Raw genomic sequence first — 101,364 nt, 5'->3', positions numbered from 1 at the left:
TATAAATATATTGCTGATCAACTCTTTGCTGTTTGAAATAAGCTGACAAGTCGTCATTAACCAGGTTGTAGAACACAACAAACTACTTTAAATCATTAATATTACTTAATATTTCCCCCCAACTTTATCTCGAGTTATTTTGAAGCTTTCGTGACTGCATGCATCCATACTCTTTGTTTTTTTTCGGTAAAGTCACGTTGGTAGAAAAAGCAATAGATGACGACGTTTCGATCGCAACACAAGCAATCGTCATCAGCAGTTTTTTCTTGCTGTGGTTGTTCCACCTGATGACGGTTGCTTGTGTTGCGATCGAAACGTCGTGATCTATTACTTTTCCTACCTCCGTGACTTTACCGAAAGAACCAAAGCGTATTTATCTCGAGTGTGCCGTCGGCATCGTGTCTTGAGATCAAGATATCGATTGGGAACCCGCAGGGTAGTAGTGCAAGCCTTGCTGTTGGAGAACGGCCCCCACGGAAGTGGACACCGCAGAGCTACCTTTGAGATGCCTTCCAGCTACCTGTGATCCACACAGTCGGAGCGATCACTCTTCCACCCCCTCTGTCTTGGTGGTCAAACCGATACCCGTGAATGGCCAACATCGCACCTACGATTAGTACGGTTGGTTACGTACAGTGTGAAAGAAGTTCAACATACACACATACGTACATACGTCAGTGGAGAGTGATATCTCAACTGGTCTTGGGCCTCCCCTAGGTCGACTCGGCCTCAAATGAGTACCTGGTGCGATGTGTAAACATCGACACTCGGGAGACAAAGGCGGCCGGGCGTGGTGTTTGCCACCCACCCCCTGGTGTGCCGTGCTAATAGCACTTGCCCCAATAGTTTATGGAGCCTACAAGGGGGATCTTTCTCGTAGTGCGAGATCGAACGCATCATCATAGGTTTGTGTCGAGCAAAGGATGATAGACCATAGCTGGGTAGGTGGCTCTCAGCACTTGCTCCAGCAGCCCGTGTCTTTGTGTTTGTGCGAGTGCGCGTGTGTGCGCGTGTGTGTGTGCGCGTGTGTGCGCGTTGGCGTGGGATACACGCACAAGCATTGCATCGCGTCCAGCAGTGGATGGACCGTAACTGACGACGACGAATAAGCAGACGTAGGGACGTGCGCGGGTAATCCGTCCGCTCCGCATAGGCGACCCCGAATCATCCGTGCTCATCCCCCCCTCCCTCTCCCTGCGCCACCGGCCGTGCAGCGCGGAATACAAATGCGCTGCGTCGGGGGAAATAAATAAATATGTGGACAAACGAAATACATGAGAAGTCCCCACCACCACCACCCCCACCACCATCCCATCCACCACCACGTCCCCAGCACCACCACTACCTCCCCACCACCCCCACCATCACCACCCCCCACCACCACCTCCTCTGTCTCGCTAAAACCCCTTGTCCTCTCCTACCCCCCCACCCCACCCCACCCTCCTCCTGCTGATCTCCGCTGGGCTGGGTTCGCGAGGCCCGATGTCCGTCATCCGTCCTCCGCCTGCGGAGCCGGAGCGGCATTAAGAGAGCCTGGGCGGCTGGCTAAACGAGAGCGTGCGGGAGAGAGCGAGAGAGAGAGAGGGCGCGAGTGACGGTGGGGTGGGGGAGAGGGGGAGAGCGGGAGTGACTTGCGAGGGAGTGCGAGCGAGAGGGAGTGCGAGCGAGAGAGGGAGTGACTGAGAGAGCGAGCGAGAGCGTAGGAGTGCGAGTGAGCAACCGAGAGACTGAGGCGAGAGAGGGCGTGTGATCGTGCGCGAGCGAGAGAGAGAGGAGCATGAGAGACGCAGCGACAGACTGAGTGGGCGTGCGAAAGCGGAGGGACAGAGAGAGCGAGCGAGCAACTGAGCGAGAGAGAGTGTGTACGCGACCGAGCGAACGTGAGTGGGAGCGAGAGAGAGGAGGGTGCGTGTGTGCGTGCGCGTGGGCGCGCGAGTGCGTTTGGTGCGCTCCAAGGCGTAGACGCTGCGACGCTTTGGCGGTGCCGACCATGTCCCGGCGAGGCTCCGACTGAGACATGAACGACCAGAAGCTGTGCCGCGGAGGTAACCACTCGCCCGTCTCGCCCGTCTCGCCCCCGTCGCCGTCGACCTCCCCTGGCACCACGGCGCCGCCACCGCCAGACCCCGGCGCTCGGTTCAGTCGCCGAATATTGTCCGCCGCCAACGCTGGTAGGCCCGAGGTGGGAAGGCGCGTGACGCGGCACCGTGGTGGACACGGCTGAGCGGTACGCCGGATGCGGAGATAATTTTCGGGTCGCCGACGCGGGCAGGTTCGGCTGAAACGAAGCGTTGTGCGCAATTGCTGCTGCTGCTGCTGCGGATGTGCGTGTGTGAGTGTGCGGGTGTGCGGGTGTGAGTATGCGGGTGTGAGTGTGTGTACGATACACTCGGTCTGCTCGGCCTCAAATGAGTACCCGGTGCAGTGTGTAGTAACCATCGCAACTGGGGAGACAAAGGCGGTTGGGCGTGGGGGTGGGTGGCCAGTGAGATGTTAACTACTTCGCCTGGTATACAGGAGGTCACGGGTTCGATCCGGACCCTGACGCTTGTACTGACGCCTGCTGTATATTTGGGGTTTGCGTGTCTCTCTCCCCCCGTGGTCGCGTGTATTTTTCTCCAGGTCCTCCGGTTTTTCCCTCCACATTTATAAACGCGCGTTTATAGTATTTGGCTGCTACTATAAATTTCTTTGTGATAAGCCAATTTGTTGAGCTATCATTTGTGGCCAGGTCGCTTCTGAAAAAGAGCTCTGTAGCCGAGTGAGCCTTGCCTACTAACATTTAAAGTAGTTTAGTTTAGTACCATCCTGGCCTTCATAGGTGCTCGCTCACAGCACTTGCCCATAGTCCGTTAAGGCTATACGGGGGATCTTTGTCTTTGTGTGCAGTAGAAAGCTGTGATGTAGTGGTTGAGCCGAGTTCAATTCCCGTTCACGGCCAACGTCAATGGCGAATGTCTGCACCAGCCCTGGCCCTCCCCTAGGTCGACTTAGCCTTAAATTAGTACCTGATGAGGTGTGTAAACATCACCACTGGGGAGACAAAGGCGGCCAGGCGTAGTGCTGGTCACCCACCCCCTCGTATGCCGTGCCGACCTTCATAGGCGCTCGCTAACTGTACTTCCCCCAAAATCCCGTAGAGGCTATATGGGGGATCTTTGTCTTTGTGTGTGTGTGCGCGTGTAAAAAAAAGGTAAAGTTGCAGTCCTGCAATTGTTTTCTCACGCCACTGCTGGTGGAAGGGCTTGGGCAAAGCGAACTTTAAGAGGGTATTTGGTCTACTCTTCCACATTGACCAGAAGTGTTGGAAGAGGGGGGGGGGGCATCCACGCTTTTCCCCCACTGCATGTGGCGTAGAGTGCGGGGTCGAGTGCGGGGTCGAGTGTGGGGTCGAGTGTGGGGTAGAGTGTGGGGTAGAGTGTGGGGTAGAGTGTGGGGTAGAGTGTGGGGTAGAGTGTGGGGTAGAGTGCGGGGTCGAGTGCGGGGTCGAGTGCGGGGTCGAGTGCGGGGTCGAGTGCGGGGTCGAGTGCGGGGTCGAGTGCGGGGTCGAGTGCGGGGTCGAGTGCGGGGTCGAGTGCGGGGTCGAGTGCGGGGTCGAGTGCGGGGTCGAGTGCGGGGTCGAGTGCGGGGTCGAGTGCGGGGTCGAGTGCGGGGTCGAGTGCGGGGTCGAGTGCGGGGTCGAGTGCGGGGTAGAGTGTGGGGTCGAGTGTGGGGTAGAGTACGGGGTAAACCCAAATTATCCAGCTGCTGGGTGGACAGAGGCAGCTGTTGGAGGGGGGGAGGCGGAATTCAGGAAACTTACTCCCATTGTTTTAACTGGCGCGCCGGGTAATGGAATCTAACCTGGTGACCCCTGGATCGCAATTCCATTGTGCCACCGACCTTGTGTGCGTGCTCACGCACGTATGTACGCGTGCGTGAGCGTGCGCGTGTGTCAATTCCCACGTCTCGCGCTGACGAGAAACACCTGTGCGTGACGGGTGTTTTAAAAGGTCGCATTCGTCACAAACGAAATGCTCGCCGAAAACGAACCACAACCCCTCGGTGGTCTCGTCAAGGAGCATAAACCACCATCACGCGGACTGCCAGTCATCATCGCAGCAGCGGCAGCGGCTTTCGGCTCGGCAATCGAACAAAGGCGCTGGTCACCGCATCGCGCGGCGCTTTCAGATGCGCTTCTGCGGCCGTCTGGAACGCTCTTCTTTGCGATGTTAGCAAGCCACTGGAGCTATGCACTTTTAAATCATCTCGATTTAAAACTCATTTGTTTTGAACTGCTTTTTGACCTTCCCTCCGCACCTCCGATTCGCACGGTTGGCTACGTACAGTGCAAAAGAAATTCGACACGTGATACGTGATTCATGCGTGATGCCGCTGTAAAGAAGACCACCGTGGTTTTTTTGCTCCGGTTGTGACTCCGGGATTTGCCAGCGCAGGCTTCTCTGCGCTCATTCCACACACGGACTCTGAGCGGCGGATAATAGGATATCATCGGCGCACGGTTATTGGGCCTATAATGATACACTCTGGAACCACGCTTCCATTCAATCGTGGATTCCATTTTTCTGGTGACACTTGTTTCAGAACCAGAAGTTTTATTGCATCGAGTAAAACCTGATTAGTTGAGAGGCTCGTTTTTCAAGGGTGACTCGGCCTGCAGAGAACATTTTGCTATTTTATATTTGGCTTATTTGCCGTCAATGAAATTCCAGTTGCCGCCACAGAAATCTACAGATTTACGTAAAACGGGGGGGTGGGTGAGTTGGTGGGGGGGGGGGTCGCCTGGGGGGTGGGTGAGTTGGGGGGGGGGGTCGCCTGGGGGGTGGGTGAGTTGGTGCGGGGGGGGGTCGCCTGGGGGGGGTGGGTGAGTTGGTGGGGGGGTCGCCTGGGGGGTGGGTGAGTTGGGGGGGGATGCTCCCAACTCTGCGAGATTGCCCCAACGGATTCGTCATCTCACAGCGCCGGGGCAGGAACAAAACCGACGGAACCTGCAACGGATCTTTCCGTCGACATCCGGCCGCCACCGACGGTAACGACGGTAACGGCGGTAACGACGGTAACGACGGTAACGACGGCGGCGGGCAGTGGCGCGCGTTAATTCGCGAGCCCTGGTTACGACGTTCGTGACCTTTGGAGAGGAGCGGCGGCTCGTAAAGAAAGCACATCGCTCGCTCGGCACGTGATTTGCGTGGCCGCATGGTGCGGGCGGTAAACCACGTCGCGTTTACTGCGCCACGCGACCCGACAGTGTTTTGTGGTGTTTACGCTGCGCGCGTGCGTGATTGCATGTGCGCGTGTGTGATTGCATGTGCGGGCGTGTGCGTGCGTGTGATTGCATGTGTGCGCGTGTGCGTGCGTGCGCGTGATTGCGTGTGTGCGCGAGTGTGTGTTGCGTGCGTGTGATTGCGCGTGTGTGTTTGTGTCGTGGGTTAGCGATGAACCGGGAGGGTGGCTGGTGTGGCCAGAAGGACACCCTGCCACCTCTGTCACCCCAGCGCTTGTGTCTACACACCGCGTTTAAGGTTGAGTGGGGAACTAGGAGGGGGGAGAGAAGCCGTGGACTTGTTGAGATTTCACTCGCCACTGGCATGATCCATTGCCAGGGCTCGAACCCAAGATCACTTGGGTTTGTCGCGCAATATCACACTCCGCCTTGCGCGCACGCACGCACGCACGCGTAATCCCCGCGAGTTGCAGGAAGACGTCGGATGTTGAGTTGACGGCTGTGCGTTTCACGTCTCCTACATCATAATGCTCCCAGACAGTGACATCCATTAATCACCGCTTTTCGACAGAGCGCTCGTCTCATCCGTGGGCGTGGGAGTGTGCCCCACCCCCCCTCCATCTCCCCCCCCACCACCCCGCTCCCTTCCTCTCTCCTGCCCTTGCCACTTCCTATTCCTTCATTGCCCCCCCCCCACATCCCCCACTGAAGATGCCCGCCCGATGACTTGCTCGGCAATTATAGCGACAACAAAAGTCCTTTAACTACCCAGGAAAGCTCCAGCTGGGTCTCGTAGTCCGGGAAGGATAGGAATGTCATGAGCCTTGACTTACACAGGGACATGGAGTTTACGAGTCTCTCTGTGTGTCTATGCGGACCTCTGTTTTTAATCAAAGGGCTTCTGAGTCTGTCGGTTCTGTGTGTGAGTCTGTGGGTCTCTCTGAGTATCTGGGGCTCTATTTGAGTCTAAGGGACTCTGTGCGAGTCTATGGGTTTCTGACCCAGCTGGTATCTGTGTGTGTTTATGGGTTTCTGAGCCAGCTGGTATCTGTGTGAGTCTATGGGTTTCTGACCCAGCCGGTCTCTGTGAAAGTCCGTGGGTCTCTCTGTGAGTCTATGGGTTTCTGACCCAGCTGGTCTTTGTGAAAGTCCGTGGGTCTCTGTGTGAGTCTATGGGTTTCTGACCCAGCTGGTATCTGTGTGAGTCTATGGGTTTCTGACCCAGCCGGTCTCTGTGAAAGTCCGTGGGTCTCTGTGTGAGTCTATGGGTTTCTGACCCAGCTGGTATCTGTGTGAGTCTATGGGTTTTTGACCCAGCCGGTCTCTGTGAAAGTCCGTGGGTCTCTTTGTGAGTCTATGGGTTTCTGACCCAGCTGGTATCTGTGTGAGTCTATGGGTTTTTGACCCAGCCGGTCTCTGTGAAAGTCCGTGGGTCTCTGTGTGAGTCTATGGGTTTCTGACCCAGCTGGTATCTGTGTGAGTCTATGGGTTTCTGACCCAGCTGGTATCTGTGTGAGTCTATGGGTTTCTGACCCAGCCGGTCTCTGTGAAAGTCCGTGGGTCTCTCTGTGAGTCTATGGGTTTCTGACCCAGCTGGTCTTTGTGAAAGTCCGTGGGTCTCTGTGTGAGTCTATGGGTTTCTGACCCAGCTGGTATCTGTGTGAGTCTATGGGTTTCTGACCCAGCCGGTCTCTGTGAAAGTCCGTGGGTCTCTGTGTGAGTCTATGGGTTTCTGACCCAGCTGGTATCTGTGTGAGTCTATGGGTTTTTGACCCAGCCGGTCTCTGTGAAAGTCCGTGGGTCTCTTTGTGAGTCTATGGGTTTCTGACCCAGCTGGTATCTGTGTGAGTCTATGGGTTTTTGACCCAGCCGGTCTCTGTGAAAGTCCGTGGGTCTCTGTGTGAGTCTATGGGTTTCTGACCCAGCTGGTATCTGTGTGAGTCTATGGGTTTCTGACCCAGCTGGTATCTGTGTGAGTCTATGGGTTTCTGAGCCAGCGAGTCTTTGTGCGAGTCCGTGGGTCTCTGTGCGAGTCCGTGGGTCTCTGTGTGACTATACAATGCAATGTTTGATTTACATAGTGTCTAAATGCAACCGCATCTCAAGACGCTGGATCTTATATAGAGAGAGCGATACATTTTAGCAGAGTCATCGGCAGAGGACAAGAGCACAGTCTTGAGCCGGAGTCAACAGCGCCGAGGGTAGAAAGGAGTTATTAAGGAGCCCCGTGCCGGCAAAATCCATTGCTGTTCTGCACTTCTACGCTCGCACAACTCTGCTCCCCGCCTTCACCAACCCGCGGCGTCTAGCCTCGCGAAGTCCGGTCAAACAACCCCCACCCCCCGCCACCACCGCTTGGCATGGGGCGTATCCTCATCCAGCAGTGGATTGACAGGAAGTGTCTGCGCGTGTGCGTGTGGGTTACGTGGGGAGGGCACGCTTGTGTGCGTGTGTCCCCGCGATCCGCGTTGCGATGAACGCCGCGAGACTCGCAGTCCCACGTGCTCGCACACACACACACAGGGAGCTCTCTGTGTTCCGGTCATTACCTTCATCATCATGAGCAGCAGCAGCAGCAGTCAGATGATGACTGCAAGAAGAAGGCCCCCCTTGTGCGTGTTGCTTTTCCCCCTTTGCCAACATCACGCACTGCCTGCCATCACCACGACAGCCATCGCCGCCGCCACCACCCTCACATCACCACACCCATGTCATCAGCACACTCCCTTTAGACAACGCCACCATCACCACTCCCTCGTCAGCACCACGTCCGTCACCACCACCCAGCCATCACCACCCCAGCCATCACCATCCCAGCCCCCCATCACCACCCCCCATCACCACCCCCCCCATCACCACCCCCCGATCACCACCCCCCCATCACCACCCCCCATCACCACCCCCCCATCACCACCCCAACCGTTCACACACTTCCCCGCCTGCCCTGCCAGCCTCTTTATTCCATGGCTTGGCACGCTGCAAGCGGGTCGCGCTCTTCAGCACACAACTCTCTCACGCTGCTTTTGCTGTGCGTTGGGGTGACTGTGATTCCTTCATGGATTCACGATTTTATTCCTGCGTTTAATTCGTTTTGCCATTGGCGTGCCCCCCTCCACTGTATGGTTTTAAAAACTACTCCACTGTGATTCATTCATTTATTCATTCACGCATGCAGTCTCTTAATCGTCCGTGTCACTGTAACCTATTCTATTTGAATCAATAATTAGTTTATTCATTCCAACCGCACTGACTCATCTATGTAGCTTTCAGCATACGCCATTTCATTCATTCATTACATCCTATTACCTATCTGTGTGGCGCTCAGCGTACTGTCATCCATTTGTTTGTTCAACTGCTCATTCGTCCCTGTGTGGCATTTCGCCTACTGCCATTCATTCTTTCCATCCAATCTGTGACTAATCTGTGACTAATCTGTGTGGTCCTTCAACGCTCTCCCATTCCACTGATGCTTTCATTCCGTTCTGTCTCGACCCATGGTGGTTTTTCGGCCAGCCGGATTTAATGCGTTTCATTTGTTGTTCATTCCATCCAGTCCGCGATGATCCGCGTGTGCCCGTCAACCTCTTTCATTGATCCGCTCCGTGACCCACTTGTTGTGTGTTTCAGTGCTTAACGCATTCAATTAGTGGGTTTGTTAATTCCCGATTGGATGGAGCTCTCGGGTGTTTAGCCCCTGGCCTGTGCGTGTTGGGGCCTTTCCAGAGGTCGCAAACGGGTTTTGATTCATTACCCGTACCCGTACCCGGCCGCACCAGGGTCGCAAATGGGTACCCGTACCCGGCCGGTTACGGGTAGCCGTTCCCTACCCATACCCGTACCCTACCCAAAATGAGTGACAAACGGTGACTCACCAGTGACTCACGGCCTACCCGTACCCGGCCGCACCAGGGTCGGAAACGGGTACCCGTACCCGTACCCGGCCGGGTGCGGGTAGCCGGGTATCGGGTAGGGTACGGGTATTGGGTACCCGGTTGCGACCTCTGGGCCTTTCCTCCCGCGTCTCCTTCCGCACTGGACAGGAGCGTCTGGACATGTGGCCATAGTGTGGAACGTACCTCCTACCCCCCTCCCCCCACCCCCCTCCCCAGCCATCCGTGCTGCCGACTCCCTGCCCGGGTTCAAATCCAGGCTAAAGATCTTCCTCCTCCTCTCTCCCTATGGCTCTCTGCCTGCCGGTGTCTCTCAATCACCACTGGGGAGACAAAGGTGGCCGGGCGTGGGGCTGGCCACCGACCCCGTCGTGTGCTGTGCCGGCCTTCATAGGGTGCTGGTCGCTAGCAGCGCAATATACAAAGACGCACACATCCGCACTCGCACTCTCATACTGTGATTCACGCATACTGAAACACATACATGCATTTATACATACAGACACGCATACTGAAACACATACAGACACACATACTGAAACAAATACATACATACATACACACAGACACAACACGCACACACGCTTCGTTCACGTTGTGTTTATTCATGCTGCCTTTGAGTCCGGGCTGCACTAGCAATTTGTTGTTGTTGTTGTTGTTGATTTTGTCGCCGGCCTGTCACATCTCATCCGCGGCGCTCTCTCCAAAGCTCCCTTAACCCCGGAGAAGTCTTTTCAAGTTGCATTAAAGCACTTTCCACGGTTTGTTTTTCTACGTATTCGCGGTTCCTTCTGCAGAGGACGCTGCCACCACAGTGCGGCAGTCGGCACGCTCCAGAGAGCGCCGGTTTTATTTATCCAGGGGGTGTCGTGGTGGCTAGGAGATGTTAACTCCCTCGCCTGGTATACAGGAGGTCGTAAGTTCAAGTCCTACACGCGGTGAAGCAAGCTGGCAAGCCAGTACACCAAGGGAGCCTCCAGCTCTGTTCTGTGGCCGTGGTGGCTAGGAGATGTTAACTCCCTCGCCTGGTATACAGGAGCCCGTAAAATTTCGATTTAAAGCTTTCGTGACCGCAGGGATTCATCTTCTTGGTTCTTTCGGTAAAGTCACGTAGAAGGGAAATAATAAAATAATTAAAATAAAACATAATAAAATAATTCAATTTCGATTTAAAGCTTTCGTGACTGCAGGGATTCATCTTCTTGGTTCTTTCGGTAAAGTCACGTAGAAGGGAAATAATAAAATAATAAAAATAAAACACAATAAAATAATTCTCACGACGTTTCGGCCACAACGCAAGCAGCCGTCCTCAGGTGAAGAACAAGTCTGTCGGGAAGACAGCGTCTGAATGAAACACCACCAGGCTTATACGCTCCAAGCCTGGTGGTGTTTCATTCAGACGCTGTCGGACTCGAACTTACGACCTCCTGTATACCAGGCGAGGGAGTTAACATCTCCTAGCCACCGCAGCCACAGAACAGAGCTGGAGGCTCCCTTGGTGTACTGGCTTGCCAGCTTGCTTCACCGCGTGTACTCGCACCGCCGGGTGAGTGACCCGTCGCATGTTTGAAAGCGACTGGGGATCATCGAGCAGGGTCGCGGGGTAACGTTATATCCGGCGTCGCGTGTCCCGGCACGGACACTCGACACGAGAGCGACGTTGGGACCCCCCCCCCCCCTTCAGAAGCCGCGGCTCCTCGAAAGAACCCAACTCTCTCCTTTCTCGCTTGAGTGCTAACTCGTACGACAAACTGGACCACGCCGTGGTGTAACATGGCGCCGCTGGGGTGAGCAATCCGGAGGGGCGTCTCTGCTCGATACGATCTCCCGCCGTGGCATTTGAATCTAAATGAAACTATTTTAAAAGTTGTTTTTATATATAATCCAGGTAAGGCCCCACTGAGCTGTGTAGCTCTTTTTCAGAAGCGACCTGGCCACAAATGATGGCTTAACGAAGTGGGATTATTATCGCGTGGACATTTATAGCAGCCAGATACTCTTGAACACGTGATTCTAAGATCTAAGCAGGAGAGGTGAGTCGTGTGCGGCTCATGTCCTTGTAAAAAAATTGCAATGGCGATGGTGGTTTGAGCCGTGTAACTTTCTTTTTATACTCAACTAAATTATAGACTATTTTTATTTTAGCAGGTAAGGCCCCACTGAGCTATGTTGCTCTTTTTCAGAAGCGACCTGGCCGCAAATGATAGCTCAACGAAGTGGCTTATCATCACGTGGAAATGTATAGCAGCCAAATACTCGAAATGCATGTCGATTCAAAATGAGGAGGGGAATAAAAAAACGGACCCGGAGAAAAAATCACGAGACGTGCAAACTGCAAATATGCATACCAGGCGAGGTAGTTAACATCTCCTAGCCAATGTGATGATGATGAGAGAGAGACACGCAGACTCCAAATATACAGCAGCAGGCGTTAGGGTCGGGATCAAACCCACAACCTCCTGCATACCAGGCGAGGGAATTAACATCTCCTAGCCACCGCGGCGCCCCAATGGGGCAAGTTTTCTAAATGCTGCCCCTCCTAGAACCAGGGTTCAGCAGATATGCAGATAGACACAAACACGTGGGGGTGGGTGGCCAGCACCACGCCCGGCCGTCTTTGTATCCCCATTGGTGATATTTGTACACACCAGGTACTCTTTTGAGGCTCAGTCGACCTAGGTGGAGGCCCAGGACCGATTTCGCGAATGGTGTTGGTGGTGGATGCGAATGGGAATCGAATTCAGGCGGCTGGATTTGTACTGCAGCCCGCTGACAAGTGCACCACCGCTTCCCACACATTGCATCATCATCATCACGATCCATGGGCGGGTAGCCCAATAGGTGTCCACTGCACATCTCGGCATTGATGACGACAACGACGCCTCTCGTCGTCGTGGTCGTCATCGTACCAATATGCTAAAGTAGTGCCACACCTTTCTGGCATCAATCTCTTAAATGCCGTCGTCGTTGTCAAGCCATTCTCCGTTAGGTCTTCCTCTCGTTCCGGTTCCTTCCATTTTCCCCCACGACGCACTTTTAATATCGCATTGCAGAGCAAACAGACCCCGTAGCTCGACACAAATCCATGGTCAAGTCACGGTGCAAGCGTGCGGAGAAAGAGACGCGGAGATGAGGAGGCGGGACCAGGAGTAGCTCAGTGAAGATGAGTGGAGAAGAGGCGATGGGGTTAATTGAGACCGGCTTCGGGGAAAGGCGGAGAGACGCAGGGAGGAGACGGGGCAGGGGTTGGAGAGAGGCGGTGATGCGAGTGAGAAGATGCGGACAAAAGCGATGCACGACAGCGTGACTCAGCAAGCCCCGAGATGCCCCCGCTTTAATGCGGATTAGTCAGCCGGGGTCGTTTATTTTCCTTCTACCCTCCCCCCCTCCTCTGCCCCCCCCTCACCACCGCCTCTCTCCCTACCCAATTTATTCCAAACTGGGTAAAGGCTCGTTGAGTCTGGGGTGATTGGGCTTTTGCCATTGCAGCTCCGAGGCTTTGGAACAGCGCTTTGTCTCTGCTAATCAGACAATCAGAGTTGTTGGAGCTGTTTACGTCTGCCTTGAAAACTCACCTCTTTAAACTGCACTCTGCAGGTTCTGTTTTTTTCCTGGCTTTCCATACACGATGGTGTCGCATTGGTGGGATCTGCGGACGAAATCCGCCGCTTGACAAATGGGTCTCTCTGCGAGTCATTGGTAGGGCCAGACTCATGAACTCGCTACACTGGAGAACCCAGGTCTAATAACAGCCAGGGTCTGTGCGAGTCTGTCCATCCCTATGGCAGTCTACTGGTCTCCGTGTCAGCCTGTGGTTCTCTATGCGAGTAATTGGCGACCAGGCCGAGACCATCGGCACACTACGAGGACCCGGTTCAACCGCAACACGCGGCTGTGTCGATCTACGGCTCTCTGCGCGAATCCATCTTCACCTCGCCGCACTCGAGAACCCAGTTTCATCACGGGCTGAGCCCCAAAACCTGGATCCGAACCCAGGGCCTCGGCAATGTCGGCCCACCGCGCCAACCGGTTAATGCGCACGTCAGCTGCTTCACGTTGCGACCGAGCCGCGATCTCTTGACGCAGTGCAGGTCGTGAAATCCTCTCGCGTCTCCCACTTCCGTCAGCCCTGACAGCCGGTCGGCCTCTCTTTCGTAAATTTCTCTTCCTTTCTCGTGCCGGCTGAATACGGGGACACTCCTCGCCGCACGGGGAGGCTTTAACCGCCCCGGGACGAGCCAACCATATGAAGGCCGTGCCCGGCCTTCATAGGTGCTGCTGCTCGCTATAACTGCACTTTCCCCAACAGTCTGTTAAGGCTACAGCTCGGATCTTTGTGTGTGCCGTGTTGCGTGTTCCGTGCTTATTGATGGTCCACCGGTCTGTTGCATGGCTGCCGGTTGAAAGTCGTGGGTTCCAATCCTGACCGAGGTCGACTGTGCATCTGTCGTCGTCGTGGTCGTCGTCATCGTCGTCATCATCAAGGGCCGTGGTGTCAGGAATATCATCATCATCGGTCACGATTATAAACAAGAGTTGTCATCATCGGCAGCAGTGGTGTTGTCATCGTCACTATCAACAGCAGTTGTGATTATGGTCATGATCATCATTTGCAATACGAAATACTGTACTGTAATCATAATGATATATATTTCCACTAGCAGCCTGTACGTCCTTTGAACATGGCCCTACATCCCTCCAGCCAGCCAGCCAGCCAGCAAAACTTTTATAATCCAGTATAGCAGGGCCGTCCATAGGGGGGTGTGGGACCCGGGGCAACTCACGCCGTGATAGCCCACCCCCCCTCCCCCCCGACGCCTTCAAACTAAACCGGAAGTAGTACACCTGATGACACCGTGACGTCAAAGTGCGGGGTGCCCCTCAAAGCGCGGGGCCCAGGGCAGTCACCCCGATTCGCCCGTACGGCTCTGCGGTGTACACCGCGCATGTGGAGGGGTTGGTGGGTTGCTCGGGGGAGGCGGGGTGACGCCAGCGTGGGGATGTAGTTGACGTACCACCACCGCACACTCGCACGTTTGGGACAGACACAGAGACAGACGGAGGCTGAAAGTATATGAGAGTAGATTTGGCTGTCTACTGCTGCATGTATCTGTCCACACGTCGTGTCGGTCACGGGTGGATGTTTGACCATACCTCGCCACGCTGGTCAATGTGGGTTTCTGAAGGGGTAGGGGCGATTCCCCAGGCATTGTTCGGATATCACGCGTCACTGATGTTAGCGGCGGCCCAGGAATCGGACTCGGGTCGCCGAGTTCTTAGCGCAGTGCTCTCATCATTGTCACCATCGTCGTCGTCGTCGTCATCATCGTCTCAAGGGATGCAACGTTCCGCCGTCCGTTGCAGTGTCGGACGGACGCGGCTTAATCCTGGGTCAAGATCTCAGTCCACAATCGATCGTTTGAGTTTTGTGGTCGCGGGTGCGGAATCTTGGACGGCTGCAGTGTTTTGCCTCCAGCCGTCGCTTGGTACGAATCGCAAGCAATTGATTCTTACATTGCATAACTGAGTGCGCGTGTGGTGAGCCGTAAGAGTTACATTTCAGTCGCGGACGTGGGTTGGTTCAGACGTCGAAATACTCCGTCGGTGGATTCGTAAGGGCCATGTCGAAAAGACACCTGGGCCAGAATCGTGTAAGAAAACCTGGGTTCAAGCCCAGAGTCTGGGTGTCTCTTTTTTTTTTTCCCTCAATGAGGTTGAGAAAGTACCTGGGCGGCAGAGTGGCGAAGCACTGACGCTTGTGCCTCGCGCCAAGAAGGACCTGGGTTCGATTCTAGACTCGGGCGATTCTCTGTGTGGAGTGTGTTTGCGTCCTGTTCTGCAGCGTGAGTGAGTGAGTTTGTGTTCCACTCCCTGTTCTGCAGCGTGAGTGAGTTTGTATTCCACTCCCTGTTCTGCATGGGTTTCCTCCGGGTTCTCCGGTTTACTGGCAGAGCTCAACAAAATACGATGTAACTGATATCGATTAAAACATCCCAACGGTGATAAGAATACCCTCCCTCCCCCTCACTGTGAAAATTTGGTAGGACCTTTGATGAAAGACTACCCCCCTCCTTCCGCTGTGAAAACTTGGTAGGACCCCTGCTAAAAGACATCATTGAATCCTCGGTGAGGCCTCCACGGGCAAACAAGCGTGGTAATAACGATGGCCGTGTCAGAGACAGTGAGCCGGCACCGCTGAGAATACTGGATTGAAGCCACGGGTGGCTTCGCCTTTCATGCTCTCTCTCGCGCTCATAACACTGGTCAACACACTTTTTCTGGAATAAGGTATTCCAACGGTTCTAAGGTCATTTTGGGGTGCTGATTCCAAATCTGGCATCAGTTTTTGTCTATCGCATCAGGTTTTTGAGATATCAAATATTGCATTTTCAATAAAAACTGCAGAAGAAAAATATTAAATAAATGTGGATATCTACATTAAATGATATTATAAACACACTATACTAAAAATACAGCGCCATATTCTAACGCTAAAGCAGTCACTGACTCGCAACAACTTGCAATCATAAGTGACAGTTAATTTAGGGTAAAATCAATGAAAATGGGGTATGCCGATAGCATAAAAATGAGATTTGGAATCAGCACCCTGAAATTAGTCTAGAACAGCTGCAAAAGTCCAGGCCAGAATTTTTTTTTTTGTTGACCAGTGTAATCGTTCGGAGAGAATAGAGCTGTGCCGGCACTGCGAAGAACCTGGGTTTGAGCCCGGGTTTCAGCCACCTGCGATTAAACCGGATTCTCTTAAGTGTCGCGAGTTGATGGACTCAGCTCGGTCATCAATGATTGCACGGGAAAAGCTGTCCCATAATTAACGTTCCTTTTCCAATCTTGATTTGAAGCTTTCGTGACTGCAGGAATCCATACTCCTTTGGTTCTCTCGGTAAAGTCCACGTAGGTAGAATTACATTTTTATTTTAGTTTTATTTTAGTTCGTTTTCCACTTAATTTGGCTTTGCCACGGCAGAGAAAATTTCCCGTATCGGTTTGACCGCTCTGTTCGGAGCATTTCTCTCCGCAGGACGGTGCACAGACACGTGCCGCCCCTTTATTGTGGACAGGGGGTCGCTTATCGGGATCTCGGATGTAGTTCTGTGGTAGCTCCTTCCACGGTCAGTTTTCTAACATGGGGGTCATGCACCGGGGGAGTCCAGAGGGCCGGGGGTGGGGGCTGATGGCCGTCTGCTGCCGTACTGCACGTTACGTCACTTTAAATCTCTCTGTGGTCTTGTCCCACCTCGCCTCTCTCCTCTCCTTCCATGACCCCTCCTCGTGTCCTCTTCATTCCCAGTCTTCTCTCTCTCCCTCCTTCCTGTGCACAATTACGATTCCTGCCCATAGACTCAGCACTGCCCATAGACTCAACACTACACCATAGACTCAGCACTGCCCATAGACTCAACACTGCCCATAGACTCAGCACTGCCCATAGATTCAACACTGCCCATAGACTCAACACTGCCCATAGACTCAGCACTGCCCATAGACTCAACACTACACCATAGACTCAGCACTGCCCATAGACTCAACACTGCCCATAGACTCAGCACTGCCCATAGACTTAACACTGCCCATAGACTCAACACTGCCCATAGACTTAACACTGCCCATAGACTCAACACTGCCCATAGACTCAGCACTGCCCGGAGACTAACACTGCCCATGGACTCAGCACTGCCCATAGACTCAACACTACCAAGAGACTCAACACTGCCCAGAGACTCAGCACTGCCCATAGACTCAGCACTGCCCATAGACTCAACACTGCCCAGAGACCCAGCACTGCCCATAGACTCAACACTGCCCCTGTACATTAAGCAGTTCCCCCCCACCACCCCAGTGGCCTGGGTTACCAAAATGTCTAAAACAAGACGGCGAATAGAAATTCATCGCAACAACACCCGCGGGCAGGCGACGTTGACGCTGGCTCCGATGATGTCACCCCCCCCCCCCCCCCAGTGGAGCTGGAGGGGGAGCACGTGATGATGTCACTCCCCCCCCCCCCCCCCCCAGTGGAGCTGGAGGGGGAGCACGTGATGATGTCACTCCCCCCCCCCCCCCCCCAGTGGAGCTGGAGGGGGAGCACGTGCGCCGGAGCTGCGAGGCAGAGCGGTCGCACGCGCTGCGCCTGCGTGAGCGCCAGCGCTTCTTCGAGGAGGCGTTCCAGCAGGACGTGGAGCACTACCTCTCCACCGGCGTGCTGCAGCTGCACAGCGCCGGGGGCGGCACGCGGCGTGAGAGGCGCACGCCGCACCGTGACACGCACGCACCTCACCGTGACACGCACGCCGCACCGTGACACGCACGCACCTCACCGTGACACGCACACACCTGTAGTACGCAGCCGTGGTGACGCGTACACGCTCGTAGTAGAGTACAACCACTTGAACAACAACCGCCATTCGCCAGTAAGTTGCGGTGGCGTCGCCACGGCGCTTGTGCCAAGCTATGTGCACTTTAAGGCTACGTGAACTGTCGGCGCTCGCCCCACACAGCCACGCTCACCACGCTCACCACGCTCACCACGCTCACCACGCTCACCACGCTCACCCCACGCAGCCACGCTCACCACGCTCACCACGCTCACCACGCTCACCACGCTCACCCCACGCAGCCACGCTCACCACGCTCACCACACTCACCACGCTCGCCACGCTAACCACACTCACCACGTTCGCCACGCTCGCCACGCTCGCCACGCTCACCATGCTCGCCCCACGCGGCCACGTTGAAGGCTCTCTGGCGGCGGGTGGGAATCTTTGTCTCGGCAGAGCCGCTGGGCAGCGTCTCCTCCATGGAGGTGAACGTCGACCTGCTGGAGCAGGTGGAGCTGCTCGACGTGTCGGACCACGAGGCCCTCGACGTCTTCCTCAACTCGCCCTCGTCTCCCTCCGTGGCGTCCGCGTCGGACTCCTCCTCGTGCTCCTCCACCGCCACGTCGGCCACCTCGTCCGTGTCCTCCATGGGACCCAGCTGCCAAACGTCCCCGCGCCACGGTGTGTGTGTGTGTGCGTGCGTGCGTGTGTGTGTGTGTGTGTGTGTGAGCGTGTGTGTGAGCGTGTGTGTGAGCGTGTGTGTGAGCGTGTGTGTGTGCGCGTGTGTGAGCGTGTGTGTGTGCGCGTGTGTAAGCGTGTGTGTGTGTGTGAGCGTGTGTGTGAGCGTGTGTGTGAGCGTGTGTGTGAGCGTGTGTGTGTGCGCGTGTGTGAGCGTGTGTGTGCGTGTGAGCGTGCGTGCGTGTGTGCGAGCGTGCGTGTGTGCGTGTGAGCGTGCGTGCGTGTGCGCGTGTGCGCGTGTGTGTATGTGTGCGTGCGTATCTGCGTGCGTGCGTGTGCCTGTGCGTGTGTGTGCGCATGCGTGTGGGGAGCAGTAGTGTCGTGGTCAGTGCGCTGCGCTACCAACCCGTTGACCCGAGTTCGATTCCTGCTCACGGTCAACACCAGTGACGATTATCTGAATTGGTGCTGGGCCTCCCCTAGCTCGACTCAGCCTCAAATGAGTAGCTGGTGTCGTGTGTAAACATCACCACTAGGGAGACAAAGACGGCCAGGCGTGGTGCTGGCCACCCACCCCCTCGTGTGCCGTGCGGGCCTTCATAGGTGCTGTTCGCTAACAGCAAATGCCCCAACAGTTTGTTAAGGCTATACGGGGGATCTTTGTCTTTGTGTGCGTGTGCGTGTACCTAGTGTGGCGCGCCAGCTCCACCAGCAGCAGCAGCGAGGCGTCCGGCCCCGACTCGACGGCGCCCTTCTCCCCCCTGCCACCCCCTCCCCTCCCCCCGCCCTCCCCCCCCACCACAACCGCCACCGCCGGCAACTTCACGGCCAACGTCGCCGCCGCCGCCGCCGTGGGGGGTGCTAACGACGATGAGGACGAGGAGGAGGGTAACGGAGTGGCGGTCCCCTCCGTGCAGGCGGATGAGGAGGAGGTGTTTGTGGACACGGAGCTCACGGCCACCTCGGAGGACTCGTCCCCTCGGCCCTGTGACTCGGACACTGACTAGCGGGCGGGCGGGCGGGCGGTCTCAAAATCAGTCTTAACGGGTGCGGGACAGTCTTACCATCAGTCTAACGGGTGGACGGTGTAACGAGCGGTTGGTCCAGTCGAGCAGGTGATCTGACCGCCGGCGTGTAAAGAGGAGTAGATGAACTCGCGAGTGAATAGTCAACAAGGGCAGGTGGTTTTATAATCAAACGGTGGAACGAGTGAGTTGTCCGATGAGTGGACGGTCTAACCATCAGTTTAACGAGCTAACGGTGTAGCGGGCGGACGGCCTAATGGCTAGACCAGGGGTCGGCAACCAAAATAACAAGAAGAGCCATTTCTTTCCAATTCGGTACAAAATTCAGTATTTCAAGAGCCGCAATGCATCTGAGTACATACTGTACATACGTACATATCGTCAAGAAGCAGCCCGTAAAGAGCCGCATGCGGCTCCGGAGCCGTAGGTTGCCGACCCCTGGGCTAGACGGTCTAACCAGCGGCCTAGCAGGTGGCCAAGCTAACGGGTGGATGGGTATAACACGTGGACGGAGAATCTTAACGAGCATCTAGTTTATCGGATGGACAGTCTTAACCATCATCCTTAATCGGCATCCAATATAATGGGTAGTCCACTGCGTAGACAGGCTAACGATCAGACGGCCTTACATGGCGGTGGGGGGTCTAATGATGTTTTTATCTTCTGTGGAGGGTAGCCGTGCAAACAGTCCGACGAGCAGACAATCGAACGGTCAGACGGCGTTGACCGGCCGACGGCCGTAACTTTCTGGCAGCCCTAGAAGGGCTGGAAGTTTGAAGGATTGGATGCTGTCACCGAGTGATGGATGGCTGCATGGTGGAAGGAATTAACGGGCAGTCTTTAACGAGCAGCAAGTGAGCAGCAGGTTTAGTTAGCGCCGCCTTGCCTCGGTCAGAATCTGAATGTGCGCGACTGTGTGTGGGGGAGTGAATGAAAAATTGGGTTAACAATGAAAAGAAAAACGCAAAAACGGTGTTTTTTTTTGTCGCGATACTTAGAATCCATTTGGAAACCTTGCAGAGCAGTGAGAGAGACGGCCCGCAGAAGCGGACATTGCAGAACTACCCTTGAGATCCCTTCAAGTGAATTTCCATCCACGTGGTAGGGGGCAGCACTTATCTCGCACTTAATGAGCAACAAAATAAATAAGCGGACCATGTCTCGTTCGTGTCTATCCGTCTCTCCACGTGCAAAATAAAAGTGATTCTTACACCAACCCATCAGCCGTGCCGTCTGCTGGGAGAGCATCATTTCAGGAGAATTGATTCAAGACGAGCAAAACCCTGGGCCGGTTTTCGACGTTCAGCGTCTCATCAGTGGCAGGGGTCAGGCTTGCTTGAAGCAAAGCTTTCTGTGAGCTGCCGTTCTTTTACAGGCCGCGTGTTTCAGGCCCGTCCGCTTGTCGAAACGCAACGGCGTGCCCGACCGCGTGTCTTCGGCCCCTTTGTCAATCCGCTGCTGGATGAAGGCCTCCCCGTGCCGTGCCAGTCCTGGGTGCTGTCTGTTTGGCCATACTTCACCACACCCGGGGTGAGCGTGAGTTGGTGAACGGGGGCGGCACCCAGGACCACGTGAGGAGTCACGCGCCCCCAATGTCACCCGTTGCTGGGAATCTGAACCAAAAGGGGGTAGCCGGGTTTGTAGCGCAGTGCGCTGTACAACGTAATAACCGTCAATTAAAAGTTTGTTTTTTGTAATTCATTAACGTAAGCTTAAACTAGTGCCCTATCCTGGATTTAAGGCTGAAATCATCATCAGCTATGGTCGACCCTATGCTGGATTTAAGGCCTCTCCAAATCCACCGATATCACTCACGGTCCTGTGACAGAATACTGATTCATCTCGAAGATAAAGATAATTATTTTTAGGTTGCGTCTTTAAGAGGCACTGAGGACTCGCTTTCACACTGGCCCTAATCCCTAGCACTAAGCCTGAAGACTAAAGCCTCTGCAGCCTTTACCTCTAGGCCTAACCCGAGCCCGAGCATTAATCTCTGCAAGCCTCGCACTTACACTAACCAGTAGCCATAGCTTTAGTCTTAGCCATACGGTAAAGGGGCAGCCCTGCAATGTCTTGCTCTCACCACTGCTGGCGTATGTACCTATGTATGTACGTGGAACTTCTTTCGGACCGTGCGTAGACCACCACCGCGCTAATCGGAGGTGCGCAGGAAGGGAAGGCAAGCTAAACACACACACAAAGTCCGTTTCTAAAGAAGCGAGTGGGGAAATAAGGGGCCTCCACTGCAGGCCGAGCGAGAGGCGGCCCCCGCCAGGGAGGGAGTTCAATCCTCCTCCGTCACACTCGGGAGAGGCGGGAGTTCACCCACACTTTTAGCCCGTCGCACGCGACCTGCCGGTCGTCGACTGAGCTAGCTGCCTCATACCCCTCGATGTTGCTCGGTTGACACAAGTGGCAGGAGGAGGAGGTGGGGGGGGGATTTAAAAACTTACAAGCTTACCTTTTTTTTTTCCTCGGTTGCCTTGCCCCGGGAGTTCTAGCCAGTGACCTCTGGATTGCAAGTCCAGTTTGCTAACCACATGCCAACGCCAATGAACTCGGCATTTTATTCCGTATTTAATAATGATATTATTGTTGTTGAGCCTCAGGCGGGCGCTGCTACAATGAGATGTTTGGCCAATGCCATTAATAAGTGCACATTTTTCGCCCATCGTTCCCAAGGCAGGATCCTCCTGGAAAAATAGAAGTCTTGAGACTCGGTTGAGTAAAATTAGCAAGTGGTGTGCTGCTCTTCCTGTGTATGGGATTGTTTGAGGTGTGTTATCCCCACGTTGGATTCGATTTTCTCCAAGCGCACGGTTTTCCTCCCATAATAACGATAATAATACTTTACATCACCTTGCTAATCCACTGCTGGATGAGTGCCCTGCCTATGCTGTGTCGGTGGGCAGAAATTAATCTGTGAACCTCCTGGCAGAGGTCGCAATCAGGTACCCGATACCCGTACCCTACCCGATACCCGGCTACCCATACCCGGCCGGGTACGGGTACCCGTTTGCGACCCTGGTGCGGCCGGGTACGGGTAAGGAATCAAAACCCGTTTGCGACCTCTGCCTCCTGGACATCTGTGATTAAAGAGATTCATAGGTTGATCGGATTCCTCGAGTCTAAATAAAGATTCTGATGGAAAAAAATGAAAGATTGTGATTCTGACATTCGTGTCGGACGAGTGTTCGACTTTCCTCAACGTGGCACTTGTTTTGTAGGCCTTGCGGGGATGATTATCCAAGTCCACCCGTGACCAGGATTTGAACTTGAAACTTGAGATTGTGAGCTGATCGATCTTAACTCGCACCACCGCCCGGACTAATGATCACTCAACTGGTGCAGGGTAATAACGATCCACCGCTTAATAGATTTATAATAAATCTCAGCACCTTCGTCAGTGATAGTTCAACAACGCTTACGATAAAGGAAGCGTCTGCTGTGCGTTTTGAGAATCGGCTACTTTTATTCCGTAATTAGTTTTTCCCGGTCGGGTCGCATAAATAACGTTGTGTCGGATACCCCTCCTCCACCCGACGCAGCCGATTAATAAACTTGGCACGTGGTGAACGCACGTGGCCGGTTCATGACCGCTTCAGCAGTGGCACCCACCGCTGTCGTTGCTGGCGAGTAATTGTCTCGCGACATTTGACAACTCTGCTACAGTGCGGCGTCAAATTTTTATCCCGATTCTTGCGCTTAAGTTTTACATTTTTTTTTCATTTATTTGTGAGCCATTCGGCTCTTGAATCGGGTGCAACCGCAACAAACAAAAAACAAAAACATGAACAAGAAAACATCTTAAAGTGACTATGCGCAAACAGAAAAATCCAGGAAAAAACAGCAAAATCTTCCAGAAAAAGCACCGTGCAAAAATCCCAGTGGGATGCAAGTCAAACAACAACAACCACAAGACAACTTATATTAAAGCCATCAGTCTAACTCCGTACTACAACAAACAAAGCTTCAACAAGCTTGATGCCTGCAATTGGCTCGCGGACAGCCCTGAAGCCACAAGAGAATGCTGCCGTTCACAGCGTTGGGGAAAGATGAAGTAGAGGATTACTTCAATCCGGTTGTGGTCCCGAATCACGGAAATGTCTGGGTTTTCAAGCCTCGTGGATCAATTGTATGCGTGACACTTGAAGCCACCAAACGACCGCTGGTGGTGTTGGCGGTGGTGGTTGTTTCTTAATGGCCGTGTCCTGGTCAGTGGTGTGTCCCCCCCCACCCTCCCCCCCCCGAAGCTTTTGTGACACTCGGGATATTCCGTCCCTTTTAATTTGTTTATGTTTTGACCTCATGGCAATATAAAGTAACTACGATAACATTTAAATCCAATATGGTAAACTTAGACCGATATTAATGACCTTTCGAAACGATATGAAAGACTTTTCTTAATTCTAGATTTGAAGCTTTCGTGACTGCAAGGATTCATATTCTTAGGTTTTTTCGGTAAAGTCACGTGGGTAAAAAATTTAAATTAATAAAAGTAACATAAAAAATAAAATAAAAATCACGACGTTTCGGAGGCAACACAAGCTTCCGTCTTCAGGTGAAACCGTCACAGCACGATAGCTGTATCAAGTGAGAGAAATTCCAAGAAAACAATCCTTGTATATATACTGGTTGAGGGTGGGAGGAGCCAAGGTAGGCCCTGGATATTATTTTCTTAAGCTCAATTATCGCAAACAACGTGGTTTTCCCAGAGTAGCCAGCGACCACATCACGCCACGCTTGCGTTGACATTCGTTTTTTAATTTGCGCGCAGTTACGAGCCAGTTAGGATTCCTCACGAAATGGAAGAAAAAACAAACTGGCTTCAAAGGTTGACGTTCGTCGTTCACACGTTAATTTCTCAGAACCATGTTGGGTCAGACAAGGGGGTTACTCGGTTGAAACAAAATTGAACAAGGAGGCTGACACGGGTAGCCCAGAAAATGTTGAGAACCACCCGAAATCGACTGATCGCCGATACTTCAATTCGATTGCCGGGTGCCAAAAATTGAATCGACTTTGGTGCGTGAACATTGGTTGTTTTTTTTTATGTCCGAAGGTCGTCATCGTCGTGAGATGTGAGGATAATTAAAATGTAAAGCGACGCGCACCAACGTTCCTGTAAAGATTCGCCTAAGAATAACAACGGTTAGCACGCAACAGTGTAAACTCGAGTGAATTTGCGTTAATTTGCGTTACTGTTGAGTGGTCGGAGAGTGGTGGTCACACGATGAACAGTTTTTTGTCTACGTGTCCTAATGTAACCGGGGACTGTTGAACGCTTCAGCGTGTAATTTGGTGGTGTTCCATAACTATTATTGTCAGAATGTATTTGTCTTAAAGTACCTGTGTGTGTGTGTGTAAGGAGGAGGTGGTCGGAGGGGGGGGGGGGGTCCGGGGAAATATTTTGGCGGGAACAAAAAGTTATTTCGGAAATAGCTGCCGCTAAAATGTTCATGTGTTCTTTAGCCCCCCCGCCCCAAAAAAACGTATTTACCGTGTAGTTTTATACAAGCATAATGAGATTTTACCGCTCAACAATGAAATTTGATTATTTGCGAGACAGCGGAATCGTACGCGCAAATACCTCTTTGGCATTACCACGGCGGGTTGAAAAGCGTTTAAAAAAAATGTTAAAATCATCGAGTGCGTTTGATATTCACGCCGTTCTTATAGCGCAAAGGCTGTGTCGTGAAGGAAATTATTATATTTCACGGGCACGTTTTTGTCTGTCGGTAGGGTGGCGATTTTACCACGTGGCTTTACCCAGCTGAGTAATTTGTGAGGTGCAATACTGTACAGACCAACCTCTACTTACGAACATTCGACCTTCGAACTTTCAGAGATACGAACAAACCTGTCCGTATGTCCAGTCGCCTGTTCGGACCGAGAGTCGTAAGTTCAACCGCCGTGCAATTTATGGCGGTGGTGGCATCTACATCTGCAGAACGTGAAGAACCAGTGGCATCTACATCTGCAGAAGGTGAAGAACCAGTGGCATCTACATCTGCAGAACGTGAAGAACCAGTGGCATCTACATCTGCAGAAGGTGAAGAACCAGTGGCACCTACATCTGCAGAACATGAAGAACCAGTGGCATCTACATCTGCAGAAGGTGAAGAACCAGTGGCATCTACATCTGCAGAACGTGAAGAACCAGTGGCATCTACATCTGCAGGAGACTACAACTTTTAAAGCTATTTCCCCGTGTTTAGTGTACACGCCGTACAACACGCTTGGAATCGACAGGTGTAAAGTTGGACTTGCGAACTTATGGACTTACGAACAGACCTCTGGAACCTAACTAGTTCGTAAGTAGAGGAGTCCCTGTACCTGTATTTGGCAAATTGGACCGTGACGTCGGCGCACGATTGGTCGACTTCTTCCGCCGGTTACCGCCGCGTAGCCAATCGCGGGGCAAGACTACGGGCAGTCGGGTGACGGCTCTCAACCAATCGGATGCCACCGTCGATGTTTAATTCGCCGTTTGTGACGTGTTCTCGTTTTTTTAATCGGCTCTGCGAGAACCACGTGATCGGAGATTCTCGGAAGCGGATTGGCTGCTCGACCACCTCCAATCGTTGCGGTTCAGCGACCTCGCGTCCGATCTTTTCCACTGCGCAACTGAGCTGTGCTGGGGGCAGAGGTCGCAAACGGGTTTTGATTCCTTACCCGTACCCGGCCGCACCAGGGTCGCAAACGGGTACCCGTACCCTACCCGTTACCCGGCCGGGTACGGGTAGGGTACGGGTATCGGGTACCTGATTGCGACCTCTGTGATGAAGCCATGTTGCAGGCGCGGGTGGGTTGATTCTAGGAACTTGAATTGTGAGAAGAGACAAGACGTTGGGAAATGAGTGACAAACAGTTACTCACCTGTAATTCACGGCTTACCCGTACCCGTACCCGGCCGCACCAGGGTCGCAAACGGGTACCCGTACCCAGCCGGGTACGGGTAGCCGGGTATCGGGTAGGGTACGGGTATCGGCTACCCGGTTGCGACCTCTGGCTGGGGGCCGTGCTAAGCCAGCCCGGCAGGACTCGTGGTTATTTCCTCCCCACTGCGGAAGCAGTGGAGGCACGTGCCTGCACATCCGGCACTGTGGGGAGGCCGAGTGGGTTGGGTGGGGGTCGAGGAGGTGCCACACCCCGGTTCGCCGGGAGAAGGCGTGACAGCGAGTGGGTTAATCGCCATCCGTTTCCATCTGTACGGGGTACAAAGTGTTGCCCTCGGTCTTGCCTCCTCAAACGCGCGTGTGGGCTTTCGCCGGGTGCTCTGGTATCCTCCCCACTTGCGTAAGCAACTTCGACTCGTCATTAATTGGCTGAAGACATCTGAGGAGTAAAAACACGCAGTGTAGCGGCGGCATGGACCCTCTTGAACGAGAGCCATATGACTCTGTGTGGGCTCTCTTGGATTAAAAAGGGTGAGTATAGTAATAGGTTTTTACCCTTTCAACTGGTACAAAAACCGACACCTGTATACAAGGCATCATGTTTGCAATAACCACAACACAAGCAGTCAAAATGCAAACAAAAAGAAACAACTCTGATGATGATAATGATATGCACTGTCCTTGAAGTTGATTGGTCCACACCCGAGACAGCTTTTCTTAGAGCCTAGTCTCCATTGGTGTCGGACCAGATGACGCCAAAAGGCGTACAACTCAAAGACCGTGCACTAAGTAAATAAGTATTTAAGAATCGGAGTCATTCTGCTTATTTAACGTTAGCCCTGGCCCTGCTTGGTCCCGAGCCAGAATCAGACGTCTGGTGAGTCCAGCGTAGCGTGGTTTGGTTCCGGCTCGCCTTGGCCAAGTAGCCAGTGGGAAAACCAAGCCCGTATAGTGAGCATCCCGTGCTGGCTTGGCTTGGGTGTGCCAGTGGAAAAGTGATGTATCGGTTATTGTACACGGATTGTCCAGATCGAGTACCAATATTAATGGTAAAAAAAAAATTGCATTTCAGTACAATGCAATGTATTTAACTATTTATCATTCTCATCTGTTGATGTGCGGGTTTGTATCTTAAAATCTGTAATAATGTTACAAGTCGAGTCTTTGTTTAACAATTTAGTACCAATCAGGCCTACATTGTATCCTGTTAAAAGTAAAATATACCGTGTCTCCACTGAGACACAGAGCGGAGAGTGTCTCCACTGAGACACCGAACGACACAGAGGGGGGGGGGGGGGAGAGTGCTGATGAATAGGATGTCATGCCCTATTCCCTATTTGTTTAGCCCATCCAGGCCAGTGAGCAGGCTCAACTCCGCTTAGCATCTGTGTTCCAACGAGCTCGGCTCTGAATATGCAATGAACGTTTTCACTGTGCGGCAGTAAAATCCGTGAGACGTGGGTCACACGTGGGTAACACGTGGGTTACACGTAATCCTAAACCGCAAAGTCTTTGATGTGTCCCTCAAGTTCTATTAAACTTCCTTGCACTCTGACACGGGGGCCTCCTTGTTGTTGTTGTTGTTGTATTTGAAAAGTCGACATCTGACTATGACGACGAGTGGAGGACAATTGATAATGGTGAAATGCAATTCATGATAGTTGTGAAATACAATTATGAGTTGGAGGAGAGTGCGTGAAGCGGCTGCCCTCCTCCGCCGCAGCTGTTCTGCAGTCACGTGGTCTTCTCGCAGGCTGCCACTGCAGTGTCACCACTGAACACTGAAATCGGTCTCCATCGCAAGGCCCCACGAGCCACTGGGCTGCCCCTGATGGCCTTGAGTGCGGTCCCCCTGACGTGCCGCCCCCCCGACCGACAACACGACGAGTGAGGACACCCCCCCCCCCAATCGTCATCATCATCATGCTGCTGTCAAAGCCCCCAAAGATATCAACTACCTCTCCTGGTGCACAGGAGGTCGCGGGTTCGATCCAGACCCTGACAACGCCTGCTCTATATTTGGAGTTTGCGTCTCTCTCATCATCATCACGGTGGTGAGATGTTAACTACCTCGCCTGGTGCACAGGAGGTCGCGGGTGCGATCCCAACCCTGACAACGCCTGCTCTATATTTGGAGTTTGCATGTCTCATCCATCATCACGGTGGTGAGATGTTAACTACCTCGCCTGGTGCACAGGAGGTCGTGGGTGCGATCCCAACCCTGACAACGCCTGCTCTATATTTGGAGTTTGCGTGCCTCTCTCCCTGTGGTCGCCTGGATTTTTCTCCGGGGTCTTCCGGTTTTATCTCCACATTCAGCATCAACACCACGCGTGTATTCATATGAGGCTGCCATAAATGTCCACTTGACAAGCCACTTGGGTGAGCTATCACAATTGGTGGCCAGCTCGCTTCTGAACACATTCCTGCGGAGGGAGCTGGTAGGAACGTTGAGTTGCTCGGTCAATGGCCAGGGTCAACGGCGGCGTGGTGTATTCCGCAAATATGGCCGACTGAGGGCGGGCACAAGCCGGCGTGAGTAGGTTAAACGTTGAGTTTTATAAGGGCACCACGGGGTGACCAGTCCCTCCCCACACAGCTCCACCCCTCCCACTCCCCACCCAGCCCCTCCCAACCCAGCCCCTCCCACTTCCCACCCAGCCCCTCCCCACCCAGCCCCTCCCCACCCTCCCCTCCCCACCCAGCCCCACCCCTCCCATTTTTGAATGCACGACGGACGGACACAATAATCCCCTGTGGGCTGGTGTAACCGGGAGGTTCCTACCAGTAACAAATAGTTTTTAGCTCAGTGGGTCCGTGCCGTCACCTATAATATTTTGTTTTCTCTTTTAATGCCACACACAGTGTTATTGAGGAATACGTTGGTTTTTTGGAGTGTGTGTGTAAGGGCCCGTCCATAAATGACGTCACGCGATTTTGGACGATTTTTGACCCCCCCCCCTCCCATCCCCTCGTCACACGGCGTCACAAAAAGTCAGACCCCCCCTCAAATATGACGTCACAAAGCTTTGCCCCCCCCCCCAAAACCATATTTCAATTTTGAAAATAAAACATGCTTCAAATCGCTTTAAACTATTGTCATTGTAGTGCATATTTAATGTGGCGCTGCACTCTGATGTTGTAGGAGAAAACATTTATTAAAAAGTCTATTTAATTAAGTAGAACGTGTCGTCTATATTTAAAGTTGCGCATTTTTACGTAACGTCACATTTCTCAACCCCCCCCCCCCCTTCGTAACACATCGTCACAAATGTCTGACCCCCCACCCCTAGGTGCGTGACGTCATTTATGGACGGCCTCCAAACGGCGAGCAGCTCGGAGATATGATGCGAATGTCAACGCACTCAAGGTGCTTGAAATAAATCTATGGGACCACGTTTGCCGGCATCAAAATGATTGGGAAAAAAATTGGTAGACGTTACCTTTTCCCGGCAGCAGCAATAACACGACAGGCGGTGTTAAGATGTTCAATCATCGATACGGGGAAAATGAAAGTGATCTCATAGATAATAAACCTTCACTTGTAGAAGTTATACTGGTAGGAACCTCCTGGTTACACCAGCCCACAGAGGATTATTGTGTCCGTCGTGCAGGGAGGGGATGGGTGGGGAGGGTGGGGCTGGGTGGGAAGGGTGGGGAGGGGCTGGGTGGGGAGGGGCTGGGTGGGGAGGGTGGGGCTAGGTGGGGGGTAGGAGGGGTGGGGCTGGGCGGGGTGGGGAGGGGCTGGTCACCCCGTGGTGCCCTTATCAAACTCAACGTTTAACCTACTCACGCCGGCTTGTGCCCGCCCTCACAGTCGGCCATATTTGCGGAATACACCACGCCGCCGTTGACCCTGGCCATTGACCGAGCAACCCAACGTTCCTACCAGCTCCCTCCGCAGGAGGAATGTGTTTTTAAAAACGATGTTTAGCAGTGAAGTCTGACCAGCAGAGCGGCGGAGACCAAAACACGGCACTGAACTCCCAGGGCCCCCCTCTAGTGGAGACCCGATCCGTCAGCAGTAGCGTGAGCGAAGCAATTTGCAGCGCCGCGCCTTTAACCGATATAATTAGAGGCGTGATTTCTCTGTGTGCCTATGTTTGTTCTCTCTCTATGTATATCTGTGATATCTGTCTGCTTATATGTCTGTCTATATGTCTCTGGTTCTGTGTTTTATCTCTCTCTCAAATGTAGCATTCTCAGGAAGAACGTAATCAACCAGGTAGGGTGTTGACTTATGTTATCCGACTCTCTGTTGTATTAAATTACATTTCTAAGTATACTAGATTTGTGTTTCTATTTAATTTATACCTGATGATGATTGCTTGTGTTGCAATCGAAACGTCGTATGCTAGTATTTCATTTATTATTTTCTCTTTATACCTGACTTTACCGAAAGAACCAAAGAATAATTCCTGCAGTCACGAAAGCTCCAAATTAAGTTAGAATTCTCTTCGGCTGCACTGGTGCCCTGCCACCGCCAGGTGGCGTTGCGGGCACGTGAAGCTGGCTCAGAAATATTGGCGATTGCCACCACAAAGACAAAGGTCCCCCCGCGTGGCCTTAATCGTCTGCTGTCGGGGCAAGTGCTGTTCGCCAGTAGCACCTGTGAAGGCCGGCACGGCACACGAGGGAGGTTGGTGGACAGCACCACGCCCGGCCGCCTTTGTCTCCCCAGTGGCGATATTTTTTTTATCATTTGATGCTGAGTCAACCTAGGGGGAGGCCCAGGACGGGTTCAGATAATCGTCACTGGTGTTGGATGGCCGTGGGTGTGAATTCGAACTCGGGTTGTAGGTTTCGTAACGCAGTGCGCTGTAACCGCTACACTACATCAAAGACAAAGATCCCACGTGTGGCTTTAGCAAGACTGTAGGGGCAAGTGCTGTTAGCGAGCACCTATGAAGGCCGGCACGGCACACGAGGGAGGTGGGTGGCTACCACCACGCCCAACCGCCTTTATCTCCCCAGTGGCAATATTAGTACACGACGCACCAGGTACTCATTTGAGGCGGAGTCGACCTAGTGGGAGGCGCAGGACCGGTTCAGACAATCGCCACCGGCGTTGAAAAGCCGTTCGTTGAGTGGGAAATGAATCATCATCACGTCCGTGTGGCGGCGGTGGTGGTGGTGGTGAGCCTCTGTCCAGTGCAGCGAGTTGGACGAAACGATTCTTCACAGAGCCGCGTGCGGCTTCCTGGTGCCCGCAGGTTGTCCGCTGTAGTTGACACGAAGTCACCGATTTTAAAACGCCTCGTGCCCGCCTGCCACGCGGTGGTGAAATTTCCCCCTCTCTCATTTTCTTAGGTTTTTTCGGTAAAGTCACGTAGGTAAAAAAATAATAAAAATTAATAAAAGTAAAATAAAATAAAAAATAAAATAATATATTAATATAATATTAAATAAAAAAGAGGACGACTTGGAGAGAGAGAGAGGACGACTCAGAGAGAGATGACGACTCAGAGAGAGAGGACGACTCAGAGAGAGAGAGGACGACTCAGAGAGAGAGGACGACTCGGATAGAGAGAGGACGACTCAGAGAGAGAGGACGACTTAGAGAGAGAGAGAGGACGACTCAGAGAGAGAGGAAGACTCGGAGAGAGAGAGAGAGAGGATGACTCGGACGAGCAGGAAGGCAGCAGCAGCCACGCGTTGCTGAGCCGGTGCCAAACGTCACCCCCACCAAGCTCTGGAGTCCCCAGTGTATATGAAGCTGATATCGGGCAATCAGTGAGCGTTGACACGTGGGAGTGAAGGTGGACAAGCCTGAGAAACCCCCACGCGTGCCAGGGAGGCAACGCTCTCTCCCGTCCAGATGGAACAGATGGGATGTATACGTTGCTGTGCTGGAATGTCCTCTTCCTGGTGAGCCACTGTCTGGCTCTTCGTGGGGAGCGGATTTTCCCAGCGTGTCCGTGAACCGCCAACCCTCGTCGCTGCCTCGACTCGTGCTGAGTCACAGGCGTGTGCCACCACCACCATCCATCCAGCAGTAGATTGACCATGGCTGATGATGATGCGTTAAACAATCGAGGGTGGGCGTCACGTCTGGTAATTAATTCCAGAACGCCGTGGTGAGTGTTATCCAAATTAGGCCGTGGGCTCGCATTAATGGGACCGTTAATGAGTCGTTTGCCCTCCGCGCGTGTAGCAATTCGGCCAAGGTATTTTGAAGGAAGAAATTAATTAGGGCACTGCGTTTTAAAATTGGCTCATTGAGGGTCACGTGCATTTTAATATGTTTAAAAGCATCGTGGACACTCGGACGAGACGAGGCTTGCAGGGCAATGCGCAAACGACCAATAGCGTACGGGACACGGTCAAATTATAATTTATTATAATTATAACAATTAATTATAATTGTTTAACAATTAAACCGAGGCGGGGGAGCCGGGATTGGGGGGTGTGGGGAGGGGTGTGCGCCCATACCTTACACGGAGTGCCTTTGCCAATAACATCCGCTCATCCAGTAGAATTTGTATGTGACGAGCCTGACCCTTGCTGATAAATGAGACGCAGAAAGTCGAAGCCGATCCGAAAATGTGCTTGCCGCGACAAATGTTGCTGCTGCTGCTGCTGCAGCTGGATAATGTTGGCCAATATTTGGGCTGATGGAACTCAACGCATTCGTACAGTAATACCACCGATCTGCGTTCGTCCCCCTTTAACGGCGTTTCGCGATTACGTCGTAATCTTTGTTCACGACGCCCGCCGCCAGATTTGCGTCGCCTCGACCGCCTCCCCCCCTCCCCCCCCCACACTTAACGTCGCTGACGGCATCGAACATCCGTCCTGTCTCGTTATGCGTTGACTCTCAGCCCCTTTGCCTCCACCACCACCACCTCCACCACCACCATCACCACCACCCACCACCTCCACCACCACCCACCACCTCCACCACCACCACCTCCACCACTACCACCTCCACCTCCACCACCTCCACCACCACCATCACCACCACCCACCACCTCCACCACCACCACCACCACCACCTCCACCACCACCACCCACCACCTCCACCACCTCCACCTCCACCACCTCCACCACCCACCACCACCATCACCACCACCCACCACCTCCACCACCACCCACCACCTCCACCACCACCACCTCCACCACTACCACCTCCACCTCCACCACCTCCACCACCACCATCACCACCACCCACCACCTCCACCACCACCACCACCACCACCTCCACCACCACCACCCACCACCTCCACCACCACCACCTCCACCTCCACCACCTCCACCACCACCATCACCACCACCCACCACCTCCACCACCACCACCACCACCACCACCATCACCACCACCCACCACCTCCACCACCACCCACCACCTCCACCACCACCACCTCCACCACTACCACCTCCACCTCCACCACCTCCACCACCACCATCACCACCACCCACCACCTCCACCTCCACCACCTCCACCACCACCATCACCACCACCCACCACCTCCACCACCACCACCACCTCCACCACCACCACCCACCCACTACTACTACTACTACCCTGTCGATCGCTTCGATTTAACATCGTTTCGATATTCGTCATCGCCGCACCTTTCAGCAACGCACCGCCCCTTCCCCCCCCCGACGTAAGCCGAGCTATCGCTGTGTTTGCTTTTTACTTTCAAAACTGTTCGTTGCGATAATAACTTCCCATCGGGAGTGGCGGTGGCCAATCAGTTGGTGCACCGGGTGGCTAAACCGGTTAAATAAAAAAAATTGTAAAAAACATAATGAGATGGCATCACCTGACTTCTTCACAGTTCTTTGCAAATCGCCTGATGAAGTTGGTTGTTGTGATCACCAGCGAAACGTCACACAGTACCTGGACTTACATTGTAAATGTCGCGGGTTTACTCTCCAACACAACCGGTGTGCTGAAGTTGTAACCGATTCGCACGTTTTGTTTACGTGGCAACCCTTACTGATCGGCGGTGGGTCAACGACACATTTATATTCACGCGATCAAACAAAAACCTTTATCATGAATAATTAGTGGTGGCGGAAACCCTTGCTGCTACTCCACATTTCCTTGGTTCTTTCGGTAAAGTCACGTAGAATGGAAAATAAAATAAAAAAAATAAAAACATAAAAAATTCTCACGACGTTTCGGCCACAACGCCGTCCTCAGGTGGAAACGTCATGAGAATTTTTTTTAAATGTTTTTTTCCCATTCTACGTGACTTTACCGAAAGAACCAAGAAGATGAATCCCTGCAGTCACGAAATCTTTAAATCGAAATGTACTCCACATTTGGCAGATCGTGGACTATGAGGCCAGCACACGGCACGCGACGGCACGCCCTTGCGAACGTCGTCACGGGATCTTTAACGTCAGCTGTCAAGCAGATAGCGCGCTGCAATAGTGGTAGAGGTGGTATGTCGTTAAGTGAATACACACAGCACCGCAGTATTAACTAGGGCGGCCACTGGGTGGGTTCGATACCGCGAAACCAACCGCACGACGGCGAACACGTGACAGTTGGGCCACGTGGTCGCCCCGGTCGCTGATTGGCTCTCCAAGCACGAGGCCCCGGAGAACTGCGGGGCCACTTTTCACCGAAGGCGTTTCAAGGAACGCACACACAAGACATGACGTGTATCAAGGCTACGATGATGACAACAATAATCATCTTTTATTTTTACACAGGTAAGTGTAGACCTGTAATCGGAAGCGGATAGATCATTGCTGGTGGTGACGACAACGACGACGATGATGATTGTGATGACGATGAGAATATAATTGCGACTAATTATCTTGTTCGATCGGAGGTCATTTGTGTGCGTGTGGATCGGGCGTTGTTGTGTGGCAGCAGACAGACTTGTCTGCTGCAACTTACAATCACATCAAAAGAAGAAATGTAGATTTCGATTTAACGCTTTCGTGACTGCAGGGATTCATCTTCTTGGTTCTTTAGGTAAAGTCACGTAGAAGGGAAATGATAAAATAATAAAAATAAAACATAATAAGGACGCTGTCTTTCCGACAGCTGTGTTCTTTACCTGAGGACGGCTGCTTGCGCTGTGGCCGAAACGTGGTGAGAACTTTATCTTATTATGTTTTATTTTTGTTATTTTATTATTTCCCTTCTCCGTGACTTTACCGAAGAACCAAGAATCAGAAATGTCGAGTTTAGCAAAGTTATTTTGGTGACGCCGCTGCTGCCAAGTTCGCATTGCTGCCCGAAACGTCGCCTGTTATATATATTTTTTTATTATTTTAAGGCCACCGTGTTTATCGACGGACGTTTCTAACCGTTTATTTTTTTTATTATAATTTTATTAAGAACACCGTGGCAGTAAAATACAAATATATACTAGGCGACGTTTCGGACAATGGACCTTCTGCACAGCACATGAATGGAGTTAATTATTGTGCTATGTGGACAGGGCCACTTGCTATGTGTGTCATGAATAAGGACTATTTCCCGAAACGTCGCCTATTGTATCGATATTTTTGTTTCTATTTAAAACCACAATGTTATTGACGAATGTGTTGAGTTACTTATTTTTTTAAATTTGTTTTAAAGTGAAGAGAAACGTTGCTGCTGAACCCGGCTACCCGAGTTCGATTCCCGCTCACGGCCAACACCAGTGACGATTATTTGAACCACTCCTGCGCCTCCCCTAGGTCGACTCAGCCTCAAATGAGTACCTGGTGCGGTGTGTAAACATCGCCACTGGGGAGACAAAGGCGGCCGGGCTTGGCGCTGCCCACCAAACCCCCTCGTGTACCTTTGCCGGCCTTCATAGGTGCTGCTCGCTAACGGCACTTGCCCCAACAGTCTGTTAAGGCTACACGGGGGAACTGTGTCTTTGTGTGTCACCGGTTCGCCTCCCACCTCGCTCGGTGCGGCAGTTGAAACAATGGGGCACGTGTGGATACAGGATACTTCAATAAAAATGTTAACACTCATATGGGACAATCGTTTTTAATGGAAAGTTACGGATAACGCACTGTAACACGATAACAAGTGTAATTTGGTTTTCTCAAACTGCCTATTTCTCTCTCTAAAATTGGCCAGGCTCTCATAGGTCCATTCACTATTTCTCTCCCTCGGTCGCGTCGAGGTGGATTTCCACGCAACTCTCTCTAGAATGTACCAGTCTTGTTGGGTCTTTCATTGACGTGCTAATTTCTCTGCTTCAGAAGCTGCCCCAGCAGACCCACCTGTCTCTCTGCCCCCCCACCCCTCTCTCTATTTAAGGCCTCGACACAGAGGCATTGGGTCTCTGTGTGTCTATGTTGTGTGTGTCTCTCTGTGTGTCTCTGTGTTGGCGGTCTGTGTGTGTGTCTCTCTCTCTGTGTGTCTCTGTGTTGTCTCTCTGTCTGTTTGTGTGTCTATGTTGTGTGTCTCTCTCTGTGTGTCTATGTTGTGTGTCTCTCTGTGTGTCTCTCTGTGTGTCTGTGTGTCTATGTTGTGTCTCTCTCTGTGTGTCTCTCTCTGTTTGTGAGTCTGTCTGTGTGTCTATGTTGTGTGTCTCTCTCTGTGTATCTCTGTGTGAGTCTCTCTCTGTGTGTCTCTGTGTGAGTCTCTCTCTGTGTGTCTATGTGTGTGTCTGTGTGTCTGTGTGTGAGTCTCTCTGTGTCTATGTGTGTCTCTCTGTGTGTCTCTCTCTCTCTGCTTGTGTGTATGTCTGTGTGTCTCCGTGTCTGTGTTTTGTCTCTCTATCAAATTTAGTTCTACCTGATGACGGTTGCTTGTGTTGCAATCGAAACGTCTTATTCTATTATTTAATTTATTTTCTTTCTACGTGACTTTACCAAGTATGAGTTAATAGTTTCAAAAAATCAGAAAGTCTCCCACTTGTTCGCCATCGTTGTCAATATGTTGCCTGGAATCTTCTCCAGGTGGTCTCCAGAGCTCGGAGGGCACATTCCTTGTGATCTCGTTACAAATTTCTCAGAAGTGTTAAAAAACATTTTTTGAAGCAGCCCTGTATTATTGTCATTAGGGATGTCTGGTTCATCTGCGTGACGCGTACGCCCAAGTCACGGAGAGAATCGGCCCAGCGATCCAAAGGCAGCAGCAGCAGCCGCGCTGAGCGACAAGACCAGGTTGAATATTGAACCGATTCCATCGATGAGCAACAATTGGCCACGTCGTGCGAGATGCGTTTGATCGTGGGAGAATTGAGGCAGAGGAGGATCCAATTCTTGATAACCCCGAAACTCCCAACAGACCTAACCCCACCCACCCCCTCTCTCCCTTCCTCCCCAGCTCTCCCCAAAGACAACGATCCCCCCGATAGTCTGAACAGACTGTTGGGGCAAGTGCTGTTCGCGAGTAGCAGCAGCAGCATCACCTATGAAGGTCACCGGCACTGTGGCACACGAGGGGGTGGGTGGCCAGCAACCACGCCCGGCCGCCTTTGCCTCCCCAGTGGCGATGTTTGCACATCGCACCTAGGCGCTCATTTGAGGCTAAGCCAACCTAGGGGAGGCCCAGGATCGGCTCAGATAACCGTCACCGGTGTTGGTGGCCGTGAGTGGGAATCGAACCCAGGTCGCCGGGTTTGTAACTCAGCGCGCTCACTGCCTTCTCTTGGACCCCCACCACCACCTCCTGCCAACAAACTCATCAACATGTCAAAAAAAAAATCGCTGCGTGGACTTAAAATAAAACATACATGACAGGCGGCGTGCCACGCAATGCCCCTTCTTTGTGGCACGCGAACCAATCAAGAAGGCCCACTGCCCGGAACGTCGTTTATTTAATACATTTGAGAGTTTGTTTCGCGCTGAGCCACTCACCCCACCACTCATCCCACCACTCACCCCGCCACTCACCCCGCCACTCACCCCATCACTCATCCCACCACTCACCCCACCACTCGCCCCACCACTCATCCCACCACTCCTGGAGCTGCACAGCGAGCCCGCGGGCAGACCGCGCGCCTGTTCAGCGCTCGCCAACAGCACTTGCCCCAACACTCTATGTAGGCTACACGGGAAATCGTTGACCTTTGTCTTTGCCTGTGTGCACGCGTGTGTGTGGGGGAGCGGTGGTGCAGCGGTGGTGCAGCGGTTAGCGCGCTGCGCTATGAACCCGGCGACCCGGGTTCAATTCCCGCTCACGACCAACACCAGTGACGATTATTTGAACCGGTCCTGGGCCTCACCTAGGTCGACTCAGCCTCAAATTGTTGTTGTTTGTGCACCACTGCCAACGCAGCAGCAGCAGCAGCAGCGGCGGCAGCAGCAGCGTCAAGTTAGTTGTTGTTCTGGGTCGCGTGGTGTTCGTTAAAGAAACGAGAGATCACACACCGCCCCGATCAAACGGATGCCTTTGACAGAGGCAGCCGTAATATATCGTACAATTGAGATGTATTTGGGGCGAGTTTTTGCTGAAATATTCATGCACGTCCGAAATTTTACATGAACTGCAACAACAAAAAAATATATATCCTGCACCCGTTTTTTGATTAACCGGTAACCAATTGGCGAAACCGGTTAAACCGGTTACCGGTTTTGCCGCACATTTCGAAATGCCGTTTTACCGTTTAAATAAAACAACACAGCAACTGAGGAACGTAAAGATGCTGCCACCACCGTGTTGCGTAACGGCGAGCGCGTCCTCTGCCTCGCCACCCATCCATCCATTCCCATCTCCCGGCGCGGCAGCTGAGACGTCGCCACAACGCTCCGCGCGCAATCAGTCGCAAAGAAGAAGACACACAAAATAAAATCAACTGAAACAACAACAACAACAACAAAAAACACGGTTACCGGTTTGTGACTTTCCCGACGTTTCGGAGCCGCTGATCGATCGGGGAAAACGGTTACCGGTTTAGCGGGGTGAACACTTTGCATCCCGAGAAGGAACGCGCGCGTGGTGGGGGGGTGAGGTGGTGTTGTGGTTAGCGCACTGCAATCCCGATGACCCGAGTTCGATTCTCACGACCCGAAAAAAAAATCAGAGGCGGATATTGGAACCGGTTCTGGCCCCCCCACTCCCCCGCTCCCCCCCCCCCACTAGGTCGACTCAGCCTTAAAACGAGAACCTTCTTGCGGTGTGTGAACACCAGCGTTGGAAGGGAGACAAAGGCGGCCGGGAGCGGTGCTTGGTCACTCACAACGTACCCGCTGCCTTCATAGGGTGCTCGCGAACAGCCTCGTTGAAGACGACACAGGAGGAATCTTCGTCTGCTGTGGCTGTGGGCATGTTGGAGATAACGAGGTGGGGGGTGGAGGAATTTTAGATGAGAGGCGGGGAGGGGAAGGGGGCAAGCAGGAGGAGGAGGGTTGTTGGAGGATTTGGGAGGCTGGGCTGTGTTGAGAAGAAACGCATGCGCGAGACACGGACACACGCACACACACACACACGTGCGCGCTCACACACACACACACACGTGTACACGCACACACGAATATAAATACACGGGGCGCACACTCGCACACAGTCACTTGAACCTGTGCGGTGAAGAGATTTGGGTTCAGTCAGTGAGCATCAGCAGCAGCAAAGATATTCACCCATTCACGCTCACACACACACACCGGCGTATCGGTTAAAGCAACATCGTTGACGAATTGGTCGGAGGTACGTACGGAGTACAGGTACACACGCACAGGTACACACGCACAGGTACACAGATATACCCACCGATATATATATACACACACCCATTCACACACAGACATACACACAGATATATCTACACAGGTACACGCACAGGTATATACACAGATACACACACGCACACACACAGACGCCCGTTATCTAGAGAAATGTGTACTGCTGGTACATGCACAGGTGTGTACATCTTGATAATATACACACAGTTACCATCGCGCGCGCACAGGTGTGTGTCTGCCTGTGTGAACCCCCGTGTGCATGTGTGGGCATAGACCGGTATATTACACACACACACACGTGTGCACACCCACGTGTACGCACACGCACAGAGGTACACCCAAACACACATGTAGATTTTCACACAAACATACACGAAACACACACAGACACCCACACGTACACTCAATACACACACACGCACGACCACACACAACAACACACACAACAGCAACACACACACACACACACACGACCACACACACAACAACACACACAACAGCAACACACACACACACACAACAACAACACACACAACAGCAACACACACACGTACACACAACACACACCTGTATGCTGAGAGGGGAACGCTCTTCTTACCTGTGCCGGGTGTCTCGCAGCCATTCGCACCTGGGCCATGGAGCGAACCGAGATCGGAAATATCGACGCCGCCGCCTTCCTGCGCATTTGGCAACACTTCGATGCGGACGGTAAGGTGAAGGCCGGTGCCTTGCCGCGTGTGGCGCGCGTAGGTCGACTCGGCCTCAAACGAGCACCCTGGCGCGTTGTTGTGAAACGTCGCCACGAGGGAGACAAAGGCGGCCGTGCGAGGTTGCGGCCACGTCCTACCTCGTGTGCCGAGCCGACCCTCGGGGGCGCTGCTGCTGCTGCTACTCGCGAACAGCACTTGCCCCGATAGTTGTATCAGGCTAAACCGTGAGCATGATGTGTGCGCGTTGTGTGTCTACGTCGTATGTGGGTGGTGTGTGTCTGTGTAACAGGTGCTGGCTCTCAGCACTTGCCCCAACAATGCATGAGGCTATACGGGTGCCTCTGTGTGCGTGCCTTTGGCTTTTTGTATATCGGTGTCGGATATCTCAACCGGTCCTGAGCCTCCCCCCTAGGTCGACTCAGCCTTAAATGAGTACCTGGTGCTGTCAGTTAACATCAGCGCCGGGGAGACAAAGGCGGGCGTGGTGCTGGCCATTCTCCTCCTCGTGGGCAGATGTCGCGCCTTTATAGGTGCGCGCTAACCGAACTTGCCCCGACAGCCTGTTAAAGGCTACATTGGGGACCTTTGTCTTTGTGCGTCTCAGAAGTCCACCAACCCCGAGATCGAGTCCAGGTCACGGCCGACACGCGTAGAGAGTTCGATCCGAGCACGTCCCTGTCACTCGCTCACACGGCGCTCCTCTCGATGATGATGTTCGCTCGTTCGGTGCTCAGTCCGCTCGTCATGGTTGAGGGTCGTGTTGGCAGCGTGTTGAGGAGTGGCGGTCCACACCTCCCACTCCCTGGCGATAGATACTCTACACTACACACTCTACACTACACACTCTACACTACACACTCTACACTACACACTCTACACTACACACTCTACACTATACACTCTACACACTCTACACTACACACTCTACACTACACTATACACTACACAGACTCGAGCTCGTCCTGCGGGACTTCGAGGTGTCCCGAGCCACGCCGAGCGACATCGCCCCGCCAGCAGCGTGTCCTGGGCCAGCCCCGGGGTCTTCCCATGTTGTTTACAACAACAACAACATCAGCACGAGGGAGACAAAGTTACAACAACAACATCAGCACGAGGGAGACAAAGTTACAACAACAACAACACAAGGGAGACAAAGTCACAACAACAACAACAACAACAACACAAGGGAGACAAAGTCACAACAACAACAACAACATCAGCACGAGGGAGACAAAGGCGACCGCGCGCGTGTTAGCCATCCACACACATCTCTCGCAGTGACGTGTACAACCTTAATAGGTGCTCGCTAACAACACCATCCACCTTACCAATCGACTAAACCGACACACACGTGTGTGTGTGTGTGTGTAATTCACGTGTGAATACTTTGGCTATAAATATATCAAATAAGTTAATTTAGGAGTTTGCAACGTGCCATTTTAAATAATAATAATCATCATCATCACACGGTGTTTCTTTTCATCCCTTTGTAAGCAACGTAGCTTTTGTGTATCATCTCGCAGTCGGTGTGCGTGTGTGTGTGCTTTATGTGTGCGCCTATGCGGGGAGCGGTGGCGAGGTGGTTAGCGCACTGCGCTACGAACCCGTCACACACCAGTGACGATTATAATCTGAGCCAGCCTTGGCCCCCTCCCCTGGGTCGGCTCAGCCTTAAATGAGTACCTGGTGCGGTGTGTAAACATCAGCATTGCCAAGATAACGGCAGCATCGTCATTCTAGTAATGAGTCGTATATCATCATCAGCAGCAGCAGCATGTATAATCATAATCATCAGTAGCAGTAGCAGTAGGATAATCATCATCAGCAGCAGTAGGATCATCATCAGCAGCAGCAGTAATATCATCATCAGCAGCAGTAGGATCCTCATCATCAGCAGCAGTAGGATCATCATCATCAGCAGCAGTGTGATTAGCATAATCAGCAGCAGTAGGATCATAATCATCAGCAGTAGGATCATAATCAGCAGCAGCAGTAGGATCATCATAATCATCAGCAGCAGTAGGATCATCATCAGCAGCAGTAAAATCGTCATCATCAGCAGCAGCAGTAGGATCATAATCATCAGCAGCAGTAGGATCATAATAATCAGCAGCAGTAGGATCATCATCATCAGCAGTAGAATCATAATCAGCAGCAGTAGAATCATAATCAGCAGCAGTAGGATCATCATCAGCAGCAGTAGAATCATAATCAGCAGCAGCAGTAGGATCATAATCATCAGCAGCAGTAGGATCATCATCAGCAGCAGTAGAATCATAATCAGCAGCAGCAGTAGAATCATAATCATCAGCAGCAGTAGGATCATCAGCAGCAGCAGCATAATCATCGTAATCGTCAGCAGCAGGAGTATAATCATTATCATCATCAGCAGCAGTAGCATAATCATTATCATCATCAGCAGCAGTAGTAGATTAATCATTATCATCAGCATCAACTTGAGCTACTGCATTGCAGCTGTGTCCAACTGTGCTTGTTGTGGTTGTTGTGGTTTGTGCTATTAGAGTGGTTGGTGTTGTTAGTTGGTGGTGAAAGTGGATGGTATGTTTAGTGTTGTTGGTGTGGTGAGTGCTGTTGGTGTGGCGACTGTGGTTGGGTTTGAGCAGTGATGAGTGAATTGGCAGTGTGCTGGTGGTGGTGTGGTTGTGTGGACCTGGCTACATCCCATCGCATGTACCGCATTCTCCCTCGCAGCGCGTCTCTCTTCGACTTGGGGGTTGGGGCATTGAATATCCGCGTGTGTGCGTGTGTGTGGGCGTGTGTGTGCGTGTATGCGCGTGTGTGCGTGTATGTATTTTGTACCATCGGACACTCCTCCCCCACAACTCCCAATTGGTGATGGGGCAGTTGTGGAGAGAGTGGAGAGTTTCCCATACCTGGGTAGTGTGCTTATGACCGGCTCCAGTTTATCAGCAGAGGTCTCACTCCGAATCAGTCGAGCGGCAATATCTTTTCATCGGTTGCGTAACGCTGTGTGGAAGCTACCTGGTCTGTCGCTCCGCACGAAGCTTCAGGTCTTCTCGGCCACGGTCATTCCCTCCCTTCTCTACGCTTGCGAAACGTGGACCCCCCTAGTGGAGCATCTTCGCCGGTTGGAAACATTTAGGCTGGTCTGCCTACGATCCATCCTGGGTTTAACCAGGCTGGATTGTGTGAGGAGCTCACAAGTCCTTGAAAGATCTGGGCAAAGTCCCATCAGTGAGCTCCTCCGGCAGGCAAGGCTGCGTTGGCTGGGTCATGTAGCCCGCATGCCCAGCCACCGCATGCCTAAACTTGTTCGGCCGGATCGAGGGGGCTAAACGGGCGCGGCACGGGCTAGAGAAGAGATGGAGTGATGTGGTACAGGAGGACGTGGAGCTGAGTGGACTTGCCGATGACTGGTACCAGCGGTGTCAAGATCGGCCTCAGTGGAGGAGGCTCGTGAAGGACGCTACTGGGCAGTTGGAGACAGTCGCTCTCCAACAACAACGGAGGGCGGAGGAGCGACGCTCACAACAACGAGCGGAGCGCCGGGTGGCTAAAGCACAGCAAGTTGGTACAGTAAGGGGCACAGGTGGTGCATCAGCCAGTCATCTCGGTCATCTCGGTCAGTCGACCCGTGGCACCTGGGTCTGCCCCGTGACCTCCTGCCAGCGGGCGTTCGACACTTCACGTGGCCTCAAGGTGCACATGGCCTGGCACAAGCGTCGTGGTGACGTCACCGCCACTTAGTGGCGAATGGCGGTTGTTGTTGTGTGTGCGTGTGTGTTTCCACGGGGGCTTGCTCACAGCCCTTACCCCAACGGTCTGTAAATACTATATGGGGGATCTTTGTCCATGGATGCTCTCTAACAGAGCACTTGCCCCAACGGTCTGTAAAGACTATATGGGGGATCTTTGTCCATGTATGCTCGCTAACAGAGCACTTGCCCCAACGGTCTGTAAAGACTATATGGGGGATCTTTGTCCATGGATGCTATCTAACAGAGCACTTGCCCCAACAGTCTGTAAAGGCTATATGGGGGATCTTTGTCCATGGATGCTCACTAACAGAACACTTGCCCCAACGGTCTGTTAAGGCTATATGGGGGATCTTTGTCCATGGATGCTCACGAACAGAGCACTTGCCACAACGGTCTGTAAAGACTATATGGGGGATCTTTGTCCATGTATGCTCGCTAACAGAGCACTTGCCCCAACGGTCTGTTAAGACTATATGGGGGATCTTTGTCCATGGATGCTCACTAACAGAGCACTTGCCCCAACGGTCTGTAAAGACTATATGGGGGATCTTTGTCCATGGATGCTCTCTAACAGAGCACTTGCCCCAACGGTCTGTAAAGACTATATGGGGGATCTTTGTCCATGGATGCTCGCTAACAGAGCACTTGCCCCAACGGTCTGTTAAGACTATATGGGGGATCTTTGTCCATGGATGCTCACTAACAGAGCACTTGCCCCAACGGTCTGTAAAGACTATATGGGGGATCTTTGTCCATGGATGCTCTCTAACAGAGCACTTGCCCCAACGGTCTGTTAAGACTATATGGGGGATCTTTGTCCATGGATGCTCACTAACAGAGCACTTGCCCCAACGGTCTGTAAAGACTATATGGGGGATCTTTGTCCATGGATGCTCTCTAACAGAGCACTTGCCCCAACGGTCTGTAAAGACTATATGGGGGATCTTTGTCCATGGATGCTCGCTAACAGAGCACTTGCCCCAACGGTCTGTAAAGACTATATGGGGGATCTTTGTCCATGGATGCTCGCTAACAGAGCACTTGCCCCAACGGTCTGTAAAGACTATATGGGGGATCTTTGTCCATGGATGCTCTCTAACAGAGCACTTGCCCCAACGGTCTGTAAAGACTATATGGGGGATCTTTGTCCATGTATGCTCTCTAACAGAGCACTTGCCCCAACGGTCTGCTAAGGCTACACGGGAGGGTGGGGGTCTTTGTCTCTGTGCGTGGTGGGTTCGTCGCGGGTTTGACGACCCCGGGCTCTCCCTTGGCCGCTCCTTCTTGGATTGCGCCAAATCAGAGCGAAGCGGAGCCGCGCTTGAGGATTTATTGTAAATAAATAAATAAACATCCCCGATGTGCCCCCACCCCCATCCCCCGTCATCCCCCACCCCCCTCCCGCTATCGTCGTCACGAGACGAAGCGTCAATTCAAGGAGGCACGTTGGCTGTCCCCTCTCGTGGCTGCTGTATACCTGGTGTGTACGTGTGCACGTGTACGTCTGTACGTGTGCACGTGTGTACGTATCCACGTGTGCACGTGTCCACGTGTGCACGTGTGGACGTGTCCACGTGTGCACGTGTGCACGTGTCCACGTGTCCACGTGTGCACGTGTGCACGTGTGTACGTATCCACGTGTGCACGTGTGCACGTGTCCACGTGTCCACGTGTCCACGTGTGCACGTGTCCACGTGTGCACGTCTGTACGTGTGCACGTGTCCACGTGTCCACGTGTGCACGTGTCCACGTGTCCACGTGTGCACGTCTGTACGTGTGCACGTGTGTTGAAGGCTATACGGGTGGATCTACTCGTCTTCGTTTGCGTACAGGTGGCTCTGCACGCAAAAGCGGGTCTTGAAATATGTTGAGAACAGCAACATTGATCATCTTCTTCTTCTTCTCCTACGAAACAATGCCGAGCCCTGCGTCAGACAAATGGCCCGCGGAAGCGGATATCACAGGGTCACCTCTGAGCTCCCTTCCAATCGCCAAGAATAATAATCTCGGCTTGTGATGCCGTCGCTGCTGCCGCTCGCTGTCGAAGAGAGAGATAGAGAGGACGACTCAGAGAGAGAGAGAGGACGACTCAGAGAGAGAGAGGAGGACTTGGAGAGAGAGAGGAGGAGGAACCACAGACGAGTGGGAAGGCAGCAGTAGCAGCCAAGCTTTGAGCCGGTGCCAAATCCCCCCCCCCCAAACCACCACCAAGCTCTGCGGTCCTGTATATATTGTGGAGTTTTAGGAAAATGAAAAAGCGTATACATTTTAACACGTAGGCTTTCGCGACCAATTGCCCGATGATGCTGGATGCAATTACCAGCGAAACGTCGTACTACTCAAATTGTAAATGTTGTGGTTTCACGCTTCAACACACCGGTGGGCTAAAGCAGTGAACTATTTGTCTTTTGTCAACGTGACACTTTTTTACTGATTGGCCGTGTCGGGTGGTGGAGGGTTACGACACATTTATAAATAACGCGATCTAAACCCAAAAACGTTGATTATGAAGCGTATACATGTCGGAGGCAACCGGAGCATCCGGAAGAAAAACCCGCCTTGCGTGCGAGGGGGCAACGCTTTATCCCACGCAGATGTAACAGGCGGGGGTCCGCATTGTCGTGGCGAGGCAGGGGAGGGCTACTCTTCGAGGGAGGGAGGGAGGCAGTTTCGCAACATCGAGTGCGGTGATCCACAAACCCCCTCGCTGCTGCCCTCCCACAGCGCTGCGTCACACGCGGCCACGTGCAGCGACAGCCCCCACCACCAGCGGGCCTGTAGTATTAGAGGATGAGATGTACATATCCTCTGACCTATGACCTAGGTATAAAAACAAAGTCTATGACCATATAATTGTCCACCGTGTCACGGAGGGGCGTGGGTCTCAAACGCCTGCTACTTCAGGCGAGAGGTGGGAATTCTTTTGAAAAACGAGGTTAAAGGTTTTATTTGGGAGACCAGTTGGGGGGCTTCTGTGCAGACGTGGGCTCATGTGACGATACAGAGGCATTTCCTAATGAGATCATTACGCGATTTCAAATCCCCGGACATCCATAACGCGAAGCACTCACGATATTGATGAACATTACTGATACGTAGAAGTTCAACACGCATACTCACGAGGCTTGCCCCGCCACGTGTCAGCAGTCATGGGAGTTGTTGGCCATACTTCACCACACTGGTCAAATCCGCTGTTGGTGAAGAGGTTGGGGCAGAGATTTCGCTCGCCACTGGCGTTAGCTGGGGCTGCGAATCAAACTGGAGATATCCAGGTGCATTGCGACACACGTCCACGCCAGCACTATATTTAGACAGCGCATTCACAGTCGAGTAGGCGAACAGAATGGGGCCCATGAATTGAGATGGGGGGTTTTTATGGCTGAGGTTTTGTGTGTGGAGGCGTCATCACAGACATTGGGGTGATCTGTGAGCAGTATGTGTGTGTGAGAGGGTGTGAGTGGGGGAAAGGGTGTGTGTGGAGCGGTGGTGTAGCGGTTAGCGCGCTGCTGTACCGTTCCGGCCTTCATAGGTGCTCGCTAACAGCACTTGCCCCTACCGTCTGTTAAGGCTATACGGGGGATCTTTGTCATTGTCTGAATTCGAGAGAGGGTGTGAGTGTGAGAGCGGGGAGCGGTGGTGTAGTGGTTAGCGCGCTGCGCTATGAACCCGGCGACCAGAACTCGATTCCCGCTCACGGCCAACACCAGTGACGATTATCTGAAACGGTCCTGGGCCTCCCCTAGGTCGACTCAGCCTCAAATGAGTACCTGGTGCGGTGTGTAAACATCGTCACTGGAGAGACAAAGGCGGTCGGGAGTGGTGCTGACCACCCACCCCCTCGTGTACCGTTCCGGCCTTCACAGGTGCTCGCTAACAGCACTTGTCCCTACAGTCTGTTGGGGAATCTTTATATTTGGTGTGTGTTTGATTCGTGATTTTGTGGACTTTCTAAGATTTAATCACCGTGGCAATTGTATATCCAAAGTGGAGTGACTGTGTTTCATATGTTCAATGTAGCAATGGATTCCAGGAAGCCCCCTGTAAATCGTCCATCAAACAGTTGCCGATTGTCATTTTAACATAAAATACATCCGCTACATTTCGATTTAAAGCTTTCGTGACTGCAGGGATTCATCTTCTTGGTTCTTTCGGTAAAGTCACGTAGAATGGAAATAACAAAATAATAAAAATAAAACATAATAAAGTAATTCTCACGACGTTTCGGCCACAACGCAAGCAGCCGTCCTCAGGTGGAGAACAGGTCTGTCGAGAAGACAGAGTCTTCTTGTTATTTCCATTCTACGTGACTTTACCGAAAGAACCAAGAAGATACATCCGCTACACTTCAATCTAGTTTTGTTCGAGCGTATGATTGTATAATTTTATCAACCTTCGTAACTTCCTCTGCAATTGTTGCGGTGGTGACTACGTCGCACGTGTATACCTGCATCTGAAGCTAAGCTGGTGGTCTTTGTTGTTGTCGCTGTTGTGTGTGGGCGCAGGTAATGGCTACATCGAGGGCAAGGAATTGGACCTCTTTTTTCGGCATCTTCTTGCCAGCCTGGGATTTGGGGTGAGTAGTATTCCACCCGAGTGCCACCCCCCCCCCCCCCCACTGCATTATAAAACCAAGTTCAAGTTCATGTATTAGGTATAGCCCTGTGAGCCATTCGGCTCTTGAATCGGGTGCAACCGCAACAAACAAAAAACAAAAACATGAACAAGAAAACATCTTAAAGTGACTATGTGCAAACAGAAAATCCAAGAAAAGACAGCAAAATATTGCAGAAAAAGTACCGTACACCAACGCTGTGTGCAAAAATATGATACAGTCCACAGTGATGCACTCCCCCGATTCAGCTCCCCAAATAAGAGCTCCGTTCTGCTCTTGTGCGGCTCTTTGCTGAATAATACTGCTCCTTTTTTTGGCAGAGGTCGCAAATGGGTTTTGATTCCTTACCCGTACCCGGCCGCACCAGGGTCGCAAATGGGTACCCGTACCCGGCCGGGTACGGGTACCCGTTTGCGACCTCTGGGATGAAGCCATGTTGCAGGCGCGGGTGGGTTGATTCTAGGAACTTGAATTGTGAGAAGAGACAAGACGTTGGGAAATGAGTGACAAACGGTTACTCACCAGTGACTCACGGCCTACCCGTACCCGGCCGCACCAGGGTCGCAAACGGGTATCGGGTAGGGTACGGGTATCGGGTACCCGGTTGCGGCATGCAAGCAAGCCGCGCATGCCCTCTGGACGTGGTCGTCCGACCCTCTCAGCCAGCCAGCAAAACTTTTATTCGTACACAGTCCTGCTCATCTCCACCGTTATTTTGCCTTCTCTGTGCTGTATAGTCCCAATCAATCTCGATGTCCTGATTGATCTTTGTTTCTATCCGTTTCTCAAATAGACCTACCCCCTCCCCTCTCTCTGTCTCACCCACTTCCCCCCCCCCCACCCCGTTTCTCCCTCTCTCACCTCTCTTTTTTCTCACCTCTCACCCTCGCTCTCCATATTCACGCCTCTTCTCTTTCCCGTCTCTCTCTCTCTTTGCCTCTCACCCTCCCTCCCATCGCTCTCCTCTTTTCGTTGTGTTCTCGATCTTTCCTTTTCGTTTCACAAAAAGCAGATCAAGAAATTAGTTTAAAATTTAGTATCGTGATGCAGTGTATAGTAGTGTAGTGTATAGTGTGGTGTTTAGTAGTGTATAGTGTCGCGTTTAGTAGAGTGTAGTGTAGTATATAGTAGTGTATAGTGTAGTATGTACTGTCTAGTAGTGTATAGTGTATAGTGTAGTATGTACGTACTGTATGTTGAACTTCTTTCGCACCGTACGTAGCCAACCGTGTTAACTGGAGGTGGGGGAAGGACAGCAATAATAGAGATGTTTTTTTGGGGTTAAATCGCGTAAATATAAATGTGTCGTTAAACCCGCCACCACTAGACAAACAACATTTACAACGTTGTGGATTTGCTGTCCAACACAACCGGTGTGCGGTGCTGTGCTCGTAGCGAATTGTCAGGTTTTGTTAACGTGACCTTATCAATTGACTGTGTCGGGTGGTGGTGGGTTTTCATGACACATTGACATTTACGCGATATAACCACACAACACAGAAACCTCTTACGGGTGATATTGCTCGCTAAAGCCTCGCTACTGCGCGTTAAACAAACTGAACACGAAACGCCGTTCCGTTTGCTCATTCACCTCCGAAGAATCTCCTGGCGGGCGCGCATGCCACGCATTGAGCCGTGGGAGGTTTCATAATCAACGTTTTTGGGTTTAGATCGCGTTATTTATAAATGTGTCGTAACCCTCCACCACCCGACACGGCCAATCAGTAAAAAAGTGTCACGTTGACAAAAGACAAATAGTTCACTGCTTTAGCCCACCGGTGTGTTGAAGCGTGAAACCACAACATTTACAATTTGAGTAGCACGACGTTTCGCTGGTAATTGCATCCAGCATCATGGGGCAATTCGCCAGAATGGTGAGGCTCTGCTGTGTCTCTCGTTCTTATATAGAGCAGCAGCAGGGTGACGTCATCATTAACGAATGAACTCATCAGGTGCAAAGATTTGAGGGGGGGGGGTTATTGCAATTATATACTAGATTAGTAATCAGCGGGCGGGGTCCCATCCCATCGAGTTACTTTGTTTCGATAAATTTGTTGCGAGGTCACATTTCGCACACGTTTGCCTCGAGACCAACTTTGAAGCAGCCTTCTTTGTTCAATGAGTTACTCGGCGGTGATGCTGCTGCTGCTGCAGCTGCGTTGGCAGTGGTCCACAAGCAAAAACAATAACATAATAATAAGAATAAAAACTCAGTTTAACACGTAGGAACTCTTTGGTTCTTTCGGTAAAGTCACGTACATAGACAAATAATAAATAGATCACGACGTTTCGATCGCAACAACAAGCGACCGTCTTCAGGTGAGAGAGAGACACGCATGCTGTGACGGGGGCATTATATCGATCCTCGGGGGGGGAGGGAGGGGAGGGGCTGCCATAACGGGTGAGAGTCTGGGGGTGAAATTCAAAGAGGGAACGAGGTGAGAGAGAGAAAAAATTAACCCGTAAAAACAAAGTTTTTCACTATAAATCCTTTATATGCGTGGCGGCTAGAGTCCTCTCGTCCTCTGGCTTGAGATGGCTGCCACCTATGGGTCAGATGATTGCCTGCCACCATTAAGCAATTGGTAATTAAATATAATTTTCTTTTTTCCTAAAAAGTGTAAAATTTTGGAAAAAAGATTTCACGAAAAGAAATTGTCACGCACAACGAGTCTGTGTGCAAAATGTCAGCTCGATTGGATCACGGGAAGTGGGTTAAAAAACGAACGAAAGATTTACACGGTCGTAAGCGCGCAAGCAAGCAAGCAAGTGAACTTAATATAAAGGATTAAAAAAGAAAAAAGATCCAAACTTAGCAGACTTAGAAATGTAATGCAACTCGGAGAGTCGGCCAACACAACAGTGAACACTTTACCTGCTTGATCAACGTCCTTCTAAAGATTGCTAAGTTTTGTATCCATCTTCTCGGTTGAAGTGATGTCTGAGTTGTGTGGAAATCCTCCCCGTAGAGGCGGTGCAATCTTGATTTGACGCTTTCGTGACTGCAGGAATTCTCACTCTTTGGTTATTTCGGTAAAGTCACGTGGGTAGAAAAATAAATAAATAATAAATCACGACGTTTCGATCGCAACACAAGCAGCCGTCTTCAGGTGCATCGTCACAGCGGCGTGTTTCTCTCTCTCACCTGAAGACGGTTCCTTGTTGTTGTTGCGATCGAAACGTCGTGATCTTTTTTATTTTTTTCCTACCCACGTGACTTTACCCAAAGAAGCAAAGAGTAATGGATCCCTACAGTCACGAAAGCTTCAAATCTAGATTTCGCACGGAGGCTTTCGCGGCCAATATTATTCATTCTTGATATGAAGGATATGAAGCTTTCGTCACTGTAGGAATCCATTGCTTTTTGGTTCTTTGGGTAAAGACCCCGTTTGCTTGCCCATCGCCACATCTATAACCTTGTTGTTGTAGCCACTCTCTCGCTAGTTCAGCAGCTCCACTGCTGGATTGTTTTTTTATTCCGCCTGAGGACGACCGCTTGTGTTGCGATCGAAACGTCGTGACTGATTTTGTTTTATTATTTTCTACCTACGTGACTTTTACCGAAAGAAGCAAAGAGTAATATTATTCATAATAAAGGTTTTGGGTTAGATCGTCTAAGGTTGTTTGGGTTAGATCGTCTAACCTTTCTCCGCCCCCCTCTCTATATTTAAGGGACCGTCACAAAAACGACCTCTCTCTTTGTGCCGATGTGTTCTCTCTCTGTGTGTCCTTGTGATGTCTGTCTGCTTGTATGTCTGTCTATAGTTTTCTAGTTAGATTTTTGTTGCTATTTCTTTTATGCCTGATGATTGCTTGTGTTGCAATCGAAACGTCGTAATATGCTATTATTTAATTTATTATTTTATCTTTAGACGTGACTTAACCGAAAGAACCAAAGAATAATTCCTGCAGTCACGAAAGCTCCAAAATTTAGAAAGAAAGAAAAACTCGACATTTTGTCAATAAATAATACTGTGTGGACTTGGCGTGATAGCAAACATTTAAATCGGCGACGTTTCGGGTGAGGCCGAGAATGGCATTTGTTCACACCGTGGCCCCACTTGTTTACACCGTGGGGGCCCCGGCGAGAATTTGTCACGCTTCGTGATTAATTATTGAAGGGTTTGCGTGGCTTGCCTGCTACTTAGCAGCTCCTGCTGTATCGGTGCAGCTGTTCACGTGGTTCTTCAAACACCGCTCGTCATTCAAACGCGCCGCTCTCAACCAGGCCCACGGTCTAAATAAACAAGTGGAATGCTCTTTGATATTATTCGGTAAAGTCACGTAGGAAAAAAAAAATGAAATAAAAATAAAAACAACTAAATTGTCAACGTGACACTTTTTTACTGATTGGCCGTGTCGGGTGGTGGAGGTTTACGACACATTTATAAATAACGCCATCTAAACCCAAAAAACGTTGATTATGAATAATATTGGTCGCGAAAGCCTACGTATTAAACTAACTAAATTTAAATTAAATTACTAAATTAAAACAACTATTTTTTTCCTACGTGACTTTACCGAATATGGATTCTTGCAGTCACGAAAACTTCAAATCTGGAATTAAACAAGTGGAAGCGTCGAACTCTTATCTCTCTCTCCCCCTCGGTCTCCATACCGTGCTGGCCTTTCTATACGTGGCTCACGAAGAAGGCCCATTGCCTGAAACATCGGCCTATTCCTATGTATGTGTAATTATGTATCATTACGGCAGTTCACGCACATTGTGATTCAGCTCACACGCTTGTGGAGCCTTCCCGGCGCAAATCTGCCACTCAAAGCGCCATCGTAACATCGATTCTTAAACAGATATATATCTGTTTTGAATTCTATACAATGAGAAAATATACTGTGTGTATATACAAATCAATAGCTGTATAGATTTTAAGCCCACAGTTCCGTTGACTAACGCGTTTTTTTGTTTGTTTTTGTTAGTTAATGCTACTCGTGCACCATTGCCAAGTCACGAACTCGTTGAATATGATGATGATTTTTAATATTTGAGCTGGATTTCTTCGGGAAATCTGGTTTCCTCCGACACGAAACAAATCTTATTCTTAAAAAAAAAATTAAAACTCAATAACGAATCAGGCCAGACACCCCCCCCCACCCCCCTCGTCTTGACGCACTGCGCCACGCCTGATTAAATAAAGGATCGCAGCGTTATTCACGGTGCGATATGATTTTGATTAAAGCGAAGCGCCACTCAAGGGGAGATATTCGCCAGGGAGGTTTGCAGCGGCGACACATTGAAGGCCGTCTCGACGGCAGAGCGCGCAGATAAAGGAGCAGCCCCGCAAACTACCCGCTCTGGACACCGCTCGCCCCCAAACATCTCGAATCCAGCGAGATGTTTGGCAGGAAATCACTTCGATTTTGTCTGGGATTTTAAACCCTCCGGTCAGTCAGCACGGTCGGCTGCGTACGATGCGAAATAAGGTTTGGACGCACACTCTCCTGTTCTCCTGTGACGCGGTAGTCGTTGTTGCGTGCGCGCCTGAAGAAACGGCGCGTGATGTAACAATCGCGTTATAATGGATCGTGTATAATTTAGGGGGTAGATCACAGTCCGCGATAACACGTGAGAATTGCACGCAGGCCGAACAAAGGCGGAGGTTGCGCGTGGCTAGCATCAAGAAGCATCCAGCAGTATCCCACTGCCTTGTGCGACGATGCTACCCGCTTATTCCAAACTCGCACTGCAACGTGGTTCCGTTCGCTTGATCGCGTTATACCCAATTCGCATCCGCGTTATATATAATAATTTTGATTATCAGGAAGCATCCAGCAGTATCCCACTGCCTTGTGCGACGATGCTACCCGCTTATTCCAAACTCGCACTGCGACGTGGTTCCGTTCGCTTGATCGCGTTATACCCAATTCGCATCCGCGTAATATATAAATAAAAAAAACCTTTCCCCTACAATACATTTATCATCGCGTTACAGGAGAACAGCTTTGTTAGACACGTGCTTATAACATACAAAAAGTAAACCCGGTCGGCTCGCCGTGAGGATGACGTCTCTGTAGGGCGAGGGGGGTGCGCGTGGGAAGCTGTCGAAACCTTGAGGCGTGGTGGAGAGGGCAATTAAATGGAGGAGTTCAAAGACATCGACCCCCCCCTGCCCCCCCCCCTCCTCCTCCTCCCACGGCCACCGCCGAGGGAGGCCGCCCTCTAACGAGGAGGAGATGCCTCCCCGCTCGGTGGGAGAGCCCAAACGGACGCATCGGTCACCCCGTGACAACGGCGACGCCGAGGGCCAAATTGGAATAACTGTACGAGCGGGTTGGGCTAGGGCAATGGAGGTGGCGGCGGGTAAGGTGCGAGGTGAAGGAGCAGCCCTGCAACAGCCTCGCTCGCGTCACTGCCGACGGAAGGTGCGCTGCCATTCCGCTCGTGGGAGCTCGGCTGTGAGGGGTCCCTTTGATGTCGGCCTTCGCTTTCCACGCCGGTCACGTGTCTTGGAAGGGTGGTGGGAGCCAGCCACACTGGCTCCCGGTCATCGGCTGACTGCGGCTGTGGCCGATTTCGCTGCTGGGTGGACAGAGGGCAAGGGGAGGGAGATTTAATAAACTTAGCACTCCCCCCCCCACCACCACCATTGTGTTTGCTGCCGCGCCGGGAGATTGAATCTAACCGGCGCCAAACGAGAATTTAGCTGCTTTAAATCTCCGCACGGTGAGCCGCTTCGTTGAGCTGACAATCGTGGCCAGTTCCAGTGTGGCGCTTCGCTAAGCGGTGACGAAACGCGGCTAATGGGATGTATTTGTCTCCACTCCTCTTATCTGTGAAATGTAGCTGTTGCATACCTCTTAAGCCCTTATCAGCTGCCTGCCTTAATGCAGACCACATTCAGACCTTGGTCGCCCCGTGCTTCGTATAAATCTCAACGTTCATCCTACAAAGTCCCATCACAAGGGAGAAACACATGGAAATGGACAAAACAATTTGTTTTGCACGTATTGAAACGGCTGTACGCCGTGTGGACCTGCAGACTCAATTTCCCCGTAGAAAAATACGCGGTGAACCGTATGGGTTGACAGGTAAGCTGTTGGGAAAACCACTGCACAGTGACTCTTGTTCGAACACCTTTCAAGTAAATACTTTTATGATGATGATGATCCCAACCCTGACGCCTGCTGCTGTATATTTGGAGTTTGCGCGTCTCTCTCTCCGTGGTCGCGTAGATTTTTACACTGGGTCCTCCGGTTTTTCCCCTCCACGTTTAGAATCAGCATCACCACGCGTTTAGAGTAATTCGCTGCTGCTATAAATTCCCACGTGATTATGATGATGATGGGCCCACTTCGTTGAGCCATCATTTGTGGCAAAGTCGCTTCTGAAAAAAGAGCTACAGACCTCATTAGGGCGTTACATGGTAAAATAAAAAAAGTTGTTTAGTTTAAGTGCAGTGCTCCGCTAAACGTTGATGAATGCCGCTAATGGGATGCATTTTTCTCCACGACGTCTGAGTAGCGCCGCTTATTTGTGAAAAATGAATTTTAGCTGTTGAGAAACCACCGCTTGGTGACTCTTATTCGAACACCTTTTAAATAAATTAGTACTTTGATGATGATGGAGATGATGATGATGATTCCACAACGTCTTGTTGTGCTTTGCAACCGAGTTCCACGTTTAAACTCAAACTAAACTCCATTGGAACCTCCTTTGCCAGTAGCTAAATATGATAATTGTTTTTTTACCCTTTTATCTGGCAACAAAACTGACACCTTTTTTTACAAGGAGTCATGTTTGCATTGACCACAATACCTGCGGTCGGAATGCAAACAAAAAACACAACTCTGATAATGTATGCACTGTCCTTGAAATTGATTGGTCCACACCGAGACAGCTTTTCTTAGAGCCTAGTCTCACATGGTGTTGGACCAGATGACGCAAAAAGCCGCACAACTCAAAGACAATAACTCCAAATACACGGCAGGCGGTCAGAGTCGTTGTGCAAAATGAACGCTGCGATTCGCGTGAACCGCTTGGCGCGTCCCCTCCGCAGAGCGACCTTGGCGACAAGGAGCTGTACGATGTCAAGAGCAGGTTCATGGAGATCTACGACGTCACGTCCGATGGCAAGCTGCAGCTGCAAGAGGTGAGCTCGTGCTTTCGGAATTTCCATTCTTTGTTTAAAACAAATGTTGTTCAACGAGAGCGGTCGTACTCCTCAACAACCACCACCACCACCACCCCCTCCCCCCCGTAGTTTGTCTAGGCGAGTCTCTGTGTGTTTGCCGTGTCACAGAGATACTGACTTGGGTTCAAGCCCCAAGTCAGTTTGTGTCTCTGTGTCTTGCGTAATGAGGCTCGGAATGGCCGTGTCAGAGACGCTGAGTCAGAACCATTGAGACCTTGGGCTCGAACCTAGGGTCTGAGTGTGTCTTTGACTCTCTTAATGAGGCGCATAATGGCCGTGTCAGAGACGCTTAGACAGAAGTATTGAGACCCTGGGTCCCAACCCAGTTTCAGTTTTCAGTTTCATTTATTTGGTACAGTATAGCCCTGTGAGCCATTCGGCTCTTGAATCGGGTGCAACCGCAACAAACAAAAAACTAAAACATGAACAAGAAAACATTTTAAAGTGACTTTGCGCAAACAGAAAAATCCAGGAAAAACAGCAAAGTCTTCCAGAAAAAAGCACCGTACACCAACGCTGTGCAAAAATCCCAGTGGGATGCAAGTCAAACAACAGCAACAACAACAACAACCACAAGACAACTTAGATTAAAGCCATCATTCTAACTCCGTACTACAACAAACAAACATGGCCAAACCAAAAAACCTTTCGAAATCACCAAAATAAAGCCATGAGAAATGTAACAGTGGTCATAGGAACTGTGACCGAAATTTCACAATAAACGACATAACAACATGTACTACCAAACCCTGTAGCCATAGCTGGCTGCATGAGTCACTCCACAACAGCAGCAGGAGCATCAGTAGGAGTATCAACATTTTTCAACGCACCTTTAAAGATCAGCACACTAAATCAAAACAAAAAATCATATGTTGCAGCGGTCATCCGGAACAAAAACATTTGATTTCAGGCCACTGAATAGCAGTAGCAGCTAGGGGTGTACAACTCCTCTAGAGCAGTTTTGAGTGAAGATCTCATAGGTAGTGATTCAAGTTGCAGTTTATTGGCAATTGCATTCCAGACCTTGGGGGGCCTCAATAGCAAAGGCCCTTCCTCCAGTATTTGTACGGCAATAAGGAATGTAAAGCTGGTAAATGAGCGAAGACCTTGGGTCACATTTGTTCTTCGAAACAGAGAGGAGATGCAGCAGGTAGTCTGCGGATTTTTTAGTAAGTACATTGTGAATAAATAAGATCTGGTGCACAAACCGTCGAACATTAAGAGATGTTAAGTTTGACCCAATGTATAGATCACAGTGGTGAGTCATATATGGGCATTAATTCTAGATTTGAAGCTTTCGTGACTGCAAGGAATCATCTTCTTAGGTTTTTTCGGTAAAGTCACGTAGAAAGTAAAATACGTCGTGATTTTTGTTTTTTTATTTTATTTTACTTTCTACGTGACTTTACCGAAAAAACCTAAGAAGATCATATATGGGCAGTTCAATGCAAATCTTAAGGCCGAGTGATAAATTGAGTCAAGCTTCTTCAGAGAGTATAATGCAGCAGATGCGGTGCTGTTTTTTTTCGGAATCTAGATTGTTTGAGATGTAATAGATTGTTGTCGGACAGGAAACTGCTAACCAGGGTCTGGGTGTCTCTCTCACTTTTTTAATGAGGTTTACAATGGCCACATCTGAAACATAATGGCCGTGTCAGAGACACGGAGCCAGCACCACCGAGTTTCTGGGTTCGAGCCCCGGGTGTGGGTGTCTCTCTTTCTCTCTCTCTCTCTCAATGAGGTTCAGAATGGCCACGTGTGAGAGTGTGAGACACTGAACCAGACTCGCGATGATTCTGGATCAAAGCTACGGTGCTTAGTTTAACAAAACAGATGCACTCTCTCTAGGAATAGGGGTTCATAAAGGCCACGGCAGAGCAATGACTCGTATGTATGTTGAACTTCTTTCGCACCGTACGTAGCCAACCTTGCTAATCGGAGGTTATCCAATGCAGTCGTCTGGAAATGAGTTCAGTTCCCGTACTATACACAAAACGCGTTTTGCGTATTTTTAAATCGGACGTTTTATTTTGACAGCCCTTTGTCAATCCTAATGGAACGATTCCTTTGTTGTGGAAACTTTCTGTCGTTGTTTGTTCACTTTATTGTGGTGCCATTTCTTAAGTCGTTTATTCACTTTTGATTTCAGTGGTAGTAGCAGTAGGGGTTTAATTCGCTCGGCAGTGGCTGTAATATGGGATTTGGTGAATATACAATTAATGTACAGCGTTGTGGGATGCTGTTGGCATGAATTACGCTTCATCAAATGAAAGTATTATTATGAATCCACTGGTGAATGGCAATACATTCTCATAATAATTCACTTCTTTATCCAGGGGAGCCACACTGAGCCCTGGAACTTTCTTTCATCAGGGTCTTGCTGCCGCTTCGTTGGGTTTCTATTCGTATGATATTTTCAGCCGAATAATGAGGAGTCTTGCCGCTAATACAAGTGGGGAGGAAACCGGGGCACCCGGAGAAAACCCATCGGCCTTGCGAGAGGGGGCAACGCTCTATCCCCCACGTACGGATGGAAACAGTTGGCGAATTGGTCCGCTCGCCGATTAATTAGGAGTCTTGCTGATAATACAAGTGGGGAGGAAACCGGGGCACCCGGAGAAAACCCATCAGCCTTGCGAGAGGGGGCAACGCTCTATCCCCCACGTACGGATGGAAACAGTTGGCGAATTGGTCCGCTCGCCCGATCCGCCGTCTCCTTGCGAGCCAGGGTACGGCTCCTTCACGACGTCCACGGGAAGGGAGTTTCACAACCCATCTGTGTGGTGCTCCACGAACCCTTCTCGAACCACATCGGTCATGGGGGTGCTGTGTGAGCGTACGTCACCACGCGCTGTGGAGATTCAAATCAAAACTGATTTTTTTTCATTGCAGTGTTTTTGAATGAACCAAATTGTACGCACGCTCGATACGAATTGGTAAGAGGGGGAGGCCCAGTTCTGGTTCAGGCATCGCTCGCCACTGCTGTTAGCCGTGGCCAGGAATCAAACCTGGTTGGCTGGACTTGTGGCACAGTGTGCTAACCACTGCGCCACTGCTCCCCAACAAACACAGGCAGGTGAGCACACTAAAGTCAAATCCCGCACAGACAACACAACATGGGACCATTCGCGTCTAAGTGGCGGTGGCGTCACCACAGTGCGTGTGCCAGGCCCAGGTGCAGTTTCTTGTTTCTTCACGGTTTTGTTTAACCAGGTGAGAACTCAAGAAACCAGGACGGGGCCTTATTTGCAAAAGTGACCACCTGGGGCTTCGGTCTGCCAGTCGGGGAGGATGATCGGTGCTCTGTGACCTAGCCTAAGGGCACCCCCGTGGCAGCTGTCCCTATGCATCGGTCTGCCAGTCGGGGGCGATGATGCCCGTGTGTGATCCCAGTTGAGTACATTTGCGGTGTATTTATGCATCTAATTATTTATTGGCACACGGTGGTCCCGGCGCTCTCGACCGAAAGACGTCGCGGCGTTCTTTAGCGTCCGCCGGGAACCAAGACGGCGCGTAGTAGAAACGTTTTCGTGCGATTGCATAGCGCCGCGGTAATAACCGGCGGCGGCGGGGGGAGGAGGGGGAGGGTCGACGGATTCGGCATCGTCAACCTCGGCAACGAGTGGCGAGCGCGGCACCACTGGGCCGTGACCTCCCCGTCGGAAGAGGGCTCCCTGGCGCGAGGTCGTGGGGCAGGCCCAGGTAATTGATAGAAATGACTGGCAGATTCACCACCTCTGCTCCCCACGACTGTCACACACAAACGCGCATGCACACACGCACACACGCACACACACGCGCGCGTGCACAGATGCACGGCAAAGACAAAGGTTCACCGTATAGCCTTTAACAGACTATTAGGGCAAGTGCTGTCGGCGAACGCCTATGAAGGGCGGTACGGCACACGAAGGGGATGGGTGGACAACACCACCCAAGTGATGATGTTTACACAACGCAGCAGGTACTCATTTAAGACTGAGTCGACCTAGGGGAGACACAGGATCGGTTGAGAAAATCGTCACCGATGTTGTCCATGAGTGGGAATCGAACTCGGGCCGCCGGTTTAGTAGTGCAGCGCGCTAACCACTACACTCATACATAATGCATATACACACACGCATGCATCTGCACATGCACGCACAGAAACACAGCCAGACAACAGACAGATGATTACTGTTATAGTACCACCTATAATTACGTACAGCGTTTGGGGATTAATTTATTCCTGAATATTTGTCAAGTCGCTGGTAGACTGCAGTAGGTGGCACGTGACTAAGTAGAAGCCACAGTCATCACGAGATGTATACTGGATGTGGTGTGCAGGGTGAGGACATCATATAACATCGCTGACATGCACAGACTTGTCTGGCATTAATCCCTGACACGAGTGAGCATAAGGAATGCCCTAAAATAATCTACTGGGGTTTTTTTTATATAATATAATTGATCAATTTATTTTTTTTCGTCTGGTGTAGCATTTAATACATTTCACATTTTTGTTCATTGACAGTGCTGAAATATGCACGTGTACAGGGGCGAGGCGATCTTTTGACCGAACGGCGCGATCTGAAATGGGAGTTATTAATTTGTATTTTAATTCGTAACATTGCTATTAAATGATGCAGACACTTTAGATATTAATTCGTGGTCATGTCAAGAGGACGTCGCAAAGCAGGGAGATGGAATGAATTAATCAGCTCGTGTGTAGGTCAGTTTAATACACAGTAGGCTTTCGCGACCAATATCATCCATAATATAGGTTGTTTTTTTTTAGATTAGATCGCGTAAATATAAATGTGTCGTTAAACCCGCCACCACCCGACACTTAGCAAGGTTTGTCGCGTGGACAGAAAGTGCCAATTCGTTACGAGTACAGCACACTGGCGCGTTGGAGCAAAATCCACAACATCGGCGGGTCTAACGACGCATTTATATTTACGCGATTTAACCCCGAAAAACACCTCCCCTATATCATCGCGTGCAGGCGTCTGGGTGAATTCTCGCGCCGCGGGATTGCGAGACGGAGAGAGATCGGACCGCGACCTGGGAGAGGCTCTTTCATCCGACGATGACGACCACCGCGGTGGGACCATTTGAAACGACCTTCCCAACGGCGTCCACGCTTCTCGCCACCAAGGGCGATCGTGGGCCCAGACATTTTTTTCGCGAGTTGGGATTGTCGGCGTCGCGTGGCCCACTTAGAACCGCTGCTCTCCCCTGGCACGGCCGCTTACTTTCAGAAACGCAGCCGGGCGCCGAGGAGACGCAGGCGTGTGCGAGTGTTGGGGAGATCCACGCGCTTTGCCGTTTGCACGGGCGGCGGGGGAAGAGTTCACGGCCCCGTCTTTAGATCTGCTGCTGGACGAGGTTGCTTGCTTGACCAAGCAGCGCCGGTCCAGTGCGGGTCGCCAAGGGTGTTGTTTGACCATACTTCACCACGCTGGTCGCGTCCGATGTCAGCCGAGGCCGGGAATAGATTTGAGCGCGGGTCGCCGGGTTCGCCGCGAGATGCGCCGGGCGCTGCCTGTAGCGCCACCACCACGGGTTCTGCCAAATAAATAAAATGTTATTGATTTAATAATGTAGGAGGTATTACTTTTTGTGATATCCCTCCCACGCACGGTGTCTTAGGTAGGAGGGCGCGCGTGTGTGTGTGTGTGCTCGTGTGTGTGTGTGTGTGTGCTCGTGTGTGTGTGTGCTCGCGTGTGTGTGTGTGTGTGCTCGTGTGTGTGTTGAATGTGGGGAGCGGTGGCGCAGCGGTTTAGCACGCTGCGCTACGAATCCGGTGATCCGAGTTCGATTCCCGCTGACGATCAACACAAGTGATGATGATCTGAACTGGCCCTGAGCCTCCCCTAGGTCGACTCGGCCTCAAATGACTACCCGGTGCGGTGTGTAAACATCAGCATTGGGGAGACAAAGGCGGCTAGGCGTGGTGTTGGCCACCCACCCCCTTGTGTGCCATGGGCCTTAATAGTTGATCGTGAATGGCACTTGCCCCAACAGTCTGTTACTAAACTATTTGTTTTATTTGACCAGCTAAGGCCCACTGAGCTACGTAGCTCTTCTTCTGAAGCGATTTGGCCACAAATGATAGCTCAACGAAGTGGGCTTATCATCATATGGAAATGTATAGCAGCCAAATACTCTAAACGTGTGTTTCTAAAAAACCAGAGGACTCGGAGAAGAAAAAAAAAACTCTCCCACAGGGAGAGAGACACGCAAACTCCAAATATGCAGCAGGCGTCAGGGTCGGGATCGAACCCACGACCTTCTGCATACCAGGCGAGGTAGTTAACATCTCCTAGCCACCGTGATGATGAGAGAGACACGCAAACTCCAAATACACAGCAACAGGCGTCAGGGTCGGGATCGAACCTACGACCTCCTGCATACCAGGCGAGGGAGTTAACATCTCTCCGCCGTAGCGCCCCAAAGGTTATATGGGGGATCTTTGTCTTTGGTGAGGAATGAACGGGTCTGTGCGAGCCTCACTGTAATTAGAACGCATGCAGCCAAGCATTGAGAGGCTACATTTGGAACATCAATCACGTGGCCTCTTAAAAAGCTTGCTCACAGCTGTTGGTAATAATTTGGTTATTTAAATCGGAATGCAAATCGCATCCCCCGCGTATGTTTTTTTCTGCCGTCCTCCGGAGCGAAACGATCACGTAGCGGACTACTAGACGATCGCAAACTCTGCGATGTGTGTCGATGTCCGACGTTTCAACCCCCGCGCGCTGGGAGCTTCTGCAGGAACTGAATTCTACAGGGGTGCTTCAAAAAATTGTTAACACTTCTGAAGATTTGCAATAATACCACGAGAAATGGGCCTCCGGACTCTGTAGACGACCTCGAGACGATTCCAGACACGTGGTGACAACGATGGCGAACAAAGTGGAGACTGTTGACTTTTTGAAGCCATCAATATTCATTTGTTATCATGTTACAGTGCATTATCCGTTATTTTTTCCATTAAAAACGAGAGTCCCATGTGCGTGTTAACATGTTTTTGAAGCGCCCTGTATAATCAGCTGTTACTCGTGGCTTCTTCCGTCCGTGATCGCCCGCCCCGGCAAAACTCGTCCCTCGTCTTCCGCTGGCCACGCCACGCCACGCGCGTGGCCTGCCTGCCTATCCAGCGCTGCGGAAGCAGCAGCGGCAGCAGCAGCAGCGAGGGGTTGGTAGATCACCGCGCACGAATATCGCGAATCTCCGTTCACAACGTGCGAGTCGACGGAGGTGCCACGTTCCCCGGCTCGCCGGGAGAAGGCGGCGGCACGGCAAAGCTGCGGGCGAACCTCCGTGTGCCAACTGGCACGCGTGGGTAACGAGTTGGCACACGTGGGTAACGAGTTGGCACACGTGGGTAACGAGTTGGCACACGTGGGTAACGAGTTGGCACATTAATAGAGGATCGCAGAGCTCGGGAAACTGCCTTCCCCGCCCGTCCGCGGCTTCTCCTTGCGACGCCCCCGAGTCGTCCACCCCCCCCCCTCTCTCTCTTCGAGAGCGAACGCTACGTCAGACGTGACGTCACAAGCGACGTCACACGCGTCGTCACAAGCGACGTCACACGCGTCGTCACACCGCGGCACGCGGCGGAGAAATGTGGCAGCAGCACGAGCTCGAAAAAAAACGAAGCAGATAAAAAAATGTTTTACATCGGGGGGGGGGGGGGGGGGTCAAAGTTCGCGTGAAATAAAAAGCGAATTTTCACTTTGATGAATTGTAATTGTCTCTAAAGTGAAGAGGGTTCATCTCTCTCCACTCAAGGGGGACAATGATAATAATGATAGCGAGGTGGTGATTGGAGGTGTTCGCGTGGTCGTGAGGTCATGGCTGCCATTGTACTCCAGCCGGTTGCAAGATGTTCTTTGTACAACAATGATGCCGTTCATTATTACAAATCTGGTCTTCACAAAAGATAAAGTTGCCCCCCCCCCCTCCCCCGTATAGCCTTAGATGCCGTCCATAAATGACGTCACGCACCTGGGGGGGGGGGGGGGTTGAGAAATGTGACGTCACATCAAAATGCGTAACTTTAAATAAATGTAGACAACACGTTTTACTTAATTAAATAGACCTTTTAATAAATGTTTTCTCCTACAACATCAGAGTGCAGCGCCACATTAAATACGCACTACAATGACAATAGCTTAAAGCGGTTTGAAGCATGTTTTATTGTTGGGGGGGGGGCAGAGCTTTGTGACGTCATATTTGAGGGGGGTCTGACTTTTTGTGACGCCGTGTGACGAAGGGGGGCGGGGGGGTCAAAAATCGTCCAAAATCGCGTGACGTCATTTATGGACGACCCCATAACAGACTTTTGAGGCAAGTGCTTTGGCGTCATCTGGTCCAACCCATGTGAGACTAGGCTCTAAGGAAAGCTGCCTCGGGTGTGGACCAATCAACTTCAAGGACAGTGCATACATTATCAGAGTTATGTTTTTTGTTTGCATTATGGCTGCAGGTATTGTGGTCTATGCAAACATGACTCCTTGTAAAAAAAGTGTCAGTTTTGTTGCCAGATAGAAGGGTAGAAAAAAAACAATTATCAGCATTGACTCCGGTTTACGCTCGGCCGAGCGGGGGTGGTGCAGGTCGACGCTTTCACAGAAATGTGCGACCGCGAATATCGAAACGACGTTAAAATCAAAGTTTATGCTGTTAAATCCTTTATATTAAGTTCGCTTGCTTGCTTAGGACCGTGCAAATCTTTCGGTCGTTTTTAAACCCACTTCCCGTGATCCAATCGAGCTGACATTTTGCACACACACTCGTTGTGCGTGACAATGAATTTTCGTGAAAATTTTTCCCAAAATTTTACACTGTTTAGGGAAAAAAAGTTAAATATTTACTTACCAATTGGTTAATGCTGGCACACAATCATCTGACCCATAGGTGGCAGCCATCTCAAGCCATGAGGACGAGAGGACTCTAGCCGCCCCGATGCCACGCATATAAAGGATTTATAGTGAAAACTTTGTTTTTACGGGTTAATTTTTTTATTTGTTACGGGGTCGGCTGAGAGGCTACGGGCAAAATAGGGCGGTGGCGTTGGTTGACGTTCAAGTGACGACGTGATTGCAAAACGACGTTAAATCAAAGCGATTTGATGATAAAGTGACGGCGTGATTGCAAAACGACGTAGGAGTGGGAGGAAGACGTACATCGGCATGTGACTGTAATCTGGAGGATCACGGTACCTGTGACAACGCTTTTATTATTGTACCGGAGATCGTGGTGGGGGGTTGTTGTTGTTGTTGTCGTTGTTGTTGTCTCTTCTTGTGGTTGATGACGGTGCGAGGCAGCAACTAAATGTATGCAACTGTGTATGAGTTGGGGGTGATGGTGGTGGTGGTTTATACACCGGTGGGGAGTGAGTGAGGGAGGGGTGGATGTTGTACAATTATGGAGATTCGGGTTTAGCAGAGGTCGCCACGCGCCGGTTGAGCCCCGCTCCCAGCAAGTGAAGTGTGATTGATGAGTATTGTAAACTATTATTATATTATTATTAATTATTAATATTAATCGTCGTCGTTCTCGTGTCTCTCTCCCCTCGTTGGCTACGCGTGGGGAGTTTTGAGCGGTGGCTAATTAGGCACAGCAGGAGGAGGAGGGCCTCTGGCCACGACGATTTGTTGACTTTAACGCGACCGCCGTTAAGAGATTCGTATAATTTACAAGCGATATTATGAGGCGCGATTGGTTTTCCTGGGTTTATACGAGTCGTGTAAGCACGGTATGATATCTTCTTGGTTATTTCGGTAAAGTCACGTAGAAGGGAAATAATAAAATAATAAAAATAAAACATAATAAAATAATTCTCACGACGTTTCGGCCACAATGCAAGCAGCCGTCCTCAGGTGAAGAACAGGTCTGTCGACAAGACAGGGTCTGAATGACGCTGTTCTTCACCTGAGGACGGCTGCTTGCGTTGTGGCCGAAACGTCGTGAGAATTATTTTATAATGTTTTATTTTTATTATTTTATTATTTCCCTTCTACGTGACTTTACCGAAAGAACCAAGAAGATGAATCCATGCAGTCACGAAAGCTTTAAATCGAAATTTCACGGTATAATAGTCATCGAGAATGCCACTTTTCCATAATGTATTTTTTTTGGGGGGGGTTAGATCGCGTATATAATAATGTGTCGTCAAACCCGCCACCACCCGACACGGCCATTTATTAAAGTTGTGTGTCACGTAAACAGGACGTCCCAATTCGTTACTAGCACATCCACAAGCGCCCGACAGAGCCGAAACAACAAATGAAGTTGTCACGTAGGCAACAAGGGTTCAGAATAATAATATGAATTTCACCTTTGCAAGTTAATCCCTCTCACCGAACATGAAAGTAAAATGATTCATCTTCTTGGTTCTTTCGGTAAAGTCACGTAGAAGGGAAGTAATAAAATAATAAAAATTAAACATAATAAAATAATATAATATAATGTTTCATTTTTATTATTTTATTACTTCCCTTCTACGTGACTTTACCGAAAGAACCAAGAAGATGAATCCCTGCAGTCACGAAAGCTTTAATTCGAAATTTAATTATTTTATTATGTTTTATTTTTATTATTTTATTATCTCCCTTCTACGTGACTTTACCGAAAGAACCAAGAAGATGAATCCCTGCAGTCACGAAAGCTTTAATTCGAAATTTAATTATTTTGTTATGTTTTATTGTTATTATTTTATTATCTCCCTTCTACGTGACTTTACCAAAAGAACCAAGAAGATGAATCCCTGCAGTCACGAAAACTTTAAATCGAAATTTTATTATGTTTCATTTTTATTATTTTATTATCTCCCTTCTACGTGACTTTACCGAAAGAACCAAGAAGATGAATCCCTGCAGTCACGAAAGCTTTTATTTGATTATCTTTTATTTTTATTATTTTATTATCTCCCTTCTACGTGACTTTACCGAAAGAACCAAGAAGATGAATCCCTGCAGTCACGAAAGCTTTTATTTGATTATGTTTTATTTTTATTATTTTATTATTTCCCTTCTACGTGACTTTACCGAAAGAACCAAGAAGATGAATCCCTGCAGTCACGAAAGCTTTAATTCGAAATTTAATTATTTACCTCCCGAGCAGTGAACCGTTATTCTATCGCCATCGGTTCGCGCCTTGAGATTCATTCAATTGTTTGGCTCCTGTAAATGTCCACACGATGAGACACTTCTTCGAGCTATCATTAGACACATGAGAGTTAAGAGCTCAGCGGAGGGATTTCTTAAACTTGTAAGATAAAAAAAATATTGACTTAAAACTTTCGGGACTGCAGGAATTCATATTCTTCGTTCTTTCGGTAAAGTCACTTAGATAGAATATTTTTTTAAATAAAAAATATAATTAACAATATTATTTTATTTAAATTTGCTATCTACGTGACTTTATCGAAAGAGCCAAGAATATATAAATTCTAGATTTGAAGCTTTCGTGACTGCAATGATTCATACTCTTAGGTTTTTTCGGTAAAGTCACGTAGGTAAAAAATTAATAAAATTAAAATTAATAATAGTAATAATAAAAATAAGATAAAAAATCACGACGTTTCGGAGGCAACACAAGTCTCCGTCATCAGGTGGGACCATCACAGCTAAAATTATTGTATTTAAGGGCTGGTCTTTTGGAATTTTCCTCACTTGATGCAGTAATTTTAGCTGTGACGGTCCCACCTGATGACGGAGACTTGTGTTGCCTCCGAAACGTCGTAATTTTTTATTTTATTATTTTTATTATTATTTCTATTAATTGTAATTTTATTATTTGTTTACCTACGTGACTTTACCGAAAAAACCTGAGTATAATATATAAAATATAGTTTAGTTTCATTTGCATGTTTTTAAAAGTGATGTGTTTACCTTTCCCCTCGACACGTCGGTTTTCCCGACCAACACCATCCATAAGAGGTTTTGTTTTTGGGGTAAGATCGCGTAAATATAAAAGTAAACAAAACTGTAAACAGAAATATTTGTTGACCTTTCTTATCCTCTGCACTCCCTATCGTGTTTTCGTATTTGTTTATTGTAAAGTGTTGACGCCGTGCCTCCTACTGCACATCTGTTTAAAAAAAAGTATCAAGCGATTTAAAGCTTTCGTGACTGCAGGGATTCATCTTCTTGGTTCTTTCGGTAAAGTCACGTAGAATGACTGCTTGCGTTGTGGCCGAAACGTCGTGAGAATTATTTAATGATGTTTTATTTTTATTATTTTATTATTTACATTCTACGTGACTTTACCGAAAGAACCAAGAAGAAGTATCAAGCGCTTTACGGCTCATCGGATTTCTCCCGCAGTCTAAACTCAACTCTCTGATTTCTGATGTTGCTCCCATTGCAGGTAGCGAACATGATCCTTCCGGAGGAGGAGAACTTCCTGTTGCTCTTCCGTCGTGAGAATCCACTGGGCAGCAGCGTGGAGTTCATGAGGGTAAGCGAGACGAAAGCCCTCCGATGTCACCGGCGCGTTCAAATGACGGCCTCACACCGCTCGCCACCCACCGACCCCCCCCGTCCATCCATCCAGCAGTGGATTGAACCAAGGCCGTAGCCATGGAGTCAACATTGGGGGGGACCAAATCTTTCAGGGGGTCCGGGGGTCCCCCCCCCCAGAATTTTTTTTTCTAAATTTTAAAACGAATTTCCTGCCATTTCCTGCCTAAAATATGAAGAAAAATCACTAACACACAGGATGGACTTTTATTTATGTTTAACAATAATGTCTAATAGTGTATTGTATTACATTTGCTCTGTTTTTCTTTGATTTACCTTTTCTTGTTTCATTGTATGCAATGGCAGAGATTAGGGATTCATCAAGTACAACCATAACCACAATCATATACACAGAAATGTATTTTATAGCAATATATTGGGGGGGGTGGGAACATTTTAATTACGGCATTGGATTGAACATTCGACCATTCGCTGAGCGTTCTGTGCCGTAGACAGGCCCGGGCTCCAGCGCATCTCGGATGGGCGCAGGCCAATACCCAGTGAGCACGGATCTCCAGGGCAACGTTGGGTTACGAACGTTCGGCCGACGTTGAGGCAACGTTGCCAATTAGTGACTCACTCAACGTTGGCGCTCAGTCAAAAGACAAAGATCCCCCGTATAGTCTTCATGGACTGTTGGGGCAAGTGCCGTTTAGCTAGCCATCGAACAAAGAGGGGATCATTTCATTGCGCGGCGCTTTCAGATGCGCTTCTGCGGCCGTCTGGAACGCTCTTCAGATATTAGGAAGCCACATGGAGCTGTGCACTTTTAAATCATCGTCTAGATTGAAAACACTCATTTCTTTAGCAACTGCTTTTTTGCGTTTAGTTTCCTGTCCATCCCCCGCATCTCGGATCATTAGCGCTGTTGGCTACGTACGGTGCAAAATAAGTTCAAAGTACGTACCTACATGAAGGGTAGGCACGGCACACGAAGGGGTGGGTGGGTGGCCAGCACCACGCTCGGCCCAATTTTGTCTCCCCCTTTGGCGATGTTTACCATCCCGTGGCTCCAGCTACTCAGTTTAGCTGGGGAGGTAGTACCGTACAACGCCCCCTTTGTTCACGTGACAACCTCATACATTGCCTGCTGTGTCTGGTGGAGGAGGGGTTGACGACACACACGTTACTTGCGTGATCTGTTTGCGTACGACCACTTAACCCAAATAAATTGTTGTTGGTAGTAGTTTTTTTTTTACGTGAGATTAACATTTTGTTAAATTGCCGTGAGCCTTAGCGGATGAAGTGGTATAATGATCAACTCCATGCCAAATCACTTGACTGTGCCGATTTAAATTCATCATAAGCCTGTCCTTTGCCAAATGACTTTAAATAATGAATTCATCGGCGGTGGAGTGGTGGCATTGCGGTTTGCGCTGCGCTGTGAACCCAGTCGCAGGAATTCTATATAAACTAAAATATGAAACAATGTTTTATTTTACCAGGTAAAGCCCCACTGAGCAATGTAGTTATTTTTCTGAAACAATCTGGTCACAAATGATAGCTCAACGAAGTGGCTTATCGTGTGGAAAGTTATAGCAGCCAAATACTCTGAACGCGTGATGTTAATCCTCAATGTGGAGGGGAAAACCGGAGAGAGAGAGACACCGCAAACCCCAAATATACAGCAGCAGGCGTCTGGGTCGGGGTCGAACCCACGACCTCCTGCATACCGAGCGAGGTAGTTAACATCTCGCCACCCAGTTTGAGAGGCCGTCATGTTGACAGTCTCAGCGAAACAAAGTTGTGGGCTTGGGCAGGGCACGGTACTACGGCCGGTGGTCGAGACTTAGTGACGGAGGGGCAACCAAGAGAGGGTAAACGCGCCCTACGAGAAACACGTCCACTGCGGAGATGGAGCGGTGGGGATCATCTGGTGTGTGTGCATGAGCGAGATGATGATGATCATCTGGTGTGTGTGCAGGAGCGAGACGGTGCGGTGATGATCATCTGGTGTGTGTGCAGGAGCGAGACGGTGCGGTGATGGTCATCTGGTGTGTGTGCAGGAGCGAGACGGTGCGGTGGTGATCATCTGGTGTGTGTGCAGGAGCGAGACGGTGCGGTGGGGATCATCTGGTGTGTGTGCAGGAGCGAGACGGTGCGGTGATGATCATCTGGTGTGTGTGCAGGAGCGAGACGGTGCGGTGGGGATCATCTGGTGTGTGTGCAGGAGCGAGACGGAGCGATGGTGATCATCTGGTGTGTGTGCAGGAGCGAGACGGTGCGGTGATGATCATCTGGTGTGTGTGCAGGAGCGAGACGGAGCGGTGGTGATCATCTGGTGTGTGTGCAGGAGCGAGACGGAGCGATGGTGATCATCTGGTGTGTTGTGCAGGAGCGAGACGGTGCGGTGGTGATCAGCTGGTGTGTGTGCAGGAGAGAGACGGAGTGGTGATGATCAGCTGGTGTGTGTGCAGGAGCGAGACGGTGCGATGCTTGGGTGGATTGTGCCTTCATCGACGCCGCTGCTCACTGACAGCAACTTGACTCCAGCAGTCCGTTGACGCCACACGGGGCAGCTTTGTCTTTGTTGCATTCCTAGACTGAGAGATGGCGATGGCTTGTGAAGGGGTGCGGTGGGGGTGGAACGTTGGGAAGTGTTGGGGGGGGGGGGACGGGTGGTGGCCTTCATCCAGCAGTGGGTAGATCATGGCGAGTGATGGCGACGATTAGCGAACGCACACGGCGGCTCGAATCAAAGCGCGGATCAGGGAAATCCGAACGCGTTGGGATTTTTTGTTTTTTTGCCGAGCGATTAGTCGTTCGCAGTGAGCGAATTAAATGACATATTTTACAACAACAACAAAACGTGGATCTATTAATTAAACCGAGGTCTGCGCCGCTGGCGAGATAAGCAATGAAAGGTATACGTAGGGCCGATGTATTTTTTTTTAATAATTCAAATGTTACATTTTTATTAAATGGATCCCCCACGGTTCGGACGTGGTCTGTGATGAACAGGGACGGTGCGTGGGCTGCGTTGGGAGCCGTGGATGGACCTTGACGAGCTCCCAGGGAAGAGTCTCTAATTAAACAGCGCCTGGCTCTCGATGTTAGAGGGGTGGTGGAAGGGGGGGTTTAGTTGGCTCCCAGGAGCGCCCGAGAGGGATGAAGGGGGATGAGGACATGCGTGACACGTTCGTATGTTTGAAATGTGAAAGAAAAACTAAGTTTTTTGTTTACATTGTGCGCTCGTCCGTGTGACGATGGTTGTGTATCTCCGTGGTGGTGTAGCGGGTAGCGCTACGCTGCGCTGTGAACCCGGCTACCCAGTGACGATTATTTGAACCGGTCCTGGGCCTCCCCTAGGTCGACTCAGCCTCAAATGAGTGTCTGGGTGCGGTGTGTAAACATCGCCACTGGGGAGACAAAGGCGGTCGGGCGTGGTGCTTGGCCACCCATCCCCTCGTGTACCGTTCCGGCCTTCATAGGTGCTCGCTAACAGCACTTGCCCCTACAGTCTGTTGAGGCTACACGGGGGATCTTTGTCTTTGTATCTCCGCAGTGTGCGTGCGCGCGTAGGGGAGGGGGGGAGCGGTGGCGCAGTGGTTAACGCACCGCGCTATGAATCCGGTCCCGCTGACGGCTGCCAATGTAACTGACTAATATTTGATCCGAACCTGCATCTCCCCGAGGCCGTTGCGATGTGTAAATATCGTCACTCGGGAGACAAAGGCGGCCGCGCGTGGTTCTGGCCGCCCACTCCCTTCATGTGCGCAATGCCGTCCTTCGGCACTGCACACTAGAAGGTGGATGTCATTAAACTGAACAAAAACGATTTAAAATTTTTGCAGGTAAGGCACACTGAGCTGTGCTGTTCTATTTTCAGAAGTGTCCTGGCCTCAAATGGAAGCTCAACGGGGAGTGGCTTATCGTCCGGAAATTTATAGCAGCCAAATACTCTGAACGCGTGATGTTGATTCTTAATGTTGCGAGGGGAAAAAAATCCACACGACTATGGGGAGAGAGAGACACGCAAACTCCAAATTTACAGCAGCAGGGGTCGGGATCCAAACCACGACCTCCTGTATACCAGGCGAGAAAGTTAACATCTCCTAGACAACGTGGTGATGATGATAATAATGAGAGAGGCATGCAACCTCCAAATCTACAGCAGGTGTCAGGGCCGGGAGCGAAACCACGACTTCCTGCATACCAGGCGAGGGAGTTAACATCTCCTAGCCACCGTGGTGCCTGGAAACAACAACGACCATCTTGCCGTGCCTCTCTCTCTCTCTCTCCCTCGTCTCTCTCGTCTCTCTCGTACGAACAAATGCTATCGGACAATGCCGCGTAACACTGTGGCGACGTGCCCCGCGGCGTGTCTCTTTAGATTTGGAGGAAGTACGACACTGATCACAGCGGATACATCTCAGCCATGGAACTCCGGGTGAGCAACACGGGGGAAATCAATCGCGCGGCGTGACGAATTTTAACTTTGCGTTTCACACGACGAGGTGAATCTTTGACTCGCCCTGAGACGCACCCGATCTCGTACGTGTGCTGTTGGGGGTTTTCTCCGGTTTCCTGGCCACGTGCAGCCACAAACTCAGGGATGGAATTGGTCATGTGTACCATTGGAATTGAGTCAAACATCATCCCAATTGAATTGGTCAAACATTCTATGGAATTGGTCAAACATCACACTGGAATTTGGTCAAACATCACACTGGAATTCGGTCAAACATCCCAATGGAATTGATCACACATCCCAATGGAATTCGGTCAAACGTCCCAATAGAATTCGGTCAAACGTCCCAATGGAATTCGGTCAAACATCCCAATGGAATTCGGTCAAACATCCCAATGGAATTGATCAAACATCCCAATGGAATTGTTCAAACATCCCAATGGAATTGTTCACACATCCCAATGGAATTGTTCAATCATCCCAATGGAATTGTTCACACATCCCAATGGAATTGATCAAACATCCCAATGGAATTGTTCAATCATCCCAATGAAATTGATCAAACATCCCAATGGAATTGATCAAACATCCCAATGGAATTGTTCACACATCCCAATTGAATTCGGTCAATCATCCCAATGGAATTGATCAAACATCCCAATGGAATTGATCAAACATCCCAACGGAATTCTGTCAAACGTCCCAATGGAATTCGGTCAAACATCTCGATGTGGCATGGTCCTCTTTTAAAAAACAAATAAAAGGAAAGCAGAGTGCCCGGTGAAAACCAACCACCCACATTCAACCTACTTTCTCTACTCCCTTCCACGACAACCAACTCATCACTCTTGTCGGTGTTGGCTTCAACACGTGGTGATCCTTGTACGATCTGCCAATCCCACCTTTGCCTGCATCCAGTGTAGGCCCCTTCTGCCAGCAGTGGTGGGAACAAACAAAGTGTGGGCTGCACCTTTTACCCTTTTACAGCATTGAACCATTGGTGGAAATTCCACATTCCTATGGCGGGGGCGAGTCTATCTGAATAGGACTACCGCTGTTGACTTCCTCCCCTAGGTGGTGCTCATTTTATCATCCCCCCGCGGGAGGGAGGGATGATTGGCACCAGTCAACCCACTACCGGGAATTAAACCCGCAACCTCCCTGATTGCGAGCCGCTCGCTCTACCCCCCTGAGTGATCATGGGACGTGGGGCCACCACGAGGCGGACGTTGGTGCAACGTTGGCGCGACGTTCGGCTGACGGTTCCAACCGTGTGCCGACGTTGGCCCAATATTTGGCATGTTCACTGGGCCGCTCGGCCACCTGACTGGACATTTTTTAGTATCATATCAGTTTAATACGCGGCAGGCTTTCGCGACCAATATCATCCATAGTATAGGTTTTGTTGGGTTAGATCGCGTAAACATATAAAAGTGTCGTAATTACAACTAGCTTCATCAGGTGACAGCCGTCGCCTGGCGAAACGTCGTACTCAGATTGTAAATGCTGTGGCTTGGCTCTCCATCACACCGGTGTGCTGTACTAGTACACTACACTATACACTACATGACTATACACTACACTATACACTACACTATACACTACACTATACACTACATGACTATACACTACACTATACACTACACTATACACTACACTATACACTACATGACTATACACTACACTATACACTACACTATACACTACACTATACACTACATGACTATACACTACACTATACACTACACTATACACTACACTATACACTACTATACACTATACACTACTATACACTACACTATACACTACACTATACACTACATGACTATACACTACACTATACACTACACTATACACTACACTATACACTACTATACACTATACACTACTATACACTACTATACACTACACTATACACTACATGACTATACACTACACTATACACTACACTATACACTACACTATACACTACTATACACTACACTATACACTACTATACACTACACTATACACTACTATACTCTACACTATACACTACTATACACTATACACTACTATACTCTACACTATACACTACTATACACAATACACTACTATACACTACACTATACACTAGTGCTGTACTAGTATACTACACTATACACTGCACTATATACTACACTACTATACACAATATACTACTATACACCACACTATACACTAGTGCTGTACTAGTATACTACATTATACACTACACTACTATACACTAAACCAGGGGTCGGCAACCTACGGCTCCGGAGCCGCATGCGGCTCTTTACGGGCTGCTTCTTGACGATATGTACGTGAGTACAGTATGTACTCAGATGCATTGCGGCTCTTGAAATACTGAATTTTGTACCGAATTGGAAAGAAATGGCTCTTCTTGTTATTTTGGTTGCCGACCCCTGCACTATACTATACACTATACTATACACTACACTATACACTACACTATACACTACACTATACACTACACTACTATACACTACACTATACACTAGTGCTGTACTAGTATACTACACTATACACTACACTACTATACACTACACAATATATACTACACTACTATACACAATACACTACTATACACTACACACTAGTGCTGAACTAGTGACGAATTGGCCACGTTTTGTTCACGTGACAACCCTTACTAGTTGGCTGTGTCGGGTGGTGGTGGGTTTGAACGACACATTTATATATTTACGCGATCTCACTCAGAATCATATAAGTTGGAGGAACATCCATCACGTATAAATTATTTCAGCTCACAATCAATACATACCCATCGACCAGCACGTGCGAGTAAGAATCAATGCCTTTTTTTTGTGTGTGATGTGGCTTGGTCGACATTGTATTGTGCGATGGGGTCACGCGACCCCTGCACCCACTAGGGGTGGCTGACACTCGCACGCACCGTCTCGAGGAGTAGTTCTTAACCTCGACTGCAGCCTTGCACCCATTTTGTTCTTAATCGCAAATCAAAAACATTACGTTTATAAATACATCGGGTTTGATTAGACAAAGTAGCGGTAAAATTTAGATTTAAAGCTTTCGTGACTGCAGGGATTCATCTTCTTGGTTCTTTCGGTAAAGTCACGTAACAGGGAAATAATAAAAAAATGAAAGAAAAAGAAAAATAATAAAATAAAGCTCACTATTTTATTATGTTTTATTTATTTTATTTTATTATTTCCCTTCTACGTGACTTTGCCGAAAGAACCAAGAAGACAAAATATGTTATAGAAATCCTATTTACTTACATTGTCACACGAACAACAACTAAAACATACATTCTGGACAACAAAAGGCACAACAAATGAATGCACGTGGAATAATTTTCAGATTTGAGCAATTGATCAAGTTGTAAGTTCCAGATTTTTTTCCATCGATGTTCGAGTTTGGCCAAGAGGGAACTTTTGAAGATTTCTCACGTTCGAGTGATGATTTAGCAGAGGGCTCTAGCCAGGGGCTTTTATCTTGACATTTATCGCGCTGCCGTCTGGATAGTCATGAACAACCTATAATTTACCATTTATAGTTTCTGTTTGAAATTTGCCCTTTGATGCTTTATTTAATCACAGCTACAGTGAGGGAAAAAAGTATTTGATCCCCTGCTGATTTTGTACGTTTGCCCACTGACAAAGAAATTATCAGTCTATAATTTGAATGGTAGGTTTATTTGAACAGTGAGAGACAGAATAACAACAACAAAAATCCAGAAAAACGCACGTCACAAATGTTATAAATTGATTTGCATTTTAATGAGGGAAATTAGTATTTGACCCCTCTGCAAAACATGACTTAGTACTTGGTGGCAAAATCCTTGTTGGCAATCACAGAGTAGTTGGCCACCAGGTTTGCACACATCTCAGGAGGGATTTTGTCCCACTCCTCTTTGCAGATCTTCTCCAAGTCATTAAGGTTTCGAGGCTGACGTTTGGCAACTCGAACCTTCAGCTCCCTCCACAGATTTTCTATGGGATTAAGGTCTGGAGACTGGCTAGGCCACTCCAGGACCTTAATGTGCTTCTTCTTGAGCCACTCCTTTGTTGCCTTGGCCGTGTGTTTTGGGGCATTGTCATGCTGGAATACCCATCCACGACCCATTTTCAATGCCCTGGCTGAGGGAAGGAGGTTCTCACCCAAGATTTGACGGTACATGGCCCCGTCCATCGTCCCTTTGATGCGGTGAAGTTGTCCTGTCCCCTTAGCAGAAAAACACCCCCAAAGCATAATGTTTCCACCACCATGTTTGACGGTGGGGATGGTGTTCTTGGGGTCATAGGCAGCATTCCTCCTCCTCCAAACACGGCGAGTTGAGTTGATGCCAAAGAGCTCCATTTTGGTCTCATCTGACCACAACACTTTCACCCAGTTGTCCTCTGAATCATTCAGATATTCATTGGCAAACTTCAGACGGGCATGTATATGTGCTTTCTTGAGCAGGGGGACCTTGCGGGTGCTGCAGGATTTCAGTCCTTCACGGCGTAGTGTGTTACCAACTGTTTTCTTGGTGACTATGGTCCCAGTTGCCTTGAGATCATTGACAAGATCCTCCCGTGTAGTTCTGGGCTGATTCCTCACCGTTCTCATGATCATTGCAACTCCACGAGGTGAGATCTTGCATGGAGCCCCAGGCCGAGGGAGATTGACAGTTCTTTTGTGTGTCTTCCATTTGCGAATAATCGCACCAACTGTTGTCACCTTCTCACCAAGCTGCTTGGCGATGGTCTTGTAGCCCATTCCAGCCTTGTGTAGGTCCAAAATATTGTCCCTGACATCCTTGGAAAGCTCTTTGGTCTTGGCCATGGTAGAGAGTTTGGAATCTGATTGATTGATTGCTTCTGTGAACAGGTGTCTTTTATACAGGTAACAAGCTGAGATTAGGAGCACTCCCTTTAAGAGGTGCTCCTAATCTCTGCTCGTTACCTGTATAAAAACACCTGGGAGCCAGAAATCTTTCCGATTGAGTGGGGGTCAAATACTTATTTCCCTCATTAAAATGCAAATCAATTTATACATTTTTGACATGATATTCTCAGGTTTTTTCGGTAAAGTCACGTAGGTAAAAACATTAAAATTAATGAAAGTAAAATAAAACAAAACAAAATAAAATTCACGACGTTTCGGAGGCAACACAAGTCTCCGTCATCAGGTGGGACCGTCACAGCCGAATTAGCTGCATCAAGTGAAGCAATGATTCAAGATGTAATCCCTTATAAGCAAGTTGAAGGGAGGTGGAGAGGGGGGGGAAGAGCTTATCAGGCTGTGGTAGCCAATGAATGGAAACGTATCGGGAGGGAGGAGGAGCGGTGATCAAAGACTGCACGCAGTGCTCAACACAATGAATGGAGACGCGCCGGGACGGAGGGCGAGCGGTGATCAAAGACATCACGTAGTGCTCAACACAATGAATGGAAACGTGGCGAGCGGTGATCAAAGAACAATGAAGAGATTACTGTTAAACATCCACTGTTTAACAGTAATCTCTTCATTGTTCTTTGATCACCGCTCGCCACGTTTCCATTCATTGTGTTGAGCACTACGTGATGTCTTTGATCACCGCTCGCCCTCCGTCCCGGCGCGTCTCCATTCATTGTGTTGAGCACTGCGTGCAGTCTTTGATCACCGCTCCTCCTCCCTCCCGATACGTTTCCATTCATTGGCTACCACAGCCTGATAAGCTCTTCCCCCCCCTCTCCACCTCCCTTCAACTTGCTTATAAGGGATTACATCTTGAATCATTGCTTCACTTGATGCAGCTAATTCGGCTGTGACGGTCCCACCTGATGACGGAGACTTGTGTTGCCTCCGAAACGTCGTGAATTTTATTTTGTTTTGTTTTATTTTACTTTCATTAATTTTAATGTTTTTACCTACGTGACTTTACCGAAAAAACCTGAGAATATGAATCATTGCAGTCACGAAAGCTTCAAATCTAGAATTTTTGACATGAGTTTTTCTGGATTTTTGTTGTTGTTATTCTGTCTCTCACTGTTCAAATAAACCTACCATTAAAATTATAGACTGATCATTTCTTAGTCAGTGGGCAAACGTTCAAAATCAGCAGGGGATCAAATACTTCTTTGATATTTGTGTGTGTGTGTGCGCGCGGCTCGTAGAACTTCCTGGGCGACCTCTGCGTGGAGCACCATCGCGATGTGACCAGCGGCAAGCTGGACGAGTACACCGACTCGATGGTACGGGCGCCAGCGTCTCTCGTGCTCCGTTTGTCCTCAACGGGCACGAGGTGCCGTGGGACACGTCAGCGGCCCAGGATTGTTTTGTTAAGTTTGTGTGTCGCGTAACGTAGGATTGAAGTTTTCGTGACTGCAGAAATTACTGTGCTCGTTGGTTTTTTTCGGTAAAGTCACGTATGTAGCAATAATATAATTTTCGATTTTAAGCTTTCGTGACTGCAGGGATTCATCTTCTTGGTTCTTTCGGTAAAGTCACGTAGAAGGGAAATAATAAAATAATAAAAATAAAACATCATAATTCTCACGAAACGTCGTGAGAATTATTTTATTATGTTGTATTTTTTATTATTTTATTATTTCCATTCTACGTGACTTTACCGAAAGAACCAAGAAGATGAAATAAAATAATGATAATTGTTTTTTTACCCTTTTATCTAGCAACAAAACTGACACCTTTTTTTTTACAAGGAGTCATGTGTTTGCATTGGCCACAATACCAGCAGTCGGAATGCAAACAAAAAACACAAGTCTGATAATGTATGCACTGTCCTTGAAATTGATTGGTCCACACCCGAGACAGCTTTCCTTAGAGCCTAGTCTCACGTGGTGTTGGACCAGATGACGCCAAAAGGCGCGTTTTTTGGTTTGCATTCCGACTGCAGGTATTGTGGTCAATGCAAACATGACTCCTTGTAAAAAAGGTGTCAGTTTTGTTGCCAGATAAAAGGATAAAAAAGCAACTATCCTATTTTGCTACTGGCAAATGAGGTTCCAATGGAATAAAATAAAATTTCACTGAATAAAATTAAAATAAATCACGACGTTTCGAACGCAACACAATCAATCATCATCAGGTGGAAATGGGGCACAACACACAGCAAGGGAACACACAGGGGGACACCAAGCACACAGCCCACACAGACAACGGTAAACTACACGGAGGCAAACAACAACAACAACAACAAGAAGATGGGAGATGAGAACTCAACAAACCTTAGAAACATCACGTGATGCAAAACCAGTCGGCCAAAAACACAGTCAGACACTAACCTGGTTGACCACGTATTTCAAAAGTTTGTGTGTGTTTTTTTCTTTCTCGATTTATCGCCGTTTTTTTTGCTTTTCACCACCCTTTTTTTAAGTCTTCTTCTTATGCTTCTTATTCTTTCGGAGAATTGTTGTTTCGAAACCTTTGATCAACGTTTGCCGGCCGTCGAAAAGCGTGCATATACAATTTCTTTGCACCCACGCTCACTCTGTTTGATTCCATCGGTTTTTAAAAGTGTACGTGATGTACTTTTAATGGAAATTGTAATGACATTTTTTACATGATACTCGTTTCACATTTGAAATCGAACTAGTTATGTTGTGATTGCTGCTGTTGTTGTGGTGGCAGTGGTGGCACAAGCACAATGAAAAAAACTTAAAACTTACTAAATAACCTCGCTCGATGGGCTATGAAGCAGGGCCATTGCCCGAATCGTCGCCGATGTTTTTAAATCCTTTATATTAAGTTCACTTGCTTGCTTGCTTGCGCGCTTATGACCGTGCAAATCTTTCGGTCGTTTTTTTAACCCACTTCCCGTGATCCAATCGAGCTGATAATTTGCACACAGACTCGTTGTGCGTGACAATTTATTTTCGTGAAATTTTTTTTCCAAAATGTTCCACTTTTTAGGAAACATTTTTTTTTCATATTTTATTTAAAATACCAATGTGATAAAATGAAACTCTTACTAAAAAAAACAGAAATAAATAATACAATAAAACCGATGCCACGCATATAAAGAATTTATAGTGAAAAACTTTGTTTTTACGGGTTAATTTTTTTTTCATGGCCACGCAGTGCAATTGAAGAATGTGCCCTTCCCCGGCTGTCGTGCTGTTCACCGATTTTCGTGCTGTTTCAAATCGTCTCGTGCCGTTCACCGGTCGTCGTGCAGTGATCGAGCGATCCGACTCGGCGCCCACGGTTAAACACCCTCACGAGAGCGATCGAGGCGACCCGCGTCTCTTCCCGGAGCGGTTCAAATATCCGCCGCTCGTTACGAGATTAAATTTACCAATAGAGGTTTTCCCCTTTTTTCTGGCAACAAAACTGACACCTTTTGCAATGAATCATGTTTACATTAACCGCAATACTTGCAGTCAAATGCAAACAAAAACACAATACTCTGATAATGTATGCATTGCCTTTGAAACTGATTGGTCCACACCAGAGACAGCTTTCTTTGGAGCCTCGTCTCATATGGCGCCTTTTGGCGTCATCTGGTTGAACACCATATGAGACGAGGCTCCAAAGAAAGCTGTCTCTGGTGTGGACCAATCAGTTTCAAAGACAATGCATACATTATCAGAGTATTGTGTTTTTGTTTGCATTTGACTGCAAGTATTGTGGTTAATGTAAACATGATTCCTTGCAAAAGGTGCCAGTTGTGTTGCCAGAAAAAAGGGGAAAAACCCTATTGGTATATTTTGGTAATCGCAAAGGAGGTCCCATGATGAGATTAAATTTCTGTCCCATTACGCCGCTTGACTTGTAGCCGGCTCGACGCAGACTTCCCCCTCCCCCCCCCCTGCACCAGCTCTTGAGATTTTGTATTCGTTTGTTTCTAACACGAATGTTTAAAAAAAAAAGAGCACTCCAAATCATTTCGCGCAAATGTTCATTTTGAGAGGTGGCCGTTTGGCTCGCGGGGTTGTGAGACACACGAACCGGCAACGCTGAGGACCTGGGTTCGAATCCGGCCCGTAGAGAAACGCCCCCCCTCCGCATCTCCCCAACCGCGGTGCAGTTGGACCGCCTGCGCACTCAGCAGCTGCGTCACGGCCTGCCGGCTGAGCCGGTGAAAGGCGCGTGTTTGTGTGACACTGTCGGTTGTGCGAAACGATTTCAGATGAAGCTGTTTGATCGGAATCAAGACGGACGCTTGGATCTCACGGACATGGCTAGGTATGGATGTTTCGATTTGAAGCTTTCGTGACTGCAGGGACTCATCTTCTTGGTTCTTTCGGTAAAGTCACGTAGAAGGGAAATAATGAAACAATTAAAATAAAACATAATAAAATAATTCTCACGACGTTTTGGCCACAACGCAAGCAGCCGTCCTCAGGTGGAGAACAGGTCTGTTGCGTTGTGGCCGAAACGTCGTGAGAATTATTTGTTTTATTTTTATTATTTTATTATTTGCATTCTACGTGACTTTACCGAAAGAACCAAGAAGATAGGTATGGATGCTTATCCACTTGCAGATAATTTATTCATTCGCTCGCTCATTCATTAAGTTATTCACTCGCTCGTTCGGCCACTCATTCCGTCGACTGAATGATTAAAACGGGGCCTTGTTTTGTTGCCATGTAGAACAATGAACTTCGTTTACCCACCCATGAATAATTCACTCACTGCCTCATCCGTCAACTCATTTATATGCATTCGCTCATCTGTTCAGTCGTTCAGTCAACGCGGGTCGACTGGGCCTCCGCTAGGTCGACTCGGACTCAAATGAGTACCCGGTGCGGTGTGCAGAGATCAGGACTGGGGAGACAAAGGCGGCCGGGCGTGGTGCTGGCCGCAACACCCATAAGGGTTGATACTTGTTTTTTACCCTTCTATCTGGCAACAAAACTGACACCTTTTTTACAAGGAGTCATGTTTGCATAGACCACAATACCTGCAGCCATAATGCAAACAAAAAACATAACTCTGATAATATATGCACTGTCCTTGAAGTTGATTGGTCCACACCCGAGACAGCTTTCCTTAGAGCCTAGTCTCACATGGGTTGGACCAGATGACGCCAAAAGGCGCACAACTCAAAGACAATGCACCATCAGAGTTTGAGAGCTCGGGGTAAGCATTGTTAACTGTTAGAATTGCTGCAGCATCTCTGTTAGTGATAGCGTCGTTTGCTAGGCTTTTTATTAAAACAATAGTGAATCTTTCGATTAAAAGCTTTCGTGACTGCAGGGATTAATCTTCTTGGTTCTTTCGGTAAAGTCACGTAGAAGGGAAATAATAAAAATAAAACAATAAAATTCTCACGACGTTTTGATTCACATTTTCTTGCTGTGGTTTTCACACCTGATGACGATTGCTTGTGTTGCAATCGAAACGTCGTGAGGATTTTATTGATTTAATTGTATTATTTTATTATTTCCCTTCTACGTGATTTATCGAAAGAACCAAGAATATAATGGTTAATCTATAAACAGCACTGCCCTCTCATCTATGCAGCGCTTGCATGTTTGAATGTCACACTTTTTCTTTAATGGGGATATTAAGCCAGTGGCAGAAAAAAAAAGTTGTTCAACTTCAAAGAGCCCGGCGTAATCTGTCTAAATATTTGCCGGTTATTGCTTAAACAAGTATTGTGCACCTTAGTCAATCCCATTGCGCAGTGTGTTATATAATAGACGTGGTCGAATGGAGTCGTTAGCTGTGCAATTTGTACGTGGCGCTGTGTGGCTCTGAGAGATTGTGCCGCTCATTACGGGACACCTGATGCGTGGCTGAGTGTGGTGGGGTGTTATTTGTGTGCGACAATGACATTGCGTCTTTTGTGTGTGTGTGTCTGTGTGTGTGTGTCTGTGTGTGTGTGTTTGTGTGTGTGTAGCGGGGAGTGGTGGTGGAGCGGTTAGCGCGCTGCGCAACGAACCTGGCGACCCGAGTTCGATTCCCGCTCACGGCCAACACCAGTGACGATTATCTGAACCGGTCCTGGGCCTCCCCTAGGTCGACTCAGCATCAAATGAGTACCCGGTGTGGTGTGTAAACATCGCCACTGGGGAGACAAAGGTGGTCGGGCGTGGTGCTGGCCACCCACCCCCTCGTGTACCGTTCTGGCCTTCATAGGTGCTCGCTAACAGCACTTGCCCCTACAGCCTGTTAAGGCTATATGGAGGATCTTTATCTTCGTAAGCGTGCGCATTTATTGGCCTTAATAGGTGCTCGCTAACAACCCTTTCCCCAACACTCTTAGCAGGTTAAAAATAACATTTATTTTTTAAATATATTGTAATTATTATTCTGATGTTGTTATTGTTTTGTTGCAGAATTCTCTCACTGCAAGATAATTTTTTGCTGCAATTCAGAATGGAAGCCATGGAGGTGATGTGCCTTATTGTTGTCATCATCAGCATCATCACCACATTGTCACGCGTGCCCCTCTCACCGGTAGACTGACTCAGGTGCACTCAGGTGGTGTCAGGTGGTGTCAGATGGTGTCAGGGCCCTTCCTCCACGCTGCTGATGAAGCGGCTGTCATCGGTTGGCTCGGCAAGATGAGCGGACTATGATACTACAAACAATACTCATCTTCATCATGGGACCTCCTTTGCCAGTACCAAAATATGATAATAGGTTTTTTCCCCTTTTTTCTGGCAACAAAAAACGGTGTTTAAATGTTAAAACACCAAACTGAAACCTTTTACAGGGAATCATGTCTGCATTACCCACAATGCTTGTGGCCAGAATGCAAACAAAAACATACTCTGATAATATCTTGGCATTGTCCTTGAAACTGATTGGTCTCCAGGTGTACGCCTTTTGGCGTCCTCTGGTCTTACACCGTTTGAGACGAGGCTCAAAAGAAAGCTGTCTCTGGTGTGGACCAATCAGTTTCAAAGACAATGCATATATTATCAGAGTATATTTTTTGTTTGCATTCTGACCACAAGCATTGTGGTTAATGCACACGTAATTCCTTGTAAAAAGTTTCAGTTTGGTGTTTCATCTTAACACCGGTTTTTGTTGCCAGAAAAAGGGGAATAACCTATTATCAATCCTCAATCTTGGGAAGAAGTCGCCCGTCTTCAAATCGTGTTCTCGTGTGCACCGACTCAATGTATGTACATTGTATGTATGTACATTGTATGTACCTGGGGGCGCACACAACCCCACCCCTCGTTGGGGACGAGGCATAAAAGGGCAGCTCCCTGGACGATCGAGGCCAGTTGTAGCTCAAGACCCAAGACCCGAGACCAGCCATCTGAGGACCCTGGGACGATGTGAGGGCCAGTGGTGGGACTCTGGAACTCCCGGCTCTACGTCCTTGTGAGGGCGAGTTCCAGAGCGTATGCACATTGTATGTATGCACAATGTATGTATGTACATTGTATGTATGCACATTGTATGTATGCACATTGCATGTATGCACATTGCATGTATGCACATTGCATGTATGCACATTGTATGTATGCACATTGTATGTATGCACATTGTATGTATGTACATTGAACTTCTGTCGTAACGTGCGTAGCCAACCGTGCTCATCGTATGTGTCCGGATGTCAAGGACAGCAATGACTGCACACACACACACAAACCATCATTAATTTAAATTCATATTTTCGCTAAATTCAGCTTTTTACGCCTCTGAGAATTAAACGTTTTGATTTGATTGGCATGCCATGCAAGCTCTGTGTGGGGCATATAAATAGTATAAATAATATAAATAGTATAAATAGTCCGCGCGAAAAAGGCCTATTAAAAAGTGTGGAATTGACTTTATTATTTTTACGACGTTTAATGGGCACAGAAACAATAACCACGAGTGAACCGTGAAATATTCCGTGGCCAAACATCGAGAGCAGACGAGTTGTTCACGAAAGTTGCCATCCTCGGTGTTGAATTTCATTTGATTAGAAGAAAACAAATCAACAAGATGACATTGGCGTGTGCGAGCGCACTTGCCCAAACACGTTTAGACTCGGACAGGCTCTTTCAGACTCGTCACGCAGCTAACCATCTACACAGCGAACTACGTACGAACATCGTTCATAGCGCCACGGTGGCTAGGAGATGTTTACTACCTCGCCTGGTATACAGGAGGTCGTGGGTTCGATCCCGACACTGACGCCTGCTTTATATTTCGAGTTTGCGTGTCTCTCTCTCATCATCATCACGGTGGCTAGGAGATGTTTACTACCTCGCCTGGTATACAGGAGGTCGTGGGTTCGATCCCGACCCTGACGCCTGCTGTATATTTGGAGTTTGCGTGTCTCTCTCTCTCATCATCATCACGGTGGCTAGGAGATGTTAACTACCTCGCCTGGTCTACAGGAGGTCGTGGGTTCGATCCCGACCCTGACACCTGCTGTGTATTTGGAGTTGGCGTGTCTTGTCTCTCTCTCTCTCTCCTCGTGGTCGCGTGGATTTTTCTCCGGGTCCTCTGGTTTTTGCCTCACACATTTAGATTCAACATCACCACGCGTTTAGAGTATTTGTCAGGTATACATTTCCATGTGATAGGCCACTTCGTTGAGCTATCATTCGTGGTCAGGTCGTTTTTGAAACACATTCCTGCGGAGGGAGCTGGTAGGAACGTTGGGTTGCTCGGTCATTCGCCGGGCACAAGCCGGCGTGAGTAGGTTAAACGTTTCAGGGCACCACGGGCTGACCAGCCCCTCCCCACCCAGCCCCACCCCACCCAGCCCCACCCCACCCAGCCCACCCAGCCCCTCCCCACCCTCCCCACCCAGCCCCACCCCTCCCATTTTTGATGCACGACGGACGGACACAATAATCCCCTGTGGGCTGGTGTAAAAGAGCTACATAGCTCAGTGGGCCTTACCTGGTAAAATTAAAAATTGTAAAATAGTTATGTATCGACCATTAAATAAAAATCCACGTGTCAGCCCGTATCCACTCGTGGGTAGAGTGGTGGCGCAGTGGTTAGCTCACCGCGCTCCTGACTTGGCGCTCCGAGTTCGATACCCGGCGTCGGGTATCATCGGTGGCGAGTGATATTTGAGGCTCCCCACTCACCCCTCCCGCACCTGCTCCCTCCTCCCCTTCCCTTCTTTCACCAGCGTGCACTTGCAATGACCAGCGTGGAGAAGTATGGCCAAATCCACCCCTCCCCCACCCCCTCCATGACCAGGCACGGTGTGGGGAGGCCGTCATCTGGCAGTTGATTTACAAATTGCCCTTCAATGTTTGTTTCTTACTTAATTACAAGCCGACTCTTCGCCGCACGTGCTGCGTGCTTCTTTTAAGAGCGTTCGCTTGACCTGGCGAATCTCCCCGGCACGCGGAGCGAAACGTCGGACATCGTGGGCGAGCAGCCACCCGGGGATAAATCTCACGGCAGAAGATAACTCGCAGAAGATGATAACTCTCACGGCAGAAGATGGTAACTCTCACGGCAGAAGAAGATAACTCTCACGGCAGAAGATTTCCGTACCCGCGTCTAACGTCAGTCAAGCTGGCTTGGAAATTAAAAAAATTGTAAAAAATTTCTGACAACCCAATTATGTTACGTTTCACTCCGCATATAAAAAGGACATGCTGTAATGGATTAAAATTACGGACTGATTAAAGGTCTTATGCGGTGGGGGGGGGGGGTGATTGATGATTGAGAGAGGAATGTGCGTTGTTTTCGTCGTCCTAAGCCTCACACTCTGCCGTCTCTCTCCATCGCTGCCAGGATTCGGGAATGGATCAGCGGAGAGCTGATTTTGAGAAGATCTTCGCCCATTACGACGTGGTGAGTGTTCACTTTCGAATACATCCCGCGTCTGTTTTTTTACCGCGTTAAGCAGCAATCGTCATTTTCTTAGGTTTTTTCGGTAAAGTCACGTAGAATGGAAATAATAAAATAATAAAAATAAAACATAAAATAATTCTCACGACGTTTCGGCCACAACGCAAGCAGACGGCTGCTTGCGTTGCAGACGGCTGCTTGAGTTGTGACCGAAACGTCGTGAGAATTATTTTATGATGTTTTATTTTTATTATTTTATTATTTCCCTTCTACGTGACTTAACCGAAAGAACCACGAAGATGAATCCCTGCAGTCACGAAAGCTTTAAATCGAAATTGAATTATTTTATTATGTTTTATTTTTATTATTTTATTATTTCCCTTCTACGTGACTTTACCGAAAGAACCAAGAAGATGAATCCCTGCAGTCACGAAAGCTTTAAATCGAAATTGAATTATTTTATTATGTTTTATTTTTATTATTTTATTATTTCCCTTCTACGTGACTTTACCGAAAGAACCAAGAAGATGAATCCTTGCAGTCACGAAAGCTTTAAATAGCAATCGTCATCATTACCGCCACTTGATGAAGGCCCCTCCCCCCCCGCGTGCCGTGTCAGTCATAGGGGCGGTGGGGGGGGGTGTTTTGACCATACTTCACCACTCTGCTTAATGTGATTTGATTAAAAGGGAAGGCTTCAGGCTTGCCGCGCGGCGCGCTAAACCGGTGTACGCACACCGCCGCCACTCTGCTTACTCTACCCGTATCCACAGTGACCCCGCTTACGTCACGGGGTCTCCCTTAAGTACCCTAGGAGACGTGACGTCATCGCACTGAACGGCACACCTGACGTCACGTCCCCATTTTACTCCTCTACACATGTATTGCGTCGTCATCGTGAGCCGTGGTCAATCCACTGCTGGCTGGATGAGGGCCTCCCAAAAGCCACCTCCGGCAAATCCCTGCGATGTAAAAAAATAATAATCCCCTTCATCTTCTTGGTTCTTTCGGTAAAGTCACGTAGAAGGGAAATAATAAAATAATAAAATAATTCTCACGACGTTTCGGCCACAACGAAAGCAGCCGTCCTCAGGTGAAGAACATGTCTGTCGGAAAGACAGTGTCAGACAGTGTCAGAACAGGTCTGTCGGAAAGACAGTGTCAGACAGTGTCAGACACTGTCTTTCCGACAGACCTGTTCTTCACCTGAGGACGGCTGCATGCGTTGTGGCCGAAACGTCGTAAGAATTATTTTATGATGTTTTATTTTTATTATTTTATTATTTCCCTTCTACGTGACTTTACCGAAAGAACCAAGAAGATGAATCCCTGCAGTCACGAAAGCTTTAAATCGAAAAAATAATCCCGTACCGATAGTTTACGCGGAGGAAATAACGCGTCTCGAGAGAAAACAAAAACACGTTTTGATTGGCGGGACAACGGCTGGTGCAACGCTTCGCTCGAGAATCGAAGGAGAAAAACCACTTCGTGTCAAAACCGAACCCACTCGCCAAGTCTGACAGCTGCGAAGAGACAACTTGAAGCGCCCGCTCAGATTAATTGACCGCAGCGCGTGGCGCTGAGGATTGTATTTTTTAATTATTTTTTAAAATATATCTATTTTTTTATCTCCTTATCTCCCCCCGATTTTCAATTCGTTTTAAATGGGGATTTTCGCGTTGACGGACTGCCCGCGATGGGCAGAAAGTCGTTCTTGTCTGTCTTATTGTTTCTCCGGTAGCTTCCTCCGCGTGAGGGCTCCGCGATTAAATAAATTGCCTCTTACACTTTTACCCCGTCTCTGGGCAGCGCGGGCAACATGTGGAATTCGTTTGTCGATCTCGATGATTTAAAAGTGGCATAGCTCCCCATGGCTTCCGAATATCGGAAGGAAGAGCGTTCCAGACGGCCGCCGAAAGCGCATCTGAAAGCGCTGGCGACGATGCTGCGACCACTGCGGTTGTTCGACGGCTGAGCCGAAAGCCGCCGATGCCGCTGCTGCTGCTGCTGCGAGAATGACCCGAAGTTTTGCGTGATGGTGATTTATGCTCCTTGGCGAGGTGGCATTGTGTGGTTCATTTGTGGGGTTATTTGTGGGGGTTATGTGTGTGGTTAATTCGTGGGGGTTATTTGTGTGGTTAATTTGTGTGGTTAATTTGTGTGGTTTATTTGTGTCGTTTATTTGCGTGGTTAATTTGTGTGGTTCATTCGTGGGGGTTATTTGTGGGGGTTATTTGTGTGGTATATTTCTGCGGTTTATTTGTGTGGTTAATTTGTGTGGTTTATTTGTGTCGTTTATTTGCGTGGTTAATTTGTGTGGTTTATTTGTGTGGTTAATTTGTAGTTCATCTGTGTGGTTTATTTGTGGGGGTTAATTTGTGTGGTTCGTTCGTGTGGTTCATTCGCGGCGACCACCGCGTGTGTACGATGGGTGCGCAAAGAAGGGACTGCCGATCGACGGTCGTTGGGTAACAGGCTGGGGGGGGGGGCAGAAGGGGAAGGATCCGAGGCCCAAACACGAGAGTTGGGGATGATTGCAGCGTCGCTGTCGAGTGTGCAGGCTGTGCAACTGCACTGGGAGCGAGGCTCACGCAGGCCGGGGGGTGGGGCAGGCGCTGGGCTACGAGGAGGGGGGGGGGATTGGGAAGTGCCCCCTCCCTCCCCCCACGGCTTCTTCCCATTTCGTTTGCTTCCTTGAACCGGGGTCTATGCCACCCACGCTACGCCCCGGCGTCGCTCGTCCACCCTCCTCCTCCTGCTGCTGCTGCTACTCCCAGAGGGCGGCTGTCTCCAAGCTGCCAATTGGCATATTTTCATTAGCCCCCTTCACAAAGACAAAGATCCACACCTCCCCCCTTCCCGTATAGCCTCGACAGACTTTCGGAGGCAAGTGCTGTTAGCGAGCACCTAATGAAGGCCGCCACGGTACACGGAGGGGTGGGTGGTCCAGCACCACGCCCGACCGCCTTTGTCTCCCCACAACGTTTACACGCCGCAAACCAATAATTGTTTTAAGGCCGAGCAGAGCTAGGGGAGACCCAAGGCCGGCAGAGACAATCGTCGCCGGCGTTGGCCGCGAGCGGCGAGTCGAGCTCGGGATGGAACCGGGTTCGCAGCGCTAACCGCTGCACCACCGCTCCGCGCACGCCGCGAGCCCCGTTTGACTCGTAGGCGAGACGGCTCTTGACGCTGCTCGTGCTGGATGACCCCCCGAGTCTCTCCAAAGTTGGGGGACTCGGGTCCCGAGCCATCCTCAAGGCAGAGCCACGCAACACGGGAGTTTGTTGTTTGATGTCAGTGTGAACCTTGTTTGCGTCGACTAAAGCACGCGTTTTCACGTCCGGGACAAAGATATGAACAAAGTAGCTACTTCTTCTTGGTTCTTCCGGTAAAGTCACGTAGAAGGGAAATAATAAAATAATAAAAATAAAACATAATAAAATAATCTTCTTGGTTCTTTCGGTAAAGTCACGTAGAAGGGAAATAATAAAATAATAAAAATAAAACATAGTAAAATAATTCTCACGACGTTTCGGCCACAACGCAAGCAGCCGTCCTCAGGTGAAGAACAGGTCTGTTGGAAAGACAGCGTCTGGCGCGTAGAAGGGAAATAATAAAATTATACAAATTAAACAATACAATTCTCACGACGATTCGATTGCAACACAAGCAATCATCATCATCAGGTGTGAAAACCACAGCAAGCAAATTGGAATCGAAACGTCGTGAGAATTTTATTGTTTTATTTTTATTATTTTATTATTTCCCTTCTACGTGACTTTACCGAAAGAACCAAGAAGATGAATCCCTGCAGTCACGAAAGCTTTAAATCGAAAAGTAGATACTATACTTCTAGATCTAAATGTGGCAGTCAGTCCCTGACTGACACGTTGAGTTAAGCTCCTCCCCCTCCCCTTAACCAGTATTTAAGATCTTGTCTCTTGGATTTCTCTTCACTTGATACAGTAAATGTAGTTGTGACGGTCCCACATGAAGACGGAGACTTGTGTTGCCTCCAAAACGTCGTGATTTAATTGAGTTATTTTCATTCATTATTTTTTTTACCTACGTGACTTTACCGACAAAAACCTAAGAGTAGAGCTACTATACTCTTTGCTTCTTTCGGTGACGTCACGTCGGTATAAAATAAAATGATAAAATAAAACGGCGATTTATTTAATTTTCTACCAACGTGACTTTACCGATAGAACCAAAGAGTATGGATTCCTGCAGTCACGAAAGCTTCACATCTAAAGTAGCTAATGCATAATCCATAATAGACGTTATTTTTCGGGTTAGATAGCATAACTATATCAGTGTGTCGTTAAACCCGCCACCACCCAACACAGCCAATTAGTGAGGTTTGTCACGTTTAACAGAACGTGCCAATTCGTCACTAGCGCAGCACGCCGCCGTGTTTACACGCCTCGCCAGGAACTCATTTGAGAGCGAGTTGACCGAGGAAGAGGCCCAGGACCGTTTGAGATAATCGTCACGGTTTGTTGGTGGCCGTGAGCGGGAATCGAACTCGGGTTCGCCGGGTTCGTAGCGGAGCGTAGCGCTAACCACTACACCACCGCTCCCTCACACGGCCGGACAGGATCAAGGCCGCGCGCGCGCACACACGGTGAGACGGCGCAACTCCAAAAGCGACTCCCTTTGTGTTCAGGCATCAAACGTGCGGCATGCGTGTGCGTGTGTGTGTGTTCGTGTGCTGGTTACTTGTGGGGAGTGGTGGCGCGCTAACCGTTTCGGCCTTCATAGGTGCTGGCTAACAGCACTTGCCCCAACAGCCTGCGAAGGCTACACGGGGGATCTTTGTCTTTGTGTGATTGTTACTTGTGGGGAGCGGTGGCGCAGCGGTTAGCGCGCTGCACTGCGAACCCGGCCATGCGAGTTCGATTCCCGCTCACGGCCAACACCGGTGACGATCATCTGAACCGGTCCTTGGGCCTCCCCCTAGGTCGACTCGGCCTCAAATGAGTACCCGGTGTAGTTGGTAAACATCGCCACGGGGGAGACAAAGGCGGTCGGGCGTTGTGCTGGACACCCACCCCCTCGTGTACCGTTCCGGCCTTCATAGGTGCTCGCTAACAGCACTTGCCCCAACAGCCTGTTAAGGCTATATGGGGGATCTTTATCTTTGTTACTCCGCAAGAGCTCTTCAAACAAACCTGCACCCCCCCTGCCCCCCACCCCGCCAACGCCTCGGCAACAGCCGCCAATGGCACAGAATTCTCCACCGGAATTCAAAGGAGGCTCGGATATTTACAATAACAAAAAACAAGCATTAACAGCTTTCAAACTAAACTAAATACAAATTATCTACTGGCACTGAGAAGGTTTGCAACATTTTTAATTGGGTGGTTTAGATCCTGCGCTCCTTTGCGTTTTACATTCAGACGGTATTGTGTTATTTTTGTCAGATAGTAATACATTTATTTTTTAGAATATTTTATATTTCTAAATCGACTGCTTCGTAGACCCACCACGGGCATCTGGGCTGTGGGGCCACGTGACCGTCCACCGATAGCCTCGCTGCTGATGAGACATCAGGAGGTTGAAGTCGATCCCGCGTTTTGTTTTGCCGAGACACATCTGGGCCTGGGTAAATATTCACTTCTGTGAAGCCAATAATTTCGCGACGCTGCTGCTGCTGCTGCTCCGTTACCAGTGGTGTGTGCAAAGCAGCAAGCAACGAGAAATATTCAAAACGTACCATCAATAACAACGCTGTGTGGCATTAAAACAAAATGAATTTTTTAGAGAGGCTTACGTTTTAGGAATTTGACTTTCTGATGTGCTTTGGAGAAGAGCCATCGGCAGAAGCGCGTGGTCCCTCTTGCAAGTCGACTTTAGACCTTAGCGGCTTTCCGAATAAATGCAAATTATAATTAGAGCACATTTTTGGGTTTATAAATGCCACAGTGTTATTGACGAATGCATTGAGGACACGCACATCCACGGCAGGGATACAAAGGCGGGCACGAATGGAACCTGGCCGCACCACGACAACCCGCGTGTGCGCCGTGCACCGCCCACGTTGGTGCCTCCGTTAGCGAGGCTCCATTGCCCCGACAGTCCGTTATGGGACAGAACCGTGGCGTGTGTTTTTTGTCCTTCGTGTGTGTGGGCGGGCTTGTGGGGGGGGGGGGGGGTGTGGGGGGGTGTTGGGGGTGTGTGTGAGGGGTGTGTGTGGGGGTGGTGTGTGGGGGGGTGTGTGGGGGGGTGTGTGGGGGGTGTGTGTGGGATGTGTGTGTGGGGTGTGTGTGTGGGATGTGTGTGTGGTGTGTGTGGGGGTGTGTGGGGGTGTGTGAGGGTGTGTGTGGGATGTGTGTGTGGGGGTGTGTGTGAGGAGTGTGTGTGGGGGGTGTGTGTGGGGGGTGTGTGTGTGGGGTGTGTGGGGGTGTGTGTGGGGGGTGTGTGTGGGGGGGGTGTGTGGTGGAGACAGAACAGAATGGTGGGGAGCGGTAGTGTAGCGGTTAGCGCTACGCTGCGCTATGAACCCGGCGAACCCGAATTCGATTCTCGCTCGCGGCCAACACCGGTGACGATTATCTGAACCGGTCCTGGGCTTCCCCCTAGGTCGACTTGGCCTCAAATGAGTACCTGGTACTATGTGTAAACATCGCCACTGGGGAGACAAACGCGGCCGGACGCGGTGTTGGCCACCCACCCCCTCATGTGCCGTTCTGGCCTTAATAGGTGCTCGCTAACCGCACTTGCCCCTACAGTCTGTTGAGGCTACACGGGGGACATTTGTCTTTGGGTGAGACGGAACGAGCAGTGTCTCCCGCACCCACCTCTCTCTCTCTCCTTCTCGCCCTTCGCTGCGCCCTTTCAACTGAGACGGCACCGATTGCGCGCAGTATTTGATGTTCAGACAACCCAGGCCGCTGGGTTGTCTGAAAGTCACGTAGGTAAAAAATTTTAATTAATAAAAGTAAAATAAAAAGACGTGACTTTACCGAAAAAACCTAAGAATATTCTCCAATAAACTCTAGAACAGCCCCCTGGTGTCTTCCTGCGCTCTGATAGCCCTGTAGAAGGAAACACGAGAGGGGTGGGGGAGGAGGGAAAGAGAGGGGGGGGGGGTGCCTAAATGCACTCATGAATGCTCTGAAAAATCAATGTCCACTGGAGGAGAGGATAGTGAAGGGGTTGCCACGGATAGGTGGTGACCTTCCTCCCTGCTCCCCTTTCTTGCACTTCGATGCGGTCTCGCGGTTTTCAACCGAACTCCGTTCAGCCGGCAAGTTGCCGAGAACAGCGGCTCTTCCACCGCACCTCCGGCCATCACGGCCGGATACGTACGGTGCGAGAGAAGTTCCACACGTGCCCACGTGCAAGAACCGAACGAACCACATCGCCTTCAATTTAACACGTAGGCTTTCGCGACCAATATTATTCATAATATAGGTGTTTTTTTTTTAAAGAAGTCAATTAATTTGGCCTTTGAAAACGTGACACATTTTTTTTACTGTTTGGCCGTGTCGGGTGGTGGAGGGTTACGACACATTTATAAATAACGCATCACCTTCAATTTAACACGTAGGCTTTCGCGACCAATAGTATTCATAATATAGGTTTTTTTTTTAAAGAAGTCAATTAATTTGTCCTTTGAAAACGTGACACATTTTTTTACTGTTTGGCCGTGTCGGGTGGTGGAGGGTTACGACACATTTATAAATAACGCATCACCTTCGCCTGCAGCACGCGGCTTTGTGATTGCGTGCGAGGCAAACTCCCCCCCTCCCCTCCTTATTCCCTATCTAATTTCACTCAAGTTGATATATTTATTGCGGCTTTACATGACAATTTAACGGGGCTGTTGCCCGCCCAGTGGTCGTGTTAAAGACTCTACGCAGGGAGAGAAGGAGGGGTGGTGGCGAGGGATCTTTGTCGTGGTGGGGTCCAGCCGGGCCTCTTGCTGGCGACATCCCAAATTCTCCCAGCCCCGTTGGCGAGACATCGCGCCCTTAATAGGCGCTCGCTAACAGCTGGTCGCTCAAGATTCGCTGGCTCAAAACAATGGGGGCGGGGGGGGGGGCATTAGTGACGTTGTTGTTATTATTGTTGTTAGTTTAACACGTAGGCTTTCGCGACCAATATCATCCATAATAGAGGTGTTTTGGGTGAGATCGTGTAAATATATAAATGTGTCGTTAAACCCGCCACCACCCGACACAGCCAACTAGTAAGGGTTGTCACGTAAACAGAACGTGGCCAATTCGTCACTAGTACAGCACTAGTGTGTAGTGTATAGTAGTGTAGTGTATAGTGTAGTGTATTGTGTATAGTAGTGTAGTGTATAGTGCAGTGTATAGTGTAGTATAGTACAGCACTAGTGTATAGTGTAGTGTATAGTGTAGTATACTAGTACAGCACACCCGTTGTGTGTTGGAGAGCCAAGCCACGACATTTACAATCTGACTGTCGCCTGATGAAGCTGGTTGTAATTACTGGCGAAACGTCGCACGCAGATTGTAAATGTTGTGCCTGGCTCTCCAACACATTGGAGAGCCAGGCACTAATTGGCTGTGTCGGGTGGTGGCGGGTTTAACGACACATGTATATATTTACGCGATCTAACCCCAAAAAAACCTGGATCATGGATTGTTGTTGTTGTTGTTCTCAGAGCAAGACTGGAGAGCTGGAGGGCCCGGAAGTCGATGGATTTGTGAAAGACATGATCGGTCTTGTCAAGGTATGGAACCACCCTGTATAAAAAAAGAGACAAAGATGACCTCGTATATAGCCTTGGCAGACTGTCGGTGCAAGTTCTGTAGCACCTGCGAAGGCCGTCAGTGTACAGGATGGGGTGGGTGGCCAGCACCACGCCGTGTTCCCGGCGCAAAGGGAGATAAAGGGAGTAGTGACGATGATGAGAGGAGGGCAGAGAGGGCGAGGGGACAATTGAGAGAGAGAGAGAGAGTACGTGTGTGTGTGTGTACTGTTTGTTGAACTTCTAACGCACCGTACGTATCCAAGCGTGCCAATCGCAACGCGCACTTCTAAAGAAATCGATTGTTCAACCGAGACGATTTAAAAGTGCACGTCGCTCGGTGTCTTCAGGGAGGAAGCAGCGTCCCTTTCCACAGGGGGGAAGCATTCAGAGTTGAGGGGGGGAGCGGTGGCCACACACAAGTCGAGCGAGAGAAGTTCGACATACGTGCGTACCCCGGGCGCTTTTGTCTCTGCTCGAGTCAGATCGATGGACGTACATACTTGTGTCTCCCCTTGCCGTGCCCGCCGTTGCCGTCCCCGTCGCAGCCCAACATGAGCGGCACCGACCTGGACCAGTTCCGCGAGGTCCTCATGGAGCACTGCGACCTGAACCGCGACGGAAAGATCCAGAAGACCGAGCTCGCCCTCTGCCTCGGCCTACGCTTCAGGCCCCTGGACTAAGACGCGAGCCCCCCACCCCCCCCCCACCGCACCCCCCCCCCCCACCGCACCACCACCAAACCCACGGCTCCGTGCCGGGCAAAACGAAAATTCCGGCGTTTCAAAGTCATTCTGCTCTCGGAAACGTCGAGCGTAATCCGTCAGCTTATCTTCACTTATTTTTTTGTTGTTGCTGTCATTGCGCTCTGCGCGAGGGACCGATCTGCCGGTCGAGGCGGCGGAGCCGTGACCGCGCTTGCGAGCTCCTTGGGAGAGAGTATATGAGAGAGTATATTCCTAGCGGAAACCCGTGTTCCCGTCGCAAGCCTGTGTTCCCGTGACAACCCGTGTTCCCGGCACAAAACCGTGTTCCCGTCGCAAACCCGTGTTCCCGTGATAACCCCGTGTTCCTGGCACACGCCGTGTTCCTGGCACTAGCCGTGTTCCACAGGTGTTGCTGTTGTCTCGAGCATTCCCGCGTTTTTGGCCGTGTGTTTTCACAGTCGATCGCTTTGATGCACATCGAGCCGTGGTGGCTTGGATGTGTGCGACAGGTCTCGTCGTCATCACCGTCAGCCTATAACCCCCCCCTCCCCCCCACTGCTGACTAAAGGCCTCCTCCCCCCCCCCATCTATCTATCCAAACTCTGCCCAAGACTCCCGTAAAATCACGTGACTCCTGTGTGGCCACGCCCCCTGTGAGAACAGACTCCGCTCCGTGCATCGGCGTGCCGCCACGGGGTCCAACGGTTGCAAGTCTCCTCCTTCCGTCCCTTCCCTTCCCTGAGTTCAGTGACTCTTCACTCATTTTCAGACGAGGGCACGAGGGGGTGGGGGCCGCCAAATCATTGGAAACCATTGGAGGTTTTACAGCAGCGATGATGATGATGGTGGTGGGGGTGTTGTCACTGGTTGTGTGTTGTCGGGGGGAGAGGGCGCACGTCAGGGCCCCCCACTAAAGGCCACCAGGGACATTGAAGAACACTCGCCTTGGTTGTTCTCGTGCGGTGGTAGCTTCCGGACGTGTTTGGATTTCGTCTCTGCTGCCATCTGTTCCGCTGGTTCTTCCCAACCCCCACCCCTCCCCCCCCCCCCGCTTCATTTGCCTTTTCTCACCGTCTACACTCTGTGGTTAATGAGCGAAATTATTTTGGCGACGCAGCGGCAGCTGCTGCTGCTGCTGCTGCGAGCAGCAGGGGCACAAGCACAATTAACAACAACTCCTCGACACAAAACTTTGGTTATTGAAGGGGTTTGTCTCTTACTCAAGAACCACCATTCGTGTAACTATTCATACGCCAATTTAAAAGTTGATCGTCAGATACGACATTTTATTTCATCCAAATCAGGCCCAATGCTGTAAACAAGTGCGGTTTCCAATTCTTTATTATCCACTCTGTCTCTATTGTCATCTTGCCTAAATGCCACGAATAAGGGCCAATTGCCCGAAACGTCGTATCATATTTCGATTTAAAGCTTTCGTGACTGCAGGGATTCATCTTCTTGGTTCTTTCGGTAAAGTCACGTAGAAGGGAAATAATAAAATAATAAAAATAAAACATAATACAATACAATTCTCACGACGCTTCGGCCACAACGCAAGCAGCCGTCCTCAGGTGAAGAACAGGTCTGTCGGAAAGAACAGCGTCTGAAAAAACGTCGTGAGAATTGTATTTTATTATGTTTTATTTATTATTTATTTTATTATTTCCCTTCTACGTGACTTTACCGAAATAGCCAAGAAGACGTCGTATCATACATATGTTGTTTTTATTTTAAGGCCACCGTGTTGTCAACGAATGCGCGCCTTTTGCGTGCGTACAACTGCCAATACAACAGCGGCAGCAGCAACAGCAGCACCATTACGGTTTGTTTAATGTTGTTGTTGTTGCTGTTGTTATCGGAGTCTGTTGGGCGTGATGAAGGGGAGTGAGCCCGAAGTGACAACAGAGTCGCCCTGCCAACCCGACTCTTTGCTCGCCTGAAACCACCTCTGGGAAAACGCTCCCACCAGCTCACTATAATCCGAAACTTCAAACGTCGCCAAACCGCTTTAGCCGTGGAGTCGCCGACTCGACACGCGGTCCCCCCTCCCCCCCGCTCCTTCTCACGCGTGAGCGGAGCCGACGGAGCGAAACCGCTCCGAGGTTGTCGCCGTTCGGTGCGGCTAGACAACAGCAAACATTAAAAATACGAAAATAAAATAGCGTCGGAGCATTTACGCCGCACGCAACACGCTCAAACTACATTTGCTTTTGGTTTAACACGTAGTCGCAGGCTTTCGCGACCAATATAATCCGTAATAGAGGTGTTTTTTTTGGGTTGTATCGCGTAAATATATAAATCTTCTTCTTGGTTCTTTCGGTAAAGTCACGTAGAAGGGAAATAATAAAATAATAAAAACAAAACGTAATAAAATAAAATAATTCTCACGACGTTTCGGCCACAACGCAAGCAGCCGTCCTCAGGTGAAGAACAGCGTCATTCAGACGCTGTCTTTCCGACAGACATGTTCTTCACCTGAGGACGGCTGCTTGAGTTGTGGCCGAAACGTCGTGAGAATTATTTTATTATGTTTATTTTTTATTAATTTATTATTTCCCTTCTACGTGACTTTACCGAAAGAACCAAGAAGATGAATCCCTGCAGTCACGAAAGCTTTAAATCTAAATATATAAATCTTGATTTGAAGCTTTCGTGACTGCAGGAATCCATACTCGTTGGCTCTTTCGGCAAAGTCACGTAGATAGAAATAAATAATAGATCACGACGTTTCGATCGCAACAAGAAGCGACCGTCTTCAGGTATTTTTTCTACCCACGTGACTTTACCGAAAGAACCAAAGAGTATAAATATATAAATGTGTCGTTAAACTCGCCACCACCCGACACAGCCAACTAGTAAGGGTTGTCACGTAAACAACGTGGCCAATTCGTCACTAGTACAGCACTAGCGTGTAGTGTATTGTGTAGTGTATAGTGTAGTGTATAGTGTAGTATACTAGTACAGCACACCGGTGTGTTGGAGAGCCAAGCCACAACACTTGCAATCTGAGCACGACGTTTCGCCAGTAATAACAACCGGCATCATCAGGCGACAGCCAGATTTGTGGAGAATTTCTCCTGTTTCGTTCCTTAAATAGAGGCGTAGATGTGATGACGTCACTTGTGAGCTCTTCACGTGCGAAGCCCAGAGGAGGGGGGAGGGGTTAATGAATGCATATAAATGACGATGGGTAACCATTACCGCCTGGGTTATGAATTTATTTATAAATAAATTTTTGTTCTTTCTCCTCCGCGAGCTCGCCACGGCGAGGGCGGACATGTACGGGGCGCGACAATGCCTTTGTGTTGTTTTTGGTTCCAGGCCGACCCGTCGCTTTCAATGTGTCACGTGGGGAGCCGAAGTGACGTCGTCGCCGTCGTCATTGATAACTCGCCGGTGTCACGCCGCTCACGCCTCCTGGGGGGTCAGGGGGGCGGAGGAAGGGAAGAGGTCGT

At 49.8% G+C, this 101,364-nt stretch overlaps 2 protein-coding genes across 3 annotated transcripts in view; both read left to right on the top strand.

The window, feature by feature from the left end:
• The window catches only part of LOC144946665 (dysbindin-like), a 49,356-nt gene extending 21,758 nt beyond the window's left edge, over positions 1–27,598 (top strand). For both annotated transcript variants that reach the window (XM_078875739.1, XM_078875738.1), the window contains 3 exons: positions 17,199–17,366; positions 17,904–18,128; positions 18,816–27,598. In XM_078875739.1, coding sequence (XP_078731865.1) covers positions 17,199–17,366; positions 17,904–18,128; positions 18,816–19,132 — 710 coding nt within the window. In that variant the 3' untranslated portion in view covers positions 19,133–27,598. The remainder of the gene's footprint in view (positions 1–17,198; positions 17,367–17,903; positions 18,129–18,815) is intronic.
• Positions 27,599–39,428: 11,830 nt separating this feature from the next.
• LOC144946664 (secretagogin-like) lies at positions 39,429–100,350 on the top strand. The gene is made up of 12 exons (XM_078875737.1): positions 39,429–39,610; positions 40,264–40,353; positions 48,598–48,668; positions 56,720–56,812; positions 69,215–69,304; positions 73,700–73,756; positions 79,918–79,995; positions 82,893–82,948; positions 85,048–85,102; positions 88,421–88,480; positions 97,116–97,184; positions 97,751–100,350. The coding sequence occupies exons 2-12, from the start codon at positions 40,281–40,283 to the stop codon at positions 97,883–97,885; spliced, it is 837 nt and encodes a 278-aa protein (XP_078731863.1). The 5' UTR covers positions 39,429–39,610; positions 40,264–40,280; the 3' UTR covers positions 97,886–100,350.
• The last annotated feature ends 1,014 nt before the right edge of the window (positions 100,351–101,364 follow it).

Source organism: Lampetra fluviatilis, chromosome 42 (genome assembly GCF_964198595.1).
Source record: "Lampetra fluviatilis chromosome 42, kcLamFluv1.1, whole genome shotgun sequence".
Classification (NCBI taxonomy): Eukaryota; Metazoa; Chordata; class Hyperoartia; order Petromyzontiformes; family Petromyzontidae; genus Lampetra; species Lampetra fluviatilis.
The sequence above is the reverse complement of the archived record's forward strand: the minus strand, read 5'-3'. Positions and strand labels throughout refer to the sequence as shown.

What these genes read in the sequence shown, in the direction of transcription:
- LOC144946664 (XM_078875737.1), top strand. Translation starts at nt 40,281, where the DNA reads ATGGAGCGAACCGAGATCGGAAATATCGACGCCGCCGCCTTCCTGCGC. An exon ending in TTGCCAGCCTGGGATTTGGG is followed by an intron (nt 48,669 to 56,719) that starts GTGAGTAGTATT and finishes TCCCCTCCGCAG; the next exon opens with AGCGACCTTGGCGACAAGGA. An exon ending in TCAGAATGGAAGCCATGGAG is followed by an intron (nt 85,103 to 88,420) that starts GTGATGTGCCTT and finishes CATCGCTGCCAG; the next exon opens with GATTCGGGAATGGATCAGCG.